The sequence below is a fragment of the Scyliorhinus canicula genome, chromosome 16 (assembly GCF_902713615.1).
Source record: "Scyliorhinus canicula chromosome 16, sScyCan1.1, whole genome shotgun sequence".
NCBI classification, from domain to species: domain Eukaryota; kingdom Metazoa; phylum Chordata; class Chondrichthyes; order Carcharhiniformes; family Scyliorhinidae; genus Scyliorhinus; species Scyliorhinus canicula.
In genome coordinates, this window is record NC_052161.1 from 90597819 (window position 1) to 90741997 (window position 144179).

General features: G+C 47.3%; 1 protein-coding gene across 1 annotated transcript; it reads right to left on the reverse strand.

Moving 5' to 3' along the window:
• Positions 1–36540: 36540 nt before the first annotated feature.
• Positions 36541–93273, reverse strand: LOC119950653 (C-type lectin domain family 17, member A-like). Its single transcript, XM_038773268.1, has 8 exons — positions 93095–93273; positions 87619–87699; positions 79824–79910; positions 65610–65729; positions 63814–64017; positions 59212–59354; positions 58436–58542; positions 36541–36743 (listed from the first exon to the last, which is right to left on the reverse strand). Exons 1-8 carry the CDS (start codon positions 93129–93131, stop codon positions 36554–36556), a joined length of 969 nt encoding a protein of 322 aa, XP_038629196.1. The 5' UTR covers positions 93132–93273; the 3' UTR covers positions 36541–36553.
• Between the last annotated feature and the right edge of the window lie 50906 nt (positions 93274–144179).

The window sequence follows — 144179 nt, forward strand, 5'->3', positions numbered from 1 at the left end:
CTATCGTGCCCGTCTCTGCCACCTCCGCTGGCAAAGCATTCCAGGCACCCACCACCCTCTGCATAAAAAACTTTCCATGCACATCTCCCTTAAACTTTCCCCCTCTCACCTTGAAATCATGACCCCCTTGTAATTGACACCCCGACTCTTGGAAAAAGCTTGTTGCTATTTACCCTGTCTATACCTCTGATAATTTTGTAGACCTCAATCAGGTCTCCCCTCAACCTCCGTCTTTCCAATGAAAACAATCCTAATCTACTCAACCTTTCTTCATAGCTAGCACACTCCATACCAGGCAACATCCTGGTGAACCTCCTCTGCACCCTCTCTAAAGCATCCACATCCTTCTGGTAATGTGGCGACCAGAACTGCATGCAGTATTCCAAATGTGGCCTAAACAAAGTCCGATACAACTGTAACATGACCTGCCGACTCTTGTACTCAATACCCCGTCCGATGAAGGCAAGCATGATGTATGCCTTCTTGACCACTCTATCGACCTGCGTTGCCACCTTCAGTGTACAATGGACCTGAACTCCCAGATCTCTCTACACATCAATTTTCCCCAGGACTCTTCCATTGACCATATAGTCTGCTCTTGAGTTAGATCTTCCAAAATGTATCACCTCGCATTTGCCTGGATTGAACTCCATCTGCCATTCTCTGCCCAACTCTCCAATCTATCTATATTTTGCTGTATTCTCTGGCAGTCCGCCTCGCTATCTGCAACTCCACCAATCTTAGTATAATTTGCCAACTTGCTCATCAGACCACTTATACCTTCGTCCAGATCATTTCTGTATATCACAAACAACAGTGGTCCGAGCACGGATCCCTGTGGAACACCACTAGTTACCTTTCTCCATTTTGAGACACTCCCTTCCACCAGTACTCTCTGTTTCCTGTTGCCCAGCCAGTTCTTTATCCATCTAGCTAGTACACCCTGAACCCCATACGACTTCACTTTTTCCATCAACGTGCCATGGGAAACTTTATCAAATGCTTTACTGAAGTCCATGTATAGAACATAGAACAGTACAGCACAGAACAGGCCCTTCGGCCCTCGATGTTGTGCCGAGCAATGATCACCCTACTCAAACCCACATATCCACCCTATACCCGTAACCCAACAACCCCCCCCCCCCTTAACCTTACTTTTGAGAACACTACGGGCAATTTAGCATGTCCAATCCACCTAACCCGCACATCTTTGGACTGTGGGAGGAAACCGGAGCATCCGGAGGAAACCCACGCACACACGGGGAGGACGTGCAGACTCCGCACAGACAGTGACCCAGCCGGGAATCGAACCTGGGACCCTGGAGCTGTGAAGCATTTATGCTAATCACCATGCTACCATGCTGCCCCCTACATAGGTATGACATCTACAGCCCTTCCCTCATCAATTAACTTTGTCACTTCCTCAAAGAATTCCATTAGGTTTGTAAGACCTTCCCTGCACAAAACCATGCTGCCTGTCACTGATAAGTCTATTTTCTTCCAATTGTGAATAGATCCTATCCCTCAGTATCTTCTCCAACAGTTTGCCTACCACTGACGTCAAGCTCACAGGTCTATAATTCCCTGGATTATCCCTGCTACCCTTCTTAAACAAAGGGACAACATTAGCAATTCTCCAGTCCTCCAGGTCCTCACCCATGCTCAAGGATGCTGCAAAAATATCTGTTAAGGCCCCAGCTATTTCGTCCCTCGCTTCCCTCAGTAACCTGGGATAGATCCCATCCGGACCTGGGGACTTGTCCACCTTAATGCCTTTTAGAATACCCAAAACCTCCCCCTTACTTATGCCGACATGACCTAGAGTATTTAAACATCCATCCCTAGCCTCAACATCCATCATGTTCCTCTCCTTGGTGAATACCGACGCAAAGTACTCATTAAGAAGCTCATTCATTTCCTCTGACTCCACGCATAAATTCCCTATTTTGTCTTTGAGTGGGCCACTCTAGTTACCTTCTTGCTCCTTATATACGAATAAAAGGCTTTGGGATTTTCCTTAACCCTGTTAGGGTTAGGTTGAGCCTGTGTAATGCCTCCCATTTCTGAGCCACCTGTATTCCCAAGTAGCGAAAGCTCCGCTCTACCACCCTGAGTGGCAGCTCCTTCAGGCTCTTCTCCTGTTCCCTTGCCTGGATCACAAACAATTCACTTTTTCCCATGTTCAATTTGTACCCCGAGAACCTGCCAAATTCCCCCAAGATCTGCATAACCTCCCCCATCCCTTCCACCGGGTCCAAGATGTATAAGAGCAGATTGTCCGCGTACAGCGTAACCCGGTGCTCCATCCCCCCACCGAACCAGCCACTGCCACTTCCTTGATGCTCTCAGCGCCATGGCCAATGGCTCCATAGCCAGAGCGAACAGCAACAGGGAGAGGGGGCACCCCTGCCTCGTCCCTTAGTGCAGCTTAAAGTACCTCGACCTCAGCCGGCTCATGCATTTGCCCACTACCTGCGCCTGATAGAGCAATCGTACCCAGTCAATAAAGCCCTCACCAAACCCAAACCTTCCCAGCATCTCCCACAGATACTCCCACTCCACCCGATCAAAAGCGTTCCCCGCGCACATCGCAACCAATACCTCCGCCTGCTCTCCTTCTGAGGGCATCATAATTACATTTCAACGCCTCCGGACGTTAGCATTGAGCTATCTGCCCTTAAGAAATCCGGTTTGGTCCTCCCCTATCACCCCCGGGACACAGTCGTCAATCTTGGTGGCCAAAATCTTAGCCAGCAGCTTGGCATCTACGTTCAAAAGCGATATCGGCCTATATGATCCACATTGCTCCGGGTCCTTCTCTCGTTTAAGAATGAGTGAAATTGAGGCCTGCAACATCGTTGGGGGGAGGATCCCCTTCTCTCTGGCCTCATTAAAGGTCCTCATCAGCAGTGGGCACAATACCGTTGAGAACGTCTTATAAAATTCTACCGGGTAACTGTCCGGCCCCGGAACGTTGCCCGACTGCATGCTCTGCAGCCCTTTAACAATTTCCTCCGCCTCAATCGGGGCCCCAGGCCCCTCAACAAGATCCTCCTCCACCCTCGGAAACCTCAACTGGTCTAGTGATTGCCTCATCCCTTCTACACCAGATGGGGGTTCCGACTCATATAATTTGCTATAAAATTCTTTAAAAACGTCGTTCACCCCACCCCCCCGGGCCCAAGACCATGTTTCCCTCCCTATTATTACTCCCCCAATCTCCATGGCTGCCTCTCTCTTCCTAAGGTGGTGCGCCAGCATCCTGATCGCCTTTTCCCCATATTTGTAGACACCCACCCCCCCCCCCACCCCCCAACCCCCTTGCCCTCCTCAACTGCTCCACCGCCCTCCCTGTGGTCAACTACTCAAACTCTGCGTGTAGTTTCCAACGCTCCCTCAGGAGCCCAGCGTCCGGGGCCTCCGCATATCTCCTATCCACTCAAAGTATCTCCTCCGCTAATCTCTCCCTCTCTGCTTGTTCCACCTTTTCTCTATGGGACCGAATTGAAATTAGTTCCCCTCTTACAACTGCTTTCAGAGCCTCACAAACCATCGCTGCTGACACCTGATCCATATCGTTTGTTTCCAGGTAATTCTGGATGGACTTATTCACCCGCCCGCAAACCGCTTCATCCGCTAACAACCCCACATCCAGTCTCCACAGCGGGCGCTGCCCTCTCTCCTTACTCAACCGCAAATCCACCCAATGCGGGGCATGACCAGAGACGGCAATCGCCGAATATTCCGTCCCCACCTTCGGAATGAGCGCCCTGCTCAGAACAGAAAAGTCAATGCGGCAGTAAACTTTATGGACATGGGAAAAATAATGAAAACTCCTTCGCCCACGGCCGCTCGAATCTCCACAGGTCTACACCCCCCCCATCTGCTCCATAAAACCCATCAACTCCTTCGCCACGGCAGGCCTCCTACCAGTCCTGGATTGTGACCGGTCCAGATCGGGATCATTGACAGTGTTAAAGTCATGATCAGGCCGTGAGACTCCAGGTCTGGGATCCTAACTAACACCCGCCTCATAAATCCCACATTGTCCCAATTCGGCGCATATACGTTCACAAGCACCTCCCGTACCCCCTCCAACTTCCCATTCACCATAATATATTTACACCCCCTTATCTGCCACAATTCACCCAGCCTCAAACGCCACCCTCTTGCTGATCAATATTGCTACCCCCCTGGTCTTTGAGTCCAGCCCAGAGTGAAACATCCGACCCACCCACCACTTTCTCAATCCTGCCTGGTCAATAATCTTTAGATGTGTCTCCTGAAGCATTGCTACGTCTGCCTTCAGCCCCTTTAAATGGGCAAAAACGCGCGCCGTTTTGACCGGCCCATTCAAACCCCTCATATTCCACATAATCAGCCTGGACAGGGGGCTGCCACCAGCCCCTCCCACCCCCACCCCCCTCACCCGCCGACTCGCCATAACCTTTTTTTGGCCAGCCCCATCTTAGCACATGCTCACCACCCACCTCGCTTCCGAGAGTCAGCCTGACCTCGACAACCACCGCCCCTGGTGCCAAACAGTCTGGCTCCCTATTGTTCAAACCCCTCTCCCGACATGAATAAACCACTTAACACCATCATATTCTCCAGTAAGTAAACAACCTCAAGTAAAAAAGATTTTTAAAAAATTAACATAAACCAATGCAGAAATAATCACTTGAAACAAGACCCAACCTCCCATAGAATAGCACCAACCTCGGGGCCCCCTCCCCCTTCTGCATCAAATCCCTGCACAACAAAGCACCCTCAAATCACCACCCCAGTCCAATACTTCACCCAAAACTACATAGAATCTTATTTGAACCTATACAAAAATTACAAAGATTACAAACCGCCGTCACATAATTTCTTCGATACTTAAGTGTCCTTTAAGACACTTCCAACTTCTTTTCTTTGATAAAAGAACATACATCGTCCGTTGTCTAAAAATAAAAATGCCAGTCTTGGTGCGCAACCCACAACCGCACTGAATACAGCATCCCGAATTTCACCCTCTTCTTGAAAAGTATCGCCTTTACCCGATTAAACTCAGCACGTCTTTTGGCCTCCTCCGCTCCCAGGTCCTGATAGATGCGCACCTCGCTGTTCTCCCATCTGCTGCTCCGTTCTTTCTTGGCCGACCTCAAGACGGGTTATTTGTCTGAAAAACGGTGGAAACGCACCACCATGGCCCTCGGCGGGTCATTCGCCTTAGGCTTCCTTGCGAGGGCACTATGTGCTCCATCCACTTCCAGGGGCCGAGAAAACGCCCCGGCCCCCATCAACGTCTCCAGCATACTCGCCACATATGCTCCCGCATTCGACCCCTCGATTCCTTTGGGAATGCGGACAATCCTTAAATTCTGCCTCCTGGACCTGTTCTCCAGGTCCTCCAGCTTCTCCTGCATTCTCTTGTGGAGCTCATCCAACACCTCCAGCTTGTGCTCCAGCACGGTTAGATAGTCCTCCTGGCTAGATAACTTCAGCTCAATTTCTTCTATCGCTTTCCCTTGAGCCGCCTGATTCAAAACCATTTGATCGATCGCAGTCTTGATCGGGTCCAGCGTTTCCTTTTTCAGCTCAGCGAAAGTCCTTAAAGAACTTCATCTGTTGTTCCTTCGACCACTGAGCCACCATTCCCTGGCCCTAACCCTCCGCCATGCTGCGCTGCAGTACCAGCTCCGACTGCTTCACTCTATCCGGGCCGAGTCTTTTCACACGGCCACTTCTAGTCCAATTAGCCATACATCAGAGAGGGAATCCTTGTTAATATTGTCCACTGCACTGATCTATCCCATAAAGTCCTTCTAGTCCAATTAGCCATACATCAGAGAGGGAATCCTTGTTAATATTGTCCACTGCACTGATCTATCCCCTAAAGTCGGAGAAAAGTCGGGACAAAGGTCTGAAAGTCCGTTTCAGGCGGGAGCTATCAAATGTGAGACCTACTCCTCCATGGTCGCCACCGGAAGTGACATGTACAAATCATGATGACAGTGATGACTGCACAATACCAAATAATATTCATGAATCCAAAGTTCATGAATTTATACGGTCGAGTGGCTTTCTTGTTTTGGGATGGAAGTGGTGATGTTGACATTGCTTTGTGAACGCTGTCAGTGTCTCTGTGCTTAAGGAACCATGAAGTGATCAGGAAATGTTCAAATGGTCAAATCACTCTGCTGTCTGATTTGGACTCTATGTTTCTATGCTTGTGGTAGTGATGCAGTATGTAATCTGTGTCGTCCGGCCTGGACTGTTTCTTGTGATTGCGATATCGATGCAGTATGTCAGCTGCCTTGAAAGCTGGTTTGCTTGGTCGTAGTGGAGCAAACTCATCTGCCTTGAAAGCTGGTTTGCTTGTTCGTAGTGGAGCAAACTTGAATCGGTGAGATTTGCTGTCATGCCATGGTATGGCTGTACTCTTGCCAGTGTTAGGAGCTGTGCTGTTACATTGTCCTGCATTGGCAGAATTGTACCATGTTGTACCAGTCGGTGTTCCATTTTTGTTGTTTTTGTCATGCTTATTGTTGACGTTGGTGCCTTTGGTATGCTTCTTGGTGTTGTCTTTTTGTTGTTTTCATAGGTTTTGTTGTTGTGTTTGTTGCGCTCAATGACCACACCGAGTGGGGAATTCGAGTCCTTCACAAAGTTACTTGTGTCAGTGTCCTTTGTGGCATCTGCTATTTCATTGAGCGTGCCCTCTCTGATTCCTCGGCACTCCCCGTCTGGAGTCATGTCCGGTTCACTGAAATCATCTTCAGCTTGTCGATGCTCCCCGTCTGGAGTCCTTTCTGGTTGACTTGAATCAGCTTTGGTTTCTCAACACTCCCCATCCGGAGTCATTTCAGATTCACTTGAATCATCTGAGGTGTCACTTGAATCATCTGAGGTGCCTTGATGCTCCCGTCTGGAGTCAAAACATTCAGGAATGCATTTTCTTGTGGAGAGGCTCGGGTAGATGAGGTTTGAATTAACGTGGTGTCACTGGAGTTACTAGTAAACTTACTTTGATTGTCGAGTGCCTCTGTACGCACTAGCTGAGATCTATCAGTCTCACTGAGATGTCGCACATCTTGTATGGGAATTGTGAAGCCTTTGTCACTTGTCGCACATACAGTGGGTATACCATTAGTTTCTTCTTGTTGGTTAGATGAGCTAGGTAGACAGTGAGAGTCTTATTCTGTGGGCTCAAATAATCTGGGTAGACTGTCAGAGTCTTTTTGTTGTTCACGTGAGCGTGGTAGACTGTCATGGTCATCTTGCTGTGCACTTGAGCATGGCAGACTTACATCATCTGCTGCTGGTTGCTCAGATAAGGTTGCGAGACCTTCATGGTCTTGTTCATGCATGGACTGCGCTTTGGAGTCTTGAGTTGCTCCCAACGTGGAGTCTGTCAACGAGCTCGCTGTGGAAGCTTGTACTGCTCTCTCTGTGGAGTCTGGCATCGTTCCCTGTGTGGAGTCATACAGTGGTCTCGCTGTGGAGTCGATCTGTGCGCTCTCAACGGAGTTATGCAGTGGTCTCACTGTGGAGTCTTTCTGTGTTCTCTGTGTGGAGACGTGCAGTGGTCTCGCTGTGGAGTCTGTCATCGCTTTCCATGTGGAGTTGGGGACTCTTCGTGGCGCGTGACCACTCACTGTGTGGAGTCGGGGACTCTGCTTGGTGCGTGGAGCACTGTTTGTGGTGCATGGACCACTCTCTGTGTAGAGTAGGGGACTCTGCTTGGTGCGTGGAGCACTGTTTGTGGTGCGTGGACCACTCTCTGTGTGGAGTAGGGGACTCTACTTGGTGTGTGGAGCACTGTTCGTGGTGCGTGAACCACTGGTTTGGTGTCAGGCCGCTCTCTGTGGGCTTGGACCTCTCTCTGTCTTTTGGCGTCAGGCCGCTCTCTGTGGGCTCATACCGCTCTCTGTCTCTAGGCGTCAAGCTGCAGCAGAATCCTGTACGTCTGGGTTAGGATGTCGTTTGTGCTGGGCTGAGGATCCACAAATACGAAGAACTCGTCCATGTCTGCGTCGGATTCTTCACTGTCCAATATATCTCATTGCGGTTCGGATTTGGTACTGATGTCGCCACGTCCAATGATGAAATCATCGTCTGAGTCGTAGTCTTCAAGAACCATATCACCACTTTCTGTGTCGGAGCTGTCATTGAGCTCGCGATGTTCAAAGAAGAAATCAACGTCTGAGTCGTAGTCTTCAAGGACCAAATCATTTCTTTGGGCGTTGCTAACTGCTTGTTGCAGGGTTCTGCGGAGGTTACTTTCAGCTAGTGGTCGAAGTTCAGGCATTGTGCTGTCGTTTCAGGTGAAAGAATTGTGTTTTACGGCTTTAAATTTTTTTTTCTTATTTTCGGGCATTTCCCCTTTATGTGGGCGTGGTCCGGGGCCTCTGACATTATGACGCTTGTGACATTGAGCGGAGGAATGGATTGTGCATATGCAGATTACTTTTCATTCACGTTGCGCCTTTTTCGCAACAGCGCATGCGCAGAACACTGTTTTGCCGATTTGCATCTTTTGGGGAACTGCGCATGTGCGGCTCCTTTTGCAAGATGGCCGCCAATCAAAATCGGGGTTTGCTGCTGTTACAGGTCTACCTTCACCTCGTGGTGAATATTGGCACCTCTTTTACCGATCTCTTTTGTGTTTTCCTCACAGTATTTTTCAAACTTGTCCAGGACTGTCTGGAAGTCTCTCCTGTCCTGCCCTTTGGAGTACTTGAAGGTCTTGAAGATTTCTGCTGCACTTTCACCCGCAATGGTGAGCAGAAGGTTTATTTTCTCTGCATCCGCCACGCCATCTAGGTCGGACGCTACCAGGTAAATCTCAAATTTCTGCCTGAATGCACACCAGTTTGCATTGAGATTGCCGTGCTACCTGAGCTGCTGTGGAACCGGAAATACGATCATCTTGCCTGGGTGCTTTTGCTGGTAATCACGGATCTTGAGTTGAACTATATAGATTCAACAGGCACTCCTGGAACCATGTTGTGTTATGCTTCTTCATGTAGCCTGAGCTGCTTCCTTGATGTATGCTCTGACAAAGGAAGGTTCAGACTTGGAGATAGGTTTAACACATTTATTGAACAGTTAACAATTCTCCTACTTGAGTTTGACTCTCCTGCTAATCTTGCTATAGTAACTCAGTCTAACTAACCAGTCTGTTCTAAGCCATACGGTGGGTGTGATCCTTCTGATCTGCCCTGTCCTTCTCTCTGAGAGTTGCCTGCAGAAAGAGAAAGAGCATGTGTGCCCTGTCCTTTTATATGGGTTGCCCCTGGTGGTAGTGTCACGTCTGGGTGTCCTGACTGCCCATTGGTCGTGTCCTATTCTCTGTGTTCATTAGCTGTATGTCTGCATGTCATGACATCTCCGGTGCTCCCTCTAGTGTTTATTTAGTTGTGGTGTATTTACATTAACCCCTTGTGTATTTACAGTGATGCATATCACTACAGCCCACGTAATGAACAATGTGTCGGACCCTCGACAGCTGTGGGTCCATCTGCATCCATCCGCCTGGGTTTATGCTAGCCACCGTGACCAGAAAGGAATCGATGAAGTGGAGGGGCGCTGCTACTTCTGCGGCCTAGGCAGGAGCTGGCAGTCTTGTGGAGTGGGGCAAGTACAGAGTAAAGCTCCCTCTACACTGTCCCCATCAAACACTCCCAGGGCAGGTACAGCACGGGGTTAGATACAGAGTAAAGCTCCCTCTACATTGTCCCCGTCAAACACTCCCAGGGCAGGTACAGCACGGGATTTGATACAGAGTGCAGCTCCCTCTATACTGTCCCCATCAAACATTCCCAGGACAGGTACATCACGGGGTTAGATACAGAATAAAGCTCCCTCTACACTGTCCCCATCAAACTCTCCCAGGACAGGTGCAGCACGGGTACAGCACGGGATTAGATACAGAGTACAGGACTCTCTATGCTGTCCCCATCAACACGCCCAGGACAGATACAGCACAGGATTAAATACAGAGTAAATGTTGCTCCATACTGTCCCTATCAAACACTCACAGGACAGGGCAGCATGTTCGTGCAGTATTTAGCACTGCTGCCTCACTTTGCCGAGGACCCGTTTCAATCCCAGTCCGGATCACTGTCCGTGTGGAGTTTGCACATTCTCCCCGTGCCTGTGTCGCTACTTGCTGAGCAGTTTGTACCCTCAGGTCTTCAACATGGTTTCTTATTATCGAAGGTAAGAAATTCATTTTTTATGTTTTACATTTAGAGCAGCCAATATTTATTTTCCCAATTGAGGGACAATTTTGCGTGGCTAATTGGCCTACCCTGCACAGCTTTTGGGGTTTTAGGGGTGAGACCCACACAGACACAGGGAGAATGTGCAAACTCCACACAAACAGTGACCCGTGGCCAGGATTGAACCTGGGACCTCAGCGCCGTGAGACAGCAGTGCTAACCACTGTGCCACCGTGCTGAATGTAAGGAATTCAGCACATCCCGCCCTGCCGCCCCGATGCCGGCTGCCGTATTCTCCGGCGATGTTTTTCGGGCGGGGTTCACGTGGGTTACGTATGGTCCCACGTGGCAGGACCTGGCAGGTAACTTGGCTGGGGCGGTCCTCGAGGGGGCGCGGCGGGATCCGACCCTGCGGGGGGCGGACACGGTGGCCTGGCCCGCGATCGGGGCCCACCGATGGGCGGAGGGGGCTGTGCCGTGGGGGCACTCCTTCCTTCCGCGTCGGCCATTGTAGGGCTCCGCCATGGTTGGCATGGAGAAGAGAGTCCCCCGCACATGGGCCAAAACACGGCGGCGGTTCCGCGCATGGCCCTTTGGTGCATGCGCAAACTCGCACCGTCCCTTCGGCGCCAGCTGCAGCGGCGGCTACCCCTCCGGTGTCCACCGTGCCCCCGAGACAGGTGAGAATTCCTCACCTTGGGGGCCCGTTGATGCCAGAGGCGTTGGCGCCGGTTTTCCCACCGGTGGAAGGACGTAGTCCCCGGAAAGGAGAATCCCGGCCATAATCTCTGGACTCCTGCTCTGTCAAGGCAGCATAAACTTCCTGTGCTCACCCCATCAAACTTACTCTGCAGGGATAATATGCACTTCTCTTTAGGCCACTCCATTTGGATTGCTATTTTCTTGAATGCCCGAAACTATGTTTCTGCTTCTTTCCCTTCAATGTTTCTACACCTTGAAGTTAAAACCCACCACTATTCTTAGAATTCCCCCTATACCAAAAAAAGGTCGATATTCTAAATGGTGAACAGGGATTCTCACTCCCTGACTCCGATGCAGGCTTTGGTGGGTGCTATTTAGGTCAAACTATATTTTCAAGTTATCCCCCAGTATAACCCATACCTTCACCGAAGAATTTTACCTACTTACCCCTTAGTAGCATCGATGTCCTGGGTCCTGCGTTGTTAAGGAAATAAAGTAGGCTAATAACCACTTTTTCAGGTTAAGTTAAGTTATTTTATTATTATATTTTTTCTTTTAAAAGCTGCAAACACTTTCTTTACAGAAAGGAAAAAAGATCTTGCTTCTGGCTGCTGCTGGTTGGTTGTAGAGACCTTCAGGCCCACCTTGACAATCAATCTTCTTAAAATCTGGTCTTCTTGAGTTGTATTCGCTGGTGAACTCGGTTGCTGTGTCCTGTCCTTCCCATGCACCGAGCTGTGAGAGCTGGCTCTGGAGCTGCTCTGCTGTGCCCTTTCTTCCGGTGGTTTACATTCTCTTTCGAAGAGTTATTAAGTTTTAACGACTTTATTGTAAATGAGCTTGTTTCACTTTGATAGTTTAAAAGTATCTTTGATGTAAACATTTTACTACAACTAATTATTCATTTTGGGCATATCGTCTCCTCTCAGATCTGATTAAAAAATGCTTTGGTTTCAATAGTTAACTTTTATTTCTGTGATTTCGAATCGTTTAATTTTCCAATTGTCCCCAGCTCATAACTTTGCCTTTGATTTTGACTTAAATTATGTTTCTCGTAGACAGGTCGTCTCCAATTTTCTTTTAATTGACTTGATGTTCATAGAATTTTACACTTTAGAATTGACACCAAATTCGACTGAGCATCATCCATCCTTTCCAGCTGTTTACTAAGAGAGTTTATTTCAATTAAGGTGTGAAACTTTGCTTTTAGCTGTATGCTAAAATTTAACTTGGTTATGACTTGAAAGACTTGCCTGTTTTAAACATTCATCACTTAATGCAATTGAAACTCTCATCCATGCTTTTCCAGATGCTTCCTGAGATAGTTACATTCCATGAAGGTGTGAGCCATTATTTTAGCTTACCACATGAAACCTGTGTGTTTGCTAAACCTGCTTGTGAGCAAGAATCTGCATTTTATAACCCTGCTCTTTGAAGCTGCTATTAAACTTTTGTGGGATCTTTCCCTGTATCCTCTCAAACCAGATATTGCCAGACTTCCATGTTTCAAATGATACATTTTTCTGTATTTTCAAGAACACACTGTCTTGACATTTGAAACATAACTATATAATTTGGTTAATTGTCCCCCCATCCAATTGTACTAACATATATCCCCGATCTTTGTCATTTGTATGCATGTGTTGCAATTTTAAATTGTGCACCAAAATCAACACGTAAATGCATCCATATCTCAGACCAGTGTCGATAAGAGTCTTTTTTCTTTTTTTCCTCAAGTCCAATTACCGTGAACCATAGCCGTTGTTGCTCAGGAAGGTAACATAATCGCTTTCCATGTGTTCCACTACCTCCAAAGCATTTTACTTCCTTGGGATAGCAGCACCGTAGAAGCTTCCTCATGTCCCTTAGAAACAGCACACAACTCAGTCCATCAGTAACCACAAAGGTCTTTTGTCCATCACTGGCTGTTACGTGTCCCATTTTTCCGTCATCCAAATTGCTTTTCCATTTCTGATTGGGATGGTAAATTATGATATCATGTACCACCCACTGATTCCCTTGTTTCATTAATTTAAAAGGTTCAATTGATCCTGCTTGTATTCCTAACTTCCCCATTAATGTCTAACATTGTCGTGAACCATGTATGTCTGCCTACCCCTGGTTTACATGAGAGAATATCTTTCTGACAAATTTCCTTCAAATCCCATTCATCTGTCATCATTTCCCTTACAACATGAAAGTGTATATTTTCCATTACAGCATTTGTAAAATCACATTGAACTGTCACTTTTCCAAATAAATTCTCCCTATTGTTAAATACATAGTAAAAAAATTAAGTCTTATCTTAACATATTACTCATTACCTAACCACACAAATAGACTGTGTGCTACAACTTTACATATTTGCAACTGTTATCACAATTTAAATACTAGAAATAAATTACAAAATCAAAAACTCCCTTCGTGGCTTTGGGACCAATAGTCATTACATACTAAATATGGCATATAAACAACATCAATATTATTTGTAATGTTCTATGTAGTTAAATCAAGAAAACACACTAAACTACCCCTCTATTAAAACATTCACACAGTTTAGAAATGCGGATCAAGTTCTTTAACGACACACATACATATATATATCAGTCCCTACCAATTTACATGACATTTCTTTCTTTAATAACTATTACAGCTCTTCAATGCAATATTGTTTTGCTGCATTGGTAACAATTTTCCCGCCGTGGTATCAAGCTACAAAAATTCTTAAATGATTGTCATTTATCATGTTGGGGTTCCTCGTCAGTCGCTGCTGTCTGCCGAGACCCTTAATAACTCCACCGTGTAGTACATACCCCATGGAGACCACAGATCATCCATCAGCTAATGTCCAGTTAGAGATGTCTGACCGGAGGTTTCACTGTTCAGTCATAATTTGATATTTTGATTTGTTTCTAACCCGTAACGTTTTCCTCCGGGTTCTGTCATTTAATTCCCTTAAATATGTAGCCAATTGTATCATTAGTTTCCCCCCCAATCCTGTCCAAAAGATTCTTCTCTGGAGTGTAGTTCTCTTCCTTCTTGTGAACTGGTTTGTTATTTATTTTTTCGATCTGAAAAATCAAATAAACAGATCAAGGGTGGAGAGGGCCCTATTCTTTAATTTGTACTTTCTATTTTCATTTGGATTATCCCAGAAGTGCCCTCTCCAGGACTTCCGGATTTCTTTTGCCACCATTTCTTTTTGAACTGGTTTATTTTCTTTATCATTGATGTACATCATACAATTAAAGCCTGTTAAGCCTCCTCCTTCTGTCATTGCACCCCTGAGTGAGATGCGAAGAATCTCAAACTCCTCCTCTTTTGCTCACCCTGTGATCCAATCTGGTCAAAACCTTACCCTGATACATTCCTGATATTGCTACTGCATTTACTTTAATTACTTTATTTTGATTACGACCGGATTTTTATGAAAGTAAGATCCAAACATGACATTTGAACTTTATCATCTGTCCAATCAATGCTGCTAACAGGTTTTAATTCACTGTCTTCCCACCAATTGGATCATGTGTTTTAATTGTGATACAATTTATTTTGCTCCAGACACCATGCTTCTCTAATTCAACTGTATGTGTACCCAGAATCTGAACAATCTTGCCTTTACATTTTACAGCTTCACGGATGATTTTCCCTGCAGTCTTAGTTGGTAGCTTCACCCAAACTTCGTCTCCTACTTGATAATTTCCAGATTCACTTGGGTCCCCTTGTCCCTGGGAGACAGAGGTTCCGAGATTACTATTAAGATCAAGTACTATTCTTTCAATGTCTTTATCCCAGCCTTTATCATTCTGATTCTTTATGATCCAATCCTTTACTTTTCTTACGGACCTCTCAGCCATTCCATTACTCTCAGGTGCATATTTCACTGCCCAATTGATTGTCATTCCTCTGTCAGCACAAATGTTAATAACAGTATTATTTCTAAAGTGCGACGCATTGTCCATCCGGATCGATTCTGGTCTACCTCTGGAGGTCATCATTTCTGCCAATACCCTTTTGGTCGTGGCTCCATTTGCTTTGCTGGTTGCTCTAAGGTCAATTTCTCCCGTGCAGCTATCAGTTTTGACTAAAAAGTACAAATTACCTTTGCTGCTTCTGGGAAAAAGTGGTCCTGCATAATCTAATGACCATTCTTGCATTGGTTTCTCAGTTTTTATGCTCCCATATGTTTTATTCCCTCTCTGTCCTCCACAGGCCATACATCTCTCACATTTTCTCCTTACTGCAGTTAAATGTTGTCTCCAATAGGCTATTTTAATTCCCAACTTTTTCAACTCCCTTGCGACTACAACATGACCCCCATGCCCTGTGGCTTCATGTGCTTAATTATCATTTGAAGGTCGGCTGCTGTGTTCCCAAGAGTCCCCAAGATTATCGTCCTAAGTCTGGCTAAATCATCCACTTCCTGATTCCCCTTACACAGTTCCCCAGTTCCTTTTTTATGTGTGGCAAATTGCCTAGGCCAATTTTCTTCCTGAAACGGACTTGGATCTGGGTATTGAAAATTGTATCCCTTTGGGAAATTTTCAAAGGGGTCCGAATTCTCTTGGCTATCTGAAGCACTGGGACATGTTTTTTCTATCTCTAACAGGGGTGCTGGCATTTGGTTGAATTGAAATTCAGATTGCTATCTTGTTCCTGCTGTGTCTAAAAGGAATTGTGGCCATTGCTCTCGCCAAATCCTAATTATCTGACCTGCCCTAGCTGGAGGGGTTAATGCACATGTCTTTATTATTGCTCTCAGAGATTCCCTTGAGTTATTTTTGTATATTCCGTCTCCTAATACTGTCATATCAATATCTCTCCCTACACTATGTCTCAGGATCCCTTCCATGTTCGCTTGATTTACTTCTGTCTCCTCCATGATACCATACTGCTGTCCGGAATTGTTTAGTGATACCACATGTATAATCATTGTCCCATGGCTCAGAGTTGTGGCTCTAACTATCCCTTCTTTAAATTCTTCTCTCAGAACTACCTCCTCATCCATTTTTAGCTGTAACTCCGGATTGTATCTATGAGCCAATACCCCTGAAATTCCTGCCCCTAATTTCCCTTTTCTAGTGGAAGGATTAACTTGTACGTCCTTTTGGGCATTTGTAAAGTCTCCTTCCACTAAGTGGATCTGCTTTCCTCCTATGTATAATTTTTTAATAAGTCTCGTCTGTTCCCATTCATCTGCACTTTTACTTGGCACATTTGTTTGAAACCCTACTGTTTTTACTGTGCTATCTGATTCTAGGACTGATTCCTCGTCATTTTCCATTTCTAATGCTTCCTTTTTCAATGTATTTAAATTTCTAAACATCATTATTTCTGCTAGTGATTGTTCGTGATCAGCGGGCACTAGGACCCTGCGGAGCCATGCAGTGTCAATTTCAACCGCAGCAATTTCAAAGTCTGCAGCAGCTGACTGCTGCCCAGCACAAACTCTTTATCTGTTTATTCTGAGACCAATTTAGTTCTGAACATCCTGATTCACTATCCCATAATACTGATCACATTTCTACCTGCCATTTATAACTTCCAATTGATGTGAAAATCGGCTTTACAAAATACAACATTTTTAAAAATACAAACATTAAAGGAAATTCACAATTCCTTATTAGACATACACACACTCATTCATCCACTCAGATCTTGGATCTTTACTCTGCAGGACTTCTCAAATCCTTATTAAACACACACTCACATTTATCCACTGAGATCTTGGACCTCTATTCTGCAGGGTTTTAGTTACTCTTAACAAAAATTGAGACCCCTCCATGCTGATACGTTTCACTTCTGCAGGGGTTTTTTTTGCCTCCGTTAAGCTTTTCCACTCTTGTTTCATTGTTTCAACTCTCTTGACCATGTTTCAGAGCAAGAGGATTATTCTCATTGCCATTTTTCGGAATTCAAGTTCTGTTCCTGATTGTCCCTTTCAGGTGCACTCTGAAATTAAGGATACGTACCCTTTCTGGGCCCTATCCAAGGCTGACTAAGGCACTATCTTCCTGTTTTAGTTAAGGGTTGATTGGTTATTCGTCTCTGAAGATTCTAGGCGTCCCTATTTTCCAGAAAATGTCCGCACAATCTGCCTTACTCTGAGGATGATTTATTCTTTGGCCTCTTTTACCAGTAATGGATACAAGATTTTAGTGCTGTCACCAAAATGTCTTGCAGACTTTTTCTCAGGGTCAGTATCTTCTAGTCTACTGATTTTCACACCCAACCTGAGCTTCAGTCCCCTCGATCCACAGAATATCCTTACAAAAGCCAATCACACATGACTTTCCAAACTAAACTCGGCAGGTAAAGTTTGACTCACACATAGACTAGAAACTTCTAATATTCTAGCCTTTGTGCCGGTTAGAAACTTCTAATATTCCAACCGTTTCTTGGGAACTAGAAACTTCTAATATTCTAGCCCCGCTTTACCTAGAAACTTCTAATATTCTAGGCTCACTTTACCTAGAAACTTTTAATATTCTAGGCCTCCACGCTGGGCGCCATGAAGTTAAAACCCACACTATTCTTAGAATTCCCCCTATACCAAAAAAAGGTCGATATTCTGAATGGTGAACAGGGATTCTCACTCCCTGACTCCGATGCAGGCTTTGGTGGGTGCTATTTAGGTCAAACTATATTTTCAAGTTATCCCCCAGTATAACCCATACCTTCACCGAAGAATTTTACCTACTTACCCCTTAGTAGCATCGATGTCCTGGGTCCTGCGTTGTTAAGGAAGTAAAGTAGGCTAATAACCACTTTTTCAGGTTAAGTTAAGTTATTTTATTATTATATTTTTTCTTTTAAAAGCTGCAAACACTTTCTTTACAGAAAGGAAAAAAGATCTTGCTTCTGGCTGCTGCTGGTTGGTTGTAGAGACCTTCAGGCCCACCTTGACAATCAATCTTCTTAAAATCTGGTCTCCTTGAGATGTATTCACTGGTGAACTCGGTTGCTGTGTCCTGTTCTTCCCATGTACCGAGCTGTGAGAGCTGGCTCTGCTGGCTGTCCCCTTTCTTCAGGTTTATATTCTCTTTCGAAGAGTTATTAAGTTTTAACGACTTTATTGTAAATGAGCTTGTTTCACTTAAAAGTATCTTTGATGTAAACATTTTACTACAACTAATTATTCATTTTGGGCATATCGTCTCCTCTCAGATCTGATTAAAAAATGCTTTGGTTTCAATAGTTAACTTTTATTTCTGTGATTTTTAATCGTTTAATTTTCCAATTGTCCCCAGCTCATAGCTTTGCCTTTGATTTTGACTTAAATTATGTTTCTCGTAGACAGGTCGTCTCCAATTTTCTTTTAATTGACTTGATGTTCATAGAATTTTACACTTTAGAATTGACACCAAATTCGACTGAGCATCATCCATCCTTTCCAGCTGTTTACTAAGAGAGTTTATTTCAATTAAGGTGTGAAACTTTGCTTTTAGCTGTATGCTAAAATTTAACTTGGTTATGACTTGAAAGACTTGCCTGTTTTAAACATTCGTCACTTAATGCAATTGAAACTCTCATCCACGCTTTTCCAGATGCTTCCTGAGATAGTTACATTCCATGAAGGTGTGAGCCATTGTTTTAGCTTACCACATGAAACCTGTGTGTTTGCTAAACCTGCTTGTGAGCAAGAATCTGCATTTTATAATCCTGCTCTTTGCAGCTGCTATTAAACTTTTGTGGGACCTTTCCCTGTATCCTCTCAAACCAGATATTGCCAGACTTCCATGTTTCAAATGACACATTTTTCTGTATTTTCAAGAACAACCTTTCAATGTTTCTACTCCATTCCCTTTCGGGAGAGCCTGGATGAACATCAACACATCAACACTAAGTTCTGTTCTGGGACGAGGCTCCCCTCTACGTTCTTTCCACTCTGTGCCAGTACCACAAGCTGGAATTCTCTCTCCCATTCTCTCTCGCTCCCTCCCACATTATCTATTTTTTTTCTGTCATTCTCTCTTTCCTCTCTCCTCATTTCCATTTCTTACTGTTTCTGCGGCATTTCTATTTCTCTGTCTTTGGTGTTTTCAATGTAAGGTTGTTGTTGAATTTGTTGGTGTTTGTCAATGTTTAGGTTGTTGCAAAATTTGTTGGTGTTTTTCAATGTTGAGGTTGTTGCAAAATTTGTTGGTGCTTCAAAAGCTCAGATGAGGAAGTAAAAGTTGCCACCCCAGGAATAGTGCCTGTTGAGTCAATCAACTCTGAGAGGACCCGACCCCTCAGTGACTCCGGTTGCTGAAGATGGCCCATTGAAGGCCAAGAGTGAATGTCAGGGTGGTGGGTTTGAAAAGGGTCTGGTGGTTAATAGTGAGCACACTACTTTATTCAGCCCTGACAAACCTACTTGTAGTCTAGTGGTAGAAAACTCTCAAAATGTAGGCAGACGACTTCCGGTGGCGGCTATGAAGGAGTAAGTCGCACATTTGGTGGCTCTTGCTCTGCTCGGACTTTCGGACTTTTCCCCCAGACTTTTTTCCGGTTTTAAACGGTGAATTCGAAGGCTAAGGCAATTGGGCACCATTTCCACGTATCGGTGTATGGAGAAAAGAACCAAAAGTGCACAAAAAGGCAGAAATAGGAAGGTAGGAAAGGGCTGTGCTGAGGCTGCAGCAGGAGACAGCATGGCTGAGGACCGGACCCCTGGGGAGTCGGCGCAGCGATTAATGGAGCAGTTGATGCAGGTCATTCAGGACGGCTTTGCCAAGCAGAAACAGCACTGCCTGGACCCGATTAAAGAGTCGATTGATCAGCTGGAGCACAGACTGGACGCCCAGGATCGGGTGATCCAGAAGGTTGAGAAGGCGCTGGCTGAGAAGGAGGAGCATCAAACAGCGCTGGAGCTGAAGGTGGGGATGCTGTGGGACCAGCAGAAAAGGCTTCTGGATAAGGTGGAGGACCTAGAGAATAGGTCCCGTCGGCAGAACATAAGAATTGTCAGGCTCCCGGAGGGGCCTGAGGGAACGGATGCTGGAGCATACGTAGCGGGTATGTTCAAAAAGCTGCTGGGGGAAGGTGTATTTTCCCGATCCTTGGCGGAGGACAGGGTGTATAGAGCGCTTGCGAGGAAGCCGCGAGTGGGGTACCCTCCGAGTGCAATGGAGGTGAGATTCCACAGGTGCCTGAACAAGGAAAGCATTCTTCAGTGGGCCAAGCGAACGCGGAGCTATAAGTGGGACAACAGTATGCTGCGGGTGTACCTGGACCTGAGTGTGGAGGTCGCTCGGAAAAGGGCAGGCTTCAACCAAGTTAAGTCAATCTTCTTCAAGAAACAGGTGAAGTTTGGACTGCTGTATCCGGCTCGACTTTGGGTCCCATATGAGGACCAGCATCATTATTTTGAGTCGCCCGAAGATGCGCTGGACTTTGCGAAAAGAAAAGGACCGGTGGGGGGCTGAGAACTCTCAAACTTTGATGCAACTTGTTGGTTTATATTGGGCCCCTTTCTTTTTTAAATTTGTTTTTTCTTCTCTTATTTTTTCTCTTCTGTTTTTGAGTTCTGTTTAAGAAGGGGGGGAAGAAGATTTTTCGTTTTCGGGTTTTCTTTTCGGTGGATATTGGCAATGTCTTTTTTGTTGATGTGCACTTTTGTGAGGTGGAGACGTGCTTGTTTGAGTTTCGGTGGGTGGTCTATTTTTTGCAGCTGGGTGATTGTGTGGCGATTGTGGGCTGAGGGAATTTGTTTGTACGAGTGGGGGGGGGGTGGGGAGGGGAGTGAGGGAACAATAGTTGGGAGACTTTTTGGCACCAGGGGCGGGGGCCGCCAAGCTAGCTGGGCGAGCTAGCTCACAGAAACGCAGTGGAGGGTGCATATGTTTAGTTTACTATCTGGGTTAGGTTTTCGAGTAGTGTTGCTGGGGGGCGAGGGGGGAGTGGCTCTGCTGACGAGGGAGGGATTTCGGTGGAGGGACAGTGAGAAGGTCGGTGGCGGGGGCCGCCGGGTGTGGGCCGGAGGAGGCACGGCGCATGGGCTGGAGGCGGGCCCAAGAAAGGGGATGGCTGATCAGCGGCGGGGTGGGGGCAATTTGCCCCCGCCCCCCCCCACTAGGCTGATCACCTGGAATGTTCGAGGGTTAAATGGGCCGGTTAAGAGGGCACTTGTGTTCACGCACCTGAGGGGATTGAATGCAGACTTGGTAATGCTGCAGGAGACGCACCTCAGAGTAGTGGACCAGGTGACATTGGGGAAAGACTGGGTCAGTCAGGTTTCTCACTCGGGGCTGGACACAAAGACTAGAGGGGTTGCGATCTTGATTAATAAGCGGGTTATATTTGAGGTGGGTAGAATAGTTTTGGATGTGGGGGGTCGATATGTTATGGTTAGTGGTAAGCTGGAGGGGATGAAGTTAGTGCTGGTTAATGTATATGCGCCAAATTGGGATGCGTGGAATTTATAAAGAGGATGTTGGGGAAGATACCGGACCTGGACTCGCACAAACTGATCATGGGAGGGGACTTTAATACAGTTATTGATCCAGGCCCGGATCGGTCATGCTCGAAAACGGGCAGGGTGCCAACAATGGCAAAGGAACTGAAAGGGTTCAAGGAGCAGATGAAGGGGGTGGATCCATGGAGATTTAGGCAGCCGAGGGTGAAGGAATTTTCCTCCTACTCCCACGTACATACGGTATACTCTCGGATTGATATCTTTGTTTTGGGTAATGCCTTGTTGGCAGGGGTCGTGGACACGGGGTATTCGCCGATTACGATCTCCACACTGGGTTGACCGGCAGGTTAGTACAGACAGCAATCAGCGCTTGCATTGGAGGTTGGATGTAGGGCTGTTGGCGAACAAAGCGGTGTGCGAGAGGCTGAGGAAATGTTGAATTATCTGTGAGTAAATGATACGGGGGAGGTCTCAGCAGGCAGTGGTGAGAGGAGAGCTGATCTCGATCCGGGCTCACAGGGACAGGACGGACAGGGAAGAGACGGACCGACTGGTAAAAGAGATTCTGCAAGTCAACAGGAGGTACGCGGAGACTCCAGAGATAGGCCTTTTAAGGGAATGGCGGTGGCTACAGGTGTAGTTTGGCTTGTTAACCACAGGGAGGGCAGTGGAACAGCTCAGAAAGGCGAGGGGGGGGATATACGAACATGGTGAGAAGGCCAGCAGGATGCTTGCACAGCAGCTCAGAAAGAGGGAGGCAGCTAGAGAAATAGGGAAAGTTATGGACGGCGATAGGAACTTAGTTGGGGACTCGGCAGGGGTAAGTAAGGTGTTTCGGGATTTTTGCAGCAGGTTGTACAGGTCGGAACCCCCTGCGGGGCCAGAGGGGATGAGGCACTTACTGGAGGGGCTGACTTTCCCGAAGGTGGACGGGGAGCTGGTAGAAGGGCTGGGGGCCCCGATTGGGTTGGAAGAGATAGCGGAGGGTTTGAAGGCCATGCAGTCGGGGAAGGCCACGGGACCAGACGGGTACCCAGCGGAGTTCTATAAAAGGTTCTCCGGGATATGGGACCGGTGCTAGGTGTTTAACGAGGCAAGGGAGAGGGGGGTTCTGCCCCAGACGATGTCACAGGCCAGGATTTTGTTTATCCAGAAACGGGACAAGAACCCAGAGCTATGTGGGTCCTACAGGCTGATTTCCCTGTTGAACATTGATGCCAAACTGCTGGCCAAAGTTTTGTCCTCCAGGTTTGAGGATTGTGTGCCGAACGTCATTGTGGAGGATCAGACGGCGTTCGTTCAGGGCAGACAGCTGGTGGCCAATGTAAGAAGGCTGTTAAACGTGATCATGCTGCCCCCAAAAATTAGGGAGGTGGAGGTAGTGGTCGCGATGGATGTAGAGAACGCTTTTGACCGGGTTGAGTGGGATTATTTATGGGAGGTTCAGGGGCGGTTTAGATTTGGGAGGGGCTTTATTGACTGGGTCAGGTTGCTGTACCAGGCTCCTGTGGCAAGTGTACGGATGAACAGGACGACTTTGGACTATTTTAGACTGCACCGGGGGACGAGACAGGGATGCTCCCTCTCCCCACTGCTGTTCGCGCTGGCTACAGAGCCACAGGCAATTGCTCTGAGGCTCTCAGGGGCTGGAAGAGGCCGATCCGGGTGGCAGGAGTGGGGGGGGGGGGGGGGGTCATCATGGGTCGGAATGGAGCCGGCTTCTTGCATGGGCATAAGTCTGGGGCCGCTGGTAACTGCGTCTCTGCCGTTCCCACCAGCGCAGTTCTCCACCAGCCCCGTGGTGGTGGTGTCCTTGAGAGTCTGGTGGCAATGGAGGAGACATGTGGGAGCAGTGGGAACATCGGTCTGGTCCCCAATTTGCGATAATCACCGGTTTGCCCCGGGGAGGATGGACGGGGGGTTCTGAGTTTGGCGGAGAGCGGGGATTGAGAGGATGGGCGATTTGTTTATCGAGGGGAGCTTTCCGAGTATGTGGGCGCTGGAGGAGAAGTTTGCACTGGCGGGGGAAACAAATTTTGATATCTGCAGGTGCGGGACTTCCTGCGTAGACAGGTACCAACCTTCCCACTCCTGCCGCTAAGGGGGATTCAGCATAGGGTGGCTTCTAGAGGATGGATAGAAGGGAGCGTTTCTGACATTTATAAGGAGCTTAGGGGATCAGAGTTCACGCAGACCGAGGAGCTGAAGCGAAAGTGGGAGGAGGAGCTGGGGGGGAGAGATAGAGGAGGGTCTTTGGGCGGATGTGTTGAGTAGGGTCAACGAGACCGCGACCTGTGCCAGGCTCAGCCTGATTCAATTCAAGGTCGTTCACTGGGCTCACATGACAGTGGCCCAGATGAGCAGATTCTTTGGGGTGGAGGATAGGTGCGCAAAATGTGCTGGAGGACCAGCGAACCATGTCCACATGCTATGGGCATGTCCAAAGCTGAGGGGATTTTGGCTGGGGTTTTCTGACATCATGTCCAAGGTATTAAATATAAGGGTGGCATTGAGTCCAGAGATGGTGACTTTCGGGATGTCGCAGGATCCGGGAATCCAGGAGGAGAAAGAGGCAGAAGTTCTGGCCTTTGCTTCCCTGGTAGCCCAGTGGTGGATATTACTAGCGTGGAGGGATTCGAGGCCCCAGAAGTCGGAGACCTGGCTATCGGACATGGCTGGCTTTCTCTGCCTGGAGAAAATGAAGTTCGCCATGAGAGCGTCACTGTTAGGGTTCGCCCGGAGGTGGCAACCATTCATCGACTTCTTCGCAGAGAATTAATAATCAGCAGAAGGGGGAGGAGGGGGTTAGGTTAGCATAGATTAGGGGGTTAAGTAATGGTGGGACCTGTGAGGGAGGGAGGTGGTATTTGCACTATGTTTATATTTTTATGTACATTGTTTATATTGCTGCTGTTACAATGCCAAAAAAATACCTCAATAAAATGTTTATTAAAAATGAATGTAGGCAGACATTCACCAAGCAATCTGGCCGGCTTGTTAATGTTACAGGAGGGACATAAAACAGCAAGTGCCAAAGGAATGTGGATGAAGTTGCAGAGAAGTACCAAACGGCACTCCGTTCACTACCCATGGTGGAGACCTCAAACGTTTTGAAACACCAAAACCACCTCCTTCTCAACTAAAACCCCAGAGACTGGCTCAGTTAGAAACTGAGGAGTGATGCATGTTGGACATGCTGCAGGAACACGCAAACTTATTCTGCTCCACGGAACACCAAGGCGAGTCTAGCATGTCGACAGCCATGTTGGAGGACAAATCAATGCAGGCCGCACTGGATGTTTCTGACCTGCTAACTAGTTGCATTTACGGAGATATTTAAAACCCAGGTATGCTAGGATACTGTTGTAAAACCTTTGCATGGTCTGTGTTTCCTTTACAATTCCTGTCTTGGCTGTCTTTAATCTACAATCTTCTTGCTAGCTGCTGAAAACCTGAAACACCCCTGGTTTAATAGACTTCCCAAGGTCTTCTCTTTGGGTTCTGTCACAGAGTGCGTGATGTCTGTCTGATAGACATGGCAAGCAGCAAACAACGCTGGACCTTCGGCTGATTCTCGTTTGGGAATCATAGAACCCATACAGTGCAGAAAGTGGTCATTCGGCAGTCGAATCTGCATCAAACTTTTGAACGACCACACCACCGAGGCCCAGTCCCCTGCCCTATTCCTACAAATCCATCCTGTGGGCCAATTTAGCATGGCCAATCCACCTAACCTGCACATCTTTGGACTGTGGGAGGAAAACGGCAGAAGATAAAAAAGCTGTTCTGAGGTTTCTGGGTTATGTCAATTTTTTGGGCAAGTTTGTCTCAAACCTGTTATCAAGAACATCTGTAATAAAAAATCTGATCAGAAAATCCACCACTTTTGAATTGACACAAAGTCATCAAAACAAATGGACAGATCTAAAACAGCAACTTATGACCGCACCGATACTCGCTTTCTTCAACCCGAAAAGAGTAACCAAGATATCCACTGATGTAAATCAGGATGGAATCGGCTCAGTTCTCTTACATCAGGATGGCCACTCTGATTGGGTTCCTGTAGCATATGCTTCAAGGGCTAGGACTACAACAGAGTGCAGACATGCACAGATAGAAAAGGAATGTCCCGGATTACTAACAGGAATAGAAATACGTAAATTCCATGATTATGTTTACGGACATCCAACCTTCACTGTGGAAACGGATCACAGGCCATTGGTCCATATCATTGAGAAGAATTTAAATGACATGACTCCTCGACTCCAGTGTTTCATGATGAAACTACAAAGGGATAACTTTAACTTGATAGCACACCTGGAAAAGAGCTTATCATTGCAGACATATTAGTCGGGATTCTCCAACTCCCCGCCGTGTTGGAGAATCACTGGGGGGGCGGCGTGAATCCCCCGCCCCCGCTGGTTGCCGAATTCTCTGGTGCCTGAGATTTGGCGTGGTTGGGAAACGCGCCGCGCCAGTCGGCGGCCACTAGCAGCGCCCCCCCCCCCCCCGGCAATTCTCCGGTCCGCGATAGGCCGAAGTCCAGCCCATTCTATGCCGGTCCCGCTGGCGTAGATTGGAGTTGATCCCTTACCGGTGTGACCTGGCGGCGCGGGCGGGGGCCAGAGTTCATGGGGGGGGGGGGGTCGCGTGGGGATCTGGCCCCGGGAGGTGCCTTCACAGTGGCCTGGCCCGCGGTCGGGGCCCACCGATCCGCGGGCGGGCCTGTGCCATGGGGGCACTCTATTCCGATGCGCTGGACGTGTAAGCCTCCGCAATGGCCGGCACGAAGGTGAATCCCTCTGCGCATACGTGGGAATTACGTCAGCAGACGCTGACACTCCTGCGCATGTGTGAACCCGCGCCGGCCAGAGGAGTCCCGTCAGCCCCGGCTGCCCCAGCGCCAAAGACCTTCCACGCCGGCCGGTGAGGCACAAACCACTCCAGGGCCGTCGTAGCCACTGAAGGTGTGGAGGATTTCGCACATTTGGGGCGGCCCGACACCGGAGTGGTTCCCGCCACTCCACTGCGCCGTTTCTGCCCGCCCCGCCGATTCCCGGAGAATCCCGTCCATTATCACTTTCCATTGCCACAGAGGGCACACCAATGGAATTCATCAGAGACATAGAGGCTCAGGCTCAACTATGCAAAGAGAACCTTCCGATATCTGATGAAAAACTGAAGTTAATGCAGCAAGAAACAAAGAAAGACACCACTCTGCTGAGGGTAATGCACCATCTACAACATGGGTGGCCGAAAGGGCGATGTCCTCAATATCGCAATATTCAAACAGATTTAACAGTAGTTAATAGTCCATTGTTAAGACACAATCAAATTGTAATCCCGCAAAGTCTTCGCTCTGAAATGCTACAAAAGAATTCTCGAGGGACATCTCGGTATCGAGAAATGTAAAAGGCGAGCACGACAGGCAGTATACTGGCCTGGGATCAATAAGGATATCACTGACATGGTAATAACATGTCAAACCTGTCAAAGACACCGACTTGCACAATGCAAGGAAGCACTTCAACAACACAAACCAATCACATCACCATGGACAAAAGTAGGGATCGACCTCTTCCATGCAACTGGTCGTGACTATGTTCTCATCACGGATTACTATTCAAACTACCCGGAGGTTATGAAACATCCTGATCTTGCATCGTCATCAATCATCAAGGCATGTACGGAAACATTCTTGCGACATGGAATTGCGGGAACAGCAATGGCGGATGATGGTCCTTGTTTCGTTAGTTGGGAATGGACAGAATTTTCAAACAACTAAAATTTTCGACACCCAGCCCACACTGCCAAAAATCCAATGGAAAGGTAGAAAAAGGTGATCACATCATTAAACTCCATTAGTTTCAGGACTTTCACCAGCCCAAATGCTATTCAATAGAGACATGAGAACCACATTACGAGCGATCAGATTTACTAGTGATCAGATTTCAAAATCCTGATCATATACCAGTTCTCAAGAAAATCACTGATCAATGTTCAAAACAGAGGCTATACTGTCATCAACACACAATTAAATTAGACTCACTGACAAAAGACGCCATTGTCAGACTAAAGAATCCAGAGGGAGGATGGTCTGCTCCAGCTACTATCAGTGGGCAAGGAGCACCACAATCCTACATCGTAAAATCTGCCGAGGGAGCAATTTTCGGACGCAACAGACGAGATTTACTGAAAATTGAACTTCAACCACATATAATAAAAATAACAAGAATAATGATAATCGCTTATTGTCACAAGTAGGCTTCAATGAAGATACTGTGAAAAGCCCCTCTTCTCCACATTCCAGTGCCTGTTCGGGGAGGCTGGTAAGGGAATTGAACCCACGCTGCTGGTCTTGTTCTGCCTTTCAAGCCAGTTGTTTAGCCCAGTGTACTAAACCAGCCTCTCATTTTTACTACATTAAGTTTCAATGAATCACTTTTTCAACAAAATCTACTTAAGAGCAAGAAAACTGATGACATGCACAAAAATATCGAGTTTTTAGACTCACTACTTCAAAAGTTGAGAAGATCAACAAGAAGGATCTTTGTCTGTGGGGCAGCAGGGTAGCATGGTGGTTAGCATAAATGCTTCACAGCTCCAGGGTCCCAGGTTCGATTCCCGGCTGGGTCACTGTCTGTGTGGAGTCTGCACGTCCTCCACCTGTGTGCGTGGGTTTCCTCCGGGTGCTCCGGTTTCCTCCCACAGTCCAAAGATGTGCGGGTTAGGTGGATTGGCCATGCTAAATTGCCCGTAGTGTCCTCATAAAAGTAAGGATAAGGGGGGGGTTGTTGGGTTACGGATATAAGGTGGATTCGTGGGTTTGAGTAGGGTGATCATGGCTCGGCACAACATTGAGGGCCGAAGGGCCTGTTCTGTGCTTACTGTTCTATGTTCTAAGGAGACAGAAACCTAACAGACTCAACTTGTAAAGAATGGATTTATAACTATTACTTCACTGTGTATGGTCATCATTACCGTTATGTTTGTACAGATTTATATATCATTATTTATGCTTAATTCATTGTACAATTTTCTTTATTAGCATAGAAAACATGTTAAAAAAAAGGGAGGTGTGTCGTGATGTGTATATCTGAGTGTATGTAAAGGGTTAACACACATAAGCAACAGCTAGATAACCACTAGATGGCAGCACCAGAGATGGGTACAAAAGATAAACTCAGAGAGAGTTCCCGTGTGTTAGGAGTGACTAGTGAACAGAGTGAGGGAGAGATAGCTCAGATTGCAGGTGCAGTTATTTATCATCATATATATTTAGTCTTGTTAATCTTATCTAGAGTTTTAGTTATTGAAGAGTGACTGAACTCATAGTTATTTTATTATCGTTACTCAATAAACAGTATTTGCTTTATTTGAAGACTTTCAGTGTCACTGAACATAATGCGTGTGACCATTCTGCCAGAAAGTAAATGAGTAGCAAGATATTATACAACATAATATAACAGACACATTGGGGAACAAGGGATCAAGAGGTAGAACATACTGGGGAACAGAGGGATATAGAGAGCGGAAATACTGGGGAATGGAGGGATACAGAGAGAAGACACAATGGGGAGCAGAGGGATATTGAGACAGGGCGCACTGAGATCCAGTGAGAATAGAGAAAGGACATACTGGACAACTGAGGGAATAGCGAGAGGACACACTGGGGAACAGAGGGATATAGAGAGCGGAAATACTGGGGAATGGAGGGATACAGAGAGAAGACACAATGGGGAGCAGAGGTATATTGAGACAGGGCGCACTGAGATCCAGTGAGAATAGAGAAAGGACATACTGGACAACAGAGGGATATAGAGAGAGGACACACTGGGGAATAGAGGGATACAGAGAGAGGACACAATCGGGAACAGAGGGATATAGAGAGAGGACATAGGGGAACAGAAGGATATCGAGACAGGGTGCACTGGGGTCTTGTGAGAAATCGAGAGGACATACAGGACAACAAAGGGATAGAAAAAGAGGACACACCAGGGACAGAGGGACATAGAGAGAGGCAACACTGAGGAAGAGAGGGATATAGAGAGAGGACACACTGGGCAACAGAGCGACATAGAGAGTGAACACAGCAGGGAACAGGAGGATACAGAGAGAGAACTCACCGGGTAACAGAGGGACAGAAAGTGAGGGGAACACGGGGGAACAGAGGTACATGGAAAGAGGGCACACTGCGAACAGTGGGATCTGGAGAAAGGAAATGATGTATAATAGAGGGATATAGAGAGCGTGCACACTGGGAAACGGGATATGGAGAGAGACATTACACGAGGGAACAGTGGAATATTGAGAGGACAAATGGGGAACAGTGGGATATAGAGTGAGTGTGCACTGGGACAGAGGGATATAGAGAGAGGCAACACTGAGGAAGAGAGGGATATAGAGAGAGGCCACACTGGGCAACAGAGCGATATAGAGAGTGAACACAGCAGGGAACAGGAGGATACAGAGAGAGAACTCACCGGGTAACAGAGGGACAGAAAGTGAGGGGAACACGGGGGAACAGAGGTACATGGAAAGAGGGCACACTGCGAACAGTGGGATCTGGAGAAAGGAAATGATGTATAATAGAGGGATATAGAGAGCGTGCACACTGGGAAACGGGATATGGAGAGAGACATTACACTAGGGAACAGTGGAATATTGAGAGGACAAATGGGGAACAGTGGGATATAGAGTGAGTGTGCACTGGGACAGAGGGATATAGAGAGAGAACTCGTGGGGCAACTGAGGGATATTGAGAGAGAGCTCACTGGGCAACAGAATGATGTACAGAGAGAACTCACCGAGAACAGAGGGACAGAGAGAGGACACAATGGGGAACGTATTCATATAGAAAGATGACACACTGGGAACAGTGGGATCTGGATGGATGACACACTGAGCAACAGAGGGATATAGAAAGAGGAGATAATGGGGAGGAAAGGGATATAAAGAGAGGAGTCACTGGGGAAAAGTGGGATATAGAGTGAGGACAGAATGGGTAACAGAGGAATACAGAGGAAGGACACAAGGGGAAACAAAGGGATGTATAGAGAGCACACACTGGGAAACAAATATTTGTAGACAGAGAAAACATAGGGAACAGAGGGAGATAGAGAGATGGCACTTGGAGGAACACAGTAATATGGAGAGAGGGGACACTGGGATACAGAGATGCATAGAGAGAGGACATAACAGGGAATAAAAGGCGAGAGAGAGAGGAGAAAGCAGGGAACAGAAGTTTAATATAGTAAACTCACTGAGGAACAGAGAGATATAGAGAGAGCACACTGAATTTTAAACTCACCACTATTCTTAGAATTCCCCCTATACCAAAAAAAGGTCGATATTCTAAATGGTGAACAGGGATTCTCACTCCCTGACTCCGATGCAGGCTTCGGTGGGTGCTATTTAGGTCAAACTATATTTTCAAGTTATCCCCCAGTATAACCCATACCTTCACCGAAGGATTTTACCTACTTACCCCTCAGTAGCATCGATGTCCTGGGTCCTGCGTTGTTAAGGAAGTAAAGTAGGCTAATAATCACTTTTTCAGGTTAAGTTAAGTTATTTTATTATTATATTTTTTCTTTTAAAAGCTGCAAACACTTTCTTTACAGAAAGGAAAAAAGATCCTGCTTCGAGATCCTTCCTGTTGGTTGAAGGGACCTTCAGGCCCTGGCCTTGACAATCGATCTTCTTAAAATCTGGTCTTCTTGAGTTGTATTCGCTGGTGAACTCAGTTGCTGTGTCCTATCCTTCCCATGCACCGAGCTGTGAGAGCTGGCTCTGCTGGTTGTCCCCTTTCTTCAGGTTTATATTCTCTTTCGAAGAGTCACCAAGTTTTAACGACTTTATTGTAAATGAGCTTGTTTCATTTTGATTGTCAAAAAGTATCCTTGATGCAAACATCCAAATACAACCAACTATTCACTTTGTGCATAACGTCACCTCTCAGATCTGAAAAAAACACCCCGGTTTCAATAGGTGTTACCTCCACTTCCTGCTTTTGAATCGCTTAATTTTCCAATTGTCCCCAGCTCATAACTTTGCCTTTGATTTTGACTTCAAATTGTGTCTCCCGCAGACAGGTCGTCTCCAATTTTCTTTTAATTGACTTGATGTCCATAGAATTTTACACTTTAGAATTTACACCAAATTCGACTGAGCATCTTCCATCCTTTCCAGCTGTTTACTAAGAGTTTATTTCAATTAAGGTGTGAGACTTTGCTTTTAGCTGTATGCTAAAATTTAACTGAAAGACCTGCCTGTTTAAACATTCGTCAATTGAAACTCTCATTCATGCCTTTCCAGATACTTCCTGAGATAGTTACATTCCATGAAGGTGTGAGCCATTGTTTTAGCTTACCACATGAAACCTGTGTGTTTGATAATCTGCATTTTACAATCCTGCTCTTTGCAGCTGCTATTAACCTTTTGTGGGATCTTTCCCTGTACCCTCTCAGACCAGATATTGCCAGACTTCCATGTTTCAAATGACACATTTTTCTGTATTTTCAAGAACAACACATAAGGCACTCGAGGGCTATAGAAAGAGCACACGCTGGGAAACAGTGGGAATTTGCAGAGGATACACAAGGGGACATAGGGATATAGAGAGAGGACACACTGGGAAATGAGGGATATAGAGAGAGGACACACAGGGGAACAGAGGAAGATAGAGAATGGACTCACTGGGCCACAGGAGGATATAGAGAGGACATACTGGACAACAGATGGATATAGAGAGAGGACACAATGGGGAACAGAGGGATCAAGAGAGAGGGCACACTGTGGAGCAGAGGGATAGAGAGAAAGGCCATAGTGAGAAATAGAGGGATACATAGAATAGACATTCTGGACAACAGAGGAATACAGAGAGAGAACAGACTGAGGAACAGGTGGATATAGAGGGAGAAGACACAGGGGAACAGATGGATTGAGAGAGAGGACAAACTGGGGAGAAGAGGGATATAAAGAAAGGACACAAAGGTGAGAAGAGGGGTATAGATTGAGGAGACATCACGGAAAAGAGGAATAGAGAGAAGACATATTGGCAAAGAGAGGGATGCAGAGCATGGACACACTAGGATTGGAGGGATACAGAGAGAGGTGCCACTGTGGAACACAGGGATATAGAGAGAGGAAACACTGGGAACAGAAGGTAAAGAGAGATGACACAAGGTAAAGAGAGGGGGAATACAGGGATATGGAAGGAGGACGCACAAGGGAAAGAGAGATAAAAGAGAGTATACATTGGGTTACAGAAGGAAAAAGAGAGAGGGCACACTGGGGAAGAGAGGGACTTATGGAGAGGACTTATCGGGGAACGCAGTGATTTAGACAGAAGACACACGGAGTAACCCAGTGATATAGAGAGTGAACACAGTGGGGAGAAGGGGGAAATAGAGAGAGGACACAGTGGGGTGAAGATAGATAGCGAGAGAGGAGATACCGGGGGAAAGAGGGATACAGAGAGAGGACACAGTGGGTGACAATGAGATATATAGAGAGGATGGCTATAGACAGAGGGCACACTGGTGAAAAGAGGGTTACAGAGAGAGGGCAAACTGGGCAACAGAGAGAGAGAGGGAAAGGATGCTATATCTATCTGGGGAGCAGATAGATATAGAGAGTGGACACACCTGGAAACTGAGGGATATAGAGAAAGGTCACATTGAGCAACATAGCGATATGAGAGAAGACACGCCAAGGAACAGACGAATACAGAGAGAGAACTCACCGGGGAACAGAGGGATATTGAAAGAGGACACAATGGGAACAGTGAGTCCTTGTGGGACTATTATTTTATCTTCTAAAACAATTGGTAGTCCGGTTGCTGAGAGGTGTCAAAAAGACGACTTTGTAATTGTTACTTACTCACTTGAACACAGATGAATAAGAACTGAATAAAAACTGAGAAATGAAATATCAAATAATACATTAAAAAGTCAAGCACATGGCAAAAGCATAAAGCACAAAAGGAAATCACTTCAACATAAACAAACAGATAGATGATTCAAGAATTCAGGAACAAAGATCTTCACCACGAGGGTCTATTTTTAAGAAGATTCTTATCTCTGGTTTAACTCTTCATGTACTATCAATGGCTTCGAATTCTCAGCTGAGACATCTTTGTTTGAATGTCTGTTACTTAGAGGATGATTTGTGAATAAAACATTGGACATTACTTAAGATTGACTGGTGCCAATGAAATTAGCTTAGCGTCTGCGTGTGCAGTCTTGGGAAAAGTACTGCATGTTTTCCCACACCTGCCATGTTACACAGCTTGGCAAAGACCTTGCTAGAACTGATCAGTTGATTAGACAGAGAACAATACATTCTCAATGTTGAATTCACTGGATCACAAGGTTCATTTATTATATGAGTGTTATGGGCCAGGGGATAGAGAAACCCAAAGTATATCATGGAGTTCACCTGACCCACAACTTCTACTAAATTGTGGTATGGGGAGCACACGGCCCACTCTACAGGTGTGATACAGCAGAAATGGAAAAGTATTTTTTAAAGCAAAACAATGTTTATTCTAGGAACTCAAGTTAACCTTTTTAAAACATACAGTGAACATCTTAGCAACCATTAATTCAAATACATCCCCAAAAGAATACAACACTAAGTAATCCTTACTTTCCTTTTAACATCCATAAGGCTTAAAAAATACCTTTTAACAGAAGCACATCAGGGTTATATTCACTACTGAGAACAGCTACCACATTGAAATCAGCAAATGAACATTAATAAACTTGCAGAGATTCATACACATCCTGCTGTGATTGCAGCTTCTCCAAAACTAAAATGAAACCAAACCCACCCTGCAGCAAAAAAGCCTAATCCGAAAGTAAAAAGCTGATAGACAGCCCAGCTCCACCCACTCTCTGACATCACTGCAGTAATAAACACCCATTTCTTAAAGGTACTCTCACTACAGATATTTACATACACACCCATTGATAAACACCCATTTCTTAAAGGTACTCTCACATGACAATGCGACACTGAGTGAGTTCCTCCAGTCAAGACACTTTTTATATATTTTCCTCACAGCTACATGCATTCAACGAGCAGCTACATGACTAAAACTATGAATAAAACTATACTCCATCAGACCTGGAGGTAGGACACATTGTGTAACAAAGGAAGGAAGACAGAGGGCACACTGGGGAACAAAGGGATATAGAGAGAGGACACACTGGGGAACAGAGTGATATAGGGAGAGGACACACTGGGGAACAGAGGGATATAGAGAGAAAACACACTGGGGAACAGAGGGATATAGAGAGAAAACACTGGGGAACAGAGTGATATAGGGAGAGGACACACTGGGGAACAGAGGGATATAGAGAGAGGACACACTGGGGAACAGAGTGATATTGTGAGAGGACACACTGGAGAACAGACAGATGAAGAGAGGGACAACACTGGAAACAGTGGGATATAGAGAGAGGACACACTGGAGAACAGAGGGTTATAGAGAAAGGACACACTGGGGAACAGAGGGATATAGAGAGAGGACACATTGGAAAACATAGGGTTATAGAAAATGGACACACTGGGGAACAGAAGGACATAGGGAGTAGATAGACTGGAAAAGAGGGGATGTATTGGGATGTCACAATGGGGAACCAAGGGATATAGAGAGGGGACCCACAAGGGAACTGAGAGATACAGAGGGAGGACATAGTGAGCCAGATAGCAATATAAGAGAGGACAAGCCAGGGACCAGAGGTATACAGAGGGAGAACTCACCAGGGAACAGAGGCATATGGAAAGAGGGCACATTGGAAAGAGTGGGATCTGGAGAGAGGATTCATTGTGTAACAGAGGGATATGGAGAGAGGACACACTAGGGAACCGAGGAATAGAGATAGGTAGAGGATACATTGTGAAACAGCGGGATATAGAGAGAGGACACACTGGGGGACAGAGGAATATAGAAAGAGGACAAAACGGGCAACAGAGAGAGAAAAAGAGAGGACACAGTGGAAATCAGAGGTATCTCGAGAGAGGACTCACTCAAGAAAAGAGTAATATAGAAAGAGGACACACTGGGAGCTAAGGAGTATTCAGAGAGGACACACATCGGAACAGAGGGATAAAGAGAGAGGACACAATGGGAACAGAGAGATATAGAGAGAGGACACGCTGGGGAACAGAGGGATATAGAGAGAGGACACCCTGGGGAACAGAGGGATGGAGAGAGAGGACACACTGGGGAAAATAGGGATATAAAGAGAGGGCACACTGGGGAACAGAAGGACATTGAAAGAAGATACACTCAGGAATAGAGGGATGTGGAGAGACGGCACACTCAGGAACAGAAGGATATTGAGAGAGAACACACTGGGGAACAAAGGGATAGAGAGAGAGGACTCACGGGAAAACAGAAGGATTGAGAGAAAGGACACACTGTGCAACAGAGGTCTGTTTTGCCGTATATCTGCCTGGATTTTCAATGGGACTGTTCAATGTGAAATATCTCGCTGTCATTTCAGCCTCCCAAAACTGGTGGCACTGCAGGAGGCATCTCCTGGGGCAAGGAAAACAAATGAACATTCACCTTTGGGACATGGCTTAGGGCAGAGGGGATAGTGGGGAAGGGAGGAGGGGATGGGGACAGTGGGGAAGGGAGGAGGGGGTGGGGACAGTGGGGAAGGGAGGAGGGGGTGGGGACAGTGAGGAAGGGAGGAGGGGGTGGGGACAGTGGGGAAGGGAGGAGGGGGTGGGGACATTGGGGAAGGGAGGAGGGGGTGGGGAAAGGAGGAGGGGATGGGGAAGGGAGGAGGGGGTGGGGCAGTGGGGAAGAGAGGAGGGGGTGGGGACAGTGGGGAAGGGAGGAGGGGGTGGGGACAGTGGGGAAGGGAGGAGGGGGTGGGGAAGGGAGGAGAAGGTGGGGAAGGGAGGAGGGGCTGGGTCAGTGGGGAAGGGAGGAGGGGGTGGGGAAGGGAGGAGGGGGTGGGGGTGGGGAAGGGAAGAGGGGGCGGGGAAGGGAGGAGGGGCGGGGAAGGAAGGAGGGGGTGGGGAAGGGAGGAGGGGGTGGGGACAGTGGGGAAGGAAGGAGGGGGTGGGGAAGGGAGGAGGGGGCGGGGAAGGAAGGAGGGGGTGAGGAAGGGAGGAGGGGGTGGGACAGTGGGGAAGGGAGGAGGGGGTGGGGAAGGGAGGAGGGGGTGGGGGATCTTTACATAATTCTCAGTCTCTTGTTCTGTGTCCCAGTCTCTCTTCAGGAACAGAATTTCTCAAAGTCGGCAACGTCGATCTGGGGCAGAGCCCATTTCTCACAGATAAAAGGATGATCTTTTCCACATCCGTCATCATTCCAGCCAAATGTTTCGTCCCTGTTATCTTTAGCGATTGTGGCACAGTGTTCATTATTATAATTATCTGGTTGGTCTTTCTGCCAATTCAAATAACTGGGGAATATGGAAAAAATAATATCCATTAAAATCCCACACAAATCCTGCACAAAATGTGAAACCGTCCGGTACCAATCCCAAACTAATCCTAGTGTCGGGCTCCCTCCTTTCATTTCCCCATTGCCCAGTGTAAATCCCCTAACAAATCCCACTCTCTCCTCAGAGCCCTGTATCAACCCCAAACTAATCCCACTGCCCCACTCTCTCCCCATAGCCCTGTATCAACCCCAACATAATCCCACTGCCCCACTCTCTCCTCATAGTCCTGTATCAATCCCAACATACTCCCACTGCCCCACTCTCTCCTCATAGCCCTGTATCAACCCCAACATAATCCCACTGCCCCACTCTCTCCCCATAGTCCTGTATCAATCTCAAATTAATCCCACTGTACCGAGGTCTCCCATAGCCGTTTCAATCCCAAACTAATCCCAGAGCCCCACATTCTCTGCACAGCTCGGTATGAATTCCAAATTAATACCACTGAGCCGCTCATTCCCAATAACCCTGTATCAATCCCAAACTAGTACCACTGCCCCACTCTCACCCACAGCCCTTTAACAATCCCAGACTAATCTCACTGCCCCACTCTCACCCACAGCCCTTTAACAATCCCAGACTAATCTCACTGACCCACTCTTACCCACAGCCCTTTAATAATCCCAGACAAATCCCACTGCCCCACTCTCTCTTCAGAGCTCAGTATCAATCCCCAAACTGACACCACTGTCACATTCTCTCTCCATAGCCCTGTATTAATCTCAAACTCAACCTTCCGTACTTTCATCTCCCACTCTCTTCACCTAACCCCGCATCCATCCCAAATTAATCCCACTATCACGCTCTCACCCCATAACACAATATGAATCCCAAACTAATTGCACCATCCGCTTCCCCCATAGCCCTGTATCAATCTCAAACTAATCCCACAGCATCACTCTCACTGCATAGCCCTGTATGAACCCCAAATGAAGATCACTGAGCCGCTTCTTCCCGATAACCCTGTATCAATCCCAAACTAGTACCACTGCCCCACTCTCAGCCACAGCCCTTTAACAATCCCAGACTAATCCCAATACCCCGCTCTCTCTTTATGGCTCAGTATCGATCCACAAACTTATCCCACTGCCACATTCTGTCCCCATAGCCCTGTATCAATCTCAAACTAATCCCCCTGCCCTGATCTCTCCTTATTGCCCTGTATCAATCTCAAACTAATCCCACTGCCCCGATCTCTCCTTATTGCCCTGTATCAATCTCAAACTAATCCCACTGCCCCGATCTCTCATAATTGCCCTGTATCAATCCCAAACTAATCCCACTGCCCCGATCTCTCCTAATTGCCCTGTATCAATCTTAAACTAATCCCACTGCCCCACTCTCTCCCCATAGCCCAGTATCAATCCCAAACTAATCCCACTGCCCCACTCTCTCCCAGTCCAGTATCAATTCAAAAAGTTCAGCATGCAGGTGCAGCAGGCGGTAAAGAAGGCTAATGGTATGTTGGCCTTCAGTGCGAGAGGCTTCGAGTGTAGAAGCAGGGAAGTATTGCTGCAATTATACAGGGCCTTGGTGAGGCCACACCTGGAGTATTGTGTGCAGTTTTGGTCTCCTTCTCTGAGGAAGGATGTTCTTGCTCACGAGGCAGTGCAGTGAAGGTTTACCAGACTGATTCCAGGGAGGCGAGACTGTCATGTGAGGAGAGATTGGCCAGGTTGGGATTGTTCTCGCTGGAGTTCAGAAGAATGAAGGGGGGATCTCCTAGAGACTATAACATTCTGACAGGACTAGACAGGGTAGATGCAGGGAGGATGTTCCCAATGGTGGGTGTGTCCAGAACCAGGGGTCACAGTCTGAAGATTTAGAGTAAACCATTTCGGACAGAAATAAGGAGACATTTCTTCACACAAAGAGTGGTGAGCCTGTGGAATTCATTACCACAGGAAGTAGTTGATGCGAAAACTTTGAATATATTCAAGAGGTGGCTAGATATGACATTTGGGGAGAATGGGATCAAAGGCTATGGGGAGAAAGCAGGATTAAGCTATTGAGTTGGATGATCATGATGAATGGCGGAGCAGGCTCAAACGTCAATAGGCCTCCCCTGCTCCTATCATCTATGTGTCTATGTATCAATCCAAAAACAATCCCAATGCACCATTCTCTCCGTGTAGCCCTGTACCAATCCCAAATAAATCCCAATGCACAAGCTCTCCCCATCATCCTGTATCAATCCCGAACCAATCCCACTGTCCTGCTCTCTCTCCATAGCCCTGTATCAATCCCAAACTAATCCCAATGTCCTGCTCTCTCCCCATAGTCCTGCATCAATCCCAAACTTTTCCCTCTGCCCTACTCTCGCCTCATAGTGTCATATCAATCCCAAACTAATCCCACTGTCCCGCTCTCTTTCCATAGCCCTGTATCAATCCCAAACTTATCCCACTGTCCCGTTCTCTCCCCGTAGTCCTGTATCAATCCCAAACTTTTCCCTCTGCCTCACTCTCTCCTCATCGTGTCATATCAATCCCAACCTAATCCCACTGTCCCGCTCTCTTCCCATACCCCTGTATTAATCCCAAAATTAACCCCACTGTCCAACTCATCCCTCATAGCGACATATCAATTCCAAATTAATCCCACTATCTGCTCTCTCCCCAGAGCCCTGTATCGTTCCCAAACTAATCCCACTGTCCCACTCCAGCCTCACAGCGACGTATGAGGTTGCACGTTAACACAAGTGATAGCACTGTGGCTTCACAGTGCCAGGGTCCCAGGTTCGATTCCCCGCTGGGTCACTGTCTGTGTGGAATCTGCACATTCTTCCCGTGTCTGCGTGGGTTTCCTCCGGGTTCTCCGGTTTCCTCTCACAGTCCAAAGACGTGCAGGTTAGGTGGATTGGCCATGATAAATTGCCCTTAGTGACCAAAAAGGTTCGGAGGGGTGATTGGGTTATGGGGATAGGGTAACTGGGTCGTTCGGCCGAATGGCCTCCTTCTGCACTGTATGTTCTATGTATCAAACCCAAACTAATCCCAATGTCCCGCGCTCTCCCCATAGCCCTGTATCAATCCTAAAACTAATCCCACTGTCGTACATTCCACCCAAAATCCTGTTTGAATCCCAAACTAATTCAACTGTCCTGCTCACACCCCATTGCCTCTATCAATTCCAAGTTAATGTCACTGCACCGCACCCTCCCCATGGTCCAGTATCAATCCTAAACTAATCCCTCTTTCACACTCTCTTCCCACAGCCCTGTGTCGATCTCCAAACCCATTCTGGTGCCCCACTCTGTCCCCAAAACCCAGTATTAATCCCAACCTAATGTCACTGCCCTACCCGCATGGGGGCAGCACGGTAGCACAGTGGTCAACACTGTTGCTTCACAGTGCCAGGGTCCCAGGTTCGATTCCTGGTTGGGGTTACTGTCTGTATGGAGTCTGCACATTCTCCCTGTGTCTGTGTGGGTTTCCTCCGGCTGCTCCGGTTTCCTCCCACAAAGTCCCGAAAGACGTGCTGTTGGGTGAATTGGACATTTTGAATTCTCCTTCAGTGTACCTGAACAGGTGGCGGAATGTGATGAATAGGGGCTTTTCACAGTAACTTCATTGCAGTGTTAATGAAAATGAATGAATGTTAGCCTACTTGTGACAATAAAAATTATTATTCTAATTACTCCCTCCCCATAGCCCTGTATCAATCCCAAACTATCCCAACTGTCCCACTTTCTTTCCACAGCCCTTTATCAATCCCCAACTAATCCCACTGTCCAACTCTCGCGCCATAGCTTTGTATCAATCCAAACTAATCTCACAGCACCACTCTCTCCCCATAGCCCACTAAATATCCCAAACTGATACATTTGCCTCACTCTCTTGCCCTTTCTCAATCCCAAAGTAATCAAACTTCCTCGCTCTCTCCCCATAGCCCCGTATTAAACACAAATTAATCCCAGTGCCTGCTCTCTCCTTTTAGCCCTGTATCAATCTGCAAATGAGACCTGCTACTCCACTCTCTCCCCATAGCCATGCATTAATCCCAAACTAATTCCGTTTCCCCACTCTCTCCCCATAGCCATCCATTAATCCCAAACTAATTCTTTTTCCCCACTCTCTCCCCAGAGCCATGCATTAATCCCAAACTAATTCCGTTTCCCCACTCTCTTCCCAGAGCCATGCATTGATCCCAAACTAATCCTACTGACCCAATTTCTTCCCTTAAACTAATCCCACTGCCCCACTCTCTCCTACTGACTCAAATTCTTCCCTTAGCCCTGTATCAATCCCAAACTAATCCCACTGCAACAGGCTCCCCGCATGGCCATGGGTCAATCCCAAATTAATCCCGCTGTCCCACTGTCTTCCCATAGCCCTGTATCAAACAAAGTAATCCCACTGCCCCTCTTCTCCACACAGCCGTGTATCAATCACAAACTAATCCCATTGCCCCCTTTCTTCACAGATCAACATCAATCCCAAACTAATCCACCTGCCCCACTCTGTCTCCATATCCCTTCATACATCCAAACTGAATCCAACTCTCCTCCCATAGTCCTGTGTCCATCCGCTAAAAATCCCATTGTCACACTGTCTCCCCATAGCCCGATATCAGTGCCAAACAAATCCTACTGCCCCACCCTCTCCCCATTTCCCTGGATCAATCCAAACTAATCCACCTGCCCCACTCTCTCCCCATAGCCCTGTATCAATCCAAACTAATCCACCTACCCCACTCTCTCCCCATAGCCCTGTATCAATCCCAAACTAACCCCCGACCCCACTCTCTCTCCAAGGCCCTTTATCAATCCATCAACTAATCTCACTGACCCAGTGACTCCCAATAGCCCTGTATTGATTCCAACCTAATCCCACTGTCCCACTCACTCCCCGTAGACCTGTGGCAATCCCAGAACTAATCCCATTGTTCATCTCTCTCAGCATGGCCCTGTATCAATCCCAGTATTAGGATATTTTTGTAAAACATTTTGGCTTTATGCGTTCCTTTTTTTAAATCCCTGTCCTGTGCCTACTTCATCTACAATCGTCTGGTTAGCTGCTACAACCTTCCTGTGCCATTTGGGATTTCTGTTCAACTATGGACTTTAGGCAGAGCTCGAACACCCCTGTCCTGTTGAACCTGGCCCCAATGTCCCCTCTAGGTTCTGTTGCAGAACCTGTGATGTGGTCTGATAGAATTGGTAAACAGCCAATTGGTGTGTATAGGATTCTCAGCCAGCTCCTATCAGTGCCTGTGGTTGGTGAAGCCGGTCAGAAACTTTCAGGAAAGAAGGCAGGTCTTCTGGAGAGTTACATTTTGTTCAGTCCTGTGAAGAAAGCCAGTGAGCAGGGATCTTCAGGAATCTCTCTCCTTCACTCTCTCTGCCAGATGATTTTAAGAGGCATTCTAGCCAAATCTGTGAAGACTTTTTGATTCACACACACAGAAAGCTATCCGAACAGGGAAAGATTTCTTGAATGTGAAATCTGCTATGTGCAAACTGTTTTTCCGCAGGTCAGTAACCTTCGAACTGTGTGCATCAGGGGCTAGGGGGAGCTCAAAATTGATGCTTAAACTGAGAATATTCATTAAAATGCAGCCAGAGTTCCGATGTAGAGTTCAAAGGCGTGTAAAGCTATGTTTACCCATTAAGGGAGCGGTAGTAATCTCCCAGGGAGGCAATAGCTCCATCTAGTGGGAGAAGAACAGAAGTGCACTGCTCTGAACAGCATGATCCTAGCTAACTCCATCTGTTGGCTGATTGGCGGAATTGCACCGACCTGGAACTCTTGGGTAAACTGCCATCTGGTGGTCGAAGAAGGGAATTGAGCCAACCTGAACCGCTTGAGTAAATCTATTTGGATTTGGATTTTGTTTATTGTTGTGTGTACCAATGTACAGTGAAGAGTATTTTTCTGCGAGCAGCTCAACAGATCATTAAGTATATGAAAAGAAAAAGAAATAAAAGAAAATTGGTACTCTAAATTTATGAAAAAAAAGGCTTTTTCTCTTTCAAAAGAAAAGTATCTCTTGTGAAAGAGTTATTGGTTTTGTGTCTTTGGATCACATCATCCCACTTTCCTCGCCAAAGGTAGCCAAACCCATATCAATTCTAAGGGAAACAGTGGCTACCTGTTGCAGTTTGCCCCTGAAATGCCAACTGAAGGGCAACCGGGAGCGAGGAAGACTCATTCGGCAGTAGAGGACTTACAGAAAGAGATGTTGACAGCTGTTGAGAGATTGTTTCATGGGACCATGGTAGTGACTCAGGTCCCAAGCATTTTCAGATTCAAGGTGACCATATAGCTGAGGAATTAGACAAGAGCCTTGACTTTGACTTTGGTTCTGATTATGAGGTGCTGGGAGACAATTGTTGCAAAAACCTTGGTGAGGAGGAGGAGTCAGACAAAGGTTTTGACTTCTACCTAGGTCCTGGTTACAAAGTGTTGGTGAATAGTTGTTGTCAGAGTGATAGTAGGGAGGAAGAGTCAGGCGACAGTCTTGACTTTGATCTTGGGTCTGACTATGATGCAATGATAGACAGTTGTATCCGAGTAGACTCAGCACCAATTGAACTTGGACAAATGGCGAACAATACTTCCAAAGCTAGTAAAGGAGCTAGTAACCAGAAGGAGGTAGGAGCTAGAATACAAGACCAGGGATGTACATCTGAGGCTGTATAAGGCTGTGGTCAGACCCCATTTGGAGTATTGTGAGCAGTTTTGGGCCCCGCATCTAAGGAAGGATGTACTGGTCTTGGAATGGGTCCAGAGGAGGTTCACAAGAATGATCCCTGGAATGAGGAACTTGTCCTATGAGGAACATTTGAGGGCTCTGGGTCTGTACTCGTTGAAGTTTAGAAGGATGAGAGGGGATCTTATTGAAACTTACAGGATACTGTGAGGCCTGGATAGAGTGGACATGGAGAGGATGTTTGTTCTTGAAGGAAAAACTAGAAGCAGAGGACACCATAGCAGACTAAAGGGACTATCCTTTAAAACAGAAATGAGGAGGAATTTATTCAACAAGAGGGTGGTAAATCTTGTTCCACAAGGAGACCAAATCACTGAGTGTCTTTAAGAGAAAGATAGATAGGTTCTTGATTAATAAGGGGGTCAGGGGTTATAGGGAGAAGGCAGGAGAATGGGGATGAGAAAGTATCAGCCATGATTGTATGATGGAGCAGACTCGATGGGCCGGGTGGCCTCATTCTGCTCCTATGACTTATGGTCTAAGCATCATACACAGGAGTTGCAGAGACGTGGTCACATCCAAGACAGATGGATGACCACTACAAAATGGCAGGCAGTCAGCTCAGGAACGCCCTATGGCTGTCTCCCTCTCTAACATTTTTGGATACTGTTTTGTTGAGGGGCATAGCCTAGCAGGTGAAAACAACAGCAGAACGATGGCACCACAACTGGCTCTGTTCCTCAGCAGGGGAGGGCATGGTGGGGCACAGATAGGCACTTCAGTGACATGAAAGAGACTCCAGGAAGGTGTGTTGCCTCTCTGGTGCCAGGGGGAGGGTGAACAGCCAAAGGTCGTAGTACACATAACCAACATAGGCAGGAAGAGTGATGAGGTCCTGTAGAAGGAGTTCAGGGAGTTAGGCAGTAAGATAAAAAGCAGGACATCGAGGGTTGTAATCTCAGGATTACTCCCTGTGCCACGTGCCAGTGAGGCTAGAAGTAGGAAGATAGAGCAGCTAAACATGTGGCTAAATAGGTGGTGTAGGAGGGAGGGTTTCAGATTCCTGGACCATTGAGATCTCTTCCTGGGCAGGTGGGACCTGTACAAGAAGGATGGCATCTAAACTCGAGTGGCACTGATATCCTGGCTGGGAGGTTTGCTAGATTCACGCAGGAGGATTTAAACTAGGCTTGGGGGTGGGAACCAGAATGTGGGCTTTGCTTAGAAGGTGTAATAACTGAAGGGGAAATAGAGAACCAAAATAAAAGAACAACATCACCCACAAGCAGAACAAAAAAGGTGACACGTCTGAAAAGGGAAGTGGTCAATGCAGGATTGAGGGTGTTGCTGACTGCGTGCAGTGCACGGAACAAGGTAAATGAGCTTGTTGGACACATTGAAATTGGCCGGTACGATATTGTGGGCATGACAGAGACATGGCTGCAAGGGGATCAGGGCTGAGATCTAAATATCTAAATATGTGTGTCCTATCAAAAGGGCAGGCAGATGGGCAAAGGGTTGCATTGTTAGTAAGGAATGAAGTTAAATCAATAGCAAGGAGCAATATAGGATCAGGGGCTGTTTAGCACACCGGGCTAAATCGCTGGCTTTGAAAGCAGACCAAGCAGGCCAGCAGCACGGTTCGATTCCCGTAACGGCCTCCCCGAACAGGTGCCGGAAAGTGGCGACTAGGGGCTTTTCACAGTAACTTCATTGAAGTCTACTCGTGACAATAAGCGATTTTCATTTCATTTCTTGGGTAGAGTTGAGGAATCGCAAAGGTAAAGGTACCCTGATGGGAGTTATGTACAGGCCCCCCAGTAGTAGTCAGAATGTGGGGCAGAAAATAAATCAGGAGATGGAAAAGGCATGTAAAAAAGGCAATATTACAATAATCATGGGGGACTTCAATATGCAGGTGGACTGGGAAAATCAGGATGGTAGTGGATGCCAAGAAAAGGAATTGGTGGAATGTCTAACAGATGTTTTTTTGGAGCAGCTTGTGACAGCCGACTAGGGAACAGGCAATTCTGGATTTGGTGATGTGTAATGAGGCAGACGTGATTAGGGAACTTAAGGTGAAGGAACCCTTAGGGAACAGTGACTACAATATGATAGAATTTACCCTGCAGTTTGAGAGGGAGAAGCTGCAATCAGATGTAATGGTTTTACAATTAAAAGAGGGTAACTACAAAGACATGAGGGAGGAGCTGGCCAGAGGTGACTGGAAAAGGAGCCTAGCAGGGAAGACAATGGAACATCAATGGCAGGAGTTTTTGGGGTTATTCGGGAGCACAACAGAAATTCATCCCAAGGAGGAGGAACCATGCTCAGGGGAGGACAAGGCATCCATGGTTGATGAGGGAAGTCAAGGACAGCAGAAAAGCTAATCAAAAAGCATACAAAGTGGCGAGGATTAGTGGGAAGCCAGATAATTGGGAGCCTTTAAAAGCGAGCAGAGGAATTACTAGAAAAGCAATAAGTGGGGAGAAGATGAAGTATGAGTGAAAGGTAGGTAGTAATATAAAGGAAGATAGGAATAAATATATAAAAGGTAAGAGAGAGGCAAAATTAGACATTGGACCACTGGAAAATGTGGCTGGAGAAGTTATAATAGGAATCAAAGAAATGGCAGACGAATTGAATAGTTACTTTGCATCAGTCTTCACAGTGAAAGACACTAGTGGGATCCCAGAGCTCCAGGAGAACCAGAGGGCAGGGTGAGTGCAGTTAGTCAGTTAACAAGGAAGTTAGTCAAAGGAGAACCAGTGAATGTGATTTATTTTGATTTCCAGAAGGCTTTTGACAAGGTGCCACATGGGAGACTGTTAAATAAGTTAAGAGGCCATGGTGTTCAGGGTGAAGATCCTGGCATGGAAAGAGGATTGGCTGACTGGTAGAAGGCAGAGAGTGGGGATAAAAGGCTAATTTTTAGGATGATGTGGAGATGCCAGCGTTGGACTGGGGTGAGCACAGTAAGAAGTCTTACAACACCAGGTTAAAGTCCAACAGGTTTGTTTCAAACACGAGCTTTCGGAGCGCGGCTCCTTCTTCAGGTGACTGGAGAGGTATGATCCAGAAACATTTATATAGACAAAGTCAGCGATGCCGGACAATGCTTGGAATGCGAGAATTTGCAGGTAATCAAATCATTACAGATCCAGAGAGAAGGATAATCACAGGTTAAAGAGGTGTGAATTGTCTCAAACCAGAACAGTTGGTGGAATTTTGCAAGTCCAGGCCAGATGGTGGGGGGTGGATGTAATGCGACATGAATCCAAGATCCCGGTTGAGGCCGCACTCATGCGTGCGGAACTTAGCTATAAGTTTTTGCTCGGCAATTATGCGTTGTCGCGTGTCCTGAAGACCGCCTTGGAGAACGCTTACCCGGAGATCCGAGGCTGAATGCCCTTGACTGCTGAAGTGTTCCCCGACTGGAAGGGAACATTCCTGCCTGGTGATTGTTGCGCGATGCCCATTCATTCGTTGTCGCAGTGTCTGCATGGTCTCGCCAATGTACCACGCTTCGGGGCATCCTTTCCTGCAGCGTATGAGGTAGACTACATTGGTCGAGTCGCACGAGTATGTGCCATGTACCTGGTGGGTGGTGTTTCCACGTGTAATGGTGGTATCCAAGTCGATGATCTGGCATGTCTTGCAGAGATTGCCCTGGCAGGGTTGTGTGGTGTTGTGGTCGCTGTTCTGAAGGCTGGGTAATTTGCTGCAAACAATGGTTTGTTTGACGTTGCGCGGTTGTTTGAAGGCCAGTAGTGGGGGTGTGGGGATGACCTTGGCAAGATGTTCATCTTCATTGATGATGTGTTGAAGGCTGCAAAGAAGATGTCGTAGTTTCTCTGCCCCAGGAAAGTACTGGACGACGAAGGGTACTCTGTCAGTGGTGTCCTATGTTTGTCTTCTGAGAAGGTCGATGCGGTTTTTTGCTGTGGCGCGTTGGAACTGTCGATCGATGAGTCGAGCGCCATATCCCGTTCATCCGAGGGCATCTTTCAGCATCTGTAGGTGCCTGTTATGCTCCTCCTCGTCTGAGCAGATCCTGTGTATACGGAGGGCTTGTCCATAGGTGATGGCTTCTTTAATGTGTTTTGGGTGAAAGCTGGAGAAGTGGAGCATCGTGAGGTTGTCTGTGGGCTTGCGGTAAAGCAAAGTGCTGAGGTGACCGTCCTTGATGGAGATGAGTGTGTCCAAGAATGCAACAGAATTTGGAGAATAGTCCATGGTGAGTCTGATGGTGGGATGGAATTTATTGATCTCATCATGTAGTCGTTTCAGTGATTCTTCGCTGTGGGTCCAAAAGAAAAAAATTTCATTGATGTATCTGGTGTATAACGTCGGTTGAAGGTCCTGTGCAGTGAGGAAGTCTTGTTCAAACTTGTGCATGAAGATGTTGGCATATTGAGGTGCGAATTTGGTCCCCATGGCTGTTCCATGCGTCTGGATGAAGAATTTGTTGTCAAAGGTGAAGACGTTGTGATCTAGAATGAAGAGGATGAGTTGCAGAATTGCGTCTGGAGATTGGCAGTTGTCGGTGTTGAGGACTGAGGCTGTTGCAGCAATGCCGTCGTCATGGGGGATGCTGGTGTAGAGTGCCGAGACATCCATTGTGACGAGGAATGTTCCTGGTTCAACTGGTCCATGGGTGCTGAGTTTCTGTAGGAAGTCCGTCGTGTCGCGACAGAAGCTGGGTGTACCTTGTAGGATGGGTTTCAAGATGCCCTCGATGTGGCCAGAGAGGTTCTCACACAGGGTCCCATTGCCTGAAACGATAGGACGGCCTGGTGTGTTGGTCTTGTGTATTTTTGGGAGGCAGTAGAGATCTCCAATGCAGGGATTACTTGGGATGAGAGCACGTAGGGTGCTCTGAAGGTCTGGATCCAAGGTCTTGATCAGTCTGTTGAGTTGGCGGATCTGTTCCTTGGTTGGATTGCAGGTAACTGTCTGTAGTGTTCCTGGTTGTCGAGTTGTCGGTATACTTCTTTGCTGTAGTCCGTTCTATTTTTTAGGATGGCAGCCGGTGACTAGTGGTGCACCTCAGGGGCAGTGCTGGGACCACAACTTTTCACAATATACAATGTGTCAATTCCAAACTGATCCCACAGCCCCACTCCCTCCCCATAGCCCTGTATCAATTCCAAACTAATCCCACTACCCCACTCCCTCCCCATTGCCCTGTATCAATTCCAAACGAATCCCACTGCCCCACTCCCTCCCCATTGCCCTGTATCAATTCCAAACTAATCCCACTACCCCACTCCCTCCCCATTGCCCTGTATCAATTCCAAACGAATCCCACTGCCCCACTCTCTCCCCATAGCCCCGTGTAAATACACAAACTAATCCCATTGCCCCCTTTCTCCCAATCACTCTGTATCAATCCCAAACTAATCCCACTACCCCACTCCCTCCCCATTGCCCTGTATCAATCCCAAACTAGTCCCACTGCCCCACTCTCTCCCCATAGCCCCATGTAAATACACAAACGAATCCCATTGCCCCCTTTCTCCCAATCACTCTGTATCAATCCCAAACTAATACCACTGCCCCACTCTCTCTACATAACCCTGTATCATTCTGAAAACTAATAATAATCTTTATTTGTGTCACAAGAAGGCTTACATTAACACTGCCCCTAGTCACCATATTCCGGCGCCTGTTCGGTTACACGGAGGACAATTCAGAATGTCTAATTTATCTAACAACACGGCTTTCAGGACTTGTGGGATGAAACCGGAGCGCCCGGAGGAATACCACGCACACATGGGGAGAATGTGCAAACTCCGCACAGACGGTGACCCAAGCTGGGAATCAAACCTGAGTCTCTGGTGCTGTGAAGCAACAGTGCTAGCCACTGTGCTACCGTGCCACTCCAATCACTCTCATAAGCCCTCACTCCATAGCCCTGTATCAATCCCAAAATAATCCCACGATCCCACCACATCCCTGAATTATTCCAAAACTAATCCACAACACAACCCTCTCCCCGTAGCCCTGTATCTATCCCCAAACTCATACCACTGCACCGCGACCTCCCCATAGACCGGTATAAATCCCCAAACAAATTCTACTGTTCCACTCACTCCCCAGAGATCTGCATCTATCACAAATTATTCCCACAGCACCGTGCTCTTCGCCATAACCCATATCAATCAGAAAATAATCCCACTGCCCCTTCTTTCCCCATTGCCCTGATCAATTTACAAACTAATCCCACTGCCTCACTCTCATCCCACAGATCTGTGTCAATCCCAAAATAATCCAAATGCATCGTCCTCTCCCTTTGGTCCTGTCTCAATCCCAAACTAATCCCACTTCTCGTGCTCTCTCCATAACCTCGTATCAAACTCAAAATGATCCCACTGCCCCGCTCTCTCCCAACAGCTCTGTCTGAATCACAAACTCATGCCCCAACCATGCTATCTCCCTATAGACATGTATCAGTAACCAAGCTAAACCCACTGCCTCACTCTCTCTCCATTGTCCTTTTGGCCATCTAAAATGGCCGCCCACAAAGGATAATGGGAATTATGGTCAGGTTGGGACACAGACGGTACACAGCCCCTGTGTATTGTGCAGAGGAAACCAGACCTACACAGAAACTTGCACCTGCTAAAGGTCAATCACCGATCTCCCCAGGATAATGGGACTTAGATAGAAACATAGCAGTAATAACAGACTCGGGGGTTGTCTATTCACCTTATTTGGGAGTGTATACTCCTTGAACAATAACAACTAGGACCCGCCCAGCTATCAAGCAACCCACCCCTAATTGGCCGGAATCGATTAGGATGATCAAAATCCTATCGATCCATTGATTCCCGATTTGGGACCGCCCAAAAGAGCACAAAAGATCAGAGGATGTATTTCATAGAGCATAAAACAGGACAGCACAGTACAGGCCCTTCAGCCCACAATGTTATGCTGCCCATTTTTCCTAATCTAAGATCAACCTAATCTATACTCTTTCAATTTACTGCTGTCCATGTGACTTTCTCAGAGTCACTTAAATGTCCCTAATGACTGTGACTCCACCACCTCTGCTGGCAGTGCATTTCACTCACCCGCCACTCTGTGTAAAGAACCAACCTCTGACATCACCCCTATACCTTCCTCCAATCACCTTAAAATTATGTCCCCTCATGGCAGCCATTTCCACCCTGGGGAAAAGTCTCTGACTATCCACTCTATCCATGCCTCTCATCACCTTGTACACCTCTATCAAGTCTGCTCTCTGCCTTCTTTGCTCCAGTGAGAAAAGACCTAGCAATTCCCACTTCCCTATTCTCTCCCCATACCCCTGAATCAATCCCAAACTAATCCCGCTGCCACACTCTCGCCCCATAATCTCGTATCAATCTCAAAGTAATACCACTGTCATAATATCCACTCATGTATGTAATGAGATGCAGACAGGCAGTGATTGACACACAGGATGACCAATGAGCACACAACACAGAACAACCAATCACCAGACAGGACACCACCACTATCAAGCCCACAGAGCATTAAGACTCTCCCTCTCTCAGGACCCAGATACTGAGGCAGTCAGAGTGCACAAGTTAGTGGGCGCTACTGCTATATGGTAGCTAGTAAGTCTGGTCAAGCCAGTAAGAGGTCATCAGTAGGATTAGTAGAGTGTTAACCCACAGCTAAGCATGTGGGGCAGTGTGATGATATGATCTGCATACTCGTCTGCCATTGGGCCAGAACGTCGGCTTACCATTGGCCCTGGTCGGTCATGTGCCTCTCGACCGATTGGCCGAGCGGCTGAGTTAACCACGCCTCTACCAACGAGGTATAAATGCTCAGAAGCCTGACGATCGTTCCTTTCCACTGTAGACGATCGCCAGGCTGTGTTCTAGTTAATTAAAGCCTGACATTGGTAAAACACTCGCCTCGCGTGCAATTGATGGTGCATCAGGCAGCACGGTCGCATTGTGGATAGCACAATCGCTTCACAGCTCCAGGGTCCCAGGTTCGATTCCGGCTTGGGTCACTGTCTGATTGGAGTCTGCACATCCTCCCCATGTGTGCGTGGGTTTCCTCCAGGTGCTCCGGTTATCTCCCACAGTCCAAAGATGTGCAGGTTAGGTGGATTGGCCATGATAAATTGCCCTTAGTGTCCATAATTGCCCTTAGTGTTGGGTGGGGTTATGGGGATAGGGTGGAGATGTTGACCTTGGGTAGGGTGCTCTTTCCAAGAGCCGGTGCAGACTCGATGGGCTGAATGGCCTCCTTCTGCAGTGTAAATTCTATGATTCTATGTACAGCAGTTCATAGTTAAATAAAGCAGTGTTGGATCATCTCCAGTGTCAGACATTTCTTTCTAGCTTCGCTGCATCCAGTTGCAGTCTACATCGAACCAACCTGCCTAACACATCAACTACTACCCCGTTCTCTCCCCATAGCCCTGTATCAATCGCAAAATATTCCCACATCCCGCTCTCCCCGTGTAGCCATGTATTAATCCCCAAACTAATCCCACTGACCCTCTCTCCCCATAGCCCTGCATCAATCGAGAACTAATCCCACTGCCCCAGTTCCTCCACATCGCCCTGTATCAATCCTCAAACTAATCCCACTGCTCCACTCCCTCCACATAGTCCTGTATCAATCTCAAACTCATACCACTGCCCCGCTATCTCCCCATAGACAGATATAAACCCCCCAACTAATTCTACTGTTCCACTCACTCCCCATAGATCTGTATCAATCCCAAAATAATCCCAATGCATTGTGCTCTCCCCATGGTCCTGTGTCACGACACCCTGGGCGAGCGGCGTTCAATTCCAGCCCCCCTGGAACTGGGGTTGCAACATAAATTGAATTAACAAATAATTCTTGTTAACCTATCGAGATATTGGCCCAAGACTGCTGCAATGAGATGCAGACACCAGATTTATAAAACGTCAAACAACTATTTATTAATAACAAGAGTCAAGATGAATATATGAAGTAACAACAGAACAATGATCTAACAATCTACTGTGGTGATCACAAGTTAACCAGATGCAACACAACTGAGCGACCACTAGAGGGAGCACGGGAGAGCCATATAAATAGATCAGGACAGGAAGTGAGGACACACTACACAGCAGGCAAAGCTGGGAGCTGTGGACACAGCAGCCAGATATAGCACTGAAGGTAGCCGTACGTAGAGCTCTGAAGAATGAACGAACTCACAATAAAGCATCTTCTCCACATTTGAGACTGCGAGCTTTATTAAGACACGAGGAACAACACATGGTACCAGCAGTGATTTCAGACGCTTACTACAGGACAACTCAGCTGCAGATACAGAAAGCACAAAATGGCATGGAAATCTCCTACTGGACATTTGACTGGGGAAGACATCGCTAATTCGAGGATGTGGCATGGATACCCACCTCAGCTGGACACGACTGGCAATGTAAGAAATGTCTGGAAAAGGTTTAAACAAATGTTCGATTTTTATCTCATAGCTAATGATGTAGCAGAAGCCTCAGACAAAATTAAAATAGCAATTCTCATCGAAGGGCCTGTCAATAGGAAAGTGTATAATGGATTTAAATACTCAAAAGGTGAAGACAGGAACAGCTTACAAACGTTACTAAACAAATTTGAAGAGTACTGTGAGAAATTTGAACAGCAAGGCATGCTCACAGTCCAAACTGCACAGAGACTGAGTGATGCAAGACTAAAAAAATCACAAAAAGATCAGGAAATCGTGAATGCACAGTACAGATCAAAAAGAAGAAATAACATGAATTTTTCACAAAGCCAAAACGCTGAAATCCAGTCCCGATCGGAAAGAAAAGGTAACTTACAACTTTTAGAAAAAAAAAACGCTGAAATCCGCGATAAAATGGCGTCGGAGCACATTTTGCAGTCTCGGGTAAGCAAAGAACTACAAATCGCGTCTGCGCATGCGCCGGAACCGGAAGTCGCGCATGCGCAGTTTAAAAAATATCGCGGTGCCGATCGTTATGCGCAAGCCGCGCATGCGCAATGGACACCGAACTGCACAAGGAAAGAAAGCCGATTTGCGCATGCACAAGTCATGCCAACGCGTGACGTCATGACGTCTGAGAATCCTGACCACGCCCACTTAAAAGGGAAATGCCCGAAAATTGAAACCAAGACACTTAAAGTGGTAAAACCAAATTTTCTTGCCTCAGAACACAGAAAAACGCCTGAACTTAAACCAACAGTGAAAAACAACTTGCACAAAACCTTGGAAAAAGCTGCCTTCACCACACACAGTGAAGCGAACAAAAAGAATTCCGAAACAACAAAAGATGATTTGTTTTTCGACGATTACCTCTCAGACCTGACTGAGTCAGTCGGATATGCTTATCACAGCATCAGCGACACGGTCGCAAAGTACAACACGAACCAACTCGTGGTAGATGAATCAAACCAAAATGCTTTGGTTTTCGAAGAATACTACTCAGACAGAGCTGAGTCAGTCGGATATGCTAATCACAGCATCGGCGACACGGTCGCAAAGTTCAACACGAACCAACTCGTGGTAGAAGAAGCCAACCAAGATGAAATGGCTTTCAAAGAATACTACTCAGACATGGAGGAGTTATTTGGACATGCTGATCACAGCATCAGCGACACCGTTGCAAAGCTCAACACGAATCTACTCATGGTGGATGAATCCAACACCATGGTGCCATGGCAGCTCGTCGATACATTGGATGACAGCAATACCCAAGACGAAGACGACGCCACACAGAGAGCACAGGAAGACTCCACGGAGCGAGCGATGACAGGCTCCACAGTGCGAGTGATGAAAGACGCCAACAGGGATGCAAGCAAACACTCCCGGGCGGACACCAAGCATGAACAAGACCATGAAGGTAAACCCGCTGTACCTGAGCAACCGCAAGCAGACTATGAAAGTCTACCAAGCTCACAGGGACAAGAAGAAGACAACGTACATCTAACCACAAACACCATGCATGAACAAGACCATGAAGGTCAACCTGCCGTATCTGAGCAACCACAAGCAGACTATGAAAGTCCAACACGCTCACAGGAACAAGAAGAAAGAGCGGACTATGAAAGTCCAACACGCTCACAGGAACAAGAAGAAAAAGCAGACTATGAAAGTCCAACACGCTCACAGGAACAAGAAGAAAGAGCAGAGTATGAAAGTCCAACACGCTCACAGGAACAAGAAGAAAGAGCGGACTATGAAAGTCCAACACGCTCACAGGAACAAGAAGAAGACAATGCACCTCTGCCCACTGCATGCGAAGACAGTGACAAGGTGATCACACTCAACGTACAGGATCACAGTGAGACTGACAGTTCTCAGCTTGTCTGTACCGAAGCACAGAGCGAAAACAGTGACAAGGTGCTCGCACTCGACGTACAGGATCACAGTGAGACTGACAGTTCTCAGCTTGTCTGTACCGAAGCACAGAGCGAAAACAGTGACAAGGTGCTCGCACTCGACGTACAGGATCACAGTGAGACTGACAGTTCTCAGCTTGTCTGTACAGAAGCACAGAGTCGGGCCACCCAACAGTCCAGAGAGACGATGCCGAAAGAAAACATGCAGATTTTGACTCCAGAAGAGGAGCACCTGGAGCCCAGAGAGACAACGCCAAAAGAAAACATGCAGATTTTGACTCCAGAAGAGGAGCACCTGGAGTCCACAGAGACAATGCCGAAAGAAACCATGCAGATTCTGACTCCAGAAGAGGAGCACCTGGAGTCCAGAGACATCAAACAAAAAGAAACCATGCAGATTTTGACTCCAGAAGAGGAGCACCTGGAGTCCAGTGAGATAACATCAACAGAAATCATGAAGATTTTAACTCCAGAAGCGGAGCACCAAGAGTCTAGAGAAACCACGTCAACTGAAATCATGCAGATTTGGACTCCAGAAGAGGAGCGCCGAGAGTCCACAGACACCGCGTCAAATGTAATCGAGAAGACTTTGACTCCGGAAGACGAGCACCAAGAAAGCAAAGATGCGGAATCCAATTCTCCACAACTGATTGATGTCACCTGCACCGATGCAACATCAGATCATTCGCACCACTCGCGAGACGGAATGCTCAATGACTCAAATTATCCACTCGGGACACTCATAGAGTATAACAAGAAAAAACAAAAGTCAAAAGAAACACAGCAAGAACAAAAACAACATGAAGCGCGACAAGACCAACAACAATAGCAAGAAGCACAGCAGAAACGAGAACGACAACAGCAAGAAGAAAAGCAACATGAAGCGCGACAAGACAAACAACAATAGCAAGAAGCACAGCAGAAACGAGAACGACAACAGCAAGAATAAAAGCAACATGAAGCGCAACAAGACAAACAACAACGTCAGGCACAAAGATAGCGACAACGACAGAGGCAGAAACAACAAGAATGGCAACAAACACAACAAAGTCAGGAACAAAGATAGCGACAACGACAGAGACAGAAACAACAAGAATGGCAACAAACACAACAAAGTCAGGAGCAAAGATAGCGACAACAACAAAGACGGAAACGACAAAAACAGCGACAAGTACGGCAACGGAAACAACAAAAACAGGAACGACAGAAACAACAGCAATGAAACAACGACTTGTACACAGTGGCACTACTTGGCACATGATGGACGATGCCACAGCACACTGCAAAACGATAACAAGACTACAAACATGTCATGGGATGACAACGAATCGCACAAACTCACGTCTGCTCCAGAACAAGCAAGCACACCAGCATCCAAGGCGGATGAGACAATAAATCAACACCACAAGCACAGAAAAAAGTCCATGCCAGTCAACATCAGTGATGTGACCATGCAAACACCTCGGGATGACGCATTGGGTACTTAAGATAACAAGGAACACCAACAACATTCACAGCGGACTTGCAATATCAATATCACCACGTCATCAACAACAAAAAGAAAAAAAAAAAAGCTCTGAACAAATTCATCAAGTTTGGACTCATAAATGTGTTTATTAGGTTTGGACATATAAATACATTGGCTTTGTTAACTAAGGCAATAGCATCATCACTTGTATAGATACGCATATCATAAGTTACTGTTTTGTATAATTTTCCTTAATGATGTACAGAAACTATTTAATGAGAAAGAGGGGGATGTGGTGATCATAGATTGACCAGATACAAAAACAACAGAGCAAACACGAGCGGGAGAGCTATAAATACACTGGGACAGGATGTACAATTTTCTTTAACGATGTTCAGAAAATATGTTAAGAGAAAAAGGGGGATGTGGTGATCACAAGTTAACCAGATGCAACACAACTGAGCGACCACTAGAGGGAGCACGGGAGAGCCATATAAATAGATCAGGACAGGAAGTGAGGACACACTACACAGCAGGCAAAGCTGGGAGCTGTGGACACAGCAGCCAGATATAGCACTGAAGGTAGCCGTACGTAAAGCTCTGAAGAATGAACGAACTCACAATAAAGCATCTTCTCCACATTTGAGACTGCGAGCTTTATTAAGACACGAGGAACAACACATCTACCTAAGCCCAAAACCCACCCTCCACCCAGACCCACACAAGACAGACACACATAACGGGAATGGAGGGGAAAGGTTTAAACTGAAAAGGGGATTAATAGTTATTCGATTCTTCTTTGCTGCTGACGTAGCTCTTTGCAGCCAGTGATCTCCTAACCATGTATCGAATCTGAAACTGCCGGTTGTAGAAAGATCTCTAAATCAGCAGGCAGAGAGAGAGAGAGATTCAAAGCTTCCTGGTGCCTGGATCTCTTCCCAGTCCACCCAAAACAATAGGACACTCTTCACAAGATCCTCGTTCCTACTGGAACTTTCTGCCTGGCCCCACCAATCACAGACCCCATTAGGAAATTGTACATTCTGATTGGCTTCTTGCCAAGTCCATCAAATCATCATCACCGGTTCTACCACAGAACCTAAAGCGGATGTCTCAGCTTAATCCATCACGATAGGGGTTTCAACACTGCTTAAAATTTGGAATTTAAACAGAAATCCCAGATGGTGTGGCAACATTGTCGCACATTAACCGAGCGATAGGCAGCAGGGAGGGGATAAAAAGGGTAATGCAGGGCTGACAAAAAGGGTTTTACAACATTATCTTGACACCTGTATCAATCCAAAACTAATCCCACTTCCCCACTCCCTTCCATAGCCCCATATCAATCATAAAATAATTAAACTACCTTGCTCACTCGCTGTAACCCTGTATCACTACCCAAACTAATCCTACTAACCCACTCTTTTCCCATAGCCAATTATCAATCCCCAAACTAATCCCACTGCCATGCTCCCTCTCCATAGCCGAGTATCAATTCCCACACGAATCCCGATGCCCCAGACTCTCTCCATAGCCCTGTAACACCCCCAAACTAATGCCATTGCTGCACTCTCTTCCCACTATCCTGTATCAATCCAGAACTAATCCCACTGCCTTGCTCTCTTCCCATGACCCTGTATCAATCCCAATCTAATCAGTGTCTCACTCTCTCCCTATAGCCCTGTATGAATATCAAATTAGTCCCACTGCCTCACTCTCTCCCCATAGCCCTGTATCAATCCCATACCAATCCCACTGCCCCACTCTCTCTCCAGAGCCCTGTATCAATATCAAATTAATCACACTGTCACATACTCTCCCCATAGACCTGTATCAATATAAAAGTAATCCCACTGTCCCACTATCTCCCCATAGCCCTGTATCAATCCCAAATTAATCCCACTGTCCCGCTCTCTCCCCAAAGACCTTTATCAATCCCAAATTCACCCCACTGCCCCACTCTCTCCCTATGGCCCTGTGTCAATACCAAATTAATCCCACTGTCCCACTCTCTCCCCATAGCCCTGCATCTATACCAAATTGATCCCACTGTCCCACTCTCTCCCCATAGCCCTGCATCAATACCAAATTAATCCCACTGTCCCACACTCTCCCCATATCCGTGTGTCAATCCCACACTAACCCCCTTTCTCTCCTGTTTTCTCACCTCACTGTGCTCCCATCCACCCATTTCCATTTCCCTTCATCAGCGCCATCCGTTAGTCCAATCCAATGCGCTTCTTTCTTGTCCTTGACGTATTTGGTGATAAAATTCTGCAGCCGAAATAAAAATTGAATTTAAGCAGTTTTTCTTACATCCTCAATTCCCACTCAAAGCTCTGTATCTCTGTATTCACACTATACCTATCCCTCTGTCATACCTGTCCTGGGAGTGTTTGATGGGGACAGTGTAGAGGGAGCTTTACTCTATATCTAACCCCGTGCTGTACCTGTCCTGGGAGAGTTTGATGGGAACAGTATAGAGGGAGCGTTACTCTTTATCTAACCCCGTGTTGTACCTCTCCTAGGAGTGTTTGATGGGGACAGTGTAGAGGGAGCTTTACTCTGTATCTAACCCCATGTTGTAACTTTCCTAGGAGTGTTTGATGGGGACAGTGTAGAGGGAGCTTTACTCTGTATCTAACCCTGTGCTATACCTATCCTGGGAGTGTTTGATGGGGACAGTGTAGAGGGAGCTTTACTCTGTATCTATCCAGTGCTGTACCTGTCCTGGAGTGTTTGATGGGGACAGTGTAGAGGGTGCTTTACTCTGTATCTACCCCGTGCTATACCTGTCCTAGAGTGTTTGATGGGGACAGTGTAGAGGGAGCTTTACTCTGTATCTAACCCCGTGCTGTCCCTATCCTGGGAGTGTTTGGTGGGGACATATAGAGGGAGGTTCTCTCTCTAACTCATTCTGATAGATGCTGGCATCATTCTCACCTGCTCCTCTGTTGTATTTATGATGACGAAGTGTGATTTTTGGGATTCACATTGTTGTTTTGCACCATTCCAGTTTCTTTTATCCGTTGAGAATTTATAGCATTTCTGCTTCTGAACTTTCCAGCCACACGGACAGAGAGACTCTGAAAATTAATCGCGAATTGAATCAGTGAGATACATTGGATTACGAGGGGCCATTCAGTCCCTCTTTACCCTGTTGCACAGGAACAGGAAGAGATCCATTCAGTCCATCTCCAGGCTGTTACACAGGAACAGGAGGAGGTCCATTCAGCCCCTCTCCAGCCTGTTACTCAGGAACAAGAGGAAAGCCACTCCGCCCACCTCAATAATTTTAGACATCTCTATTTGATCACTCTCCATCTTAACTCCCAGCCTCAGTTCCGCCATCCCAGAATATCAACAATAATCTCTCAATCTGAGTTTTGAGTTTCCAATTGACCTTCAGTCTCCAGAGTTGTTTTTGGTGGGGGGATAGTTCCCGGTATAGTTCCGCTCCACTTTGTGTGAAGAATTCTTTCTTGACATGCCCCCTAAATGTCCTGTCTCGAATTTTAATCGTTTCCCCCCTCATTCTAGCCCGCCCCCATGCCTCCCTGACACTACCTCAGATTTGCAGCCTGATTAAACTAACCCTCCTAGTTCATCCTGTCTTGGGTTTCTGGTGGGATGGTTGCCAGAAAAGTGGAACTCGCAAAAAATGGTGGGATTGTCCTTATGACGGATGGAATCAAAAACACGTTTATCGGAAGAGGATGTGCTGAGAGGAGTTATGGAAGGTGGCTCTCCTCCTAGGAAATCAAATTTAGGCAATTCCACCTGAAATTAGCCCACCAGATCCGGACAAATCATCCCCTCATCACCCTCTTCAACCCACGACAGAAGGTACAGGCCAACAATCGAAATGTCAAGCAGCAGCTGCACCAGAGGCAGCAAGGTGACCACGAGAGGCATCAGGAGCCTGGAGAAGCCAACGGGCGAGGAACAGACCCCTGAGGCAAGGAAGCCCCCGAAACAGAGGGGCCAATGAATGGTGCAAGGAATCCCCCCCCCCCCCCCCACCCGTGGGCTGAAGGAGCTCAAGGATGGGACAAGGCCTGAGATCCAGGCAGCGGTCAAGGTGACGGTCACGGAAGCACTGGGCACCAGGCAGGCGGCCCTCGACAAAACGGACAGGCGAATAGAGGCTCAGGAAAACACGATGAGAGAACTGGAAAAGCCCTCCATGGGCTAAAGATCGTCATCCTAGAGGCCGACATAGCGAGGGGAGCCTGAAGGGGAAGTTGGAGTGAAGGAAGTGTCCAGCGAAGAAACCTCTTAATACTGATTGGCTAGGATGCCACTGGAGTAATCCTATAAAGTACGTAGAGCCAGGGAAGATGGTGGCTAGACAACAGCTAGTCGGCTCCATACTGGAGGTAGACCGGTGATACTCTACGGCCCTGACCGTAGAGCTCCTGGCAGAGAAGAAAAAGCTGAAAATGGTCTTTGACCTACTCTCCGCGAGGAAAGTGGTGCCCCAACTCTACCAGGAATGGGGCCCTGTACGGACACGGAGACCTCAACAGCTGAGAAGGCAGCAGCCACGAGGGAAATAGCTCATGTTAAATACAGCAAAGGCAAATTAATAGCAGAACCGGAAAAGGTCAACGATGCATTTGAGGCCTTCTGCTAGAGGCTGTATATCTCTGAGCCCCCCGGAAGTGACTTGAGGATGAAGCAGTTCATTGATGGACTGGACATGCCAGTCGTGGGGAGGACAGGAAGCGGGTGCTGGAAGCAGCGCTAGAACTGGGAGAAGTCATGGAGAGTATTAACTCCATGCAGATGGGGAAGGAGCTGGGACCAGGTGGATTCCCGGCAGACTTCTGAAAGAAATTCATGACGGCACTGGCCCTGCACCATGGGAGATGTTCATGGACTCGCTGGCAAGGGCCACCCTGCTGCCCACGCTAGCACAAGCCTCAGTTTCGCTGATACCCAGTAAAGAAAACACCCAGCAGAATGTGGGTCCTGCAGACCCATTTTGCTGCTCAATGTAGATGCAAAAATACTGGCCAAAATCCTAGCCAGGTGACAGGAAAACTACGTACCAGAGGTGGTGGCAAAAGACCTGATGGGCTTTGTTAAGGGACGACAGCTAAAGTCAAACACGCCTGCTAAACATGATAATGAGCTCACATATTAAGAAAACACCCGAGGTGATCATCTCCCTGGACACAGAAAAGGCCTTTGACGGTACCTCTGTGAAGTACTTTGAGTGGAAGTACTTCACAGAGGTACTGGAGCGGTTTGGGCTCGGAACAGGGCTCACCGCCTGGGTGAAACTCCTGTACAGCGCTCCCATGGCGAGCATGCGGACAAACACCACCAGCTCTAAATACGCCCAGCTGCACAGAGGCACAAGGCAGGGATGCCCACTGTACCCGCTGCTGTTTGCCCTGGCGATCGGGCCACTAGCAATCTCTCTCAGAACAGCAAAGAACTGGAAGGGGATCGGAGAGGAGACAGTGAAGACAGAGTCTCGCACTACACAGCTAACCTGCTCCTCCATGCCGCAGACCCCCAAAGCAGCATGGAAGAGATAATTGCGCTCTTGAAGGAGTTTGGAGCCTTTTCAGGCTACAAACTCAACTGAGCACAAGTGAAATCTTCCCGGTAAAGCCGCAAGGGACAGAGCTGGAGGGACGGCCATTTAAACAGGCCCAAAACACATTCCGCTACCAAATCGCCCATGACTGGACACGCATCCACAAGTAGAACCTGACCAGCCTGGTGGATGATGGGAAAAAGGATGGGACACACACCCACTCTCCCTGGCGGGGAGGGTGCAGACGATCTTGGTGAACGTAATGCCCAGGTTCCCCTTACTGTTCAGATCCATATCGATGGTTATCCCCAAGGTCTTTTTCGATAAAGTAAAAAAGATCATGATGATTGTGTGTGTGTGAGGGGGGGGGGGGGAGGGGGGGGGGGGGGGTGGGGGGGGTGGGGGGGGGGGGGGGGGGGGTGGGGGGGGGGGGGGAAAGAACATAATAATCGCAAAAAAAGTCCTGCAAAGAGCGAAAAGCGTTGTCGACCTGGCTCTCCCAAACCTGCAATATTACAACTGAGCAGCAACAGCGGGAAGAGTAAAGGATGGATAAAGAAACCAGCAGCTGAATGGGTAAGAGTGGAGGAGGGTTCCTACTCAGGGATGTCCCTTGGGCCCTGGCCACAGCGACGCTCCCAGCCGCACTGGCCAAGCTCTTTACAAGCCCAGTGGTAATAGCCACCCTCCAATCCTGGAACCAGCTAAGACAACACTTCGGTCTAACTGAGCTGTCCATCAAGGTCCCCATCTGCAACAACCACAGGTTTGTGCCAGCCAAAATGGACGCCACCTTCAAAAGGTGGAGACAGGACAGGGGACACTGGCAGTCAGGGCCTTCTATACAGATAACAGACTGACAACACTAGAGGAACTGGCAGAGAAGCTCCAACTGACTGGGGGAACGAGTTAAGATACATGCAAATTAAAAACTTACTGTGCAGGGAAACAAAAACATACCGATGGCCGCCGATTAGAATCACTATTAGAGCACCTACTGAACATGGATAATTTAGTGGGGGGAAGCTGTGGGGATCTCTATGGACAATTACTGGGGAAGGCACGCTCCCCACTGGATGAGACAAGAGAGAAATGGGAGGAAGAGCTTGGGTCTGAAATAGGGTGGGGACTTTGAGCAAAGCACTGAACAGGGTCAACTCCACCTCTAGATGTGCAAGGCTAAGCCTAATGCAGCTGAAAGTGGTGCACAGTGCACCCCTACCCAGAACCCGAATGAGCAGGTTCTTCTCAGAGGTGGAGGACCAATGTGAACAATGCCATGGAGGTCCGGCCAACCACGCCCACTTGTTCTGGGCCTACCTCAGACTTGTCGGCATCTGGACAGCCTTCTTTGAGTCTAAGGTTGTGGGGATGAGGGTGGAGCCGTGCCCGAAAGTGGCAGTTTTCGGGGTATCAGAACAGACAGAACTCTTTATGGAGAGGACGGCCGACGCCCTAGCCTTTTCCTCCCAAATCGCTCACCGAAGAAGCCTGCTCGGCTGGCGATCGGCAGCACCACCTAAAGCTGCAGACTGGCTGTCCGACCTGTCGGAATTTCTCCAACTGGAGAAAATCAAATTCACCATCCGGGGCTCGGAATGGGGATTCCACAAGACATGGAGGCCATTCACCAACTTGTTCCAACAGCCAACAGACCAAGGGGAGGGGTGACCCACAGAGGGAGCCCAGACACCAACGGAAATGGAGAGTGGGGGACGGAAGGGAACAGAAACCAACCACAGCCCACGGGAGTTGGGGGGGGTGTGTCACAGACAGGTGCTGAGGGACAATATCAGGGCTGTTCTGAATTTTAGGAAAAAACCTCGGCCCCTAACAGCTTTGAGAGGTGGATTGGGGGATCTGGGGAGGAGAGAACAGGTTGTCAGGAATCCCAGAAAGGGATAAACTGGAGGGGAACATGGGGTTTGAACCCCAGATAGGGACAAACTGTGGGAGGTGCAGTGGGGAAAGGGGAACGGTTAGTTCATACACACCTGATAAGTTTCGAAAGGTATTGCAGAGCAAGTTTGCCGTCTCATTGCTCCGTTCAAAGGCCACAGACAAGTTCTGGAACTTTCTCTCCAGCATTGTCTTGTCCCGTAAAGACGCAGACAAGGTCCTGTTCAACAGGTTGGTACGCTGGCGTTCAATGGCTTGATCATTTTGAGATTCTTCTAACTTCTGCTTCAATAGAAGAGCTAAGAGATGGAGAAAGAGTGAGAGAGGAGAATTTGGGTGTTGCTGTGAGGGGTATGTGATATATCAGAGTATTACACTGAGGGATGTGTAATATATCAGACTGATACAGTGAGGGGTGTGGGGTATATCAGGGTGTTACAATGAAGGATGTGGGGATATCAGAGTGTTACAACGAGGGGTGTGGGGTATATCAGAGTGTTACAATGAAGGGTGTGGGGTACATCAGAGTGTTACAATGAAGGATGTGGGGTACATCAGAGTATTACACTGAGGGTTGGGCAGTATTTCATAGAATCATAGAAAACCTAAAGTTCAGAAGGAGGCCATTCAGCCCATCTTGTCTGCACCGACACTCTGAAAGAGCACCCGAGCTAGACCCATTTGTCTGATCTATCGCTGCAACCCAAAAATATCACCTAATATTTGGACACTGAGGGACAATTCAGAATGGCCAATCCGCATAATGTGCACATCCTCAGACTGTGGGTTGAAACTGGAGCACCCGGGAGGTAACACAGGCAGCAAGGGGAGAATGTCAAAACTCCACAAAGATAGTCAACCGAGGTTGGAATTGAACCCATGTCCCTGGCGATGTGTGGCAATAGTGTAAAACACAGTGCCACCATGCCACCCTATCAGAGTATTACAGTGAGTGGTGTTTTATTTTTAAGTGTTGCAGTTCAGGGCGATGGGGGGGATATTTCAGAGTGACACAGTGACGGGTGTGGGATATACCAAAGTGTTACAGTGAGGTGTGGGATACATCAGTGTTAGAGTGAGGTATATGAAATGTAACAGAGTGTTACAGTGAGGGATGTGGAGAATATCAGAATGTTACAATGAGTGGTGATGGGATATATCAGAGTGATACAGTGAAGTGTATGTGATGTAACAGAGTGTTATAGTGAGGGTTGTGGCATATATCAGAGTGTTCAAATGAGGGGTGTGAGGGATATATCAGTGTTACCGTGAGGGACTTGAAGTTTATCATTGTCCTACAGTAAAGTGTGTGGAATGTACCAGAGAGTTACAGTGAGGGGTATGGGATATATCTGAATGTTACAGTGAGGGGTATGGGATATATCTGAATGTTACAGTGAGGGGTATGGGATATATCTGAGTGTTACAGTGAGGGGTATGGGATATATCTGAGTGTTACAGTAAGGGGTGTGGGGTATATCAGAGTGTTACAGTGAGGGGTATGGGATATATCTGAGTGTTACAGTGATGGGTATGGGATATATCTGAGTGTTACAGTAAGGGGTGTGGGGTATATCTGAGTGTTACAGTGAGGGGTGTGGGAGAAATCAGAATGTTACGATGAGGACTGTGGGATATATCAGCATGTTACAATGAGAACTGTAGGATATATCAGCCTGTTACAGCGAGAGTATGGTGTATATCAGAGTGTTACAGTGAGGGGTGTGGGATATATCAGCCTGTTACAGGGAGGGTGTGGTGTATATCAGAGTGTTACAGTAAGGGGTGTGGGATATATCAGAATATTCCTGTAAGTGGTGTGGGATATATCAGTGTTACTGTAAGGGGGGTGGTGTAATCACATTTTTCAGGATGATGTTTTTCTATTTACCATATACGATGAGTCCTATAATAATTACGAAAAGGGAGATTAAGGCAATGAGGGCGACCAGGCCAAGATGTGTTGAAGTTCCTGAGCATCTTCCTCCAGCTGTCTCATGTCTGCTTTGATCTGAAATAGAGAAGTTGAGAATGTTGGGAACCTTGTGTAACTTGACGGAACAATGTTGACATTTCTACATCCGTTCAAGAGATGAACAACAACCACAAAACCCAGAGTCACAGAATAACACATTGCAGAAGAGGACCTTCGGCCCATCGAGTCTGCACCAACGCATGAGAGACAGCTGACCTGCCGACCTGTCCTATTTGCCAACACTTGCCTCATAGTCTTGAATTTTTTTTGAATATTTTTATTCAAGTCTTTTTACATATATCCAGAAAATATCAGAAGAACAACCCATCAACCTGAACAAACCACAAATCCCCAACCTCCCCTAATACCAACACCCCACAACATCTTGCCTTCCCAATTTTTACCCCCTTATCCCCAACCAAACCCCCGCTCCCCCTGACCCCTCAATCCTCCTTGAAGAAATCAATGAACGGTTTCCACCTGCGGGTGAAGCCCTCTACTGACCCCCACAGAGTGAACCTGACCTTCTCCTGCCTCAGGAACTATGCCAGGCCGTTTACCACACTCCCGCCTTTGGCGGCTCCGATTCCCGCCAACACAACAAATTCTTCTCCGGGAAATCAGGGAGGCAGAGACCAATACACCGGTCTCTCTCCCCCACCACCCCCCGGCGACAACCGGATCTTCCAACATCCCAAATATCGCCACCTCTCAATCCGGGACCGCCCCACACCCAAAACTTTGGACATAACATCCGAGAATCCCTCGGTCTTGGGCACGCCCAGAACATGTGGATGTGATTTGCTGGTTCCCCCACCCCCCCACCCCCCCCCACCCCCCACCCCATGCACCGCCAACACCTATCCTCCTCCCCATAAAGAACCCGCTCACCCTCGCTTCTGTCATGTGGGCCCTATGTACCACCTTAAACTGGATGAGGCTTAACATCGCACACGAAGAGGACATGTTCACCCTCCGCAAGGCGTCCGCCCACATCCCAGCCCGCATCTCCTCCCCCAGCTCCTCCTTCCTCTTGCGCTTACTCATTCCCTTCCTGCCGCCACCCCGAACCCTTGCACCCAGCCCCGCCCGCACAAACCTATGGCTGTCACAAATCGGCGCCCACAGCGACATACCATCCAGCCCAAAATGTTTCCTGCAGAGGCTCCATGCTCTTAACACCGACACCACCACCGGGATCAGGAATACCTGGTCGACGAGAATGGAAGAGGTGCCAACAACTGAGCCCTCAAACGCGTTCCCCTGCATGCCGCCATCTCCACCCTCCCCCAGACCGACCTCTCCTCCACAACTCACTCCCTCACCATTGCAATATTTCCCACCCAATAGTAATTGATCAAATTCGGCAAAGCCAGCCTCCACTGTCCCTCGCCCCCTATCAAAGAACACCTGCCTCACCCACGGTGTCTTCCCCATCCACACAAAACCCCAAATTATCCAATTAATCTTCCTGTAAAACCACTTGGTGACAAAGATAGGGATGTTCTGGAACATGAACAGAAACCAGGGCAGCACCATCATTTTCACCGTCTGCACGCACCCAGCCAGCGACAGGGCCAACACATCCCGCCTCTTAAAATCCACCTTCATTCCCTCCACCAATAAAGACAAGTTCAATCTGTGTAGCTGGGCCCAGCCTCGTGTCACCTGGATTCCTAAATACCTAAAGCTCGTCCCCACCACCCTGAACGGCAACTCCCCTAATCTCCTTTCCTGCCGTCTGTCATTGATCGGGAACACCTCGATCTTTCCCATGTTCAGCTTATGCCATGAAAACCGGCCATATTTCCCCAAAATCTCCATAATCCCTCCAATGCTGCCCACTGGGTCCGAGATATATAATAATAAATTGTCCACATATAGGGATACCCGATGCTCGACACCACCCCCCACCCCTCCTCACAAACGAAGTGCCATTGTCAACGGCACCTTCACCAAGGCGAAAAGCAACAGAGAGAGTGGACATCCTTGTCTAGTCCCATGATGCAACCCAAAGTACCCGAAACTCATCAGATTTGTTCAGCCACAGCATGATGGCTGTGACCTCCCCCGTGTCGTTCAACTCCACATAGCCCACTCTCTCATCCACCAACAATGCCACAGCCAACCTCCACTGTGGCTGATAGGCCTCCTCCTGAACCACCCACAAATCCTCCTAATGCGCGGTCAGAAACCACAACCGGCAATCACTCCGAGTCGGCCACCCCCGCCAGCAGCGCCTTGCCCATAATAAACTCATTGATCTGGAAGTACACGTTGTGCACATGGGAGAAGTACAAAAATTCCTTTGCCCTTGGCCTCCCGAACCTCCATGGGTCCAACCTCCGCATGTGCTCCATGAACCCCATCAACTCTCTCGCCACCGCCGACATCCTTGATGAGTTAGGATTCAACCGACCCAGACGCGTGTCCAAGACTGTATTTTTTTTTTTTGAGAGTACCCAATTCATTTCTTCCAATTAAGGGGCAACTTAGTGTTGCCAATCCACCCACTCTGCACATCTTTGGGTTGTGGGGGTGAAACCCACGCAAACATGGGGAGAATGTGCAAACTCCACACGGACAGTGACCCAAAGCCAGGATCGAACCTGGGACCTCGGCACCGTGAGGCAGCAGTGCTAACCACTGCGCCACCGTGCTGCCCTCGGGTCCAGAACGGTACTGAAATATCCTCCCTTAATCAGCCAATGCGTATCCAGGTCCAGATTTCTCCCTGACACCCACCTCATGAAGTCCGCATCATCCCAATTGAGGAATACACATTCACCAGGACCACCGACATCCCCTCCAGCTTCCCACTGACCATCACATACCTAAACTCCGGATCAGCCGCAATGCTCCCCACCTCAAAAGCCACCTTCTTCTTTACCAACACCACCACCCCCTTGTGTTCATGTCCAGCCCCGAGTGGAACACCTGCCCCATCCATCCCTCCCTCAGCCTCGTCTAATCCCCCAGCTTCAGGTGTGTCTCCTGGAAAAACACAATGTCCGACTTCAGACTCCTCAGATGTGTGAACACACGTGACCGTTTAACCGGCATTCCGCCTGCTCACATCCCCCATGACCAGCCTGGTCAGAAGGCTCCCCACCCCCCTCACCTGCTGATTAACCATATCCCTTTTTAAGCTGGCCCCCAGCCCACGTCACATGCCCCTCCAGGCCAGCTCTTAGATGTCCGCTGCCATCTCTCCCTTCCCAACTACGCTACATCAACCACACCCATGTCAGCAATTTTTACCTCCCCCCACGGCCCCTCCCCTCCCCCTCACCACTACCAAACAAAAAAACCAACCCCATCTGCCCCTCCATGCCTTCCTCCTGGCAACCCCCCCCCCCCCCTCCACCGCCTTCACTGCCGCTAACTAGCTCACCCAGCTAGCATGGTGGCCCCGCCCCTGTCCTCTGACTTCCCCTCACACCTCCAGTCCACCCCTCCCCCCTGATCCTCCCAACCTCCAACAAACATAGAGGAAAAAAAAAGCACCATCACCGCTCCCCCATCGAAACCCACCCCAAACTGCCTAACCCATGTGCCCCACACTGAACACGAAGATCCTCTCCAAAGTTCACTGTCCTCCCACTCCTCCCAGTCCATGGTCCCTCATAAAGACCATCGCCTCCTCCGGTGAGTCAAAATAAAATTCCTGTTTTTGGTGTGTCACCCACAAGCGGGCAGGGTACAAAACCCCAAACTTCACCCCCTTCTTACAGAGGGAAAACTTTATTCGGTTGAACCCAACCCTCCGTTTCTCCAGCTCCGCACCCAGGTCCTGGTAAATCCGCAGTTCACTCGCTTCCCAGATCCATTTCTTGTTCTGCTCGCCCACTTCAGAATTTGCTCCTTGTCCAAAAATCAATACCAATAATAATAATCTTTAGTGTCACAAGTAGGTTTCCATTAACACTGCAATGAAGTTACTGCGAAAAACCTAAGTTGCCACATACCGGCTCCTGTTCGGGTACACAGAGGGAGAATTCAGAATGTCTAAATTACCTAACAGCACGTCGTTCAGGATTTGTGGGAGGAACACAGACAGTGACTCAAGCCGGGAATCGAACCTGGGACCCTGTAGCTCTGCAGCAACAGTGCTAACTACTGTGCTATCGTGCTGCACAAAAATATGGAACGCTTCACGAAATTTAGTGTCTTTGCAGCCTCACTACCCTCGGCGGCTTCCCCACCTGCGGCCTCCTCCACAGTGTCCTGTGTGACCGAACCACCTCGATGGACCGGTCAAAGGCCCCCTCCCCCACCAACCTTCCCAGCATGCTCACCTCATACTTGCGGCCTCTGCTCCCTTGGTGCCCTCAGGCATCCCACCTACCCTCAGATTCTGCCTCCTGGAGTGGTCCTCAAGGTCCTCCAATTTCTCTCTCAGCCTTTTCTGGCTGCTCAACTCCATCCCCAATTCCGTCTCCAGCGAGGCCAGCCGCTCCTCATGCTCCCCCATTGCCTCCTCCACCTTCTGGATCACCAGGCCTGCAGCCTTCTGCCTCTGCTCCACTCTCTCAATCGCAGCTCTGAGCGGCTCCACAACCTTGGCCAAATCCTCCAAAGCGTCTTTCCTCTGCTGCTGGAATTTATTATTCAAAAACTCCACGAGCTGCTCTATTGACCACTGGGCGGGTAGCGCTGCCCTCTTGCCCTCCGCCATCTTCACCATCTTCAGCTGTGGCTCCAGCTACTCTCTCTTTCTCGTGGCATTTCTCGTCCACTGATCCAGACACCGGCATCAGCAGAGGAGCATTACCTTCCCTGGGCACTCACAGACCTTTCACCCTCAAATACCACACCATTCGGGTGGGGAAGGACTGAAAATCACCACCTTGAGCGGGAGCCACACAATGTGCAACCACTCACTCCATGGCCGCCACCAGAAGCGCCCATTGCCTTGAATGTTATGATGTGCCAAGTCCTCATCCAGGGACTTTTTAAAGGATATGAGGCAACCCGCCTCTACCACCCTCCCAGGCAGTGCATTCCAGACCATCACCACCCTCTGAGAAAACGTTTTCCCTCAAATCCCCCCTAAATCTCCTGCCTCTCACCTTGAATTTGTGTCCCCTTGTAACTGACCCTTCAACTAAGGGGAGCAGCTGCTCCCTATCCACCCTGCCCATGTCCATCAGAATCTTGAGCACCTCGTTGCCCATTGGTCTTCTCTGCTCCAGTGAAAACAGCCCTAGCCTATCCAACCTCTCTTCATAACTTAAATGTTCCATCCCAGGCAACATCCTGGTGAATCACCTCTGCACCCGTTAATCACACTAATTTCACATCCCAGTGCCCTGTGCAGGAGGCAGCCACATAGGGATGGATGGCTGAGAGCTCGATTACACAGGTCGAGTTGAGGAGTGTCTTAAGGTATGAGAGAGAGAGAGAGAGACAGAGGTGGAGAGGGAGGGATTTCCAGAACTCAGGGCCCAGACAGCTGAAGGCATGTCTGCCACTGCTGGAGCGATGGGAATCAGGTGCTGCGCGAGTGGCCGGAATTGGAGGAGCGCAAAGTCCTCTGAGGGTTGTCGGAGGTTACAGAGATAGGGAGTGTGGTAGGGGCTGGAGGAGGTTCCAGTGATAGGGAGGGAGGTAGGGGGTTGGAAGAGGTTACAGAGATAGGGGTGTAGAGGCTGGAGAAAATTACAGAGATACTTACCTTTCAGGAGAAGCGGCCTTCAGTTTTTCAGCGAGAGCAGTAACCAGGGGGCTGTCGGGAAGGTAAGATTCCCGTTTTAAAAACTTACCTTACAGGAGAAGCGGCCTTTGTTTTTTAACAACTTTTTTTCTTTGGATTTGTTTTTTTTGTTTCAGAGCAGTAGGAAACCGGAAGTCGGCCGTGGGGATTTCTGGGAAGGTGTGTAGTGCCTGTATATAAGTTGGGCGGTTGCTAAACCCGAGACGCTACACTTGTAGTGTTCCCCACCCTTCCACATCCTCTAACCTAAGGGGTTGAGTGAATATCAGGTAAGCTCTTCCTTTCCTTTTCTTGTTTTATCGAGAGGGGATGGCAGGGAAGGCAGTGCAATGTTCTTCTTGCAGAATGTTTGAGGTGAGGGACGGCGTCAGTGTCCCTGCTGATTTCACCTGTGGGAAGTGCACCCATCTCCAGCTCCTCTGAAACCGTGTTAGGGAACTGGAGCTGGAGTTGGATGAACTTCGGATCATTCGGGAGGCAGAGGTGGTCATGGATAGAAGCTTCAGGGATATAGTTACTCCGAAGAATGAAGATAGATGGGTGACAGTGAGAGGGGCTGGGAGGAAGCAGTCAGTACAGGGATCCCCTTTGGTCGTTCCCCTTAGTAACAAGTATACCGTTTTGGATACTGGTGGGGGGGTTGATTTACCAGGGCTAAGCCATGGGGTACAGGTCTCTGGCACAGAGTCTGTCCCTGTTGCTCAGAAGGGAAGGGGGGAGAGGAGTAGAGCATTAGTCATTGGAGACTCCATAGTTAGGGGGGATAGATTCTGTGGGAATGAGAGAGACTCGCAGTTGGTGTATTGCCTCCCAGGTGCCAGGGTCTGTGATGTCTCGGATCATGTTTTCAGGATCCTTAAGGGGGAGGGGGAGCAGCCCCAAGTCGTGGTCCACATAGGCGCCAGCGACATAGGTAGGAAAAGGGATAGGGATGTAAGGCAGGAATTCAGGGAGCTAGGGTGGAAACTTAGAGCTAGAACAAACAGAGTGATTATCTCTTGGTGTTACCCGTGCCACGTGCTAGCGAGTCGAAGAATAGGGAGATAGAGCAGTTGAATACGTAGCTACAGGGATGGTGCAGGAGGGAGGGTTTCAGAAACCTGGATAATTGGGGCTCATTCTGGGGGAGGTGGGACCTCGACATACGGGATGGTCTACACCTGGACCAGAGAGGTACCAATATCCTGGGGGGGAAATTTGCAATTGCTCTTCGGGAGAGTTTAAACTAATTCAGCAGGGGATTGGGAACCTGAATTGTAGCTCCAGCAAACAGGAGGTTGAGAGTAGTGAGGTCATGAGAAGCAGGTTCCAGGGATTAGTTATTTCAGTAAGCTCAGGGAAGGTGGTAAAAGAGGGGGAGGGGTGGCATTATTAGTCAAGGACAGTATTACGGTGGCAGAAAGGACGTTTGATGAGGACTTGTTTACTGAGGTACTATGGGCTGAGGTTAGAAACAGGAAAGGAGAGGTCACCCTGTTGAGAGTTTTCTATAGGCCTCCGAAAAGTTCCAGAGATGTAGAGGAAAAGATTGCAAAGATGATTCTGGATCGGAGCGAAAGTAACAGGGTAGTTGTTATGGGGGACTTTAACTTTCCAAATAGTGACTGGAAACGCTATAGATCGAGTACTTTAGATGGGTCCGTTTTTGTCCAATGTGTGCAGGAGGGTTTCCTGACACTATATGTCGATAGGCCAACAAGAGGCATGGCCACATTGGATTTGGTACTGGATAATGAACCAGGACAGGTGCTAGATTTGGAGGTAGGTGAGCACTTTGGTGATAGTGACCACAATTCAGTTACGTTTACTTTAGCGATGGAAAGGGATAGGTATATACTGCAAGGCAAGAGTCATATCTGGGGGAAAGGCAATTATGATGCAATGAGGCAAGACGTAGGATGCATAGGATGGGGAAGGAAACTGTGGGGATGGGCACAATTGAAATGTGGAGCTCGTTCAAGGAACTGCTACTGCGTGTCCTTGATAAGTATGTACCTGTCAGGCAGGGAGGAAGTGGTCGAGCGAGGGAGCCATGGTTTACTAAAGTAGTTGAATCACTTGTCAAGAGGAAGAAAGAGGCTTATGTAAAGATGAGACGTGAAGGTTCAGTTAGGGTGCTCGAGAGTTACAAGTTAGCTAGGAAGCACCGAAAGAGAGAGCTAAGAAGAGCCAGGAGGGGACATGAGAAGTCTTTGGCAGGTAGGATCAAGGATAACCCTAAAGCTTTCTAGAGGTATGTCACGAATAAAAGAGTGACTAGGGTAAGAGTAGGGCCAGTCAAGGACAGCAGTGGGAATTTGTGCATGGAGTCTGAGGAGATAGGAGAGGTGCTAAATGAATATTTTTCGTCAGTATTCACGCAGGAAAAGATAATGTTGACGAGGAGAATACTGAGATACAGGCTACTAGAAGGGCTTGATGTTCATAAGGAGGAGGTGTTAGCAATTCTGGAATGTGTGAAAATAGATAAGTCCCCTGGCGGAGATGGATTTTATCCTAGGATTCTCTGGGAAGCTAGGGAGGAGATTGCTGAGCCTTTGGCTTTTATCTTTACATCATCATTGTCTACAGGAATAGTGCCAGAAGACTGGAGGATAGCAAATGTTGTCCCCTTGTTCAAGAAGGGGAGTAGAGACAACCCCGGTAACTATAGACCAGTGAGCCTTACTTCTGTCGTGGGCAAAGTCTTGGAAAGGTTTATAAGAGATAGGATGTATAATCATCTGGAAAGGAATAATTTGATTAGAGATAGTCAACACGGTTTTGTGAAGGGTAGGTCGTGCCTCACAAACCTTATCGAGTTCTTTGAGATGGTGACCAAACAGGTGGACAAGGGTAAAGCAGTTGATGTGGTGTATATGGATTTCAATAAAGCGTTTGATAAGGTTCCCCATGGTAGGCTATTGCAGAAAATACGGAGGCATGGGATTCAGGGTGATTTAGCAGTTTGGATCAGAAATTGGCTAGCTGGAAGAAGACAAAGGGTGGTGGTTGATGGGAAATGTTCAACCTGGAGTCCAGTTACTAGTGGCGTAGCACAAGGATCTGTTTTGGGGCCACTGCTGTTTGTCATTTTTATAAATGACCTGGAGGAGGGCGTAGAAGGATGGGTGAGTAAATTTGCAGATGACACTAAAGTCGGTGGAGTTGTGGACAGTGCAGAAGGATGTTGCAGGTTACAGAGGGACATAGATAAGCTGCAGAGCTAGGCTGAGAAGTGGCAAATGGAGTTTTATGCAGAAAAGTGTGAGGTGAATCATTTTGGAAAGAGTAACAGGAAGGCAGAGTACTGGGCTAATGGTCAGATTCTTGGTCGTGCGGATGAGCAGAGAGATCTCGGTGTCCATGTACATAGATCCATGAAAGTTGCCACCCAGGTTGATAGGGTTGATAAGAAGGCGTATGGTGTGTTAGCATTTATTGGTCGAGGGATTGAGTTTCGGAGCCATGAGGTCATGTTGCAGCTGTACAAAACTCTGGTGCGGCCGCATTTGGAGCATTGCATGCAGTTCTGGTCACCACATTATAGGAAGAATGTGGAAGCATTGGAAAGGGTGCAGAGGAGATTTACCAGGATGTTGCCTGGTATGGAGGGAAGATCTCATGAGGAAACACTGAGGGACTTAAGGCTGTTTTCGTTAGTGAGAAGAAAGTTAAGAGGTGACATAATTGAGGCATACAAGATGATCAGAGGATTAGATAAAGTGGACAGTGAGAGCCTTTTTCCACAGATGGTGATGGCTAGCACGAGGGGGCATAGCTTTAAATTGAGAGGAGATAGATATCGGACAGATGTCGGAAGTAGGTTCTTTACTCAGAGAATAGTAAGGCCGTGGAATGCTCTGCCTGCAACAGTAGTGGACTCGCCAACATTAAGGGCATTTAAATGGTCATTGGATAAACATACGGATGATAAGGGAATAGTGCAGATGGGCTTTTGAGTGGTTTTACGTGTCGGCGCAACATCGAGGGCCGAAGTGCCTGTACTGTGCTGTAATGTTCTCTGCTATGTTCTATGTTCTATGGGGGTGTTTGAGGACCTGGAGGTAGTTACAGAAATAAGGGGGTTGTCGGGGCTGGAGGAGGTTAGTTTCAGAGATAGTGAGTGGTGTTGGGGTTGGCAGAGGTTACAGAGATAGGGACGGGTGTCGAGGCTGGAGGAGATTACAGAGTTAGGGAAGGGTATACGGATTGGAGGAGGTTACAGAGATAGTGAAGGGTGTAGTGGCTGGAGGAGTTTATAGAGATAGTGAGGGTTTAGGGACTGGAAGAGGTTACATAGATAGGGAGGTGTTTCCGGGCTGGTGGACGTTACAGAGATTGGGAGGAGGTTATAGAACAAAGAATAAAGAACAGTACAGCACAGGAATAGGCCTTTCGGCCCTCCAAGCCTGGGCTATTCATGATTCCAACCTTGGCCAAAACCCTCAGTCCTTCCTTGTTCCGTATCCCTCTACATGCATCCTATCCATGTATTTGTGAAGATGCCTTTTGAAGGCTGTAAATGTATCTGCTTCCACAATCTCCCCTGGCAACATGTTCCAGGCACTCACCACCCTCTGTGTAAAAACCCTGCTTCGCACATCGCGCCTAAGCTTTGCCCCATAGACATTAAATCTATGCCCTCTCGCGACTGACCCCTCCAGCCTCGGAAGGAGTGCCTGCCCATCCACTCAATCCATGCCTCTCATAATCTTGTAGAGCTCTATTAGGTAGCCCCTCAACCTCCGTCATTCCAATGAAAAGAGTCCAAGTCAATTCAGCCTCTACACATTGCTGACACCCTCCAAGCCAGGCAACATCCCCGTAAATCTCCTCTGCACCCTCTCAAAAGCCTCCATATCTTTCTGGTGGTGTGGCAACCAAACTTGTGCGCAATATTCCAAGTGCGGCCTTCCCAAGTTTCTATACAACTGTAGCATGACTTGCCAGTTTTTATACTTGATGCCCCGCCCAATGAAGGCAAACATCCCGTATGCTTTCATGACTACCTTGTCCACTTGTATTGCACTTTCAAAGATCTGTGGACCTGCACGCCCAGACCTCCCTGACTTTTTACATTCCTAAACGTTTTGACATTTACTGTATATTTCTCCTCTATGTTACACCCACCAAAATACATTACCTCACATTTGTCTGGATTAAACTCCATTTGTCATTTCTCTGCCCAAGTCCCCAACCTATCTACGTCCTGCTGTAATCTCTGACAATCCTCAATACTATCTGCCACTCCACTAACCTTGGTGTCATCCGTGAACAGCTACATTTTTCTCCAAATCGTTTATGCATACTACAAACAACAGAGGCCCCAGCACAGATCCCTGTGGAACACCACTAGTCACAATCTTCCATTCAGAAAATCACCCTTCTCTGCTTTCTGTGACCGAGCCAGCTCTGTATCCATCTTGCTACCTCTGCCATCTTGCCATGAGTGACCTTGTCAAAGGCCTTACTAAAGTCCATATAGACAACATCCACTGCCCTATCTGCATGAATCATCTTTGTGACCGCCTCGAAAAACTTTATCAAGTTAGTGAGACACAACCTCCCCTTCACAAAACCGTGCTGCCTCTTGTTAATACGACCACTTAATACGCTTCCAAATGGGAGTAGATCCTGTCTCAAAGAATTCTCTCCAGTAATTTCCCTACCACTGACGTAAGGCTCACCGACCTGTAGTCCACTGGATTATCCTTGCTACCCTTCTTAAACAAAGGATTAACATTGGCTATTCTCCAGTCCTCCGGGACATCACCTGAAGACAGTGAGGATCCAATGATTTCAGTCAAGGCCACAGCAATTTCCTCTCTTGCATCCTTCAGTATTCTGGGGTAGATCCCATCAGGCCCGGGGGACTTATCCACCTTAATATTTTTCAAGACACACAACACCTCGTCTTTTTGGATCTCAATGTGACCCAGGCTATCTACACACCCTTCTCCAGACTCAACATCCACCAATTCCTTCTCTTTGGTGAATACTGATGCAAAGTATTAATTTAGTACCTCGCCCATTTTCTTCTGGCTCCACACATAGATTCCCTTGCCGATTCTTCAGTGGGCCATCCCTTTCCCTGGCTACCCTCCTGCATTTTATGTACATGTAAAAAGCCTTTTCCCTATTTGCCAATGACTTTTCGTGATCCCTTTTAGCCCTCCTGACTCCTTGTTTAAGTTCCTTCCTACTTTCCTTATATTCCACACAGGCTTCGTCTGTTCCCAGCCTTCTCGCCCTGACAAATGCCTCCTTTTTCTATTTAACGAGGCCTACAATATCTCTCGCGAAACTTGCCATATTTATCCTTATTACTCACAGGAACATGCCGGTCCTGAATTCTTTTCAACTGACATTTGAAAGCCTCCCACATGTCAGGTGTTGATTTACCCTCAAACATCCGCCCCACAATCTATGTTCTTCAGTTCCGACCTAATATTCACCTGCCTCACTCTGGGGTGCGGGCCCTGGGTTGACAGTAACAGTGGGTCTGGTCCATGGGATGGAGGATGATGAAAATCCACCATGAGCTCTGGTGCTCCACATTGCCGGACAATTCCTGGCTCCTGCCAACGGGAGCACTTTCCACCGTCCACCTGGCTGATTCCTGCATGCGAGCTGGCCATTCCATCACACGGTCCCATCGATTCCCTGGGCTGATGGTGGCGGGCACAGTCGGTTGGGGGGGGCCACGTTGGCCAGTGCCTGAGCAATGCGGTTACTTCTGGCAAGTGGCTATCCAGTGTTTGACATCAATGTTCAGGAGTGAAATGGGTCTCTGTGACCCACATTCAGTCGGGTCTTTGTCTTATTTAGGGATCAGTGAGACCGAGGCCTGTGCCGGCGTGGGCAGCAGGACCCCTCTCGACAGCGATTCATTGAAAATCTCCCACAAACTTCTTATAGAAATCCACTGGGAACCCCTTCGATCCCAGTGCTTTCCCGATTGCATGGAGTTAATATTCCGCGATCTCCATCAGTCCTAACGGAGCTTCCAGTCACTGTCCCTTTTCCTTTCCCACAATTGGAATGCCCAGCCCGTTGAGGATCTGTTTCATCTTTGAGTCCCTCACTGGAGCTCAGAGGTGTACAGTCCCTGGTAAAATTTGTGACTGCTCTGTTGATCTCGTCTAGAGCCGTGATCACCCTGCCATTCCTGTCCCTTACCTGTGCTACCTCGCTTGAGGCAACCTGCTTCCTCACTGGTGAGCCAGTAGGCTGGCTAGCCTTGTCCCGGTGCTCATAAAAGCCCTCCCGTGTCTGGTGGAACTGGTTCACTGCATTCCCAGTGGAGAGCAGGTTAGATTCCATTTGCAGCGTTTTCCTCTCCACCACTAGCTCCACAGTCAGGGCCATGGAATACCGTCAATCCACTTCCAATATCCAGTCACCAGCCGCTGCCTAGCCGGCTTTTCCTTCCTCACTCTAAGAGCCCTGTGCGCTATTGTTTCCCCCCTGATCACCGCCTTTAGTGCCTCCCAGAATGTGGACGGACAGACCTCCCTGTTCTGGTCGCAGGTTACGGTCCCATTGCTGCCTTGTGACATCACAGAACGCCTTGTCGGTGAGGAGGGCGATGTCCAGCCTCCATGGGGGGGCGCTGGGCCCAGCCTGTCTCTAACCTCACATGCATGTCGTGTGGAGCATGGTCCTGGATTACTATTGCCGAATATTCCACCTCTACCACCCTTGGAAGCACCGACGTACCCACTATGAAGAGGTTTATGTGCGAATAGGATTTGTGGAAGGGGGAGCTGAAGGAGAATTCCTTCTCCCTCAGGTGGTTGAACCTCCATTACTCCACCCTCCCCCTCTGGCAGCCTCCCTCCCTGTTGTAGCACCTGTTCTCGGGCTAGATTTGTCTGTTTTTGGGTATAGCACTCAGTTGAAGTCTCCCCCTGATGAGTTGTGGGAGCCTAAGTCGGGGATCTCTGCCATGGTCTTTTTATTGAACTCGCAATGTCCCAGTTTTGGACGTATATATTTACAAGTACCACTGGGGCCCCTTCCAGGGTTCCACTAACCATTGAATATCATCACTGTAATGGCTGCCCTTTTGTTCAAAGTATGACCACCCCCCTTGCCCTGTGTTGAAGCACACCTGATAAGTCTGTCCCATCAGCTTTTCCTTACTCTCAGTCAGTCCTTCTCTCTTCAGCGCTTCTCCAGCTGGATGGGGGTTACAGAGATAGCGAAGGCGTCAATGGGATTTGACACAATCTGGTGAATTTAGAAAGTTTGGGGTTGATTTCCGTGAACTTTACGATGTCAATGTGAACAGATATTTTTGTGTAAATGATTCCGTGTGTAAATCTCGACACATGTGCAGCATTGAATTCCTTCCCCCTTCACCACATCCCACCCCTGGATTGTCGAGAACCACCGTGACCTCTGCCCCCCATGCTCCAATGATGACTGACCTTTGTCCGGGGTCACCTCTGGGACTTGGTTCTGTTGGGGGCTCTTTGGCTTGAAGCTTACTTGAGCATAAGTTGTCTCCGGTTCAGCTGTAAGAAACAGAGATAGAGAGAGTCAGTGAGAAGGTGTGAGGAACGCTGAGGATCGCTGGTCAGTACGTGTGACGTAGCTGGCACACAGAGGACAACGACACAACAACAACACATATCCCCATGACCACCAATCTGACACACAACAAAATGTAACAAGGACATAGTCACGTGCATCGCAAACCTTTTCTCTACCAGCAACGTACAGCTGGCACGTAACTGTGAATTAGTAACGACTTAACTCACACACGTGCCAAGTCGAACATGTAACAAGAACACATGGAAATTGAGGAGTAACTAACATAACAATACGAGGGTCATGTGACTGAGGCCCAATGGACACACAGTTAGGATTCAACGTATGTGTTATGTGTGGTACGTTAAACACAATTAAGACATAACATGCACAGAATTAAAGTGCAATGGAAGCATTACAGAATTCGAACAGGTGCAGGACTCACACGTAACTAGGATGTAACTACAATGTAACTTCCATGTGACTGAGGTGTCACTGATAGGAAAGAGGTATATTGCTGAGGTGTGTGAGAAAGGAAATTCAATTTGTAATCATTGTTTAACAGACCTGTACTGATGTAGAATGGAAACAAGGAGTAACTGACACATAACTAAGCTGTAACAGGTACATTACTAAGTTGTAACAAACACATTACTAATGTGGAACAAAGACAATTTCTATGGTGTAACAGACACATAACACAGGTGTAAAAGACACATAACGCAGGTGTAACATACATGCAACTAAGATGTAACAGACATGTAACTAAGGTGCAACAGAGATATAACTAAGGTGCAACAGAGAGATAACTAAGGTGTTACAGCATTTAACTATGGTGTGACAGACACATAACTAAGGTGTAACAGGCACATAACTAAGGTGTGACAGACACATCACTAGGATGTAACTAACATGGAACTAAGGTGTGACAGACACATAACTAAAGTGTGACAGATACATAATTTACATGTAACAGAGACCCAACTAAGGTGGAACAGACATGTAACTAAGGTATAACAGAGATATAATTAAGGTGTTACAGCATTTAACGAAGGTGTGACAGACACATAACTGATGTGTTGGGTACTCTGGATCTGTGGAGACTGTGTTTACCTCAGCAGTAACACATACAGGCTACCAACACTTGGAATAGTACAGCACTATTTTATTAAGCTGGAAACTGTTGAACCTATTTTCACTGTGGGTCGACACTATGTTAGATTAAACTAAAGACCTATGCCTATCCTAACCAGTCTATACTCTCAGCACATGGTAAAGATCTGTGCTACAAGCTGTGAGCTCTGTCCTTCTTGGAGGCTGCACCCCGAATGAGCGGGAAAACTGATGCCCTCTGTCTTTATAGTGAGTGTTCTCTAACTGGTGATTGGCTGCGGTGTTGTGTGTTGATTGGTCTTGCTCTGTGTCAATCAGTGTGTGTCTGCACCATGATATACTGGTGTGTATATTATGACAATAACTAAGATGCAACAGAGACATAAATAAGGTGTAATAGGCACATAACTAAGATGTAACAGACACATAACTAAGGTGTAATAGAGACATAACTACTGTCATGTGAGAGCACCTTTAAGAAATTGATGTTTATCAAATAGCTGAAGTGGATGTACCTTTAAGAAATGGTACCTTTATCAAATAGCTGCAGTGATGTCAGCGTGTTGCTGGAGCTGGGCTGTCTGTCTGTTTTAAGTTTTGTTTTTGAGCTGGCAGTTACAGTGTGTGTTAAGTTTTGTTTCCAGAGTTGGATCTGCATCCACCCAAACAAGGTGTAATTGATGTCACTGATAGGAAAGAGGTATATTGCTGAGGTGTGTGAGAAAGAGGAAATTCAATTTGTAACCATTGTTTAACAGACCTGTACTGAGGTAGAAAGGAAATAAGGAGTAACTGACACATAAATAAACTGCAACAGGTACATTACTAAGTTGTAACAAACATGTAACTAATGTGGAACAAAGACATAGCTATGGTGTAACAGACACATAACACAGGTGTAAGAGACATGCAACTAAGATGTAACAGACATGTAACTAAGGTGCAACAGAGATATAACTAAGGTGCAACAGAGAGATAACTAAGGTTTTACAGCATTTAACTAAGGTGTGACAGAAACATAACAAAGGTGTAACAGGCACATAACTAAGGTGTGACAGACACATAACCAAAGTGTGACAGATATATAACTAACGTGTAAGAGAGATATAACTAAGGAGCAGCAGAGATATAATTAAGGTGTTACAGCATTTAATGAAGGTGTGACAGACACATAACTAAGGTGTAACAGACACACAACTAAGATGCAACAGAGACATAAATAAGGTGTAATAGGCACATAACTAAGGTGTAACAAACACATAACTAAAGTGCAAAAAATACATAATGAGGTGTAGCAGACGTGTAACTAAGGTGTAACAGACATAATTAAAGTGCAACAGAGATATAAATAAGGTGTAACAGGCATGGAACTAAGGTGTAACAGGCAGATAATGAAGTTGTAACAGACACATAACTAAGCTATAGCAGACATGCAACTAATCTGTAACAGACATGAAACTAAGGTGCATCAGACACAAAATGAAGGTGCAACAGACACATAAGAACATAAGAACTAGGAGCAGGAGTAGGCCATCTGGCCCCTCGAGCCTGCTCCACCATTCAATGAGATCATGGCTGATCTTTTGTGGACTCAGCTCCAGTTTCCGGCCCGAACACCATAACCCTTAATCCCTTTATTCTTCATAAAACTATCGATCTTTACCTTAAAAACATTTAATGAAGGAGCCTCAACTGCTTCACTGGGCAAGGAATTCCATAGATTCACAACCCTTTGGGTGAAGAAGTTCCTCCTAAACTCAGTCCTAAATCTACTTCCCCTTATTTTGAGGCTATGCCCCCTGGTTCTACTTTCACCCGCCAGTGGAAACAATCTGCCCACATCTATCCTATCTATTCCCTTCATAATTTTATATGTTTCTATAAGATCCCCCTTCATCCTTCTAAATTCCAATGAGTACAGTCCCAGTCTACTCAACCTCTCCTCGTAATCCAACCCCTTCAGCTCTGGGATTAATCTAGTGAATCTCCTCTGCACACCCTCCAGCGCCAGTACGTCCTTTCTCACGTAAGGAGACCAAAACTGAACATAATACTCCAGGTGTGGCCTCACTAACACCTTATACAATTGCAGCATAACCTCCCTAGTCTTAAACTCCACCCCTCTAGCAATGAAGGACAAAACTCCATTTGCCTTCATAATCACCTGTTGCACCTGTAAACCAACTTCCTGTGACTCATGCACTAGCACACTCAAGTCTCTCTGCACAGCAGCATGCTTTAATATTTTATCGTTTAAATAATAATCCCGTTTGCTGTTATTCCTACCAAAATGGATAACCTCACATTTGGCAACATTGTATTCCATCTGCCAGACCCTCGCCCATTCACTTAACCTATCCAAATCCCTCTGCAGACTTCCAGTATCCTCTGCACTTTTCGCTTTACCACTCATCTTAGTGTCATCTGCAAACTTGGACACATTGCCCTTGGTCCCCAACTCCAAATCATCTATGTAACTTGTGAACAATTGTGGGCCCAACACGGATCCCTGAGGGACACCACTTGGTACTGATCGCCAACCAGAGAAACACCCATTAATCCCCACTCTTTACTTTCTATTAATTAACGAATCCTCTGTCCATGCTACTACTTTACCCTTAATGCCATGCATCTTTATCTTATGCAGCACCTGCAGCACCTGTGTGGCACCTTGTCAAAGGTTTTCTGGAAATCCAGATATACCACATCCATTGGCTCCCCATTATCTACTGCACTGGTAATGTCCTCAAAAAATTCCACTAAATTAGTTAGGCACGACCTGCCCTTTATGAACCCATGCTGCGTCTGCCCAATGGGACAATTTCTATCCAGATGCCTCGCTATTTCTTCCTTGATGCTAGATTCCAGCATTTTCCCTACTACCGAAGTTAAGCTCACTGGCCTATAATTACCCCCTCTCTGCCTACCTCCTTTTTTAAACAGTGGTGTCACGTTTGCTAATTTCCAATCCACAGGGACCACCCCAGAGTCTAGTGAATTTTGGTGAATCATCACTAGTGCATCTGCAATTTCCCTAGCCATCTCTTTTTTTTTACCTTTTAAAAAAAAAAAAATTTAGAGTACCCAATTATTTTTTCCAATTAAGGGGCAATTTAGTGTGGCCAATCCACCTATCTTGCACATCTTTTGGGTTGTGGGGGTGAAACCCACGCAGACACGGGGAGAATGCGCAAACTCCACACGGACAGTGACCCAGGGCCAGGATTCGAACCCGTGTCCTCAATACCGTAGGCAGCAATGCTAACCACTGTGCCACTATGCTGCCCCCCCTAGCCATCTCTTTTAGCACTCTGGGATGCATTCCACCAGGGCCACAGACTTGTCTACCTTTAGCCCCATTAGCTTGCCCATCATTGCTTCCTTAGTGATAACAATCCTCTCAAGTTCCTCACCTGTCATAACCTCATTTCTATCAGTCACTGGCATGTTATTTGTGTCTTCCACTGTGAAGACCGACCCAAAAAACCTGTTCAGTTCCTCAGCCATTTCCTCATCTCCCATTATTAAAACTCCCTTATCATCCTCTAAAGGACCAATATTTACCTTAGCCACTCTTTTTTGTTTTATATATTTGTAAAAACTTTTACTGTCTGTTTTTATATTCTGAGCAAGTTTACTCTCATACTCTATCTTACTCTACTTTATAGCTTTTTTAGTAGCTTTCTGTTGCCCCCTAAAGATTTCCCAGTCCTCTAATCTCCCATCAATCGTTGCCACTTTGTATGCTTTTTCCTTTAATTTGATACTCTCCCTTATTTCCTTAGATATCCACGGTCGATTTTCCCTCTTTCTACCGTTCTTCCTTTTTGTTGGTATAAACCTTTGCTGAGCACTGTGAAAAATCGCTTGGAAGGTTCTCCACTGTTCCTCAACTGTTCCACCATAAAGTCTTTGCTCCCAGTCTACTTTAGCCAGTTCTTCTCTCATCCCATTGTAATCTCCTTTGTTTAAACAAAAAACACTAGTATTTGATTTTACCTTCTCACCCTCCATCTGTATTTTAATTTCCACAATATTGTCATCGCTCCTTCCGAGAGGATCTCTAACTATGAGATCATGAATCAATCCTGTCTCATTACACAGGACAAGATCTAGGACCGCTTGTTCCCTCGTAGGCTCCATTACATACTGTTCTAGGAAACTATCGCGGATACATTCTATAAACTCTTCCTCAAGGTTGCCTTGACCGACCTGGTTAAACCAATCGACATGTAGATTAAAATCCCCCATGATAACTGCTGTACCATTTCTACATGCATCAGTTATTTCTTTGTTTATTGCCTGCCCCACCATAACGTTACTATTTGGTGACCGATAGACAATTCCTATCAGTGACTTTTTCGCCTTACTATTCCTGATTTCCACCCAAATGGATTCAACCTTATCCTCCATAGCACCGATGTCATCCCTTACTATTGCCCGGATGTCATCCTTAAAAAACAGAGCAACACCACCTCCTTAACCATCCACTCTGTCCTTCCGAATAGTTTGATACCCTCGGATATTCAACTCCCAGTCGTGACCATCCTTTAACCATGTTTCAGTAATGGCCACTAAATCATAGTCATTCACGATGATTTGCACCATCAACTCATTTACTTTTATTCCTTTTAGTATTACTGGGCCTATTCACTGAGCTCCCCTCAGTCACTGTACTTTGTACTATCGCCCTTTTTGATTTTTGACTATGTCTTCTCTGCCTTGCACTTTGGCCCTTACTTCCCTTTGCTTCTGTCCCTGTTTTACTACCTTCCAACTTCCTGCATCGGTTCCCATCCCCCTGCCACATTAGTTTAAACCCTCCCCAACAGCTCTAGCAAACAGCCCCCCGAGGACATCGGTTCCAGGTGCAGACCGTCTGGTTTGTACTGGTCCCACCTCCCCCAGAACCGGTCCCAATGCCCCAGGAATTTGAATCCCTCCCTCTTGCACCATCTCTCGAGCCATGCATTCATCTTATCTATCCAGACATTCCTACTCTGACCAGCTCGTGGCACTGGTAGCAATCCTGAGGTTACTACCTTTGAGGTCCTACTTTTTAGTTTAACTCTTAACTCCCTGAATTCAGCTTGTACGACCTCATCCCATTTTTTACCTATATCGTTGGTGCCTATGTGCACCACGACAGCTGGCTGTTCAACCGCCCCCCCCCCCCCCCCCCCCCCCCCAGAATGTCCTGCAGCCACTCCGCGACATCCTTGACCCTTGCACCAGGGAGGCAACATACCATCCTGGAGTCTCGATTGCGTCCACAGAACTGCCTGTCTATTCCCCTTACGATTGAGTGCCCTATCACTATAGCCTTGCCATTATTTTTCCTGCCCTGCTGCACAGCAGAGCCAGCCACGGTGCCATGAACCTTGCTGGTGCTGCCTTCCCCTGGTGAGCCATCTCCCTCAATAGTATCCAAAGCGGTATATCTGTTTTGCAGGGAGATGACCGCAAGGGACACCTGCACTGCCTTCCTACTCTTGCTCTGTCTTTTGGTCACCCATTTTCTATCTCCCTCAGTAACTTTCACCTGTAACTAAGCTGTAACAGACGCACAGCTAAGGTGTAATAGACACATAACTAAGGTGTAACAGACACATAACTAAGGTGTAACAGACACATAATTAAGGTGTAATAGAGACATAACTACTGTCATGTGAGAGTACCTATAATAAATTGATGTTTATCAAATAGCTGCCGTGGATGTACCTTTAAGAAATAGGTGTTTATCAAATAGCTGCAGTGATATCAGAGTTTTGGTGGAGCTGGGCTGTCTGCCTGTTTTGTCTTTTGTTTTTGAGCTGGCAGTTACATGGTGTGTTTAGTTTCGATTTCAGTGTTTTATCTGCATCCATCCAAAAAATATGTACGTTTGATCTCTCTCTGTATGAAAAGAATGTCTTCAGAGCACTTGCTAATTCAAAACTGATAACTGCTCTCAGTAGAGAATTTGAATCTGCTGTCTTTGTTAAAGAGGGTATTTGTCTGATGGATGTTGCTAGGAAAGATTAAGGGTTACTTATAGAGTACTGAATTCTTTAGGGGAATTATTTGAGTTGATAGTTGCTAAGATGTTTGCTGTGTGTTTATAAAATGTTAACTGGATTCATATAATAAACATTGTTATGTTTTAAAAGTACTTTAGACCTCTGTTGCATCACACAGTGCCCTTGTGCTCTCCATAACCAAAATCTATTAATATTTGTGGGTCAGGTGAACTCCATGATACACTTTGGGATTCTCTGAACCCTGACCCGTAATGCTAAGGTGTAACAGGCACATAACTCAGCTATAACAAACACATAACTAATGTGTAGCAGAGACATAACTATGCTGTAACTATCAGAGAGGAGGCGTAACAGGGGAAAACAACAAGTGCTTGAGCTGAAAAGGACACAGAAATTAGATCAAACAGATGTGTTGACTTAAGTGTAACTGACCATGAAACTGAAAGAATCAAGGCATAGATATTTAACCATTACTAACACAATTAAGATGTAAATAAGGTGTAGCAAATGTGACACAACAACTGTATCATAAAACAGACATACAATGTCAGTAACTGACCTGTTGGCCGGATCTCAGATTTTTGAGCGCGTGCAGCAAAATTCATCTCCGAATACGTTAACTCGTAATCATCTAGAGCAACTAAACAGAGACAAAACACTATGTGAACAGTTAAGGTACAGAGTAAAGCTCACTCTCCACTGTCCACATCAAATGTCCCAGGACAGGAACAGCACGGAGTTAGATACAGAGTAAAGCTCCCTTTACACTCCCCGCATCAAACACTTCCAGGACAGGAACAGCACGGCGTTAGATATAGAGTAAAGCTCCCTCTACACTGTCCCATCAAACACTCCCAGGACAGGTATAGCACAGGGTTAGATACAGAGTAAAGCTCCCTCTACACTGTCCCCATCAAACACTCCCAGGCTAAGTACTACATGGGGTTAGAAAGTACCTTCACACTGTCTGCATGAAAAATCCAGACCCAAAGGATAGGTACAGCATGGAGCCAGATACGGAGTAAAGCTACGTGTCCCCAACAGACAGTTCAAGGACAATTGCAGCATGGGGTTAGATATAGAGTAAGGCTCCCTCTACACTGTTTCCATCAAACACTCCCAGGACAAGTACAGGAAGGAGTTAGATACAGAGTTAAGCTCCTCTATACTGTCTCCGTCAAACACTCCCTGGACAGGTACAGCACAGGGTTAGATACAGAGTGAAGCTCCCATGACACTCTCCCCATCAAAACCTCCCAGGACAGGTGCAGCACGGGTTAGATACAGAGTAAAGCTCCCACTACACTGTCCCCAACAAACACTCGCAGGACAGATACAGCACGGCATTAGATACAGAGTAAAGTTCCCTCTACATTGCCACATCAAACACTCCCAGGACAGTTACAGCCTGGGGTTAGATATAGCAGAAAGTTCCCTCTACACTATTTCCCATCAAACACTCTAGTGCAGGTACAGCACTGGGTTAGACACAGGGTAATGCTTCCTCTATTCTCTCCCCATTAAACATGCCAAGACATGTATACCATGGGATTAGATACAGCGTAAGGCTCCATCTGCACAGAACCCATCAAACACTACGAGGACAGTTATAACACAGGGGTAGGTACAGAGTAAATCTCCCACGACGTTGTCCCCATCAAATCCTCCCAAGACAGGTGTTACAAGGGGTTAGATATGGAGTAAACCTCCTTCTATACTGTCCCCATTAACCATTCCCAGGACAGGTATAGTATGGGGTGATATACAGAGTAAAGCTCCCTCTACACTGTCCCCATCAAACACTCCCAGGACAGGTTGTGCATGGGGTTAGAAGCACAGTAAAGCTCCCTCTACACTGTCCCCATCAAACACTCCCAGAACAGGTACAGTACGGGGTTAGATACAGAGTAAAGCTCACTCTACACTGTCCCCATCAAATACTCCCAGGACAGGTACAGCACGGCCTTAGATACAGAGTAAATCTCCCTCTACATTGTCCCCATCAAACACTCCCAGGACACGTACAGCACGGCCTTAGATACAGAGTAAAACTCCCCCTACACTGTCCCCATCAAACACTCCCAGGACAGGTTGCGCATGGCATTAGATGCAGAGTAAAGCTCCCTCCACACTGTGCACATCAAACACTCCCAGGACAGGTACAGCACGGGGTTAGATACAGACTAACGCTCCCTCTACACTGTCCCCGTCAAATACTCCTGGGACAGGTACAGCATGGCCTTAGATACAGAGTAAAGCTCCCTCTACACTGTCCCCATCAAACACTCCCAGGACAGGTACAGCACGGGGTTAGATACAGAGTAAAGCTTCCTCAACCCTGTCCCCATCAAATACTCCAGAAGAGTTACAGCACGGGGTTAGATAGAAAGCAAACCTCAATCAACACTGTCCCCCATCAACCATTCCCAGGGCAGGAACAGTATGGGGTTAGAGGGATAAAGCTCCCTCGAAATTCCTTACATCAAACACTTGCAGGAGAGCTACAGCATTGGATTAGATACAGAGTAAAGCTCCCACTACACTGTCCCGATCAAACACTCCCAGGACAGGTACAGCACCGGGTTAGGTACAGAGTAAAGCTCCCTCTACACTGTCCCCATCAAACACTCCCAGGACAGCTACAGCACGGGGTTAGATACAGAGTAAAGCTCCCTCTACACCGTCCGCATCCAACACTCCCAGGACAGGTACAGTACGGGGTTAGATACAGAGTAAAGCTCCCTCCACACTGTCCCCATCAAACACTCCCAGGACAGGTGCAGCACAGGGTCTGATACAGAGTAAAGCTCCCTCTACACTGTCTCCATCAAACACTCTCTCTTTGTCTCTCTCTCCATCTGGGTCTCTCTTACTGCATGTTTCTCTCTCGCTATCTCGCTATTAAAAATTTTGTCTAGCCTACTGGGTGTTGTGTCATTGCTGATGTTTCTCAGATTGTTGTCAGTGTCCATGATGTGTGTGTGAATGTTTCTCTTGTTCTATGTCTCTCTGTCTCTCTCCCTTCCGTTTCTCTCCTTTCTCCTTCTCTCTTCCTCAGCTGTACTCAATCTTTCTTCAAACTTAGAAACGTGACCACAGTTTCCTCAAAACTGTTTGTGCCTCTGCTGCTTTTCGCACTGACACTTCCCCTGAGGTCAGAATGAGAGGCTGTTTGTACTGACTCCAGGGGCAACAGCCTCACTCTCTCTCTGTCTCTCACACCCACTTTGTCTCCTTCATTTCTCCACATACTTTATGTCTTTATCTCTCTCTCTCTGTCAGATTCCCGTTTATAGCCGTATTGCGGGAGGACACCTCGGAGGGCTCACACAATGAGTCAATCTGGATAGAGCTCAGGAACAGGAAGGGGGCAATCACAATGTTGAGGGTTTAGGGTTTATTACAGGCCCCCTAACTGCCAGCGAGAGATCGAGGAGCCGACAGGTAGAGAGATTTTGGATAGGTGCAAAAGTAACGCGGTTGTTGTGGTCGGGGATTTTAATTTCCCCTATATTGACTGGGACTCACTCAGTGCTGGGGGCTTGGATGGGGCAGAATTTGTAAGGAAGCCATCTTGATGCAAGATGTACATAGTCCAACTCGGGAAGGGAGAGTACTAGGTTGGTATTGGGGAATGAGCCTGGACAGGTGGTTGAGGTTTCAGATGTGGAACATTTTGGGAGTAGTGACCACAGTTCCAAATGTTTTAGGCTACTTTTGGATCGGGATGAGGGTAACCCTCGCATTAAGGTGCTAAACTGGGGAAATTACGATAATATTTGACAGGAATTGAAGAATTTGGTTTGGGTGCGGCTGTTGGAGGGTAAATCCACATCGGACATGAGGGAGTCTTTCAAGCGACAGTTGATTAGGATTCTGGAAGTCATGTTCCTGAGAGAACAAAGGATAAGTATGGGAAGTTTAGGGAGCCTTGGATAAGGAGGGATATTGTTAGCCTCATCAAAAAGAAAAAGGGGCTTTTGTACTGTCTCTGAGGGTGGAAACAGTGGAAACCCTCGAGGAAAATAAAGAAAATCGGAAGGTACTTAAGCGGGAGGTTAGGAAGGCTAGGAGGGGTCATGAAAAGACATTGTAAGAAGGATTAAGGCGAATCGCACAGATTTTTATTCATATGTAAAAATCAAGAGGGTGGTCAGGGAAAGAATTGGACCACCTAAACACAGTGGGGGGAATCTATGTGTCGAGCCAGAGGAAATGGGTGAGGTTTTAAATTAATACTTTGCATCAGTGTTCACCAAAGAAAAGGATTTTGTGGAAGATGATTCTTGGGTAGGATGTGTGGACAGTCTGGGTCATGTTGACAGCAAAAAGGAGAAGCTATTGGGTGTTTTAAAAGGCATTAAGGCAGATAGGGCCGGATGGTATTTCCCCCAGAATACAGAGGGAAGCAAGGGAGGAAGTTGCTGGTTTAGCTCACTCGGCTAAATCGCTGGCTTTTAAAGCAGACCAAGCAGGCCAGGAGCACGGTTCGATTCCCGTACCAGCCTCCCCGGACAGGCGCCGGAATGTGGCGACTAGGGGCTTTTCACAGTAACATCATTGAAGCCTACTCGTGACAATAAGTGATTTTCATTTCATTTTTAAATTGCTGGGCCTTGACTGACATCTTTGTATCCTCATTGGCTACAGGCGAGATCCCAGAGGACTGGAGAATAGCTAATGTGGTACCGCTGTTCAAGGAAGGTAGCAGGGAGGGTGGCATGGGGCGCAGTGGTTAGCACTGGGACTGCGCGCTGAGGACCCAGGTTTGAATCTCAGCCCTGGGTCACTGTCCGTGTGGAGTTTGCACATTCTCCACGTGTCTGCGTGGGTTTCAGTCCACAACCCAAAAATGTGCGGGTTAGGTGAATTAGCCACGCTAAATTACCCCTTATTTGGAAAAAAAAATAATTGTGTCCTTCAAATTTGTTAAAAAAAAAGGTAGCAGGGATAATCCAGGAAACTGTAGGTCGGTATGAGGTAAATTATTGGAGAGAATTCTCAGGGACAGGATTTATACCCATTTGGAAACAAGTGGACTCATTAGCGATAGACAGCATGATTTTTCGCATAATTTTTCAAACTTTCTTTCTCTGTCTCTCTCTGTCACTCTCACACCATCTTTCAAACTCTCTGGCTGGGATTCTCCGCCAGCCCTGTTTTCTGACATGGCCCCGCCGGAAGCGGGATTCTCTGTTCCCTCAGCCGGAAACCCGCTGGTGTGGGTGCGCTGCCAGCGAAGCGGAGGATCCCGCAGTCTGTCTCTCTCACTCTGTCTCTCTTTTTTTCAAACTCTCCCTCCCTGACTCTCACGCCATCTTTCAAAACATTCTCTCGCCCTCTCCCTATCTCTGGCTGTGTCTCCATCTCTGTCTCTCTCTCTGTCTCTCTCCCTCTTTCAAACTCTCCCTCCCTGACTCTCACGCCATCTTTCAAAACATTCTCTCGCCCTCTCCCTATCTCTGGCTGTGTCTCCATCTCTGTCTCTCTCCCTCTTTCAAACTCTCCCTCTCAGACTCTCTCACACCTTTTAAACTCTCTCTCACTCTCTGCCTCTCTTCCTCCCTATCTCTGTCTGTGTCTCCCTATCTGTCTCTCTCTATCTCTGTCTCCCTCTTTCTCTGTCCCTCTCCATCAGTCTCACTCTCACTCTCTCTCTCAACCTGTCTCTATCATTCTATCTCTCTTTTACTGGGCGGCACGGTGGCACAGAGTTCAGCACTGGTGCCTCACAGCGCCAGCGACCCCGGTTCTCCCTTTCTGTCTCTCTCTCTCTCCCTGTCCCTCACAGGCAAAATGCCCCTCTCCATCTCCCTCTGTTACTCTCTCTTTCTCCTTCTTTCTCACCCGCTCTCTCTGTCTATATCTCCCTCTCCCTCTCTCTGTGTCCCTTTCTCCCTTTTTATCTCTCTCTCTCTCTCTATCTATATCTCCCTCTCTAGCTCAATCTCTCTCTCTCGATCTCTCTCTCTCTGCCTGTCTCTCTATTTCTCGCCCTCTCTCCCTCTCTCCCTCTATTGAAACGTTTGTCTTACCTGGTCTGGGTGTTGTGTCTTTGCTGATGTTTCTCATATTGATGTAGGTGCTGTCCTGCTCCCTGGTTTGTGTCTGAGGGTCTCCCTCTCTCTCTCAGTCTCTCTCCTCCGTTCCTCTCCTGTCTCCTTCTCTCTCTCTCAAATGCGCTTCACTCTTTCCCCTGACTCAATGGCAGTGTGAGAACTTCCTCAAAGCTGTTTGTGCCTCTTTGTTCCTTTTCGCAATGCCATTTCCCGTGATATAAAAGTCTGTGGTTGTTCTGACTCTGTGTCCAGCAGTTTCCCAGCAACAATCTCTCACTCCACCTTTCATACTTTCTGGGCGGGATTGCCAACGCTGACGCCGAAATTGCAAAATGCGATTCGGAGGAGAATAGCTCCGGTACCTCGGAAATGGCATAAATGCGTCGCTTGCCGAGCGGGGTTGAATTACAGTAGGCATATCTGTGGTGAGCCACGTATGGCTACATAAGGCTGTTGTATATTTGTTCACTATTTTTCTCCTATTCTATTACTATCATTATCTCCACTGTTGTATATAATTACTGTTATTGCTGTTCTGTTATTGGTTGTTGCTGTTGTACTGTTGGAATGTTGTTATTGATGCACGATCATTTGGACAAAGACGAGAGTTGAATCCAACTGAGGCTTTATTGCTCTAAAATGTGTGGCCTCCCACAGCAGCTGGCGAAATGGCTGCTGCATGGAGGACAAACATATTTATACTCCGCCTACTGGGCGGAGCCAGCAGGCAGGGACAACCGCCATACCTGTAGTACAGGTGCTACCATACATCACCTAATATAGGTGCAACAGTGGTTTACCACATTCACCCCCTGTTAAAATTGAGTCTGGCGGGGGTGTTGGATGACTATATACAGCAATTGAATTTTACATATACAATATACAATATACAAAAACATATACAATTGGGGCAGCAGGGTAGCATGGTGGTTAGCATAAATGCTTCACAGCTCGAGTCCCAGGTTCGATTCCCGGCTGGGTCACTGTCTGTGTGGAGTCTGCACGTCCTCCCCCTGTTTGCGTGGGTTTCCTCCGGTTGCTCCGGTTTCCTCCCACAGTCCAAAGATGTGCAGGTTAGGTGGATTGGCCATGCTAAATTGCCCGTAGTGTCCTAATAAAGTAAGGTTAAGGGGGGGTTGTTGGGTTACGGGTATAGGGTGGATACGTGGGTTGAGTAGGGTGATCATGGCTCGGCACAACATTGAGGGCCGAAGGGCCTGTTCTGTGCTGTACTGTTCTATGTTCTATGTTCTAATATTTGTGAGAAAAAAAATTTTCTTTTGAAGTCCAGTAGACCAGTTAGAGGTTTACCCGGTCCGGGGCCTTGATGTGCCGCTGGGAGCGACGCAGTGGTGACAGTGATGCCGATGCTGGTCTGGTCTTCGGTGACTCCGGGAGTGTGCCGAAATCCTCTTCATCCTCGGGCATGGGCAGGGGGAGGACGGATGGTCCTGGGGGTGTTGCTGCTGGCAATGCCTGGGGAGGGGGGATGGAGCCGGGCCAGAGGTGTGTGTGTGTGGAACCTGCTGGTGCTAGGTCCCTGAGGGAGACAGTATCCTAGCGGCCGTCGGGGTATGCCACGTAGGCATACTGGGGGTTCGCACGGAGCAACTGCAGCCTCTCCACCAATGGGTCCGCCTTGTGGAGTCGGACGTGCCTACGTAGGACGTGTCTTGGAGCTGCGAGCCACGTCGGGAACGACACCCCAGATATGGACTTCCTGGGGAAGGCAAAGAGACGTTCATGGGGTGTGTTGTTAGTGGCGGTGCACAGTAGTGACCGAATAGAGTGTAGTACATAAGGGAGGACCTCCTGCCAGCGGGTGGCCGGGAGGTTCCTGGATCGTAGGGCCAGTTGGTCGGCCCTCCATACCGTTCCGTTCTTCCTCTCTACCTGTCCCTTTCCCCGGGGGTTATAGCTTCTTGTCCTGTTGGAGGTGATACCCCTGTTGAGCAGGATCTGACGCAGCTCATCACTCATGAAGGAGGATCCCCTGTCACTGTGGATGTCGGCGGGGAAACCGAACAGAGCCCAAGTGCTGGTAGTTCGGACTGGGGAGAAAATCCAAATGATCATTGACTACAGTCAGACCATCAACAGGTTTACGCAGCTGGACGCGTATCCTCTCCTCCGTATCTCCGACCTGGTTAACAGGATCGCGAAGTACAAAGTCTTCTCCACGGTGAATCTTAAGTCCGCCTATCACCGGCTTCCCATCCGCGCGAGTGACTGCAAGTACACCGCGTTCGAGGCAGATGGGTGCCTCTATCATTTTCTTAGGGTTCCATTTGGTGTCACAAATGGAGTCTCGGTCATCCAACGGAAGATGGACCGAATGGTTGACCAATATGACTTACGAGCGATGTTTCCGTATCTTGATAATGTCACCATCTGCGGCCACGACCAGCAGGATAACGACACTGAGGCACTCTCAATTACGACGCGAAGCGAGGTCAGTAATCAAAGGCTTTAATAAACAGAGAACAGGACAGCATCCAAGAGAAGTGTGCTCACAAAATGGAGTCTCATTTTATATCCTGTTTCCAGGGGGCGTAGCCAGAAGCGGAGTCCCCCAGGGTTTCCGGGGGAGGGGGAGTTCCTTAAGGGGACGCATGCAGTCGGGGTCCGGACCTAGGACCCCGTTCTCCACGACGTAGCCGAGGATGGCGAGCTGGGTTGTGTGGAACACGCATTTCTCTTTGTTGTACGTGAGTTTGAGGGCCTGGGCAGTCTGGAGGAACTTCCTCAGATTTGCGTCGTGGTCCTGCTGGTCATGACCGCAGATGGTGATGTTGTCCAAGTACGTGAAGGTCGCCCGTAAGTCGTACTGGTCCACCATTTGATCCATCGCCCTCTGGAAAACGGAGACTCCGTTTGTAACACTAATACGTAGTGCGTAACGGAGTGATAGACCCCGAACCCGAACGCATGCGCCCCATGGTGGAACTCCCTCTCCCCAACTCCCTCAAATCCCTCAAACGCTGTCTGGGCTTCTTTTCCTATTACGCCCAGTGGGTCCCGAATTACGCTGACAAAGCCCGCCCCCTCATCCAATCGAATACTTTTCCACTGTCGATGGAGGCCCGGCCAGGCCTTTAGCCGCATCAAAGCGGATAACGCAAAGGCCATGATGCGTGCAATCGATGAGTCCCTCCCATTCCAAGTTGAGAGCGACGCTTCTGATGTCGCTCTGGCGGCCACCCTGAACCAAGCGGGCAGACCCGTGGCCTTCTTCTCCCGGTCCCTTCACGCTTCCGAACTCCGCCACTCCTCAGTGGAAAAGGAGGCACAGGCCATAGCTGAAGCTGTGCGATACTGGAGGCACTATCTGGCCGGCAGGAGGTTTACCCTCCTCACAGACCAGCGGTCAGTGGCCTTCATGTTTGATAATGCACAGAGGGGCAAGATCAAGAACGACAAGATCTTGCGGTGGCGGATCGAGTTGTCTACGTACAACTACGACATCTTGTATCGTCCTGGGAAGCTCAACGAGCCTCCTGATGCCCTGTCCCGCGGTACCTGCGCCAGCGCGCAGATTGACCGCCTCCGCGCCCTCCATGCGGACCTCTGCCATCCAGGGGTAACCTGCTTCTACCACTTTATCAAGACCCGCAACTTGACCGACTCCATCGAGGAGGTCAGGACCGTGACCAGAGACTGCCACATTTGCGCAGAGTGCAAACCGCACTTTTACCGCCCCGAGCAAACGCATTTAGTAAAGCCGTCTCGCCCTTTTGAACGTCTTAGTATGGACTTCAAGGGTCCCCTCCCATCCAACAATCGCAATACCTACTTCTTAAGCGTGATTGACGAGTACTCCCGCTTCCCTTTCGCCATCCCCTGCCCTGACATGACCACAAAAAACGTCATCAAGGCCCTCCTCTCCATTTTCTCCCTGTTCGGTTACCCCGCGTACATCCACAGCAACTGGGGGTCCTCTTTTATGAGCGATGAACTGCGTCAATTCCTGCTCAGCAGGGGAATTGCCTCTAGCAGGACGACCAGTTCTAACCCTCGGGGTAATGGTCAGGTCGAGCGGGAGAATGGCACAGTCTGGAAGACCATCCTACTGGCCCTATGGTCCAGAGATCTCCCTATCTCCCACTGGCAAGAAGTCATCCCCGACGCCCTCCATCCAATTCAGTCTCTCCTCTGCACGACCACTAATCAAACACCTCACGAACGTCTTCTTTTTTTCCCCTAGGAAGTCGTCCGCAGTATCCCCACTCCCGACCTGGCTGGCCGTCCCCGGGCCCATCTTGCTCCGGAAGCATGTGCGGGTGCACAAGTCCGACCCGTTGGTTGAACGAGTCCAGTTACTCCACGCTAACCCGCAGCACACGTACGTGGAGTATCCCAACGGTTGGCAGGACACGGTCTCCCTTCGAGACCTGGCACCCGCCGGCGTGCGGCCTCAACCCCCCACACCAATGCCCTCTTCCCAGCTCCCATTCCTCCCGGCGCCACCGGCACCCCCGCAACCCAGCGCATAGGAACCCGCTCCCCCAGCCAGAGTTTCACTGGCACCGACCAGGGGCACGGACACATGATCACAACCGCCGCTCCCGGAGTCAAGGACGGCCACCGGCCCGACGTCACCGGCACCACTGCGACGGTCCAGCAGAACATCGAGGGTGCCCGACAGACTGATCGCGTCGATCTGATGTTTCCACTGGACTTTTATCGGACTCCTCGTGTCATTCAGAGTTCCAATGTACATGTTGCACATTTGTTTTCTCTCGTTTTACTTGTATACTGTTCATTATTTTGCACAATCGTTGCAAGCCAGTGGGCAGCCACCAATAGTCATATCACCAGTCCTACAGCTCCCCCCCCCATCCTTCCTACTCCCACCACCCCCCTCCCCCGCCTTCTTTCTCCACAAGGGGTGAATGTGGTGATATGACTAGGAGGTTTACGGTACCTATCTGCCATTGGTGCAGAACACTCGGTGACCATTGGCTCAGGCCGGTCATGTGCCTCTCAGCTGGTTGGTTGAGACTAGTCATGTGACTGCTCACTGATTGGTCGGGTGGCAAGTAGTCCCACCTACGAGGCAGGGTATAAGAACCCATAGGACCCGGCAGTCGGCCTTTCTCTGTAAGTCGACTGCCGAGCACACAACTAGTCGATTAAAGCCTAATGTTTGGATCTTCATCTCGACTCGTGTCCAATTGATGGTACATCAAGAAGACACTGGGCAAGAGAGGGATGTAGAGAGATAACACATGCGATAACAGCGCAATATCGAGAGGGAACTCACTGGACAACAGAGGGATATTGAGAGAGAACTTACTGGGCAACAGAGGGATGTAAAGCGAGAACTCACTAGGCAACAGATGCATATACACAGAGAATTCACCTTGGAACAGAGGGATAGAGAGAGAGGAAACAATGGGAACAGAGCAATATAGAGGGACACACACAGGAGAACAGAGGGATACAGAGAGAGGACACATTGGGTAACAGAGGGATATAGAAAGAACACACAGGGGAGCAGAGGAATATAGTGGGAGGAAATACTGTGGAATAGAGGGATACAGAGAGAGGACATAATGAGAACAGTCTGATCTGAAGAGAGGACACATTAGGTAACAGAGGGCTATGAGAGAGGACACACTGGTGAACAGAGGGGTGTAGAGAGAGGATAAACTGGTTAACAGAGGGATGTAGAGAGAGGATAAACTGGTTAACAGAGGGATGTAGAGAGAGGATAAACTGGTGAACAGAGGGGTGTAGAGAGAGGATACACTGGGGAACAGAGGGATGTCGACAGAGGACACACTGGGGAACAGAGGGATGTCGACAGAGGACACACTGGGGAACAGAGGGATATAGAGAGAGGACACTGTAGTGATCTGCATATCTGAGTGTATGGAAAGGTTTAACATACATAAGTAACAGCTAGATAACCACTAGATGGCAGCACCAGAAATGGGTATAAAAGATAAACTCAGAGAGAGTTACCGCCTCTTCGTGTTGGGAGTTACAAGTGAACAGAGTTAGAGAGAGATAGCTTAGTGTGCAGGTGCAGTTAATCATTATTATATATATTTAGTCTTGTTAATCTTATCTATAGTTTTAGTTATTGAAGAGTGAACAAACTCATAGTTATTTTCTTATCGTTACTCACTAAACAGTATTTGCTTTATTTGAAGACTTTGAGTGTTACTGAACATCACGCATATGACCATTCTGGCAGAAAGCAAATGAGTAACAAGATATTACACAATGTAGTATAAGATGGGAACAGGGATTGACTTCAAAAAAACTAACTAGATTAGATTAGAAAAGCAAGAAAAAGAACAATTTCATACCAACTATTCGACTGGGGAAGCTTCGCAGCATTCAGATCCTTCGCAGAAAATCACCTTGATGGACCACATTCAAGATTCACGTCAACTCAAGACAACTGGTAATCGTAATTCCAATTGGAAATTGATCAAGCAACAGTTTCAGATTTATTTAGAGGCTCATGATTTAACCACCACTACTATTGCAGAAAATAAGGAAATATGGGATTGAAGGTGATTTAGCGATTTGGATCAGTAATTGGCTCGCTGAAAGAAGACAGAGGGTGGTGGTTGATGGCAAATGTTCATCCTAGAGTTCAGTTACTAGTGGTGTACCGCAAGGATCTGTTTTGGGGCCACTGCTGTTTGTCATTTTTATAAATGACCTGGAAGAGGGTGCAGAAGGATGGGTGAGTAAATTTGCAGATGACACGAAGGTCGGTGGAGTTGTGGATAGTGCTGAAGGATGTTATAGGATACAGAGGGACATAGATAAGCTGCAGAGCTGGGCTGAGAGGTTGCAGATGGAGTTTAATGCGGAAAAGTGCGAGGTGGTTCACTTTGGAAGGAGTAATTGGAATGCAGAGTACTGGGCTGATGGGAAGATTCTTGGTAGTGTAGATCAACAGAGAGATCTCGGCATCCAGGTACATAAATCACTGAAAGTTGCCACCCAGATTAATAGGGCTGTTAAGAAGGCATATGGTGTGCTAGCCTTTATCAGTAGGGGGATTGAGTTTCGGAGCCACAAGGTCATGCTGCAGCTGTACATAACTCTGGTGCGGCCGCTCCTGGAGTACTGCGTGCAGTTCTGGTCACCACATTATAGGAAGGATGTGGAAGCTTTGGAAAGGGTTCAGAGGAGATTTACTAGGATGTTGCCTGGTATGGAGGGAAGGTCTTACGAGGAAAGGCTCAGGGACTTGAAATTGTTTTCGTTAGAGAGGAGAAGGCTGAGAGGTGACTTAATAGAGACATATAAGATAGTCAGAGGGTTAGATAGGGTGGACAGTGAGGGTCTTTTTCCTCGGATGGTGATGACCAACACGAGGGGACATAGCTTTAAATTGAGGGGTGGTAGGTATAGGACAGATGTCAGAGGCAGTTTCTTTACTCAGAGAGTAGTAGGGGTGTGGAACGCCCTGCCTGCAACAGTAGTAGACTCACCAACTTTAAGGGCATTTAAGTGGTCACTGGATAGACATATGGATGAAAATGGAATAGTGTAGGTCAGATAGGCTTCAGATGGTTTCACAGGTCAGCACAACATCGAGGGCCGAAGGGCCTATACTGCGCTGTAATGTTCTATGTTCTATGTTCTATTTCACCGCTTTTATCAATGGCAGGACAGCATGCAATAGAAATTTATAATTCATTTACCTACTCTGAAGGGGAGGGCAAAAGCAAATTCGTTATAATAGTTAATAAATTTGATAACCATTGCAAAATTCAGATGAACGAAATCTTGGAAAGATTCAGATTCAACAAGCGTTTGCAAAAACACGGGGAATCGTTCACCAGTTTTGTCACCGATTTAAAATTACGAGCACAAACTTGTAACTATGCAGCATTGCGTGATTCGCTGATCTGCCATCAAATTATGTATGGCATAAGTGATGAGAGTCTCAGTCAGGCATTGTTAAGACAGCAAGATGTAATGCTGAGAATCGCTATTGAAAAATGTTTAGCTCATGAACAAAGTAAAAACCAGTACATTGAATTTTATCACCATGTAAAAGGCAGGAAAGTCAACCACGAGGTTGAGAGTGTTAAAATGGTGTCTCAGGCAGTAAATAAGCACGTTTTGGACGGCAGCCATCTTGCGAGCGCGCGCCAACCCAGCACACGTGCACTTCGCCAGAAAACGCGAGACGGAAGGGAAAATATCTGCGCATGCGCGAACGTGTCTCATGCCTCAGAAAGATGACGTCATGACGTGTTCCCGAAGTGGTAAAGCCCACTTGAAAAGGAAATGTCCGGCTCAAGGCAAACAATGTTTAAAGTGTGGAAAACTCAAACACTATGCTTCACAATGCAGATCTTCAACACAATTTCAAACTCCAAAACCAAAACAAAGGAACAGAAACGTTCGAAGTGCGGATTCAGCGGAGAATTATTCATCAGAAGAGGACAACATGTTTTTCGTGGGAATAATTGAAAGAAGTGAGGAACTTAAAGCTACAACAAGCACTCCTCAATCAGTCAACATGATCAACTCCATCAGTGAATGGAATTCTCTAGTTCAAGTTAACAATTTTCCAATATTGTTCAAGATTGACACAGTGTCTTCAGCCAATCTACTGATAAGCATGGATCCCAATAAGATTCGAGGAGAACATGAGATGCTACCAGCTGCATGAAGACCGAAGGACTACAATGGTAATCAGATCCCTTCAATGGAATCATGCTATCTCAAAGCCACAAACAAAAGAATAAAGAAGACGCTACAATTTGAAATTGTGACAAAACTTCACTGTTAGACGCACAGGCTTGCAAAGACTTGCAGCTTGTTCAAAGGATCTACACGACATCTCAAGATACATCAAATATGGAGGAAGAAATCCAGCAAATCCTAGAACCGTACTCTGATGGATTTAAAGGTATGGGAATGTTACCTCACCAGTACAAGATCTTACTTAGGAAAGATCTGCCTAGGAGAGTTCCCGCTCCTTTGCGAGAAAGGTCGAAACTAGAACTTGACCGACTGTAATCACAAGGAATCAGCTCTCGAGTCACACAACCGACTGACTGGGTTAGCTCATTGGTTTGGGTTAAAAAACCATCAGGAAATCTCCAAATCTGCATAGATCCGAAAGAATTAAATAAAAATATTCAAAGGGAACACTATCCCATCCCAAAACGTGAAGAAATCACATGTGAGGTGGCGAATGCTCGCAACTTCACAAAACTTGATGCTTCGTAGGGATTTTGGCAGATGCAGCTTGACGACTCTAGCGGATTATTGTGCACTTTCAATACTCCATTTGGACGCTTCTGCTTCAACCGCATGCCGTTTGGAATAATATCCGCCTCAGAGATTTTCCATAGGATAATGGAACAGATGACAGGGGGCATTAAAGGTGTGAGGTGTCTGTCGATGACATAATCATTTGGTCCACAACCGAGCAAGAACACATCCATTGATTAAGAAAGGTTTTTGAAAGAATCCATCAGTTTGGAATAAAATTGAATGAGGCAAAGTGCACATTTGCACAATCCTCATTAAACTTCCTTGGAGATACCACATCTTCTCCAGGTGTCAAATCTGATAACACAAAAATAGCAGCAATTCAAAATTTGAAAATGCCAGAAGATAAGAAAGCTGTTCTAATGTTTCTGGATTTTGTTTATTTCTTGGGCAAGTTTATCTCAAACCTGTCATTGAGAACGTCTGTGTTAAGAAATCTCATCAGAAAATCCACGGCTTTTGAATGCACACAAAGTGATCGAAACAAATGGACAGATTCTGAAACAACAAATAATGGCCGTATCGATACTCGCTTTCTTCGACCCGAAAAGAGTAACCAAGATATCCACTGATGTAAATCAGGATGGAATAGGCTCAGTTCTCTTACATCAGGATGGTCACTCTGATTGGGTTCCTGTAGCATATGCTTCAAGGGCTATGACTACAACAGAGTGCAGACATGCACAGATAGAAAAGGAATGTCCCGGATTACTAACAGGAATAGAAATACGTAAATTCCATGATTATGTTTACGGACATCCAACCTTCACTGTGGAAACAGATCACAGGCCATTGGGCCATATCATTGAGAACAATTTAAATGACATGACTCCTCGACTCCAGCGTATCATGATGAAACTACAAAGGGATGACTTTAACTTGATATACACACCCGGAAAGAGCTCATCATTGCAGACACATTATCACGTTCCATTGCCACAGAGAGCACACCAATGGAATTTATCAGAGACATAGAGGCTATGCAAAGAGAGCCTTCCGATATCTGATGAAAAACTGAAGTTAATACAGCAAGAACTAAAGAAAGAAGCAACTTTGCTGAGGGTAATGCACCATCTACAACACAGGTGGCCGAAAGGGCGATGTCCTCAATTTCGCAATATTCAAACAAATTTAACAGTAGTTAATGGTCTATTGTTCAGATACGATCAAATTGTAATCCCGCAAAGTCTTCGCTCTGAAATGCTACAAAAGAATTCTCGAGGGACATCTCGGTATCGAGAAATGTAAAAGGCGAGCACGACAGGCAGTATACTGGCCTGGGATCAATAAGGATATCACTGACTTGGTAATAACATGTCAAACCTGTCAAAGACACCGACCTGCACAATGCAAGGAAACACTTCAACAACATGAATCAATCACCATGGACAAAAGTAGGGATCGACCTCTTCCATGCAACTGGTCATGACTACGCTCTCATCATGGATTACAATTCAAACTACCCGGAGGTTATGAAACTTTCTAATCTCACATCATCATCAGTCATCAAGACATGTAAAGTGTCATGTGAGTGTCCATTGAAGGAATGTTTGTCTTATCACATAGCCTCAGTGATGTCATTGTGTGGGTGGCTCTGGTTTTTACTTTCATTGCTTTTCAGGTGTAGTATTCCAATTTAAGTAGAGTGTGTGCTGTGGACAATGGCTCTTTCAGAGGCTCAGAAGTGTTTTGGGGGTGGAGAAAGTCACACGCAGCACCTTACAAACATAGACTAAAAAATGGCGTTTGGATTTGGCAAAAACGTTGCAGTTAACATTGCCTGATGAAATATAAAAAGAAGACGTAATTGCAGCAGTAGCTGAGCATTTAAAATTGCCTGAGACACAATCAGACTCATTGGAAATGGCAAGAATTCAATTACAGATCAAGTAACATGAACATCATAGATCATAGAATTTACAGTGCAGAAGGAGGCCATTTGGTCCATCGTGTCTGCACCGGCTCTTAGAAAGAGCACCCTACCCAAGGTCAACACCTCCACCCTATCCCCATAATCCAGTAACCCCACCCAACACTAAGGGCAATGTTGGACACTAAGGGCAATTTATCATGGCCAATCCACCTAACCTGCACATCTTTGGAATGTGGGAGGAAACCGGAGCACCCGGAGGAAAACCATGCACACACGGGGAGAATGTGCAGACTCCGCACAGACAGTGACCCAAGCCGGAATTGAACGAGGGACCCTGGAGCTGTGAAGCAATTGTGCTATTCACAATGCTACCGTGCTGCCCTTAAACATGAAAAAGAATTAAAGCAGCTTCAATACGAAATGAGGGGAAAAAAAAGTAAAGCCCTCGCAGAACAAAAAGACAGAGAAAGGAAGGTATAGATCAGGGAAAATGAAAAGAGAGAGAAAGAGATAGAGAGGAAAAAGAAAAAGAGAGAAGAAAGGGAAAAAGGGAGAGATTCTGAACTTTGGAAAATGGCCATGAAACATGAAAGTCAGTTAAAATTGGCGGATGTAAAGAGAAACGTACAGTCTGGGTATGGTGATGAGGATGGTGAGCATGAGCGTCATAGTCGAAGGCTTGGTGAGGATCTATTTAAATATATCCAAGCATTGCCAAGGTTTGATGAGAAGGATGTAGAAGCTTTTTTCATTTCATTTGAGAAGGTAGCTAAACAAATAAAATGGCCACATGACATGTGGGTATTACTGATGCAAACAAAGTTGATATGTAGAGCTAGTGAGAGGTACCTATAACATATTAGGAGGTGGCAAAATCCATCCATTTTGGAGGAGTTTAAAAATTCAATTCCTGAAGTAGTGAGAAGTCATGTGGAAGAGCAGAGGTTTAAAACTGTGAGATTAGCAGCTGAAATGCCAGATGATTATGAATTAGCTCATAAATCAAAGTCTGGTTTCTGACATCAGTTTCAGCCTGTGAGGGATAGAAATACTCAAGTGGTAACGATAAATGTGATCTGATGGGAGATAATAAGGAGAGTGTGCCTCAGATTAAAAAATAAATCCAGGAGGGTGGAAGAGAAATGAAAAGTTTCAGATGCTTTTACTATAATAAACTGGGCCATGTAAAGTCACAGTGTTGGTGGTTGAAGAAAAACACTGGGAAGGCTAATGTGGTAAAACAAGAGAAGCCAGTGAGGCTGGTTAAAGTGGGAAAGGAAAGCCCAAGTGAAGCGAAGGAGGTGCAAAAGATTGTACAGCCTGATCAAGAGATGATTGATAAGAGGGTTGCAGATGTCTTTGAAGAATTTACTTGTGTTGGTAAAGTTTACTAATGTGTGCCAGGAGGAGTAGGTAAAGAAGTCAGAGTTTAAGAGTTGTGGGAGCTAGTCTATCTTTGATGGTAGAGATGAGGAGTTGTGCAGTTTGGGAGGAATATTGCCAGAAAAGATTGTAATATGTGGAGTTCAGGGTGAGAAGTGTAGTATTCCATTATATAAGGTAAGGTTAGAAAGTCCAGTGAAGAGTGGTGAAGTCGTAGTAGGAGTAATAGAGAAACTATCTTGTCCAGGAATGGTTTTTCTTGGGTAATGATACAGCTGGATCGCAGGTGAGAGTGATGCCTACTGTGGTTGATAAGCCAGTGGAAAATCAAACAACTGAATTGTTGAAGGACGAATATCCTGGGATTTTTCTGGATTGCGTAGTAATAACGTCGCAAAGTCACAGGTTAAAATAAGGGGAAAAATATAAGAGTGAAGATAAATTTGAAGTAATTTCAAGGAGGATGAGGCAGATATTTTTAGTTCAGGAAAATTGGCGGAGTTACAACAGAAAGATATAGAAATAAGACGGATGTATCAGGAAGCATACACGGAAGAGGAATCTGAGTGTATGCCAGAATGTTATGACCTTAAAACTAATGTCTTAATGAGAAAATGGAGAGCTTTACATATGCAGGTGGATGAAAAGTGGGCAGAAGTTCATCAAGTGGTATTGCCGGTAGGGTATAGAAAGGAGGTGTTGCGAGTAGCATGAGGTACCAGTAGGAGGTAATTTGGGAGGAAGAAAAACTCAAGCTAAAATACAAAAACATTTTTATTGGCCTGGACTGCATGAAGATGCAGTTAAAATTTATCGATCATGTCATACATGTCAAGTGATAGTGAAACCTCAAACGGTGATAAACCATTGCCCCTAATACCTATTCCAGCATTTGAGGAACCTTTTACAACGGTCTTAATTGATTGCATAGGACCGCTTCCTACAATGAAAATGGGAATCAATATCTTTTGACTATAATGGATGTGTACACTAGGATTCCAGAGGCCATTCCAATACGCAATATTACAGCTAAAAAGATTGTGGAGGAGTTACTGAACTTTTTTACTAGATATGGACTACCCACAGAAATACAATTGGATCAAAGATCAAAATTTACCTCAAGGTTATTCACAGAAGTTATGGATAGCTTAGGAGTAAAACAATTTAAATCAACTGCGTACCATTCAGAATCGCAGGGAGCGTTAGAACGGTGGCATCAGACGTTAAAGACAATGATGAGGGCTTATTGTCAAGATTATCTAGAGGATTGGGATAAAGGAATTCTCTTTGTAGTTTGAAATTCGGGATGTACCTAATGAGTCAATCCAATTCAGTCCTTTTGAACTAATTTTGATCATGAGGTAAGAGGACCACATAAATTGATTTTGGAGAAATTGGTGAGTGAGCAGTCTGAAATTACATTTTCAAATTTTAGGGAACAATTAAATAGAGCAGGTGAACTGGTCATACAACTTTTAAAAGTTGCACAATATGTGATGAAACAGGTAGCGGGCAAGAAAGCAAAAGTACATAGTTTTGCCAGTGGAGATAAAGTTTTAGAATTGTTACCTGTGGTAGATGAACCTTTAAAAGCAAGGTTTGGTAGACCTTATCAGATTGAAAGGAAATTAAGTGAGATGAATTATGTGGTAAGAACGCCAGATAGAAGGAAAACTCACCCAGCGTGCCATGTGAATATGCTTGAAAGGTATTTTGAAAGGGAAGGAAAGCAAAAGGATGAGGTTTCAGTGATTCTAACTCAAAGTAAAGAACCAAATCCAGGTGACTCTGAATTTGACATTTCTCAAATTAAATTGGATGATGAGGATGCTTTTAAAAATTGGGATACATTGTTGAGCTAACTTCCAGAGGAAAAACAAACTGAACTGGAAGAGTTATTAATATCACATGGGCAAGTTTATGGAGATAAGTTGGGAAGTACTAAAATGGCTATACATGATATAGATGTGGGATATGCTGCTCCAATTAAACAACATCCATATCGACTTAAGCCTTTAAAAATGGCACAGGTTAACAAATAAATTGAAAGTCTGCTTAAAGATGGCATAATTGAAGTGGGTTGCAGTCAATGGAGCTCACCCATAGTGATGGTACCAAAACCGGACGGTTCCCAACGGTTGTGTATTGACTATAGAAAGGTTAATGTAGTTACAATAACGAACCCTTATCCTATCACACGTTTGGAGGATTGCATTGAGAAAATGGGACAATCAGCTTTTATTTCCAAACTGGATTTACTTAAAGGTTACTGACAGGTACCTTTATCCGAAAGGGCAAAGGAGATTTCAGCATTTGTGACTCCAGGTGGCATACAACAATTCAAAGTTATACCATTTGGCATGAAAAACACCCCAGCCACATTTCAACGGTTAACTAACAAAGTTGTTTCAGGATTACCCAGTTGTGCGGTATACATCGACGATGTGATAATTTTCAGCCAGACATGGAAAGAACATTTGACACAGCTGATGGAGTTATTTGATTGACCTCATGAGGCGGGTTTCGTGATAAACCTAGTCAAAAGTGAATTTGGAAAAGCCCAAGTCACTTTCCTTGGTTATACAATTCGACAGGGTAGAATGGTCACACGGGATGTGAAACCAACAGTTATTGAGGAGTTTCCGATACTCTCAAGACGAAGGGAAATAATGCGGGTTCTTGGCATGAGTGGATTTGATCGAACATTTATGCAAAGGTTTTGTAGCCCGATTGCTCCACTGATTGACTTGCCAAAGAAGCGTAACAAATTGCAGTGGACAGCGGAGTGTCAACAGGCATTTGACTGCCTGAAAGCTGTGATAGCTAATGCTCCTGTGTTGGATAAGTACAAAGGACTCTGTGATCAGATTGAACTAAAGTATCTGACTTTGAAGAGAAATGCCGAGGCGTGGAGAAATGGACAGATCATGCAGAGACCTTCTTGTTCAAAGACACTGTCAATCGAGAAGGATTCCAGTTGGAGGAAAAACAACAAATGGACTATATTGTTGTACCTGTTTGCGTGTGTTTTTTTTTGAAGCAAAAAAGTATATTAACTGTGTGCATTTCTTAAAGGATAGTGAAAAAGTGAAAAATGAAACCATCTTGAAGTTGATGGTTTCTTTTCTTTTCTTGGGGCTGGTGTCATGTGAGAGTACCTTGTTGGTCGTTCTGGGTGAGTGTGCTTAACACTCAATTTGGCTCTGTTTCTTTACTTAGCTTTGGAGTCGCCAGGTGTCGTTAAACCACCGTCACAAGGTCAAGGTGAAGTTCAAAGCAATAAAACCGTACACCAATTAGTCAGTCCAAACAACAGAGTTTATTATAATACAATTATAATAACTACCCATGCACACGCTAAAAGGATTAAACTTACTCCGACCGCTAAATAAACTAATACTTATCTCGAAGGAGCTGCTGGGTCAGGGAACAAGGCCTCTTTCTCTGCTCTGATCAGCAGACTTCAGGTTGGTATAAGTTAAAAGGGGTCAGGAGTGCCTATCTCTGGTACCGATCGTTGTGAGGCACTTACTTGTTGGCGGCTGCTGTCCGAACCCTCTCCTCTCTCTCGTTCAAGATCTTCTTGGCAAAAGCTGGTCCACGGAGGAGTGTTGGTCAAAGAGAGAGAAGGGCTGGAGGGCTGGATCAGAAGACTGAACCATGTGTGGGACCTGTCTTTTATAGGTCCCAGGGGATCCACGCCCCTTTGGGTGGACTCCCTTACCTGCTTGGAATCGATTGGGTCTCTTCCCAATCGATATGTTTGAATCCCCCCAATACTGAGACTGTTCCTTAGCTACTGGGCGGGCCTTCAGGCTCTTTGTTTTCGAACCTTGCTGCTGCCCGAGTGTCTGGTATCCCTTACAATGTTGCAGTTGCTTTTCCAATTGTGTCCATTGTCTCTGGAATCGTTCCATTAACATGCTAATTGTCCCGGTGATTGGCTCATTAGTATGCAGAATGTTCGTTTCTGTGCTGTCTGCTTTCTTAGCAGACAAAATCCACACCTGCTGGGGGCAGCCTGCTGGGGCTGCAAATCTTGTCCATTTTATCCTGTATGCTTTGCGTTCCTCCATTTTGTATTTAGGGAAATGGCCAACTTCGGTGGCTACACTCCCTCCTTGTGATCCTCATGAGAAATCATGAAGGATCACCTAAGTACGGTATCTTTGGGTCCCCTGACCTCAGCGAGTTCCATGGCTTCTACTCTTTCCTTAACTATGGCAAAAAATCTTTAACTAACAGTTTCTGATTGGCGCTATGTCAAAGGGGACATGCATTACCAATTCGAATCGGGAACCTCTAACTATCTCAATAAACTACTCTCATCTGACGTTTAAAACATCCCATAACATTCTAAACCCTTACTCATTCATACAACAGCATCTTTACATTTCATTTTCTGACTTGGCAGTCGAGCGCAGAACATTATAATACATCCGCAATAATCTTTATTTACAGATCGTATCAAAATGAAATCTTTTATTATGCATCAAGGGGTTGGGGGGATTGGTGGAATTCGAAAATGGGGGATTTTACTCTGTACACTGATGAGGCCCGCGAGCGGTGGGCTCTCCTTCTCCATTTCCTCATCCTGAGAGTCTGGACTATGATACATAGGACTGCAATCACCAAAAGTGATTCTATTACATATGACAAGGAGTACCATGTCAGAAATTTGGTACACCAAGTCGGGGTACTGTTACCATTGACTGGGCTGGGAGTGGTCTGGGTTTGGGAGAAGTTAGCAAACGTTGTACTGTGGGAAAGGGGGCCCGCGTCAACGCGCAACCACACAGATGCCACAATAGCTAAAAACATAGCAATTCGAGTGCTCTTCATCTTCTCTTCTCTTCTTTCCTCTTCTCTTCTGGGATCTTGCTGTGCTGTTGCTTCGGTTCCTCTCGAGAACCTCCGAAAGCTAAGGGGATCAAGCATATTATCTGTTAGTATTCGGCTTAATATCTTGACTTTAAGTGTATCTGTCCTCTTGTTCCAATTTTCCCTTTATGATGGTCACCTCCATGTGACTCCCTCTTTTTTTTCAAAAACGGATTTAGGACCAGACATATACTTATCTTAAACCAGTGCGAGTCGTCTCGCAGAGTGTTGAAATTTACCATCCCAAAATGTTCTTGGATGTAAATAGCATATGGAGTGGCGGCCGAAGGGCTACCTTAAACAAAAATGAAACCAAGGTTTAGAAACGAAAAGGTCGAATGAGTTGCGTATGGACCGCGACGGGTAAGAGTTGTATGGGGTCCCCGGGTAGGGCGTGCTGTGCTGTACCCGAGCTTAGCTGACCAAAGGGGTGGTCCTCAGACAGGGCGGGTCCTCAATGCCGTTTCTCCACTGCCTGAGCAACCTGAAACGAACGGGCAAGAATGTAGTCGTAGTGGAATTGCAGCCTCTATTCCCAGAATAGAGGGTCACCTAAAAAAAAGGGGAGGGGCCAAGATGCTCCTTGTGAAAAGTTGAGCTGGGCTCCAGACATTTTAGATGTGTCAAGTTGTCAGAAATATCTGCGGACAAACTAACGTGCATGTGAGGTGGTCACAAGCTTTTCGGCTGAAAAGCAAGTGGCCGTTCTCCAAATCAAACATTTAACAAATAAAAAAACATACATACGTGCAGGTTCCATCAGAAAGGACAGCGCTTCTCTCAAGCGGTTCCTCTTTTTACATCATCTGGACACCTCACTTCTCCTCATGCTCTGCAAACAGGGTCGCAAAGGGGTTGCCGTGTCGGGAGTCAGACATCAAGTCATCCTCTTCTCCCGGATCCCATACCCTTGTATGGATCAGGCATGCAATTTTTGCATTGTGTGACCGGGGGTCACTCTCTTCATTGCGGACAAGTCGCCAAGAATTGTCCCTGTGCCAAATCGTGGGGTCTAAACTTGAAGGAGCGTTGTCGGGGTCGTCAGTGTTGGATGGTGGGTCTGGGTGTGGGTCCGGATTTTTAATGCAAGTGATCTCCATGGGGACAGTGGATTCGGGGTCGAAGTCACTGAAGTGGGGCTGTAGGGTGGAGTGCTGTGGCTGTCCTCAGTCTCACAGTCACTGTCACTGTCTCTGCTGTGGCAGCTTGTGGGCGTTCCGGGGCGTGGTCTGGAGTCAGTGAGCGGAGTCGAGGTCGAGTCCGATGAGGAACTGGTCTGTGAGGGGGAGGGTGGAAATGTGTCTCGTGTGGGCGGAGCGAGGTGTTCTGCTGCATCCAGCAGGACATGGTGCGTGTGGTTTGACTGTGTTCCATAAGTCTTTAGCTGGTTAATATGAAACCACGCAGTCTTACCGTTTGGGTATTTTATTCTGTATACTGAGGGGCTGATTTTGTCCGAAATTGAGTACGGGCCGGAAGATTTAGGAGCCAAAAATGTGCTGGGGTTATAAACAGATATTATAACCTGTTGCCCAACCTGAAATTCTGTGGGGTGTACATTCTTGTTGAAACAGGCCCTGCTCTGTTTCTGTCATTTTCCCAATGTTACTGCGGCTGCTAACTGTGCAGACCTCACAGTTTCAACTAATTCTTTGACTGCTTTCTCGTGTGTGAGGGCCGTCACTTCTGGGCTGATCATGTCCAGTCCTAAAAGGAATTCTGATCCTTTCATAGGGCGTCCGGTCATGAGTGTGTGTGGGGTGAAACCTGTAGATGATGAAACTGTATTTCGGATGAACATTATTGCAAATGGGAGCACTGAATCCCAAGTCGAATTGTTCTCCTGTACCATCTTCCTAAGGGTCGATTTTGTGGTCCGATTCATGCGTTCCACTATCCCGCTTGACTGGGGGGTGATACGCAATGTGGAAATTCTGTTTTATGCCGAATATGGTCAGGACGTTCTTCATGACCCGTCCTGTAAAATGAGATCCCTGATCTGACTCTATACTTCTGGGGAGACCCCATCTCGTAAAGATGTGGTGGGTCAGGATCTTTGCAGCTGTCTTTGCTGTGTTGGTGCGTGAAGGGAATGCCTCTACCCATTTGGTAAAGGTATCTATGACCACCAGAACATATTTATAGCCATTCCTGCAAGGGGGCAATGGACCTATAAAATCGATCTGGAGGTTTGTCCAGGGGCCATTAACGGGGCGAGTGTGGCTGAGTTGTGCCTTCTTTGAATACCTCTCCGGGTTATTCTGTGCATAATTTAAACAATTCTAAATATAGTGGGTTACATCTTGTCATAAGTTGGGCCACCAACAGAGTTGTCTGAGGTGTCTTGTGGTCGGGTCGATCCCTTGGTGTCCATGACTGTCATGTAATAAGGCAATCATTTGATTCCTGTCCTGTTCAGGAACCACATACAATTTATCTTCAATGATCACACCCTCATGTGTGGTCAAAGCGTGTTTGAATCTATCGTACTGGGCCACAAAGTTTCCTTTAAAAATCTCCCGGAGATTTTCGTCCTGCTTCTGTGCCTGTACTAAATCTTTGATTTCTGTCTGGGAGACCTGAAATGCACTCACAGGGGCGCCAGCTGGTGCGCTAGCTGGGGGTGTCCAAAAGTGACCTCGCCTGGAACCTGCTTTTGCCAGTGCGTCGGCTTTTATATTTCCAGGGGGGGATGACCTATGGTGACTTCTAACTTTAATAAAGCCATACGTCCTATCCTTTGCCTTCTCTAGGATATGGCGGAGTAATGGGGCTGATGGAAGGGGCTTCCCGTCTGCGGAGACAAAACCTCTTGTCCTCCACAGGGGTAGAAAATCGGTCAGGCTGTTACAGACATATAAGCTGTCCGAATATATGTCTGCTGGGCTGGGGAACGAATCTGGGTGGTCCACTATATAAGCAATGGCCGCGAGCTCTGCTGCCTGCGCGCCTAAGTGACCTGGTAACTTTAATGCAATCTCTTCAAGTGCGCAACCCTGCGTATCCTCAACATAGATCCCGCATCCAGTGATGCGTTCTCCATTTAAAACTGTGGATGAACCGTCCACATAGATTTTCAAGGGGGCACATGTGTCTGTGTGCTGGGGGCTCTGGCTTGAATTCCCAATCTTCCTGGGGGGCGTTTTGGCAATGAATGGTCCTGTGTTGTGTAGGGGTGCTACTATCTCGCATTCATGGGGTTGTCCTGGATACTGTAGGTTGTCCGCTAATAATGTGTGTGTTTTGGTCCGTTTAACTGTTGTGTCCCGTCCTTGTAACAGTAGTGTCCACCTAGCTGCTCTTATCTGGCTCACTGAACCGTCCTTCAGTCGACCGTCTAAAAGTAACTGTGTGGGGGTGTGCTCGGTCAAAATGGTGATGGGATTAAGTCCGGTAATGTACGAGAAGTACTGAACTGCCCAAAAAACTGCTAGTAGGTGCCTCTCGCAGGCTGAAAATCCCTGTTCTACGGGGTCTAAAAGTCTGGAGGCATAAGCCACTGGTCGTAGCTGCTCGTGCCGTTCCTGAAGGAACTCGATCTCGCGTTTGCCGTGCGTGATGACTGTACCCAAATACCTCACTTGATTCTCTAATATTTGGACCTTTCTGGGGTTAACTTTACATCCAATCTCTTGTAAAATTTCCAGGAGCTCGGACAGAAGCGTGATGTGCTCTGCCTTGGTGTCTGTCTGCAGTAATAGGTCGTCCACATACTGTACCAGACATTCGGGTTGGGAAAATTTTGCTAATCCATTTGCCAGCTGTCGGTGGAAAATGGAGGGGGAATTGTGGAATCCTTGTGGGAGGCAAGTCCACGTATATTGCTGTCCTTTAAATGTGAAGGCAAATTTGTACTGGCACGATTTTGCCAATGGGATTGACCAGAAGCCATTGCTAATTTCCAATACCGTGAAATATTTGGAGTGGAGTCCCTGCTTGAGCATGGTCTCGGGACTTGTTGCTAATGTGGGGGCTACTGCTGGGGTTTTGTTGAGTTCCCGATAATCAATGGTCAGACGCCATGATCCGTCGGGCTTCCTCACTGGCCAAATGGGTGCATTATTAGTTGAGGCTACTGTCCTAAGTACACCCTGCTCTAATAAGCTCTCTATAACTTTTCCAATTTCTCCATCTGCTTCTAGGGGAAATTGGTACTGTCTCTGTGGTCTCGGGTCAGGTCCAGTAACTTGAACTTGTCCAGTCATTCTGCCGCAGTCATGCCGGTGACTGGCAAATGCTGTCCTGTGTCAGTTCAAAACTGCCCTAACCTGTTTGTCCGTGCTAAGCGTGGTTGGGTCGAAACAATAGTCGCCTACTGCGCTAATCCTATTTGCATACTCTCCTACTGTGAGAGTTGCGGGTGCTCTGTCAGATTTTGACATTCTCCAGACACACTGATTGACTGGATCGAACGACAGACTGTGGGCATTCATAAAATCAATACCCAGTATGTGTTCTGCTGTGCGGGGCAGATTAACTAAAACAATGGGGTGTCTGGTAGAGATGTTCCCTAGCTGAATTGATACAGGGGCTGTAATGTGTCCCTGCTGTGAGTGACCTGTAAATCCGCTGAGTGTAATTGTGGATGTGGTGGGCCACATGTCTGCCTGTGCTGTGGTGGTGGAATTAATGGTTGTGCGGGACCCTCCTGTGTCCCAAAGTAATTCTATGAGCTTCCCTCTAATTTTTGCTGTGACCACCGGCCTTCCGGATCGGTCCCAGAGGGTGTCACAGACCCAAGTGGGGGAGCCCGAACACCGTCAGTCCGTTCCGTCCACATTGGTCTGTCCTGACTGCGTCTCTATACTGTGGATTGGCTTTGCTTTGTTCCTGGTCAGAGTGCCTGTCTGCTGCCCTCTCTGAGATCTCTGTGGGCCGTTGCATTCCCTTGCAAAATGCCTTAACTGTCCGCAGTTATAACATTCCTGCGACTTCTGTGGGGAATTGTTCTTTCCTTCATTTACCCATGCGGGGTTTTGGTGCGCTCTTACTGCCTGTATATCTGCTGCAGCCTGAGCTTCTTCTGGGGTCTTCACTTTAACCTTGCCTTGGACGGATTGTTCCCAAGTGTGGGACAATCTTTTCAAAACCCATTTTTCATTATGGGCCTCTTCTGAGGGGTCATAACTACTGCAGACATTCTGTCCTGCATCTGTGGCGTGGGAGATTATGGTGCGGGTCCATTTAACCATATTATCGCGGGTTAAATGCGCTCGGTCTAAATCGCCGAAAGCGACATTGAAATTAATCCACAGCCTTCCTGCGAATGCTGTGGGATGCTCTGTCCTCTTCTGCCTACACTTATTTAGGCCTTCGACTGGGTCTCCTCTATTGTACCCTATCGCGTCTAAAATAGATGTATGCATCTCCTCTAGTTCTGTGGGTCGGGGAAAGCTGCTACAACCGATGAGTCTAAACTCAAAACTGTGAGCTTCACTTGCTCTCGCTCATCCAGGCCGTACTGGTGGCCTGCTGTTTCACTTTTGTGAAAAATTGGTGGGGGTCTGCAGTGGGGAGGAACGGGATGATTTTCTCACACGCGTCCCTGAGTTGTGTTACAGTTAAGGGGGTGGTGTAGGTGATGTCGGGTGCGCCTTCTGTGGTTGCCTTTCTTTGGGTGGTGACTGGGTCCATAGGTGCGGGTGCTATCTGATCTGTGGGGGGTTGGGGCGCTTTCCTTTTCTGTTGCGCTGCTGGCACACATGTTCCCTGAACATAGCGCTGCGCTGTCTCGCTCAATTCTTGCCAATCTGGGGCATTTTCCTCATCTAACTGGGTTCCAAATGTTTCTTGGAACCCATTCTGTACGGAAAGCAGAGATTGCAGCTGCGCAATCTGCTTCCTACATTTAGCGTGCTTTGTCTTTGCTCGGTGGTGGCAGCATGGAGTGCTCTTAAAGCTGCCTTTAGGTCAGAGCATTGCCTTTGCAGTGCCTCTACCTGCTTCTCTGAATTTTCCCTTATCAGAACTGTTTTCTGCACATCCTGATAGGCTTTCTCATACTGGGTTTGGGAACTGCTCAGATGGGCTAGACAAGACTGATGTGCCCTCTTGGCATCATCCACCTCTCTATCCTTCTCTGCCAGCTTCCTTCTGAACTCTAGGCTTTCCTTTTCAATGTCCCTGACATCCACTTTGCTCATCCTATTCCTTTCCTCTAATTCTTTGTGGAGCATCCGAACGACCTCCTCTGTGCCTCGCAATTGTGCCAAGCAGGACACAATTGCCATCGGCTTGCGTGCTTTACTTAAATTCTTTTTGTGAATTTGAGAAAGGTTCTCCCACTAAGTATGTCCTATACTCCCGGGACCTGTCTCCTCATTCACACAAAACTCACTCCAAAGGGGCCATCCTTTCCCTTTGAGATATTTTCTGAGTTCCAACTCCCATACAGGACACTGGCCTACTCTTCTACTGCTGGTTGCTGCGACCAAGAACTGTTCTGGGTTCATGAGGCGTTCCATTGCCTGCATGGCCATTTCCTCTTTCTCTCTTTAATTTGGAACAAGGGATGATAAGGTAATGCTTTTAAAATACGGGTACGGCTTTCGCTATGTTCCGATTATAAAACACCCGACAATTTGACGCAACAAAAATCTCTCGGTTTAACCTTACAACCCTGTTAGTTACACATGCAAAAACACACTTCCGAATTATGACTATTGATTTGAACTCCTTGAACACTTGTGGTTTTTCCTTTCCCCAATTGGATTTCCAATTCAAATTCCTGGGTTCTCTCGGAGTGGGGGGGCCACTTCTAATCAAGTCCCGTCCGGAGTCTGCCACTAAATGTTGGTCGTTCTGTGGGAGTGTGCTTAACACTCAATTTGGCTCTGTTTCTTTACTTAGCTTTGGAGTCGCCAGGTGTCGTTAAGACACCGCCACAAGGTCAAGGTGAAGTTCAAAGAAATAAAACTGTACACCAATTAGTAAGTCCAAACAACTGCGTTTATTATAATACAATTATAATAACTACCCATGCACACGCTAAAAGGATTAAACTTACTCCTACCGCTAAATAAACGAATACTTATCTCGAAGGAACTTCTGGGTCAGGGAACAAGGCCTCTTGCTCTGCTCTGATCAGCAGACTTCAGGTTGGTATAAGTTAAAAGGGGTCAGGAGTGCCTATCTCTGGTAGCGATCGTTGTGAGGCACTTACTTGTTGGCGGCTGCTGTCCGAACCCTCTCCTTTCTCTCGTTCAAGATCTTCTTGGCAAAAGCTGGTCCACGGAGGAGTGTTGGTCAAAAAGAGAGAAGGGCTGGAGGGCTGGATCAGAAGACTGAACCATGTGTGGGACCTGTCTTTTATAGGTCCCAGGGGATCCGCGCCCCTTTGGGCGGACTCCCTTACCTGCTTGGAATCGATTGGATCTCTTCCCAATCGATATGTTTGAATACCCCCAATACTGAGGCTGTTCCTTAGCTACTGGGTGGGCCTTCAGGCTCTTTGTTTTCGAACCTTGCTGGTGCCCGAGTGTCTGGTATCCCTTACAATGTTGCAGTTGCTTTCCCAATTGTGTCCATTGTCTCTGAAATCGTTCCATTAACATGCTAATTGTCCCGGTGATTGCCTCATTAGTATGCGGAATGTTCGTTTCGGTGCTGTCTGCTTTCTTAGCAGACAAAATCCACACCTGCTGGGGGCAGCCTGCTGGGGCTGCAAACATTGTCCATTTTATCCTGTATGCTTTGCGTTCCTCCATTTTGTATTTAGGGAAATGGCCAACTTTGGTGGCTACAACCTTTAAGAAATGGGTGCTTGAGAAATGTACCTTTAAGAAATGAGTGTGTATATAAATGGGTGTGTATATAAATGGGTGTGTATATAAGTACCTGTAGTGAGAGTACCTTTAGGAAATGGGTGTTTATTACAGCAGTGATGTCAGAGAGTGGTTGAAGCTGGGCTGTCTGTCAGCTTTTTATATTCGTTTTAGGCTGTTTGCTGCAGGGTATGTTTTAGTTATGTTTTCACAGCTGGATAGCTGCAGTCACAGCCAGAAGGTGTATGAATCTGTCTCTGTAATCTAAAGACTGTAAATCGACCCTGGTGATTTAAAACTAATAACAGTAGTGACTATATCCTGATGTGCTTCTGGCCAAAGGTGTTTTAAGTCTCATGAATGTTAAAAGGAAAACTTGAAGGATTACTTTAGTTCTATTCTTTGGGGGTTGTATTTGAATTAATGGTGGCTAAGATGTTCACTGTATGTTTTAAAAAGGTTAAATTGAGTTCATAGAATAAACATTGTTTTGTTTTTAAAAATAATTTTCCATTTCTGCTGTATCACCCTGTAGAGTGGGCCGTGTGCTCCCCATATCACAATCTAGTAAAAGTTATGGGTCAGGTAAACTCCATGATACACTTTGGGGTTCTCCAAACCCTGGCCCATAACTAACAGAGAGATAAAGTGAAAGGGCACTATGTGGAGCAGAGGGATATAGAGAGAGGACATAGTGGGAAACAGAGGGATACATAGAATAGACAACTGGACAACAGAGGAATACAGAGAGAGAACAGACTGAGGAACAGATTGATATAGTGGGAGGAGACACAGGGGAACACATGGATTGACAGAGAGGACATATTCAGGAAGAGAGGGATGCAGAGCAAGGACACACGAGGATTGGAGGGATACAGAGAGAGTGTCACTGTGGAACATAGGGATATAGAGAGAGGAAACACTGAGGAACAGGTAAAGAGCGGTGACACACTGGGGAACCAATGGATATATAGAGAGAGAGGCCACACTGGGGCATATAGGGATATAGAGAGAGAGGACACACAAGGGAACAGAGGTATATTAAGAAATGACACACTGGGGAAAAGAGGGATAAAAGAGAGTGCACATTGGGTTACAGAGGGAAAAAGAGAGGGCACACTGGGGAAGAGAGGGATATATGGAGAGGACCTCTCGGGGAACAGAGTGATTTAGAGAGAGGACACACTGAGTAACAGAGGGATATAGAGAGTGAACATAGTGGGGAGAACTTGGAAATAGAGAGAGGACACAGTGGGGTGAAGAGAGATATCGAGAGAGGAGACACCACAGGACAGAGGGATATAGAGAGAAGACACTGGGCAACAGAGGGATATTGAGAGAGACACACATATGGAAACAGAGGTATAGTGAGAGAGTACATACTTAAGGACAGTGAGATATCGGGAAAGGACACCCTTGGGAACAGATGGAGAGAGAGAGGACACACTGGATGACTGACAGATATCTAAGAGGATGGATATAGAGAGAGGGCATACTGGTGAAAAGAGGGTTATAGAGAGAGGGCAAACTGGACAACAGAGAGAGAGGGGGAGAGGATGCACTGGAGAGCAGATAGATATAGAGAGTGAACACACCTGGAAACTGAGGGATATAGAGAAAGGTCACACTGAGCAACACAGCGATATAAGAGAAGACACGCCAAGGAACAGACGAATATAGAGAGAGAACTCACCGGGGCACAGAGGGAAATTGAACGAGGACACAATGGGAACAGTGGAAACATGTGGGATGATTACTTTATCTTCTAAAAGAAGCGGTAACCCGGTTGGTGTGAGGTGTCAAAAATACGACTTTATTATTGTTACTTACTCACTTGAACACACATGAATAACAACTGAATAAAGAATCAGAAATGAAATATCAAATAATACATTAAAAAGTCAAGCACATGGCAAAAGCATAAAAGGAAATCACTTTCACACAGGCAGATGATTCAAGAATTCAAGAACAAAGATCTTCACCATGATGTTCTATTTTGAAGAAGATTCTTATCTCTGGTTTAACCCCTCATTTACTTTCAATGGCTTCGAATTCTCAGCTGAGACATTTTGGTTTCAATGTCTGTTACTTAGAGGATGATTTGTGAATCATACATTGGACGTTACTTAAGAATGACTGGTGCCTATCAAAATTAGCTTAGCGTCTCCGTGTGCAGTTTTAGGAAAAGTACTGCATATGTTTTCCGACACATGCCATGTTACACACCTTGGCAAAGACCTTGCTAGAACTGATTGGTTGATTAGACAGAGAACAATACACTCTCAGTGCTGAATACACTGGAATACAATGGTTAATTTATTATATGAGACACTGACTGAGTTTCCAGTCAAGACACTTTTTATATATTTGCCTCTCAGCTACATGCATTCAACTAGGAGCTATACAGCTAAAACTATGAATAAATCTATACTCCATCAGACTTGGAGGCAGAATACATTGTGTCACAGAGGAAGGTAGAGAGAGGACACACCGGGGAACCGAGTGATCTTGGAAGAGGACACACTGGGGAATTGAGTGCTATGGAGAGAGGACATACTGAGAAACAGAGTGATATTGTGAGATGACACACTGGAGATCAGACAGGTGAAGAGAGGGGACACAATGGGAACAGTGGGATATAGAGAGGACACACAGGAGAATGGAGGGTTATAGAGAGTGGACACACTGGAGAACAGAGGGTTATAGAGAGGGAACACACTGGGAACAGTGGGGTATAGAGAGAGGGCATATTGGAGAACAGAAGGATATGGAGAGTGGACACACTGGGGAACAGAGGGATATTGAGAGAGGACACACTGGGGAACAAAGGGATAACAGATAGAGAGAGAGGACTCACGGGGGAACAGAAGGATTGAGAGAAAGGACACCCTGTGCAACAGAGGTCTGTTTTGCCGTATATCCGCCTGGATTTTCAATGGGACTGTTCAATGTGAAATATCTCACTGTCATTTCAGCCTCCCAAAACTGGTGGCACTGCAGGAGGCATCTCCTGGGGCAAGGAAAACAAATGAACATTCAACTTTGGGACATGGCTTAGGGCAGACGGGATAGTGGGGAAGGAAAGAGGGGGTGGGGATAGTGGGGAAGGGAGGAGGGGGTGGGGAAGGGAGGAGGGGGTGGGGAAGGGAGGAGGGGGTGGGGAGGGTGGGGAACGGAGGAGGGAGTGGGGAGGGTGAGGAAGGGAGGGGGGTGGGGAGGGGAGGAGGGGGTGGGGAAGGGAGGAGGGGGTGAGGATAGTGGGGAAGGCAGGAGGGGGGGAAGGGAGGAGGGGGTGGGGAAGGGAGGAGGGGGTGGGGGATAGTGGGGAAGGGAGGAAGGGGTGCGAACAGTGGGGAAGGGAGGAGGGGGTGGGGAAGGGAGGTGGGGGTGGGGGACAGTGGGGAAGGGAGGAGGGGGTGCGGACAGTGGGGAAGGGAGGAGGGGGTGGGGAAGGGAGGAGGGGGTGGGGAAGGGAGGAGAGGGTGGGGGACAGTGGGGAAGGGAGGAGGGGTTGGGGAAGGGAGGAGGGGGTGGGGAAGGAAGGAAGGAGGGGGTGAGGAAAAGTGGGGAAGGGAGAAGGGGGTGGGGAAGGGAGGAGAGGGTGGGGAAGGGAGGAGGGGGTGGGGAGAGTGGGGAAGGGAGGAGGGGGTGGGGAAGGGAGGAGGGGGTGGGGAAGGAAGGAGGGGGTGGGGAAGGAAGGAGGGGGTGGGGAAGGGAGGAGGGGGTGGGGAAGGGAGGAGGGGGTGAGGACAGTGGGGAAGGGAGTAGGGGATGGGGAAGGGAGGAGGGGGTGGGGAAAGTGGGGAAGGGAGGAGGTGGTGGGGACAGTGGGGCAGGGAGGAGGGGGAGGGGTGGGGATGGGAGGCGGGGGTGGGGGAGGGAGGAGGGGGTGGGGACAGTGGGGAAGGGAGGAGGGGGTGGGGAAGGGAGGAGGGGGTGGGGAAGGGAGGAGGGGGTGGGGACAGTGGGGAAGGGAGGAGGGGGTGGGGAAGGGAGGAGGGGTGGGGAAGGGAGGAGAGGGTGGGGAAGGGAGGTGGGGGGTGGGGACAGTGGGGGAGGGAGGAGGGGGTGGGGGACAGTGGGGAAGGGAGGAGGGGGTGGGGAAGGGAGGAGAGGGTGGGGAAGGGAGGAGGGGGTGGGGAGAGTGGGGAAGGGAGGAGGGGGTGGGGAAGGGAGGAGGGGGTGGGGAAGGGAGGAGGGGGTGGGGAAGGAAGGAGGGGGTGGGGAAGGAAGGAGGGGGTGGGGAAGGGAGGAGGGGGTGAGGACAGTGGGGAAGGGAGGAGGGGGCGGGGCAGGGGGTAGGGGATGGGGAAGGGAGGCGGGGGTGGGGAAAGTGGGGAAGGGAGGAGGGGGTGGGGACAGTGGGGAAGGGAGGAGGGGGAGGGGTGGGGATGGGAGGCGGGGGTGGGGGAGGGAGGAGGGGGTGGGGACAGTGGGGAAGGGAGGAGGGGGTGGGGAAGGGAGGAGGGGGTGGGGACAGTGGGGAAGGGAGGAGGGGGGTGGGGAAGGGAGGAGGGGGTGGGGAAGAGAGGTGGGGGTGGGGACAGTGGGGGAGGGAGGAGGGGGTGGGGACAGTGGGGAAGGGAGGAGGGGGTGGGGAAGGGAGGAAGGGGAGGGGAAGGGAGGAGGGGGTGGGGACAGTGGGGAAGGGAGGAGGGGGCGGGGAAGGGAGTAGGGGATGGGGAAGGGAGGAGGGGGTGGGGAGAGTGGGGAAGGGCGGAGGGGGTGGGGACAGTGGGAAGGGAGGAGGGGGAGGGGTGGGGATGGGAGGCGGGGCTGGGGGAGGGAGGAGGGGGTGGGGACAGTGGGGAAGGGAGGAGGGGGTGGGGAAGGGAGGAGGGGTTGGGGAAGGGAGTAGGGGATGGGGAAGGGAGGAGGGGACGGGGACAGTGGGGAAGGGAGGAGGGGGTGGGGAAGGGACGAGGGGGTGGGGGATCTTTACACAATCCTGAGTCTCTCGTTCTGTGTCCCAGTCTCTCTTCAGGAACAGAATTTCTCAAAGTCGGCAGCGTCGATGTGCGGCAGAGCCCATTTCTCACAGATAAAAGGATGATCTTTTCCACATCTGTCATCATTCCAGCCAAATATACCTTTACTGATTGTGACACAGTCTTCATTATTCTGAAAATTATCTGGTTGTATTCCCCGCCAATTCAAATAACTGGGGAATATGGAAAAAATAATATCCATTAAAATCCCACACAAATCCTGCACAAAATGTGAAACCGTCCGGTACCAATCCCAAACTAATCCTAGTGTCGGGCTCCCTCCTTTCATTTCTCCATTACCCAGTGTAAATCCCCTAACAAATCCCACTCTCTCCTCATAGCCCTGTATCAATCCCAACATAATCCCACTGCCCCACTCTCTCCCCATAGCCCTGTATCAATCCCAACATAATCCCACTGCCCCACTCTCTCCCCATAGCCCTGTATCAACCCCAAACTAATCCCAGAGCCCCACTCTCTCTGCATAGCCCTGTATTCATCCCAAATTAATACCACTGACCGGCTCATTCCCAATAACCCTGTATCAATCCCAAACTAGTAGCACTGCCCCACTCTCACCCACAGCCCTTTAACAATCCCAGACAAATCCCACTCCCCCGCTCCCTTTATAGCTCAGTATCCCCAAACTGACCCCACTGTCACATTCACTCCCCATAGCCCTGTATCAATCTCAAACTGAATCCCACTGCCCCAATCTCTCTTGATAGCCCTGTATCAATCCCCAACTAATTTGACTGTCCCGCTCACTCCCCACAGATCTGTATCAATCCCCAAACTAATCAAACTGCCCAATTCTCTCCTCTGATCCCGTATAATTCCCAGTCTCCACACTGCCCACTCTCTCCACATAACCCTGGATCAATCCCAAAAAAATCCCATTGTCACGCTCTCACCCCATAGCCCTGTTTCAATCTCAAACTAATCCCAGAGCGTCACTCTCTCTGCATAGCCCTGTATGAGCCCCAAATGAAGACCACTGAGCCGCTTATTTACAAGACTCCTGTATCAATCCCAAACTAGTACCACTGCCCCACTCTCACCCACAGCCCTTTAACAATCCCAGACAAATCCCATTGCCCCGCTCTCTCTTTATAGCTCAGTATCAATCCCCAAACTGATACCACTGTCACATTCTCTCTCCATAGCCCTGTATCAATCTCAAACTAATCCCACTGCCCCGATCTCTCCTTATTGCCCTGTATCAATCTCAAACTAATCCCACTGCCCCGATCTCTCCTTATTGCCCTGTATCAATCTCAAACTAATCCCACTGCCCTGATCTCTCCTTATTGCCTTGTATCAATCTCAAACTAATCCCACTGCCCCGATCTCTCCTTATTGCCCTGTATCAATCTCAAACTAATCCCACTGCCCCGATCTCTCCTTATTGCCCTGTATCAATCTCAAACTAATCCCACTGCCCCGATCTCTCCTTATTGCCCTGTATCAATCCCAAACTAATCCCACTGCCCCGATCTCTCCTTATTGCCCTGTATCAATCCCAAACTAATCCCACTGCCCCGATCTCTCCTTATTGCCCTGTATCAATCTCAAACTAATCCCACTGCCCCAATCTCTCCTTATTGCCCTGTATCAATCCCAAACTAATCCCACTGCCGTGCTCACTGCCATGTTTACTCCCAGTAGCCCTGTATAAATCCCAAGCTAATCCCACTGTCCCCCTCTCTACCCAAAATCCCGAATGAATCCTAAAGCATTCCCACTGCCCCGCTCTCTCCCCACAGCCCTGTAAAATTCACAAATTAATCCCACTGCCACACTAACTTCAGCACAGGGCTAAATCGGTGGCTTTGAAAGCAGACCAAGGCAGGCCAGCAGCACGGTTCAATTCCCATACCAGCCTCCCTAAACAGGCGCCGGAATGTGGCGACTAGGGGCTTTTCACAGTAACTTCATTTGAAGCCTACTTGTGACAATAAGCGATTTTTATTTCATAAACATGTATCAAACCCAAACTAATCCCACTGGCCCGATCTCTCCCCATAGCCCTGTATCAATCCCCAAACTAATCCCACTGCCACGCACTCTCCTCATAGCCCTGTATCAATCCTAAACTAATCTCACTGTCCCGCTCTCACCCCATAGCCCTGAATCAATCCCAAACTAATCCTACTGTTCCACCACCTCCCCATAGCCCTGTACCAAACCCAAACTAATCCCACTGCCCCACCATCTCCCCATAACCCTGTGTAAATTCCAAACTAATCTCACTGTCCCACCATCTTCCCATAGCTCAGTGTCAATCCCCAAACTGATTCCATTGCCTCGATCTCTGCTCATAGCCCTGTATCAGGCCCAAATTAACCCCTCTGCCCCATCCTCTCCCCAAGGCCCCCTAGCAATCTGAAACTAATCCCTCTGTACCGCTGTCTCCCATAGCCCTGTGTCAATTCCAAACTAATTGCATAGCCCTGCATCAATCCCAAATTAATACCATGACCTGCAATTCCCCAGAGCTCTGTATCAATCCCAAATTAATCCCACTGCCCCAGTTTCCTCCACAGCTCTTTAACAATCCCAAACTAATCCCACTGCCCCATGCTCTTTACCGGCCAGTATCAATCCCCAAACTGATCCCACTGCCATGCCCTTTCCTTATAGCCTTGTCTGTCCTGTGAGTGTCCCTTTAAGAATGGTTTGGTTTTACCACATGACCTGTGGCACGGCTTCAGTGATGTCATTTCATACATAACCCTGTAAGAATCATAAAGTATTCCCACTGCCCTGCTCTCTCCACATAACCCTGTAAGAATCCCAAACTAATCCCACTGCTGCGCTCACTGATGTGTTGGGTAAGCTGGGTCGAGGTGGACTCCGTTTGATGCAGTGTAGAGAGAGACAGGCTTCCAACACTTGATGAGATGCAACACAATTTTATTTAACATCTAACTATATTACATGCTTAACTGTGGGTTGACACTATGCTCACTTGACTGGAGACCTGAGGCTAACCTGACCAGACTTACCGACTACCACATGGTATTTGCACTGGCTGTGCTCACGAGCTCTGACTGTCTCAGAGGCTGGATCCCGAGAGAGGGGGAAAACTGGTGCCCTCTGGCTTTATAGTGGTCGTGTCCTGCCTGGTGATTGGCTACTCTGTTCTACTCGACTAGAAAGGCTTGAGGTTCATAAGGAGGAGGTGTTAGCGATTCTGGAAAGTGTGAAAATAGATAAGTCCCCTGGGCCGGATGGGATTTATCCTAGGATTCTCTGGGAAGCTAGGGAGGAGATTGATGAGCCTTTGGCTTTGATCTTTAAGTCACGTTTGTCTACAGGAATAGTGCCAGAAGACTGGAGGATAGCAAATGTTGTCCCCTTGTTCAAGAAGGGGAGTAGAGATAACCCGGGTAACTATAGACCAGTGAGCCTTACTTCTGTTGTGGGAAAAGTCTTGGAAAGGTTTATAAGATATAGGATGTATAATCATCTGGAAAAGAATAATTTGATTAGAGATAGTCAACATGGTTTTGTGAAGGGTAGGTCGTGCCTCACAAACTTATTGAGTTCTTCGAGAAGGTGACCAAACAGGTGGATGAGGGTAAAGCAATTGATGTGGTGTATATGGATTTCAGTAAAGCGTTTGATAAGGTTCCCCACAGTAGGCTATTGCAGAAAATACAGAGGCATGGGATTCAGGGTGATTTAGCAGTTTGGATCAGAAATTGACTAGCTGATAGAAGACAAAGGGTGGTGGTTGATGGGAAATGTTCAGACTGGTGTCCAGTTACTAGTGGTGTACCACAAGGATCTGTTTTGGGGCTGCTGCTGTTTGTCATGTTTATAAATGACCTGGAGGAGGGCGTAGAAGGATGGGTGAGTAATTTTGCAGATGACACTAAAGTCGGTGGAGTTGTGGACAGTGCAGAAGGATGTTACAAGTGACAGAGGGACATAGATAAGCTGCAGAGCTGGGCTGACAGGTGGTAAATGGAGTTTAATGCAGAAAAGTGTGAGGTGATTCATTTTGGAAGGAATAACAGGAAGACAGAGTACTGGGCTAATGGTAAGATTCTTGGTAGTGTGGACGAGCAGAGAGATCTCGGTGTCCATGTCCATAGATCCCTGAAAGTTGCCACCCAGGTTGAGAGGGTTGTTAAGAAGGCATACGGTGTGTTGGCTTTTATTGGTAGATGAATTGAGTCTGCACAAATCTCGCCGTCGCTGCAAACTAGTCACCACCAGAAGCAATCGGAACAGAATCCAGGACAGGACTTTTATCAGGTCCGAGGTCCAGCGACTCTTTCGGGAGGGGATCATCCCGCAATAGGCCCTGGAGAGCTTAGGTGGTGGTCGTCAGGACCGGGGAAAAGAACCAGATGGTTGTAGACTACAGCCAGACCATAAACTGGTACACGCACCTCGATGCTTACCCCCTTCCCCGGATCGCGGGCATGGTTAACCAGATTGCACACTACTGGATGTTCTCCACAGTGGATCTGAAGTCTGCATACCACCAGCTCCCAATCCGCCCGGAGGACCGCCACTACACGGCTTTTGAGGCAGACGGCCGCCACTTCCACTTCTTCCGGGTCCCCTTCGGCGTCACGAACAGTGTCTCGGTCTTCCAAAGAATGATGGACTGAATGGTGGACCAGAACGGGCTGCGGGCCACATTTCCATACTTGGACAACGTCACCATCTGCGGCCACGACCAGCAGGCCAACCTCCAGAAATGTCTCCAAACCGCCCAAGCCCTCAACCTCACTTATAACATGGAGAAATGCTTTTTCCGCAAAACCAGACTAGCCATCCTCGGCTATGTCATGGAGAACGGAGTTCTAGGACCCGACCCCGACCATTTGCGCCCCCTCCTGCAACTCCCCCACCCCCACTGCCCCAAGGCCCTGAAAAGGTGCCTCGGGTTCTTTTCATATTACGCCCAGTGGGTCCCCAACTATGCGGACAAAGCCCACCCACTGATCAAAGCCCACCACGGGGCAGCAGGGTAGCATGGTGGTTAGCATAAATGCTTCACAGCTCCAGGGTCCCAGGTTCGATTCCCGGCTGGGTCACTGTCTGTGTGGAGTCTGCACGTCCTCCCCCTGTGTGCGTGGGTTTCCTCCGGGTGCTCCGGTTTCCTCCCACAGTCCAAAGATGTGCGGGTTAGGTGGATTGGCCATGCTAAATTGCCCGTAGTGTCCGATTAAAAATAAGGTTAAGGGGGGGGGTTGTTGGGTTACGGGTATAGGGTGGATACGTGGGTTTGAGTAGGGTGATCATGGCTCGGCACAACATTGAGGGCCGAAGGGCCTGTTCTGTGCTGTACTGTTCTATGTTCTATCTTCCCACTGGCGGCTGAGGCCCACCAGGCCTTCAGCCGCATCAAGGCAGATATTGCCAAAGCCGCGATGCGCGGGGTGGATGAGTTCATCCCCTTTCAGGTGGAGAGCGACGCATCAGAAGTTGCCCTCGCCGGCACCCTTAACCAGGCGGGCAGGCCATTTGCCTCCGAAATTCGACACTCCTCAGTCGAAAAATAAGCCCAAGCCATCGTGGAAGCCGTGCGGCACTGGAGGCACTACCTCGCTGGTAGGAGGTTTACCCTCGTCACCGACCAACGTTTGGTAGCCTTCATGTTTGATCATACTCAGCGGGGCAAGATCAAGAATGATAAGATTTTGAGCTGGAGGGTCGAACTCTCCACTTATAATTACGATATAGTGTATCATCCTGGGAAGTTCAACGAGCTCCCATATGCCCTGTCCCACGGCACGTGCGCCAGCACACAAGGTGGCCGACCCCGGGCCATCCACGATGACCTCTGCCATCCGGGGTCACCCGGCTTCTCCACTACATCAAGGCCCGCAACCTGCCCTACTCCACCGAGGAGGTCAGGGCCATGACCAGGGACTGCCAAACCTGCGCGGAGTGTAAGCTGCACTTTCATCGACCGGATAAGGCCCACCTGGTGAAAACATCCCGGCCCTTTGAGCACCTCAGTATCGACTTTAAAGGGCCCCTCCTTTGTACCAACCGCAACACCTATTTCCTCAACATCATTGACGAGTTCTCCCGCTTCCCCTTTGCAATCCCCTGCCCCGACATGACCGCGGCCACCGTCATTAGGGCCCTGCATAGTGCCTTCACCCTGTTTGGTTTCCCCACTTACGTCCACAGTGACCGGGGCTTGTCATTTATGAGCGACAAACTCCGTCAGTACCTGCTCGGTAAGGGCATTGCCTCGAGCAGGGCTACCAGTTATAACCCCTGGGGAAACGGGCAGGTGGAGAGGGAGAACGCGACGGTCTGGAAGGACGTCCTACTGACCCTCCGGTCCAGGAATTTCCCAGTTTCCCACTTGCAGGAGGCCTTCCCTGACGCCCTCCACTCCATTAGGACCCTCCTTTGAAAGGGCACGAACGAGACCCCTCATGACTGCTTGTTTTCCCCAGGAAATCCACCTCCGGGGTCTCGCTTCCGTCCTGGCTGAAGACACCGGGGTCTGTCCTACTCCGCAAACACGTCAGGAGCCATAAGTCTGACCCCCTGGTCAAGAGGGCCCAGCTCCTACACACCAATCCCCAGTACGCATACATCGAACACCCCGACGGCCGACAGGATACGGTCTCCCTCCAGGACCTGGCACTCACAGGTTCTGCTACCACCGCCACCCCAACCTACCCCCCCAACCTACGCTGACCAGCGCCCCCGCCCCTACCTGGCACCCGCACCCCCTCCTGCCCCTCTTCCCCCCTTCACCGACCCACAGGAACGAAGCTTCAGAAGACACGCTCCCCGAGTCCACGTCTGTGCCCACACCGGCGACTTCACCACCCATGCCCGCACGGATGAGTTTGACACCTGGGCCAGGTGCGATACCAGAGCTTCGGTGATCACAGTGCACGATCAGGGCGCCGGACAGACTGAACCTCTGAACCCTTCACCCCCGCCGGATTTTTTAACAGGGGGTAAATGTGGTGAACGTATTGTATTAACCATTCACCATGTATTTCACTGTATCACACTGTTGCCCATGTGGGCTCCATCTCTGGACCATTGCACAATATTATATAGAATGTACCATGTTGGTGCCCTTGTGGGCTCCGCCCCTTGAGGGGAGGTACAAAGTGCAGTAGCCCTGTAGGCGGCTCTCAGTAGCAGAGCAGTCGCAGGCAGGCACTGTTCTAGTCGATTAAAGCCACTGTTCACTTCAACTCTCTGTCTCACGTGAATTGATGGTCGCATCACCCTGTATCAATCCCCAAACTAATTCCACTGCCACTCTCTCTCATTCTATCCCTGAATTAATTAACAAAGTAAAGCCACTGTACTGCTCTCTCTCCCCATAGTCCTGTATAAATCCCAAAAATAATCTGACTGACCCACTCATGCCCCAAACAAATCTGACTGTCCCAGTCTCTCCCCATATTCCTGTACCAATCCCAAAGTGACCTCAATGTCCCACTCTCTCCTAATAGCCCAGTATCAATCCCAAACTAATCCCAGAGCCCCACTCTCTCTCTGCACAGCTATGTACCACCCCAAATTAAAAGCACTGATTCGCTCATTTCCCAGAGCCCTGTATCAATCCCAAACTAATCCCATTGCTGCACTCACTTCCCATAACCTTGTATCAATCCCAAACTGATCCCATTGCCCGCTCTCTCCCCATAGCCCTGTATCAATCCCTAATCTGATCCCACTGCCAAGCTCTCCTCAAAGCCCTATATCAATCCCTAACTAATCCCACTGTCCCACCACATCCCCATAGCCCTGTATCAATCCCAAACTAATCCCACTGCTCCGCTCACTCCCCACATCCTAATATCAACCCCAAACTAATCCCCCTTCCTCCTCCTCACGCCATAGCCCTGTATCAATCCCAAAGTAATGCCACTTCTCCACTTTCTCCCCATTGGTATGATATGTATATTGACTGGGATGTAAAACGTTAACAAGTTAATGACAATGTTTCTTACCACGAGTGGGAACCAAAAACAGTCATATATATATCATGTGACTTTGGGGATTCTTGGAGTCATGAGTTAGGAGAGAGCTAAATAAGATAATGAGGCATGAGAGAGAGAGAGCAGTTGTACTTGAGAAAGTCTGCTACTTGGAGTTAGCATTGTTTAATAGAGAAACCTTCTCCTTTTGGTATGTGATTGTGTCATGTGAGAGTACCTTTAAGAAATGGGTATTTTTATAGTATAACTGTAGTGGGTGTACCTTTAAGAAATGGGTGATCATGTTACTGCAGTGATGGTCAGAGTGTGGTTGGAGCTGAGCTCTGGCTCTGCTTTTTAGTTTCACTCTGAGAAAAGCTTGGGTGTGTCTGTGTTTTTTGGTTTTGTTTCAGTGTTGGAGCTGCAGTCAGTCACAGGAGGTGTAATGTCGTTCTCTCTGCCATATAAAGAGTAATTCTTGATCATTTGGGGAATTGAGAGGGATAACTGTTCTCAGTAGTGAATTTAAACCTGATCTCTGTGTTAAAAGGGTATTTTGCCTTCTGGATGTTGTTTGGGAATTTATTAAGGATTACTAAGTGTTGTATGCTTTGGGGGTTGTATTTGAATTGATGGTTGCCAAGATGTTTACTCTATGTTTTAAAAAGTTTAACTTGAGTTAATAGAATAAACTTTGTTTTGCTTTAACAAACACTGTTCGATGTCTGCTGCACCACACCTGTAAAGTGGGCCGTGTGCTCCCCATAACCCCAATCTAGTAAAGGCTGTGGGTCAGGTGAACTCCATGATACACTTTGGGGTTCTCTAAACCCTAGCCCATAACAATTGAACCTTAGTTAGCAGTGTAGTAAATTAATAGTTTTGCTTGTTAACAAAGCTTTGTGTTCCTTATTCAACATTATGCATCTGAGCCATCCAGATAAAGCAAAATAGAGAACAAAACACCCATAGCCCCGAATGAATCACAAAATAATCCAAATGTCCCAATCTCTCCCCATTGCCCTGTATCAATCCTAAAACAACTCCCCTACTCCGCTTTCTCATTGTAGCCACATACAATACGCAAATTAATCCCACTGTCTGACTCTCTCCCCACAGCCCTGTATCAATTCAAAAACAATCCCACTGTCCGACTCTCTCCCCACAGCCCTGTATCAATTCAAAAACAATCCCACTGTCCGACTCTCTCTCCATGGCCCTGTATCAATTCAAAAACAATCCCGCTGTCCGACTCTCCATGGCCCTGTATCAATTCAAAAACAATCCCGCTGTCTGACTCTCCATGGCCTTGTATCAATTCAAAAACAATCCCGCTGTCCGACTCTCCATGGCCCTGTATCAATTCAAAAACAATCCCACTGTCCGACTCTCTCCCCATGGCCCTGTATCAATTCAAAAACAATCCCACTGTCCGACTCTCTCCCCACAGCCCTGTATCAATTCAAAAACAATCCCACTGTCCGACTCTCTCCCCATGGCCCTGTATCAATTCAAAAACAATCCCGCTGTCCGACTCTCTCTCCATGGCCCTGTATCAATTCAAAAAGTTCAGCATGCAGGTGCAGCAGACGGTAAAGAAGGCTAATGGTATGTTGGCCTTCAATGCGAGAGGCTTCGAGTGTAGAAGCAGGGATGTATTGCTGCAATTATACAGGGCCTTGGTGAGGCCACACCTGGAGTATTGTGTGCAGTTTTGGTCTCCTTCTCTGAGGAAGGATGTTCTTGCTCGCGAGGGAGTGCAGCAAAGGTTTAACAGACTGAATCCAGGGAGGCTGGACTGTCATATGAGGAGAGATTGGCCAGGTTGGGATTGTTCTCGCTGGAGTTCAGAAGAATTAGGGTGGATCTCATAGAGACTATAACATTCTGACAGGACTAGACAGGGTAGATGCAGGGAAGATGTTACCAATGAAAAAATGAAATGAAAATCACTTATTATCTCAATTAGGCTTCAAATGAAGTTACTGTGAAAAGCCCCTAGTCGCCACCTTCCGGCGCCTTCAAGAGGTGGCTAGACACAGAACTTGGGGAGAATGGGATCAAAGGCTGTGGGAAGAAAGCAGGATTAGGCTATTGAGTTGGATAATCAGCCATGGTCGTGATGAATGGTGGAGCAGGCTCGAAGGCCAAAAGGTCTCCTGTTGCTCCTATCTTCTATGTTTCTATGTATCTATGTATCAATCCGAAAACAGTCCCACTTCACCACTCCCCGTATAGCCCTGTATCAAACTCAAATAAATCCCAATGCACCACGCTCTCCCCATCATCCTGTATCAATCTCAAACAAATCCCTCTGTCCCGCTCGCTCTCCATAGCCCTGCATCAATCCCAAACTAAGCCCACTGCCCCACTCTCTCCCCATAGTCTTGTATCAATTCAAAAACAATCCCACTGTCCCACTCTCTCTGTATAGCCCTGTCTCAATCCCAAACTAATCCGACTGTCCTGCTCTCTCCATATTCCTGTATCAATCCCAAACTAATCCCATTGTCCCGCTCTCTCCATATTCCTGTATCAATCCCAAACTAATCCCACTGTCCCACTCTCTCCCCATAGCCCTGAAACCCCAAACTGTTCCCACTGCCCCATTCCATCGTCATAGTGTTGCATCCCAAACTCATCCCACTGTCCTGATCTCTCCCCATAGTCCTGTAACAATCCAAAAACCAACCCCACTGTGCAACTCATTCCTCATAGCGACGTATGAATTCCAAACTAATCCCACTGTCCGCTCTCTCCCCATAGCGCTGTATCAATCCCAAACTATCCCACTGTCCCACTTTCTTCCCATAGCCCTGTATCAATCCCCAACTAATCCCACTGTCCAACTCTCAAGCCTGAGCTCTGTATCCAAACTAATCTCACAGCACCACTCTCCCCAAAGCCCTCTAAATATCTCAAACTGATACATTTGTCCCACTCTCTTGCCATTTATCAATCTCAAAGTAATCAAACGCCCTCGCTCTCTCCCCATAGCCCCGTATTAAACACAAATTAAACCCAGTGTCTGCTCTGTCCGTATAGCCCTGTATCAATCCCCAAATTAGACCCGCTGATCCACTCTCTCCCCATAGCCATGCATTAATCCCAAACTAATATCGCTTTCCCACTCTCTCCCCAGAGCCATGCATTAATCCCAAACTAATTTCGCTTTCCCACTCTCTCCCCATAGCCATGCATTAATCCCAAACTAATTTCGCTTTCCCACTCTCTCCCCATAGCCATGCATTAATCCCAAACTAATTTCGCTTTCCCACTCTCTCCCCAGAGCCATGCATTAATCCCAAACTAATTTCGCTTTCCCACTCTCTCCCTAGAGCCATGCATTAATCCCAAACTAATTTCACTTTCCCACTCTCTCCCCATAGCCATGCATTAATCCCAAACTAATTTCGCTTTCCCACTCTCTCCCCATAGCCATGCATTAATCCCAAACTAATTTCGCTTTCCCACTCTCTCCCCATAGCCATGCATTAATCCCAAACTAATTTCGCTTTCCCACTCTCTCCCCAGAGCCATGCATTAATCCCAAACTAATTTCGCTTTCCCACTCTCTCCCCATAGCCATGCATTAATCCCAAACTAATATTGCTTTCCCACTCTCTCCCCATAGCCATGTATTAATCCCAAACTAATTTCGCTTTCCCACTCTCTCCCCATAGCCATGCATTAATCCCAAACTAATCTAACCGATCCACTTTCTCCCCTTAAACTAAACCCACTGCAACACGCTCCCCGTATGGTCCTGCATCAATCCCAAATTAATCCCCTGCCCCACTCTCTCTCCAAGACCTTAATCACAAACTCATCCCATTGCTTCCCTCTCTCTCCATTGAGCCACATCAATCCCAAAACTAATCCAACTGTCCCACTCTGTCTTCATATCCATTTAAACATCCGAACTGAATCCAACTCTCCGACTCTCTCTCCATAGCCCTGTGTCAATCCGCTAAAAATCCCATTGTCACGCTGTCTCCCCATCATCTGATATCAATGCCAAACTAATCCTACTGCCCCGCCCTCTCCCCATTCACTGTATCAATCCCAAACTAACCCCCTGCCCCGGCTCCACTCTCTCCCCATAGCCCTGTATCAATCTATTAACTAATCTCACTGACCCAGTGACTCCCAAAAGCCCTGTATCAATTCCAACCGAATCCCACTGTCCCAAACACTCCCCGTAGACCTGTGGCAATCCCAGAACTAATCCCATTGTTTATCTCTCTCTGCATGGCCCTGTATCAATCCACAATCTAATCCCAGTGTTAGTATATTTTTGTAAAACCTTTTGGCTGTATGCGTCCCCTTTTTAATCCCCGTCCTATGCCTACCTTAATCTACAATCTTCTGGTTAGCTGCTGCAACCTTCCTGTGCCATTTGGGATTTCTGTTAAACTCCAGACTTTAGGCAGAGCTGGAACACCCCTGTTCTATTGAACCTGTCCCCGACATCCCCTCTAGGATCTGTGGCAGAACCTGTGATGTGGTTTGATAGAAATGGAAAGCAGCCAATTGGTGTGCATAGGATTCTCAGCCAGCTTCTATTAGTGCCTGTGGTTGGTGAAGCCAGTCAGAAACTTTCAGACCTGTGGCAATCCCAGAACTAATCCCATTGTTTATCTCTCTCTGCATGGCCCTGTATCAATCCACAATCTAATCCCAGTGTTAGTATATTTTTGTAAAACCTTTTGGCTGTATGCGTCCCCTTTTTAATCCCCGTCCTATGCCTACCTTAATCTACAATCTTCTGGTTAGCTGCTGCAACCTTACTGTGCCATTTGGGATTTCTGTTAAACTCCAGACTTTAGGCAGAGCTGGAACACCCCTGTTCTATTGAACCTGTCCCCGACATCCCCTCTAGGATCTGTGGCAGAACCTGTGATGTGGTTTGATAGAAATGGAAAGCAGCCAATTGGTGTGCATAGGATTCTCAGCCAGCTTCTATCAGTGCCTGCGGATGGTGAAGCCAGTCAGAAACTTTCAGGAAAGAAGGCAGGTCTTCTGGAGAGTTGCATTTTGATTAAGGCACACAGAAAGCCATCGGAAGAGGGAAAGAGAACTTGAACGTGAAAGTGCAAACTGCTTTCCTGAAGGTCAGTAACCTTTGAACTGTGTGCATCAGTGGCTGGGTAGAGTTCAAAATTGAAGCTTAAACTGAGAATATTCCTTAAAGTGCAGCCATAAGTCTGATCTCGAGTTCAAAGGAGTATAAAGCTATGTATACCCAGTAATGGATCGGTAGCAATCTCCCAAGGGAGCAAAAGCTCCATCTGGTGGGAGAATTCTGAAGGAAAAACAGGCAATGCAGCCAATGCCAGGTCCACAGTCAGTAGAATTGGCTAAGATCCAGTTACAGATCAAACAGTTTGAAATGCAGCAAAAACAGAGAGAAATATAATGCAGCAGAAACAAAAATAGCTGGAAATGGAAGTGAAGAGAGAGGAAAGAGAGAAAGAGATAGAGAGGAAAGAGAACGGGAGAGATAGAGTTTGAGTTTACGGTACTGGTACAGAATAGAAAGCTGACAGAAGTTGGAGGCAGCCTGGTCCGAGAGCAGAACTTAGTGGTGATATGTTTAAGTTTATACAGACTCTCCAAAACTTTGAAGAGAAAGAAGTGGAAATGTTCTTTAGGGCTTTTGAGAAAATAGCAATCCAAATGGAGTGGCCAAAAGAGAAGTGGATATTACCCCTGTAGTGCACGTTGCCAGGTGGGTGCACAGGATGTTTAGCTGCCTTGTGACAGCAGGATCTCGTGATTATGACACAGTCAAAAAGTCTAGATGCATAAGAATTGGTTCTCAAAGCATATAGTCAAAAAATCTGGAATTTGAAGATACTGCCAGGACAGACTTATGCAGAATTTGAGAGGGTTAAGCAGAACAATTTTAATTGATATGTACAAAATTTGGGAATTGCAACTACCTAGGAGGCTCTGAGAGAGGTGATTCTCTTACAGGAGTTTAAGAATTCCTTCCCTTTGATAATAAAAACCCATGTAGAAGAGCAGAGGGTACAAACTGCTCTACAGGCAGCAATTATAGCTGAATATTATGAGCTAATACATCGATTCAGAACTTTGTTCCATCATCACCATAATTTTTAAAAGGATGGTAAGTGGGAGTGTGAGAGGACGGCTGGTAGCCAAGGTAAAGAATGGATCACTGGGAAGGCTCCAAGATCTCTACCTCAGACCAGAAAGAACATAAGAACATAAGAACTAGGAGCAGGAGTAGGCCATCTGGCCCCTCGAGCCTGCTCCGCCATTCAATTAGATCATGGCTGATCTTTTGTGGACTCAGCTCCACTTTCCGGCCCGAACACCATAACCCTTAATCCCTTTATTCTTCAAAAAACTATCTATCTTTACCTTAAAAACATGTAATGAAGGAGCCTCAACTGCTTCACTGGGCAAGGAATTCCATAGATTCGCAACCCTTTGGGTGAAGAAGTTCCTCCTAAACTCAGTCCTAAATCTACTTCCCCTTATTTTGAGGCTATGCCCCCTAGTTCTGCTGTCACCCGCCAGTGGAAACAACCTGCCCGCATCTATCCTATCTATTCCCTTCATAATTTTAAATGTTTCTATAAGATCCCCCCTCATCCTTCTAAATTCCAACGAGTACAGTCCCAGTCTACTCAACCTCTCCTCATAATCCAACCCCTTCAGCTCTGGGATTAACCTAGTGAATCTCCTCTGCACACCCTCCAGTGCCAGTACGTCCTTTCTCAAGTAAGGAGACCAAAACTGAACACAATACTCCAGGTGTGGCCGCACTAACACCTTATACAATTGCAACATAACCTCCCTAGTCTTAAACTACATCCCTCTAGCAATGAAGGACAAAATTCCATTTGCCTTCTTAATCACCTGTTGCACTTGTAAACCAACCTTCTGTGACTCATGCACTAGCACACCCAAGTCTCTCTGAACAGCGGCATGCTTTAATAACACCCAAGTCTCTCTGAACAGCGGCATGCTTTAATAGGAAGGTACTGTGGGTGGAAGTGAGGCTTCGAGGCCAAGGTATTGTAACTGTAACAAGATGGGGGCACGTTTGGTCGGCTGTTGAAAAATTGAGGGAAAGCCCATAGTCCTGGTGGGTGTTCGGAACGAAGATCCTGCGAAAGGAGATAAAGAGGAGAATGCTCCGGTGCAGACAACAGCGTTAACTAGACTTCGGAGACCTCGGGTGATACCACTGGGGAGCAGGTGTAAAGAATGAGGTCGGTGAAAGATATTCTGGTTTTGTCGCTCAGGGGAAAGTCACCCCGTTTTCCTCGCCAGAGCGAGCCAAACCTGTAACAGTTTTGAGAGAAACAGGGGCTACCCCGATCTCTTGTGCTGGAGAAGGATTTGGTATTTTCTCCAGAGAGCTCAGTGAAAGCTGAGGTATTTGTGAATGGGATGGGTGGAAGTTGTATCCCAGTTCCATTGCATAAATTGCAGTTGGAGTGCGATTCATTGCCAGGTCCGATAGTTGTTGGAGTGGTTAAGGAATTCCCAATGGAAGGAATAGACTTCGCTCTGGGAAACTATTGAGCGGGAGTGAAGGTTGTAGCTTCGCCCATGGTTACAGAAAGTCTGAAGGAAGTATTGCAGTTAGCCCCTGAAATGCCAACTGAAGGGCAGACTGGAGCTAGGAAGACTCTTTGGGCAGTAGAGGACTTAGCGAAAGAGGTGTTGACAGCTGTTGAACACGTTTCAAGTGACCATGATAGTGACCCAGGATCCGAGCATTTCAGACTGACGCTGACCGTATGGCTGAGAAATTAGACAAGAGTCTTGACTTTGAACTCAGTTCTGATTATGGGGTGCTGGGAAACAATTGTTGCAAAAATCTTGGTGAGGAGGAGTCACAAAGGTTTTGACTTTGACCTAGGTCCTGGTTACGAAGTAATGGTGAATAGTGTTGTAAGAGTGATAGTAGCATCAGACGACAGTCTTGACTTTGACCCGAGGTCTGACTATGATGCAATGATAGACAGTTGTATCCGAGTAGACTCATCACCATTAAACTTGGACCACTGGCGAGCAATTCTTCCAAAGCTAGTAAAGGACTTAGTAACCAGGAGGAGGTAGGTGAATTGGACTTGCCAAAAGGTAAATTGTTACCGTTGTTTGTGACAACACCATTGCCGTTCCCTTCAGGTGAAAGGAGTTCCCAGAGCAGCTACTCTGAAGGACAGTTTACCTGACCGCACAGCGTCAGTTAGTCAGTAGGAGCACAGTCAGGACCGGGGAGTGACACCAAGCGAGCGGCTGGTCGGCCTACATCATTTTGAAGGTTTCCAGCCTTTTTTCGTGTCGCAGAGGTTGAGAGCCAGGAAGGTGAAGTTGTTGCTGTCAATCCTTTTTAGGAGTTAAGGGAAAGGTGATTGACAAATCCTGTTGTGGTTCTGCAATCACAGAGGAAAGAAAAAACCCAGGCTGGTCGCAGAGTCAGTGATGTCCCATCCTGTGATTCTGAAAGTGCAGGTGCCTTTGGTGACGAAAACTCCGCTGAGGAGGTAAAAGTTGCCACCCTGGGAATAGTGTCTGTCGAGTCAATTAACTTTGAGGTGACCGACCCCTCAGTGGGTCTTGGTGCTGAAGGGGGCCCTGTGAAGGCCAAGAGAGAATGTGAGGCCAGGTGGTTGAAAAGACTCGATTGGTTACCAGTGAACCCACTAATTCATTCAGCGTTAACAACTCTACTTATAGAAGAGTTGTTGGAAACCCGCAAAGTTTGTGTATAAGTTGATCAGACAATCAGGAAGGTTCATTCCCGTTACCTGAGGAACAGCAAGAGACTGGTTTAGTGCCAAAGGCGTGTAGACAAAGTTGTAGAGAAGCACCAGGGGGCACTCTGCTAAATACCCATGGTGTGGACTTCAAACCCTTTGAACCACCAAAGCCACCTCTGTGGCTGTGTCCCGACTACAGCCACAGAGACTGGCTCAGCTGGAAACTGAGGAACGATGCATGTTGCAGGAACATGCAACCCTGTTGTGGTCCAAGGATCACCAAGGAGAGTCTGGGAAGCTGATGAACATGTTGGAGAATGAATTGGTGCTGTCCGGCCCGAGCATTTCTGAACTGTTAACTACTTACATTTACAGAGACATTTGAAACCCAGAACGCAAGAGTGTTTTGTCAAGCAACGTTATAGCAATTATTTGTTGTAAATACTGGACATCTATTTCTTCGAGGCAAGTATTTTATTGTATGTATTAGAAGTCAAATAGTACTAATGCTGAAACCGGGCAGGGGATTGTATTGGAGTTAGTCTGGACAGGTATGTGTGTGTGTTGTGTTTATTGCATATCTTGTCATGAAACTACCAGGTCCTGACATTTAATTCATTTGTGGGGGGGGGGGGGGGGGGGGGGGGGGGAAGTATGTTAGGATATTGTTGTAAAATCTTTTGTCTGTCCCGTGTCCTCTTTTTTATACCGTCCTGCTGTCTGTATTGATCTACATTCTTCTGGTTAGCTGCTACAACCTTTGTGCGCCATTGGGGATTTCAGTTAAACTACAGATGTTGGGCAGAGCAGGAACACCCCTGTCCTGTTGGTCCATGCCATGGAATCTTCTCTAGGCTCTGTGGCAGAACCTGTTATGTAATTTGATAGACTTGGCAAGCAGCCAATTGGTGTATATAGGATTCTCTGCCAGCTCCCATCAATGCCTATGGTTGGTGAAGCCAGTCAGAAACTTTCAGGAAAGAAGGTGGGTCTTCTGCAGAGTTCCATCTTTTGTTCAGGTTTGTGAAGAAAGCCAGCAAGCAGGGATCTTCAAGAATCTCTCTCTCCTCTCTCTGCCAGATGATTTTAATAAATCTGTGAAGACTTTCGTGTTTAAAGGGGCAGAAACAGCCCCATCAGAACTTGAAAAAAGATCTTAAATGTAAAAGTGCCAAAGGTCAATAACCTTCGAACTGTCAGGAATGGGAAGAGCTCAAAATTGAATCTTAAACTGAGAATATTCCTTAATGTGTGGCCAGAGTTCCTGTGTAGCAGTTCAGAAAAAGGAGAATGAAGCTATGTTTACCCATTAAGGGAACGGTAGTAATCTCTATCTGGTGGTAGATCAGAATTGCCCTGATCTGAACAACCTGCACCTAACTTCATCTGGTGGCCATAGAGGGAATTGCACTGACCTGATACTCTATGGTAAAACACCATCCGGTGGTGGGAGGAGGGAATTGCGCCAAACTGAGGCTCTTGAGTGAATCTATTTCCCAGAGGCCACAACCACAGTAGTGAAGACTCATCTCAAATTTACCCTTTCATTCCTCTTTTTTGCACTCCTCACCGCCCTTACCTTGTGTCTGTCTTGTGTGTGTCTGGGTGGAGGGTGGGATGGGGTTTGGGGATTAGGTAGTCTGGTAGTCCATTATCCTGTATTTTCTTTTTATTAATCTTTTCCTCCTTATATCAATGAACAGTTTGTTAATGTTTTGCTTAAGTCTGTAACTCACTAGAGCAGTCAAGTGTTAAAGATGTTCAGAAAACATGGATTATTGGTTAATCCACTCATGATGGGACTCTGAGGTCTGTGGGGCTGGAACTGACCGTGCACTCGCCCAGCGTGACGTAACACCACTGATACTCCCTCTTCACCTCGGTCTGTAGCAATCCCTGTAGCAATGAACAATACCGGGCAGCACGGTAACATAGATATCATAGAATTTGCAGTGCAGAATGAGGCCAATCAGCCCATCGAGTCTGCACCGGCTCCTGGAAAGAGCACCCTACCCAAGGTCAACACCTCCACCTTATCCCCATAACCCAGTAACACCACCCAACACTAAGGGCAATTTTGGACACTAAGGGCAATTTAGCATGGCCAATCCACCTAACCTGCACATCTTTGCACTGTGGGGGGAAACCGGAGCACCCGGAGGAAACCCACGCACACACAGGGAGGATGTGCAGACTCCACACAGACAGCGACCCAAGCTGGAATCGAACGAGGGACCCTGGAGCTGTGAAGCAATTGTGTTATCCACAAGGCTACCGTGCTGCCCATCCTGTGTGTAACATAGCGGTTAGCACAATTGCTTCACAGCTCCAGGGTCCCAGGTTTGATTCCCGACTTGGGTCACTGTCTGTGCGGAGTCTGCACGTTCTCCCCGTGTGGGCGTGGGTTTCCTCCGGGTGCTCCGGTTTCTTCCCACAGTCCAAAGATGTGCAGGTTAGGTGGATTGGCCATGCTAAATTGCCCTTAGTGTCCAAAATTTCCCTTAGTGTTGGGTGGGGTTACTGGGTTATGGGGATAGGGTGGAGGTGTGGGCTTGGGTAGGGTGCTCTTTCCAAGAGCCGGTGCAGACTCAATGGGCCAAATGGCCTCCTTCTGCACTGTAAATTCTATGATTCTATGATTCTAATAGAGGGATACAGACCCAGGAAGTGTAGAAGATTTTAGTTTAGACGGGCAGCATGTCGGCACAGGCTTGGAGGGCCGAAGGGCCTGTTCCTGTGCTGTACTTTTCTTTGTTCTTTGTTATCCCCAACTAATCCCACTGTCCGACCACCTCCTCATAGCTCTGTACCAATCACAAACTAATTCCAAAACACCACTGTACCAATACTGAACAAATCCTACTGCCCCGTTCTCTCCCAATAGCCCTGTATCCACTTGCCTGGATGAGTGCAGCGCTAACAACATTCAAGAAGCTGAACACCATCCAGGACAATTGCTCTGTCATCCACAAACATTCAAACCCTCCACCACCGATGAAAACAGTGGCAGCCATGTTTACCATCTACAAGGTGCACTGCAGTAACTCAAATAAGGTTCCTGAGACAGCACCTTCCAAACGCACAATCATTACCATCTAGAAGGACAGGAGCAGCAGGTACCTGGGAACCCCACCACCTGGAGGTTCCCCTCCAAGTTACTCACCACCCTGACTTGGAAATATATCGCCGCTCCTTCACTGTCGCTGGGGCAACATCCTGGATTTACCTCCCTAACAGCACAGTGGGTGTACCTATACCTCAAGGACTGCAGCAGTTCAGGAAGGCAACTCATCACCACCTTCTGAAGGGCAACTAGGGATTGGCAATAAATGCTGGCCGAAACAGCGAGATCCACATCCCGTAAATTAATTTTTAAATATCAATCCCAAATTAATCCCACAGCGCCGCTCTCTCCCCATCGCCCTGTATCAATCCCAAACTAGTCTCACTGCCCACTCCCTCCTGATAGCTCTGAATCAATCCCAACCTAATCCCATTGCGCTACTCCCTCCCCATAACCCTGTGTCAATCACAAAGTAATCTCACTGCCCCATTCCCTCCCCATAGCCCTGTGTAAATACACAATCTAATCCCATTGCCCCACTTTCTCCCCTTAGCCCTGTATCAATCCCAAACTAATCCCACTGCCCCACTCTCATCTCATAGCCCTGTCTCAATCCCCAGCTAATCACATTAGCCCAACACCTACGCATAGCCCTGTATCATTCCAAAACCTAGTTATATTCTTTATTTGTGTCACACGTAGGCTTGCATTAACACTGCAATGAAGTTACTGTGAAAATTCTCCAGTCGCCACACTCCAGCATCTGTTTCGTTACACGGAGGAAGAATTCAGAATGTCCAATTTACCGAAAAACATATCTTTCGGGGCTTGAGAGGAAACCGGACCATCCGGTGGAAACCCACGCAGACACTGGGAGAACGTACAGACTCCACACAGACAGTAACCCAAGCCGGGAATCGAACCCAGGTCCCTGGTGCTCTGAAGCAACAGTGTTAACCACTGTGTTATCATGCCGCTCCAATCCCACTCAGACGCCCTCTCCCCACAGCTCTGTATTAATCCCAAACTAATCCGCTGCCGCCCCCCTCTTCATAACCCTGTATCAATCCCAAACTAATCCTGCTGTCCCCCCTCTCCCCATAACCCTGTATCAATTCCAAACTAATCCTGCTGTCCCCCCCTCTCCCCATAACCCTGTATCAATTCCAA

Excerpts from the sequence above, each read along its gene's own strand:
- LOC119950653 (XM_038773268.1), bottom strand. The coding sequence starts at position 93,131 with ATGAGAAACATCAGCAAAGACACAACACCCAGACCAG. Across the intron at positions 79,911-87,618 it reads ATCTGAGATCCGGCCAACAG|CTGAACCGGAGACAACTTAT; the intron begins GTCAGTTACTGA and ends TGTTTCTTACAG. Across the intron at positions 59,355-63,813 it reads TACCTTTCGAAACTTATCAG|AGTCTCTCTGTCCGTGTGGC; the intron begins GTGTGTATGAAC and ends ATTAATTTTCAG.